This window comes from Tachypleus tridentatus, chromosome 4, assembly GCF_004210375.1.
Source record: "Tachypleus tridentatus isolate NWPU-2018 chromosome 4, ASM421037v1, whole genome shotgun sequence".
Classification (NCBI taxonomy): Eukaryota; Metazoa; Arthropoda; class Merostomata; order Xiphosura; family Limulidae; genus Tachypleus; species Tachypleus tridentatus.
The window spans coordinates 114617798-114761976 of NC_134828.1; the positions used below are offsets into that span (position 1 = coordinate 114617798).

The following is a 144179-nucleotide window of genomic DNA, read 5'->3' on the forward strand; positions in this document are numbered from 1 at the left end:
CACCTGGTCATGCCGGGCCTTTTGATATGTTTATAATTGATAAGTTGTGACAATGAAAATATTTAATGACTTAATGAATTTAGTAGGTCAATACTCAAATTACAAACTTTTTTATGTCATTCATTACTGGTAGAATCTACACGTTACATTGTATAATTTTACGTTTTTGTTAATAACTTGCTTCAAGTATGTGAAATCACTTATTTTCTATGGGAAACACATAAATTATAACAGCAGTAACCGGTGAACCTGAACACAATATACTGAAGATACTTTTGTTTAAATGTTATCTACAACTCACTTGCGCAGATAGCCCTTGAGTAGCTTTGCGCGAGATTCAAAACAAAACAACACACCTGCTATTAATCTGTAACAGACAAACTCATGGACCCAAACGTAACACAGAAAACATAGGTAACTAAAAAGCCAATATGATTATATGTACTGCAACGAAAATTCTGTTTAAATGAGGAAATGTCTGGAGCAGGAGTTAAAACACAATTAGATTTACACATATTCCAATCTTACTAAATCTCATCTTAATAGAAATGAATAAAAACAAACCTATAACCCGAATGCTTTCGAAAAGTGGACCTTTCGTCTTTAGTTCGCCCCTGGAGAAGAAAGGTTATAGCGTTTTCAGTCATTTCCAGCAAAACTTCTTGAACATATGTGTTTTTATAATATCACTGTAACACATAGACTTTTCTTAATAATCTTAAAAAAAACATATATTTGAACCCAAGAAATCAAAATAGGAGGAGTGGGGTTGTATGACCATAAATAATGACCTGAGAGCTAAATCATAATAAGTTCAAAACCGTGAAGTGTAGCATTCGACTTTCGCACGCTTTAACCCACTTGGCAATGCCAGGCCCAGCAAAAAGAACACATGGAATTTAACCAACTAGCTAGTAAAACATCCCACAAACATGTTCGTCTTTTCAGCCGTGAGGGCGTTATAATGTGACGATCAATCACATTATTCGTTGGCAGTGGGTGGTGGTGACTAGCTGCCTTCCCTCTAGTCTTTCACTGCTAACTTAGAGACGGCTAGCATGTTTTGTAGGACCGGGATTCGAACCCGTGGTCCTAGGATTACGAGTCGAATGCCTTAACAACCTGGCCATGCTGGGCCGACATTTTAATTAAATCGCCCGTGAGATAACGTCTTAAACTGGTATAATAAAGTTCAGTCATAGCAAGTCTTGCTATACTCAAATTAATAATTTAAACTATACTGTTTAACTCAGTTTTCAGCAAGTATGATAAACTTCAACTCACAGTTAACAAGATGCCTTGAAGTAAAATCTTAACAGTTTCTATTTAGATTACCACTGCTGGTCTCATATTGTCCTTATTATGCGCACTCTTGGTAACAATGAAAACTCAGTCCATCCTTACTTGATTTACACTGGATTATGATAAAGTTAAATTGTTATAATATCATCATTGTAAACTCTTGGTCAATAAAGAATTTAATATAGAGGGCGTATTATACTAGTATGATACATATTTAGGTTCACATCAACTAAACATAAAGTAATACGATAAAGACTAGGTAAGTCTCTACACTATCAATCACTAAGTAATAAATAAAAATTAGTATAGAGGGCGTGTTATACTAGTATGATACATTTGTTTGTTTTGTTTTTTTGGAATTTCGCACAAAGCTACTCGAGGGCTATCTGTGCTAGCCGTCCCTAATTTAGCAGTATAAGACTAGAGGGAAGGCAGCTAGTCATCACCACCCACCGCCAACTCTTGGGCTACTCTTTTACCAACGAAAGTGGGATTGACCGTCACTTTATAACGCCCCACGGCTGGGAGGGCGAGCATGTTTAGCGCGACGCGGGCGCGAACCCGCGACCCTCGGATTACGAGTCGCACGCCTTACGCGCTTCGTATGATACATATTTAGGTTCACATCAACTAAACATAAAGTAATACGATAAAGACTAGGTAAGACTCTACACTATCAATTACTAAGTAATAAATACAAATTAATATAGAGGGCGTGTTATACTAGTATGATAAATATTTAGGTTCACATCAACTAAACATAAGTTTATATCATAATTTTGAATTACAAACCTTCCTGTGTTGCACTTTTTGTAACGACTGTCTCATAATTATTTCTTGGACTATATGTATCACGTTCCGTTCTACTTCCTTTCTTAAGGTTAGGGGCGCTCCACTCGCAACCTGAGAGTAGTGGGTTCGAATCCCAGTCACACTAAACATGCTCGCCCTTTCAACCGTGGGGGCGTTATGCAAATGTCACTCTCACTATTCGTTGGTAAAAGAGTAGTCCAAGCGTTGGCAGTGGATGGTGTTGACTAGTTTTCTTCCCTCCAATTTTACACTGCTAAATTAGTGACAACTAGTGGAGATAGCTTTGCGCAAAATTCAAAACAAACAAATCTTTCCTTAAAGCCTTTTAGAAAATAATATTAAAACGTTTACTTGGCCGTAGTTGACTTTTTCCCATCACGAAAGAATAATATGGCTGCATAAAAGTTTCGCTTGCTTGTGACTTTAAGACTTTAAACCCAATGCTCCTTAGACGTCCTTTAATGCGATAATAAACACATCATATAAATCCTGTTCCTAGAAAAGAAATGTTGTAACTATCCAAAGCTATGAGTACTGATTGGATTTTTATATTTTTAACTTCTGAAAGCAAGTCTTCAGGCTTGTTCTTTTGAGCATAATTGTTTATTGAGTTTCAGAATTGTTGTTGTGTATTCCTGAAACGGTAAAGAAAATCGCATTAGTCCTTCTCCATGAGGACCTGGAATACAAAAACGAAAAATTATAACGATTACAAGAAAGTATTATATCAATAGTCATAGGAAAACTTTGAATCTATAAATTTTAAGAGAAATCAAAGGAAAATTCGAATGAAATAATAAACTAGTTCTGCCATATTAAATAAAATTAACCATTTTAAGTTATTTCATTCATTGGGCAAGTTCAATTTAAAACTTTTTTTAAAAAAAATTTGATTAAAACTACTAAATACAGTGCAACCCTTTTATCTGGTCAGTTGTTAGCCTAAGCAATTAATGGCCGCATAGAGGGGTGGCCCTATTACCTAGGCTGTCATTGTATGGGGCACCTCTGGGTGCAGACTGAGGCCTCAAAGATACAGTACATACCCCTAATACTTACCTGAGGCCTCAAAGATACAGTACATACCCCTAATACTTACCTGAGGCCTCAAAGATACAGTACTTACCCCTAATACTTACCTTTCTATGATACATAGCGCTGAAACATCATTCGTGTGGCTTTGCGCGAAGTTCAAAAAGAAACAAACCATCGCTTGCTTTAACATTGTAGTATTAAAAATAGTGAATATAACGGTAAGAAGTATTGATGTGTTTCAATATATCTATAAAACAAGAAGGTGTCCTCAATGGCTGGTACTCGAAATTCTTTTAGGTGGGGTCAGAGGAAATTAATCTGTGAGATCTTTTCTCTTTCTGTTGTATTAGGTATATATTTGTGCACAAGCAACACCTCGCGCAAGGCGCACGCGCACTCGATTTAATTTTATAACTCATTAAGCCTTCTTCCAGCATACCCTCAAATTAAAATTGTTTTAGGCAGGAATATAATAAATTAATCTATGAGACACTATGAGTCCAAAACTGCAATTAGATCTAAAATCAGTTAGGAGATGACGGAGTTAGGAGCTAAAAGTTTGTACTTGAAACACTCAGTACTGGTCTATGAGCCGCTAATAAAACTCAAATCGTTGATTTTCCAAAAAAACTCCACTATTTTTCAACACGTAAATTATTTTTTCATTTTCAATCAGAATATGTTTAAGCTAAATTTGAAACTATGAATCATGCATTCATTGGTTCATCTCATCTTTATTGTTTATTAATTTGACACTTTACTAAAGCGTTAACACCATACTGTGTAATAATAAATATTATAACAATCTCAGGTCAAACTGATAATTCAAGTTAATTAATAAAACCGGACTGTGTCATAAGAAGTTAACGTCTGTTGAAAAAAGTCATTGTTAACAAACAATACTGTTATTCCTATTTTCGATTGTTTTGATAAGGTCCCTGGAAGTAGGAGTCGTGTTCCATACATGAATCTTTTCTCATTTGATGCACAGGAGAGAGTTATTGGTGACACCAATGTTAGCCGTCCACTAACAAACCGCTTTGTCAAGACGTCATTTGCTGTGAGGTACGGTATACTACGGACCAGCGAAATAACCGTTAAAATTGAGCCAGACACCTACTACTAGTAACACAGCACGTTTCTATTGGTTCAAAATCAGGCACGTGCTTCAACGGTATCTCCACAGTCTGTGTGTGTGGTCAAGCGGAAAAATTTAGGCGCAAAATCAAATAACCGAGAAGCCTGAGAGCTGCAATTTAAAAGCTGTCGCAAAGAGTATTTATTCTCCAACACTTTTAACTCTATATAAATTTTCCACTTCTGAACCGATTGACAAGAGTTGTGAAGATGGGTAACGGATGTCCTATTGCTATACGGAGCGTAAAGCTGGTATTTCTGATAGTGTTAGTGACTATGACAGGTGAGTCATTTTCCTTACTTTACTATATATATATTATTCTATGCTATAATATTTCATGCCATTTTCTATGCGAGTACAAATATTTTTTTTTTAAATCACGAGTAATATATGTAAATAAGTGATATTTCAAAGTTATTTTAGAATTTTTGGCATTATAGCTATATTTTATAATAGTTTCCATGTGATCACAAACACCAACTATAACTGGCGATAATATCCAAATAGATTCAAAAGGTGAACCAATATATGGTCTGATAAATAGATGGATTAATTTTACTAAGTTATGTATTCTCGTAAATAACTTCTGACAAATATATTATCAAAAGGTAAGCCACTAAACTGGCTGATAAATATGTTAATTTTATTAATTATTGCAATTAATAACTTTTAATTACAAGGAAGGTAAGTGTAAATAATAGAATTAAAACGCAATAATAGAATTAAAACGCAGCTTCCAAATTAATGTAGGCCTAAGTGCGGTCCAGTAGTAAGCGTGCTTGACTGTTGAGCTGAGATTCAAGTGTTTCTCGTCTTATTACCGCCAAAAATAAATACCTGGTAAATAAAATAGGCTCTGCCAGAAACAAGTAGCTCACAAGTTGACCAGTAGATTCTGTTAATTGGCTGCCTTCTATCTAGTTTATCCCTTCAAATTTAAGGATGGTTATCTTTGATAACTCTCGTGTAGGTTTTAACAAAATCCAAAAACAAATAAACAAGCAATTATTGAAGTTAAACTCAATAAAGTACTTAATGTCGTTAATTAATAAACATAAAATAGTTTTCTCTAAGCTTATTACATTCAAACTTTTGACTTAAAATTTGTTCAAACTGTAACCAAGTGAAACGATATTTAAAGCTAATTCAGTCGTCATTGTTTCAAATGTCTTTCTTTAACGATTAGGATAAAGCAGGAAAAATACAATATGTAAAGTTATGCTATGAAACATTTGGCTAAAGTATGATGAAGACACGACCATAAACTACAGATCGAGGTAACACTGTTCTGTAGTTTTATGGTCGTTTGTTCATAATACTAGACATCTTTTACAGTTCTTTGTTTATCATACTACACATATTTCATGGTCGTTTTTTATCATATTACATGTATTTCATGATCGTTTGTTCATCATATTACACATATTTCATGGTCGGTTGTTCATCATACTAGACATATTTCATGATCGTTTGTTCATCATACTACACATATTTCATGATCGTTTGTTCATCATATTACACATATTTCATGATCGTTTGTTCATCATATTACACATATTTCATGATCGTTTGTTCATCACACTACACATATTTGATGGTCGTTTGTTCATCACATTACACATATTTCATGATCGTTTGTTCATCATACTACACATATTTCATGGTCGTTTGTTCATCACACTACACATATTTCATGATCGTTTGTTCATCACACTACACATATTTGATGGTCGTTTGTTCATCACACTACACATATTTGATGGTCGTTTGTTCATCACACTACACATATTTGATGGTCGTTTGTTCATCACACTACACATATTTCATGATCGTTTGTTCATCACACTACACATATTTGATGGTCGTTTGTTCATCATACTACACATATTTCATGGTCGTTTGTTCATCACACTACACATATTTCATGATCGTTTGTTCATCATATTACATGTATTTCATGATCGTTTGTTCATCATACTACACATATTTCATGGTCGTTTGTTCATCACACTACACATATTTCATGGTCGTTTGTTCATCATACTACACATATTTCATGATCGTTTGTTCATCATATTACACATATTTGATGGTCGTTTGTTCATCATACTACACATATTTCATGGTCGTTTGTTCATCACACTACACATATTTCATGGTCGTTTGTTCATCACACTACACATATTTCATGATCGTTTGTTCATCATATTACATGTATTTCATGATCGTTTGTTCATCATACTACACATATTTCATGGTCGTTTGTTCATCACACTACACATATTTCATGGTCGTTTGTTCATCATACTACACATATTTCATGGTCGTTTGTTCATCATACTACACATATTTCATGGTCGTTTGTTCATCATACTACACATATTTCATGGTCGTTTGTTCATCATACTACACATATTTCATGATCGTTTGTTCATCATATTACATGTATTTCATGGTCGTTTGTTCATCATACTACACATATTTCATGATCGTTTGTTCATCATATTACACATATTTCATGGTCGTTTGTTCATCACACTACACATATTTCATGATCGTTTGTTCATCACACTACACATATTTCATGGTCGTTTGTTCACCATACTACACATATTTCATGGTCGTTTGTTCATCATACTACACATATTTCATGATCGGTTGTTCATCATACTACACATATTTCATGGTCGTTTGTTCATCATACTACACATATTTCATGATCGTTTGTTCATCACACTACACATATTTCATGGTCGTTTGTTCATCACTCTACACATATTTCATGGTCGTTTGTTCATCATACTACACATATTTCATGATCGTTTGTCCATCATATTACATGGTAAGTAGATACGAGCTTTCCACTAACATAATATGATACAGTATAATATATGTTGGTTGATAGTTTAAAAACCATCTGCATTTTTATAGTACATGAAACGGACCTTCGTAATATAAAACATGTTTCCGGTAATATTACAATATCCAACAGAAATGTATAATTAAACAAAGACCGACTTCGTAAAGTGGGACCATTTGTGTAATGTAATATAACAACAAAATTCTGATAAATAAATAAACCGTTTGTGTCATATAAGAGAGAATGTAAAAACAAAATATTAGTTATAATGTGAAAACAAAACACGAATATCTGACATTATATTTCGTAAAACAATAATGCAACATAAGGAAAGCAGAGTTCAAATGGCATTTTATACTATAATATTACAACGGAAGAGGTAAGATGAATAGATTCATCTATAAAGTAAAAGCAGAACAGAAAGAAAAAAAATACAGATTCCCTTCTACAATGTAACAATAACAGAAAAAAAAAAAACCGTAATAATAATGTAAAAATAAACACACAGGCAGAAACACAAGATTTTCTAATGTTATGTAAAAACACAACAGAAAACAAATTACTGTATACAATTTAATAAGACAAGAAAGAAAGAAACGGATTGAATTTTCTTTGAAACAAACAACCAAATTATGTTGTATTATTTCCTAATATCGTATGTGAATAACCTTTGTTTTGTATAAATTATAAGAATAATAAAAAAATATTATATTCTACAAGAAAGCAGATATATCAAAGATAAACTATATTTTTTAATCTACATAAATATAATAATACTGTTGTATGTTCGTCAAAGTACTTTGCCTCCTGTAATTGAACTTTTATCTCTTTCCTAGCAAACTTTGCCTGAACGATCATTGGCTGTATGCGAAGATACATGAAAATTTGCGATTTCATATTTTGTGTTTTGTAGTTTTTATAGCTGTTTTTCCGTTTTGTACAATTAATTTTAAAGGTAGCAACTTTTCATAACCTTAAATGACCTGTCATTAATAACTGATTTACATAACTTCCGTCCAGAGGACGGGTACTCCAGCGAGTTAACAATACAATCAATTAGTGTCAGATACATATGTTTTTAACGATACCAAATAAACACAGTTGTAACATGTACACAAAATTCTTTTCATGATAACCGTGTAAAATAAAGGTTATAAAATAGACTGAAAATATTTCGTAGGATAACATCACGAATTATACACATAACGACGTGTAAGTTTACTTCAAGTCAGCAATAAAATACACCATATTTTACTTAGGACATATTTCATGTTAGAGAACTCCAATGCAAACATATGATACAGCTTATTTCCATACACCAGCACAATATAACAATATTAATACCAAATTAATTATTTTCTCTAGGACAACAATACAACATAAAGCCAACAAGTAAATATCTATGTATAGAATAACAATACAACACAAAAACAAGAAGTAAACCGCTATGTATAGGATAACAATACAACATAAAGCCAACAAGTAAACCTCTATGTATAGAATAACAATACAACACAAAAACAAGAAGTAAACCGCTATGTATAGGATAACAATACAACATAAAGACAAGTAAACCGCTATGTATGGGATAACAATACAACACAAAACAAGAAGTAAACCGCTATGTGTGGGATAACAATACAACATAAAGACAAGTAAACCGCTATGTATGGGATAACAATACAACATAAAGCTAACAAGTAAACCTCTATGTATAGAATAACAATACAACACAAAAACAAGAAGTAAACCGCTATGTATAGGATAACAATACAACATAAAGCCAACAAGTAAACCTCTATGTATAGAATAACAATACAACACAAAAACAAGAAGTAAACCGCTATGTATGGGATAACAATACAACATAAAGACAAGTAAACCGCTATGTATGGGATAACAATACAACATAAAACCAACAAGTAAACCTCTATGTATAGAATAACAATACAACACAAAAAAAAAAGAAGTAAACCATATGTATGGGATAACAATACAACATAAAGACAAGTAAACCGCTATGTATGGGATAACAATACAACACAAAACAAAGAGTAAACCGCTATGTGTGGGATAACAATACAACATAAGAGACAAGTAAACCGCTATGTATGGGATAACAATACAACATAAAGCTAACAAGTAAACCTCTATGTATAGAATAACAATACAACACAAAAACAAGAGTAAACCGCTATGTATGGGATAACAATACAACATAAAGCCAACAAGTAAACCTCTATGTATAGAATAACAATACAACACAAAAACAAGAAGTAAACCGCTATGTATGGGATAACAATACAACATAAGAGACAAGTAAACCGCTATGTATGGGATAACAATACAACATAAAGCCAACAAGTAAACCTCTATGTATAGAATAACAATACAACACAAAAAAACAAAGTAAACCGCTATGTGTGGGATAACAATACAACATAAAGACAAAGTAAACCGCTATGTATGGGATAACAATACAACATAAAGACAAGTAAACCGCTATGTGTGGGATAACAATACAACATAAAGACAAGTAAACCGCTATGTATGGGATAACAATACAACATAAAGACAAGTAAACCGCTATGTGTGGGATAACAATACAACATAAAGACAAGTAAACCGCTATGTATGGGATAACAATACAACATAAAGACAACAAGTAAACCTCTATGTATGGGATAACAATACAACATAAAGACAACAAGTAAACCACTATGTATAGAATAACAATACAACATAAAGACAACAAGTAAACCGCTATGTATAGAATAACAATACAACACAAAAACAAGAAGTAAACCGCTATGTATAGGATAACAATACAACATAAAGACAAGTAAACCGCTATGTGTAGGATAACAATACAACATAAAGACAAGTAAACCGCTATGTATAGGATAACAATACAACATAAAGACAACAAGTAAACCTCTATGTATAGGATAACAATACAAAATAAAGACAACAAGTAAACCGCTATGTATAGAATAACAATACAACACAAAAACAAGAAGTAAACCGCTATGTATAGGATAACAATACAACATAAAGACAAGTAAACCGCTATGTGTAGGATAACAATACGCTCAAATATAAAAACGGGTAAACATACAATGCAGAGATGATAACATGCAAACTATGTTCTTTAGCATAACCCAACAACTGAAATACAAGATAACTTAACTGAAAATACTGAGAAATATAACTGAAAATATTAATATTAAAATAACTTATAATACAATAAGTATTGTTTGAAGTTATCTTCCTGTTCCAAAACAAACTAACATCTCTATTCGTTGTTCCGTAATTGTCCCTCGTTTAAGAATTTACAACGCTAAAATCAAAAGCTCGATTCCCCTCGGTGGTCAGGCCTGGCATGGCCAGGTGGTTAAGGCACTCGACTAGTATTCCGAGGGTCGCGAATTCGAATCCCTGTCACACCAAATATGCTCGCCCTTTCAGCCGTGGGGACATTATAATGTGACGGTCAATCCCACTATTCGTTGGTAAAAGAGTAGCCCAAGAGTTAGAAGTGGGTGGTAATGACTAGCTGCCTTCCCTCTAATCTTACACAGCAAAATTAGGGACGGCTAGCGCAGATAGCCCTCGTGTAGCTTTTCTCGAAATTCAAAACAAAAAACAAATCCCTCGGTGGACACAGCAGATATCCCGAGGTAGATATGCTGTAAAAAACACACACACGTTTTGTAATTTTAAAGTTTAGAAGCTCGGTAGGAATCGTAAAATGCGTTCATGTTCTAAAGGATTCTTTGCCAAGTTTATTTCCTCTTATAAATATACATGTAATCAAAGGTAACGGAAAATATGTCTACTTTCTCGGGATTTGTTCCCTTAATTTACTGAAACGCGTAAATTCTAGGTTATTTTTATATATTGTAAGAATGCTTTATGAAAGACGTTGGGTTTTATGAGTCAACATAAAACAAAACTTGGTCTTCCTTCTGTCTTCCTGAAAATGATTACACAGGATAACCGGGAACTAGCTAATGGTTATATAATTCCATCCCTCAACATGTGATCTATAGTATAAGGGCACTTTGAATAGAACAAATGGTGTGATGTCATTAGGTCAAACTCAAAAGAATCTTTACGGATCACTATTGTTATTTTCTCTCATTCGTTAAGTACTCTTCATACTTGGACTGTTCTTACGCAGTCCTGGTGAGTACAAATATTAATAAATTCCTATGTTTCTTTTTACAAACTCCATTAAACAAAGAGAAGTACGTTGCATTTTTTTTTTTTAAATGCTATAGTTTGTAACATACAAAAATAACGAAACGCGTAGAACGAATAGTGAAAAGTTTATAATGTACAAAAAGACTTGTGGAAACAGAGTTATTCCACTGAAACGTTTGCTATCTGCAAACTTCGCTGAGGGGTATTTGTACGTAAGTGTACCGCATTTGAAACTTCGTCTATGTTTTACGTTAGCTGTGGATGATGAGATACAATCTCGCAGTAGTAAGAAAAAACGTCCCCCGAGAGTACTTTACCAAGTGTGTATCACGTTTAGAAGTAACGTGCATTATCATCGAAGAATAAACGTTGGGAACATTTCTACACAAATACAAGATGGGAACATATAATGCTGTTAAGACGTTACAGTTAAAAAAACAAAACGATTTCAGTCCATAGTTATTTTATCCCCACAGGGTACGAACTGCATGAAAACTAATGTAACATGAGAATATTCTTTCTCCTGACCTTATAATTAGGTCAGAAATAGACTCGTCACTCTACTAAAACAAGTCGGTTGTGTCTCAAAAAATTCCTTGTTTGTTCACGACCATCTAAAGTAACGTGCAGACTAGTTTATCGAGTTAGCACTGTACTTTCTAATAATTTTATTAGTGTTTACTTTGCAGATATATATATATACCAGAAACATACATGTATATGGACTAGAAGTTATAAACAATTTTTTTTTTCATTTAAGGACAGGGAATATTACTTCGTGAAAACCGAATCATGGATTTCTTTTTTTTTTAATAAAAACAAAAGTATATTTTCTGTGAATCGTAAGTTGTGATTTCACAATATCTTCATTTAAATAAAATTTATCATTTGCAATATCGTTTACTATTGAGTTTACAGTTTTAACACTAATCGAGATTCATTACAACTGATCTGAGGGTCGCGGGTTCGAAACCCCGTCTCACCAAACATGCTCGCCCTTTCAGCCTTGGGAGGCGTTATAATGTTACGATCAACCCTACTATTTATTGGTAAATGACTAGCCCAATAGCTTGCGGTGGGTGGTGATGACTAGCTGACTTTCCTCTAGTCTTTCCCTGCTAAATTAGCGACGGCTCGCGCAGATAGCCCTGGTGTATTTTGCGGGAAATTCAAAACAAACATCACACCAACTGAAGTGGTAGAATATATTCCTCCTTGTTTAGAAAACCAATAAAAGGTGTCTTTTTTTTAAAGCTGTAAATCGATAAACGCAATTTCTGACCGAATTGTAGTAGTTAACGTATGAAGTTATGGACCTAAAGATAACACTATCCAAGTAATTTTCTACTATCAAGTTATGGACCTAAAGGTAACACTGTCCAAGTAATTTTCTACTATCAAGTTATGGACCTAAAGGTAACACTGTCCAAGTAATTTTCTACTATCAAGTTATGGACCTAAAGGTAACACTATCCAAGTTATTTTCTACTATCAAGTTATGGACCTAAAGGTAACACTATCCAAGTAATTTTCTACTATCAAGTTATGGACCTAAAGGTAACACTATCCAAGTAATTTTTTACTATCAAGTTATGGACCTAAAGGTAACACTATCCAAGTAATTTTCTACTATCAAGTTATGGACCTAAAGGTAACACTGTCCAAGTAATTTTCTACTATCAAGTTATGGACCTAAAGGTAACACTATCCAAGTAATTTTCTACTATCAAGTTATGGACCTAAAGGTAACACTATCCAAGTAATTTTCAACTATCAAGTTATGGACCTAAAGGTAACACTATCCAAGTAATTTTCTACTATCAAGTTATGGACCTAAAGGTAACACTATCCAAGTAATTTTCTACTATCAAGTTATGGACCTAAAGGTAACACTATCCAAGTAATTTTTTACTATCAAGTTATGGACCTAAAGGTAACACTATCCAAGTAATTTTCTACTATCAAGTTATGGACCTAAAGGTAACACTATCCAAGTAATTTTCAACTATCAATTTATGGACCTAAAGGTAACACTATCCAAGTAATTTTCTACTATCAAGTTATGGACCTAAAGGTAACACTATCCAAGTAATTTTCTACTCTAATTAATTGTTGTAGAACGAAACTTTCCAACATATTTTGTACATAAAACAATTAATATTCTGCTGGTGTAGACCCTTTACTTAAAACTTAATGGTTTTTAAAGTGAAAAGTACCAAGACATGTGTTAAACTAAACTGTTCCAAACCAAACGTTTTAACTCGCACAATTTGTAAGTGAATAATGTGTTAACAAACTCATGAAATGTGCAAAACTGTCCCAAACCAAACGTTTTAACTCGCACAATTTGTCAGTGAATAATGTGTTATAAAACTCATGAAATGTGCAGATGTGATTTCTTTTTTTAGTTAGCATTTTATAAGGTCTGACAGAATTTTAAAATGTTTGTTTGTATTAAAACAGCTATCAGCCATCTTCACTGCGGAGAATTGAGCCCTGGATTTTAGTGTTATAAGTTCGTAGACTTACCTTTATCACACTGGGGACTTTTTATTTGTTTCCCAATTTAGACGTTTTTACATTTTTAATTTGTATTTCTTTAATTATGAATAAGTGTTGTTAAATATACCCTTACTCTGATAGGTAGCTTATTAAACTATGTAACACAAGTTTTGTTCATGGATAGTTTGTGTTATTTCTTAATTGCTTATGTTGTAAAAGTGCACAAAATGACCATTTTTCCCTTCAAACTTTGCTTTTGTGACTTGGATAATGAAATTTAGAAATTAACCTATTTACTATGTAAAAACAGACAAATTTGCACATTTTCGTTTACATAAGGTCTGAATAAAACAACATATGAATCAAGATTTACATGTATTTATGCTAAAGTTTTACAAAAATGTTTAGAAGTGAGTAGTTTTTTCGAGATTTGCGACTCTAACCCCCGCGTCGCGCCAAACATGCTCGCCCTCCCAGCCGTGGGAGCATTATAATGTGACGGTCAATCCCACTATTCGTTGGTAAAAGAGTAGCCCAAGAGTTGGCGGTGGGTGGTGATGACTAGCTGCCTTCCCTCTAGTCTTACACTTCTAAATTAGGGACGGCTAGCGCAGATAGCCCTCGAGTAGCTTTGTGCGAAATTCCAAAAAACAAACAAACGACTCTAACGTAAATCACTTTCACGTGTCAGACCCCAAATATAGTCACCCATCATGTTTTCGTAATACGCTCCCAGTTCACAGAAGCAAAGTTTGAAGATAAAAATAGGTCTTTCCATTTACTTTAGACATAAGTAATTGGGAAATAACACTTTCTGTCCAGGAACAAGAAAAAGTAAACATTTTGTTACACAATGTAATTAAGTTTCGTTTTTGACATAACCGTATCGAAAAATTTTGTTTTTTTTTACTAAATAGTTAACAGATTTCAAGTTGCATCATTCTACAAATCGGCTTCATAAATCCACAGTTTTCAACGTTATGTTCATAATTCACTGCTCACCGTCGTTTCTTAAAATATAATTGTGCGTTTACTTTTAAAGTGGTGCGTGATACATGAAACTCTTATTTTTGACACGTTGTTTTTCCGATCTTTCACGTTATAGATAAAGTACCATTCACAAAACATTCGAAGTTCTCCACCTGTTCATTTCTATTCATAATATTAATACCTCAAGTTTAAACAGTTATGGTTTTCTCTTTCAAACATAACTGTCCATAGCATTTCAATCACTAGTACAATATATCATGTTATTTACCCTAAACTTTATAACTCAAGGATTGTATTAGTTAAATTGTTCTCATATTTTTATTGTTTTAAATTATATTTTCAATGAAATAATACAATACATTTCATAAAGCATTAATATTAAGCATGTCATGTTTTTTAAATATTATGTTATTTATTCTGCCACCTTGGTTTGTTTGTTTGTTTGTTTTTTTCAAAAGAACAATGTATCATAGTATTTAAATCACTCTCACCTGCCTTATCCATTGCCTACGACACATTTCGCTCAATACCAGAACTCATCATATTGGCTAGGGTACAACAAACACAGTGGTGATTGGAACACTTTTGTATAATAAAGGTTTTAGAGTAAAAATATGTGATATGTACGCCTTTTTTTTTTTTTTTGTGAAGCTGGCGATATGCTGCTAATGTGAACAAACAAACACAAATAGATGTATAACATATCTCTTTTAATGACCTTAACTCTGAAACACAGAGTAAACTGGATCTCACCAAAATATTATTTTCTAGTTAAATTTCCATAATTCCATTAAAATCGTCTGATTTGTGATTAAGATTTTAATTATTATATTAAGAACAAAGAAGAGCTCTCTTCAGCAGGAAAAATTAAGATATTATTAGCCATTTAAAGAAACAGTTGAATATTTTAATTTTTTTTAGGCCTGGCATAGCCAGGTAGGTTAAGGCGTTCGACTCGTAATCTGAGAATCTCGGGCTCGAATACCCGTACACTAAACATGCTCGCCCTTTCAGCCGTGGGGGCGATACAATGTTATGGTCAATCCCACTATGCGTTAGTAAAAAAGTAGCCCAAGAGTTGGCGGTGGGTGGTGATGACTAGCTGTCTTCCCCCTAGCCTTACACTGCAAAATTAGGGACGACTAGCGCAGATAGCCCTCGAGTAGCTTTGTACGAAATTAAAAACAAACAATTTTCTTTTGTTCAAAATATATCAAACTTAATATTCTAATATCATCTTCAAAGAAATGGCTCTTCTTTAGTTCTCAGTACTATATTTTTCTTGCTTAAATATTCAATTAAGAACCAATTAATCACCTAAAAATGATTCTTAGGAGAGAAGTTAACTTGAGTTTAAACTATATAGAAGTGTTTAACATATAGCTGTTTTTATAGCTAACAATAGTTATGAAAGTAAAGTGTAGATAGGACGAGCAGGTATTAAAACTTATAACTTTCTATATTTAATATCTTCAATGTCATCTTTGTAAGATAAGAGTGGTTTTTGTCTTATCTTAACTCTGATAAAATAAGGAATTCTCTGGAACTGACTATTTAAGTGATACGTGGCACATCTAAAACTATAATATGTGTCTCTTCGTTAAAAAGGAAAAACAACAACATAATTTTGCTATCCAGACAGTGTTTGATAGCATCGAGCAATATCCTGGAAAGAGACACAAGCAACTAGGTGTTTGCACAATCTGATATATTCTACAAATACTCTCAAACTACCACTTTTAATAACGTTCGGCCCTAATTTTTTGTTATTGTTATTACCTCCACAGCCGAGGGCAACTGATCCCTCAGTTTAAGTAAATAAGCTGAAATGAGAGATGAAACACATCAGCATACCTGGTTTGTGTGATCACGTGACCAACGGATTAGCTTCATGTATGTTGTTCTTAATCGGTAATTGTATAACGAAGTGAAACAGATCAATGTCCATTAAACTGATAGTTTTATGATGAAAGTTGCAATGATTGTTCGTGTGTTAATAAAAACATCGAATACCACTAACAAACCAGACCATAACTTATCAAAACAGACCATAACTTATCAAAACCTTATCCGTTTACCATTACTACTTTACAAAGTCTATTCCTCTCTGTCATTACTATTTATCAAAACTTTATTTATTACTGCTACTACCTATCTAAACATTATATGTTTTTACAATTACTACTATCTATCTAAACCTTATATGTTTTTACTATTACTACTACCTATCTAAACATTATATGTTCTTACTATTACTACTACCTATCTAAACCTTATATGTTCTTACTATTACTACTACCTATCTAAACATTATATGTTTTTACTATTACTACTATCTATCTAAACCTTATATGTTTTTACTACTACTACCTATCTAAACATTATATGTTCTTACTATTACTACTACCTATCTAAACATTATATGTTTTGCTATTACTACTATCTATCTAAACCTGTATATGTTTTGCTATTACTACTACCTATCTAAACATTATATGTTCTTGCTATTACTACTGCTATCTGGGCGTTGTATGTGTTTGCTGCTACTACTACCTATCTAAACGTTATGCAATGTTTTACTATTACTACTGCCTATATGGGCGTTGTATGTTTTGCTATTACTACCGCCTATCTAAACATTATATGTTTTGCTATTACTACTACCTATCTAAACGTTATATGTTTTTGCTTATTACTACTGTCTATCTGGGCGTTATATGTTTTACTATTGCTACTACCTATCTAAGGCGTTATATGTTTTTACTGCTACTACTACCTATCTAAACATTGTGTTTTACTATTTGCTACTACCTATCTAAATATTATAATGTTTTATTAACTATTACTGCTACCTATCTAAACATTGTATGTTTTGCTATTACTACTATCTATCTAAACGTTATATGTTTTGCTATTACTACTACCTGTTTAAATGTAATGTGTTTTACTGCTGCTACTACCTATATAAACGTTATATGTTTTTACTATTACTAACACCGCCTGCCTGGGCGTTTATGTGTTTTGCTATTACTACCGCCTGCCTAAACGTTGTGTTTTGCTATTACTACTACCTATCTAAACATTATGTTTTGCTGCTACTACTATCTATATAGGCGTTACGTGTTTTACTGCTACTGCTGCTACCTATCTAAAGTATTATGTTTTACTACTACTGCTACCTATCTAGGCATTTATATGTTTTTTGCTGCTACTACTACCTATCTAAACGTTATATGTTTTGCTATTACTACCACCTATCTAAACATTATATGTTTTGCTATTACTACTACCTATTTAAACATTATATGTTTTTTACTATTACTACTACCTATCTAAACATTATATGTTTTTACTATTACCACTACCTATCTAAACATTATATGTTTTTACTATTACTACTACCTATTTAAAGTTTAGCTGTATTTACTTTCACCACCTGTTTAAATTTTCAAACTAAATTGTATCTTAATATCACTTGTTATGAGTAGCGAGTCTGTCGACACAATTTTCAACTTGACGTCTGTTTTTACATTAAACACGTACAATTTTTACAGGTATACAACTTACATTTCGTTTGTTTTTACATTAAACACGTACAATTTTTACTGTTTTATACATTTTCGTCTTCTCGCATTATGGCGCCCTCTGATTGCTCATCGGTAAACTTGAGAACTTATAACGCTAGAAATGAAGTTACAAAGCTTGTGATAGGCAGAGTACAGATAGCCAATTGTAGAGCTTTATATTTAATGAGAATTAGACATACAAACAACACACATAAGCACACGTGCGCGTAAGTTATTGACACTTGAAAACCGAGTGAGTGCTGCTGTCTTATTATGTCATACAATGTTTGAGGGTAAATATTTCATGTGAAGTTATGTTCGAAGTTACTGTGTGCGCACAAGACATTTTATCGAATATACAGATTTGCGTCATAATTAAATGTTTACCTTACGTATGAAAGACAAACCAGTTTAGGTTTGGTTCTGAAGACCAAACAAATACCTAACAACCCCTTGCTTGTGCAACATTCTACTCTCGTCATCAGTGCTTAATATGTACATATAACTTTCTTATGACATTATTTTTAGCTATTTAATTATATCTAAAGTAATTAATAACATTAATATGTGTAGTTTTATTATAATTATTATCAAACAAGCTTAACTTTTGCAATACTTCATTCGGAGCATTCCGTACAATAAGATAAAGGATAGGGACCATTTAAAGGATAACTTACTCAAATATTTATTCCCTGAACAATTTAACACTGTACTGAGTTTGCAATTAATCACAAAGCTACACAATGAGTATCTGTGCTCTCTCACCACTGGAAGAGACAGTATAGTGAACTTACGTTATTAGAGCTACAAGTTCTTTATAAGACTAGAGAAAGAACTTGAACAAGTGAAAAGTAGTAAATGAACAGTGAAGTAAAATTGTCTTTGTTTAATTAGAATGTGTGTAGAACATTAAATGTTTGTTTACACAGAAAAATGACACTGTTCAATACGATACGTAGATTTAAATTGTATTTATTCACTCCAAAGACTTATGATATAATAATTGGCAATATTTGCTAGTTAGGGAGGGGAACATTGAAATTTAAGCTAACATCTCATTTTATCTACGATTACTAAAAGTTTGCGTGTCTATCAGTGCTTTTTCTATTTGTAATGCATCCTAAAAATGAACCTTCAGTACTTTAACACTCCTACGAAAAGTGGGGCCTAATAGGCCCCAGAGCAATTTGACAGGTTATTAATATTAGGCTAATAATTTTGTATTTAAATGAAATTGCCATTTAAATCCATTAATGAATGGATTAACGAGATTCCCACTGTCCCTATCTACTATCTAGCGAAACCACAGCCAGGGGAACGGGCTTGGAGAAATCAGGACTAGAAACGTCTTTTCGTAGGAGTGTTAAACCTGATGTATATATGATTCTTATTAGGGATATGACGTAACAGGAAACCTTTATATAATACATTGACAACAATAATAATTAATCCTGTTTTGCCGGAAACTAAACGAGATTAGCAAACTGACATCAGTGATTTGCATGTTTGTCATAGGTAATGTATTATAATTAATTTGTTAAATAATCACCAGATGCCGTTCTATGCTTATTGGTGCATCACTCTCGCGTTTTTTTATTTTATTTGTCATTTCAGACAAAGATTTATCATTAGATGACATCTCACTTTAAAAACTGCTGTGTTCACTGATTTCTAACTAATTAATTACGTTAATTGACATAGATGTCGCTAATAACGGAGTTAATTAACAAAATGAAATGGGTAAATTATCCCATGGCTGATAGAGCGAGCATGGTTAGTGTTACGGAGATTTGAACACAGCGACCCTCAGATTACGAGTAAAATAATAAGTCAGAAATGGAGCTTAAACCTCTCAATTAGGTAACTTTTGTAAATAGTAAAATGAGGGTTATGAACGCTATGAGAAATAAACACTTATACATTAAACACTTCCTGCCACGACTTCCAAATACAAGATATCATTAGAAATGGGCCCGGCATGGCCAAGCGCGTTAAGGCGTGCGACTCGTAATCTGAGGGTCGCGGGTTCGCATCCGCGTCGCGCCAAACATGCTCGCCCTCCCAGCCGTGGGGGCGTTATAATGTGACGATCAATCCCTCTATTCGTTGGTAAAAGAGTAGCCCAAGAGTTGACGGTGGGTGGTGATGACTAGCTGCCTTCCCTCTAGTCTTTTTTTTTTTTTGCTGCTAAATTAGGACAGCTAGCGCAGATAGCCCTCGTATAGATTTGCGTGAAATTCAAACCAAACTAAACTTTCTTCCCAAATGGTAGCTAATCGGTAGATTTATAGATTTGCAATGCTAAGTTCCGGGTTCGATTCCCTGTAGTGGGCACAATACAGATAGCCCCTTGTGTAATATTGAATTAAGAAAACTACAACAACAAAAACCTAAATGCTGTTTTCTTAGATACTAAACATATTGTCAGAATTTGTGCAGAGCTGCACGGTGAGCAATTTGTTCTGCGCCCAATGCAACTACCGAGCCCTAAACATTCAAGCTTACGACTGAGGAGACGTGTTAGAAAGACTGACACTCTAAACCTTTCATCATAATAGTTTTTATAGCACATTTAACAGATTTTTTAGAAAAAAAATAACGCTAGTTTGAACCCAACAGTTCTTTTATCAGAGATTCAACTAGGAAAGCATCAGTATTAATAGTTGTTACTTAATGGGAACCTTACAGATTACACAGGTTAAGGGACCGGATCAAACTTTCCATGATTCGCTCACAGTCATTCCTAATCTAGAACTACTGACAAAAGGGGTTGACAACTGTTCGTTGCATGTGCAGCAGCTACCTTTAACCAAATAATGAGAGTAATTATCGCAGTTTAACTTACCCTACGTTAAAGGCTATTTAACAAACTGTGTGGTTTTTGTATCTGAGGGCAATCTCACAAACCAGGCTTCATGTGTGTTTGTTTTCTTATAGCAAAGCCACATCGGGCTATCTTCTGACTCCACCGAGGAGAATCGAACCCTTGATTTAAGCGTTGTAAATCCGTAGACTTTCCACTATGCCAGCGGAAGACGCAGGCTGAAGCCTATTTCATTAACTAGGCTTCGTGTGTGTTTGTTTTCTTACAACAAAGCCACATCGGGCTATCTACTGACTCCAACAAGGAGAATCGAACCTTTTATTTTAGCGTTGTAAATCCATAGACTTACCGATGTACCAGCGGGTAAAGCAAGCTTCGTAATGGTTAATTATGATATTAATCATTCATCGCAATATCTGTTAATCCTTCCAGAAATTTCGTTTTATTTCTTAATTTTATAGAAATAATAGAAACTTAAAAAAAATACAATTAATCACGACCACAGCGTTTCTCTCCCAGCTTTAAGAAATAGTCAAAGAATGAAAGTTCTACATTACAATACTGATAGACTTTTAGATGTAAAAGTTGTTTAAAAATGGCAAATTTCAAAGAACGGTTTAGCCAAAATTTCAGTATCCAATAAACGTAAAAGAATACCAGTAATAGTTCTACTTTGTTGATGAATAAATCACACACTTGGTAAAACATGAGCACTATTTACATAGCTATTATGCTATTCCCAACACAGTGCTTAAGCACTCCAATACTGGCTACGTAGAAATGACAGCCTATCATATTATAATTGCTTTAATGTCATTCATGTCAGTTTCACCTACACTTTTATTTCACGTGCCATTAAACTTCCACGCAGGTGATGTATATCCCAGTCTTTCCGTACGTAATTTTCAAGAACAGTAAATATTTGTTTTGGCAAGTATAAAAATAATATATCTCTACCAACTTGATAAATGTAGGAACCCGAACACGTTCTTTGATATTTTACTAAGTGCTTTGAATTTTAGGCCTAGAAACAGATACTTGCATATTACGTAATCGAAAGCTGATACGTGATAACAGTAATAGGGTTGAACCAGCTTTTAAGAAAACTTTGTTTGCAGTCAAGCGCAAAGCTGCATATTGGTCTGTCTTCACTATGTCTACCACGGGTATCAAAACCGGGTTTTTAGTGTTGTAAGTTTTCCGACTTACTGCTGTGCTAATGAAGGGGGTGGCATATTAAGGGAACATATACACTCTTTATAATTTAAGTTAGAATGTATGTTTTTGTACATGATTTGAGATAATATTTCTTCCACAGTTAAACAAGGGCTTCTATATAGTTTACAAGTATAAGGTAACTTATCTTGCAGTATATGGCGTTCTTTCATTCCTCATTCTTTCACTTCAACCACGTTTTATTTATATTTTTATCCGTCATAAATTTAAAACACTTCTAAAATATATTTATATATATTTTAATTCTATTAACTTTCGTTTAGCGACCTCTAGTTTCTTCAACATTATTCCTTTGATTTTTTATTCTTTTTTTCTTAATTACATTTCTAATAAGAATATTTTAAAAATGGTGTTATGAACATTACATTAAAACGATCTGCGAACCTCGTCACAGTGTTAAAATTCACTTAAGGACATTCGGTGGTGCTTTCATTGACGACGATGTATCTCGACAATAGCTCTGCATTGTAGTTTCCATTGCAAAATGCTCCGTCATAACACATTCATGTACAAAGCACATCACTCCTTCCGGCATGGCTTCTGTAATCCACAACGATTTCGAAACGCTTATTTTTAAGTCTGATTGCACAGAATTTCACAAGCGTTGAATTTGGCAGCTAGACTTGCACGTCTTTCGATAGGACAGAACGAATACTCATTTCATTGTCCATCCGATTGATTTGCTGATTTACCTATTCAAAATCATTTTAATAGTAAGTCCTCAACATATGTGAATTCAACGCTCTTACAAAAAAACACCTAATTTTCAGTTCACCTATTTTTTGTTACAATTTCTTCTTACTTGAACCTCACATTAAAAAATAAACTCATTTTTCTCGCTTTTTGATTTCAGAAACTTTACGTAAGGCATATTTTACTTCTTTCGCTCGGTATTTCTTTTTAGCACATTTTTATATTTACTTAATTTCAAAATCATTACTAAAATTGTTTTTTTTTCTGTCAGTTCGGTCCGTTTTAAGACAAAATTATAATTTCCTTAACGTCCTTCAGACTTTCTTCAAACATCTTACATTTCACCGAGTCATTACGTTTAATGAGCATGAAACACGTAAAAAATGAATATCTGTTCATTTTAAAATACGCACTCAGTATATCTTCGGTACTTCTTTTACGAATAAAACACTTCATAAAATAATTTACATATCAAAGTTCTTATTTCACTATCAGTATTTTCACTGTGATGGACAAGTACAACCTTCCCTAAGCCTAAATAAACAGGATATTATTGAGAGTTTTTCAAAAGTGGTCGATCAAATGTCACGTTTATTAGTTTGACTAGTGGGCCCGGCATGGCCAAGCGTGTTAAGGCGTGCGACTCGTAATCTGAGGGTCGCGGGTTCGCATCCCGGTCGCGCCAAACATGTGCGCCCCTTTCAGCCGTGGGGGCGTTATTATGTTACGGTCTATCCCACTATTTGTTGGTAAAAGAGTAGCCCAAGAGTTAACGGTGGGTAGTGATGACTAGCTGCCTTCCCTCTAGTCTTACACTGCTAAATTAGGGACGGCTAGCACAGATAGCCCTCGAGTAACTTTGTGCGAAAAACAAAACAAAATAGTTTTACTGGGTTTTTCTATTTGATATTCACAGTGGTGACTGAGAGATAGATGACAGAACATCGCACGTGGAAGTAGTATATATGTATCCGTTTTTATCTTTCATAGCCCACTTTTGATATAAGTAAACATATAGCTCCAGGTATATAACACCTTACTTTCAAAAAATTATTTATTTAGAACAAAAATAAAACAAACCGAACATCCGCAATATAAAATCATGAATGTGTAATCTAGAACAGCGGTTTCCAACCTGCTGTCTGTTTGTCAGGGGGTTCCCTTTAAGTAGCTCGTGGAAAAGGTTACACGATTCGGATAAGAAGAGACCGTATCCAGTTGTGGTCCTTCTAAACAGTAGAAGAACCGTCATGATTCAAAAATAAACAATTTTCAGAGCAATTACGGAGTCTAAAGTTAAGGTCGTGAAAATGTAGTTATAAAAGTCACAACTTAAAATGAAAAACTTTACAAAAAGAAAAAGAGGCCAGTGTTAGAAATGTGTGACTGATAAAGCTAACCTTACAGCGGATGGCACTTGGGTATAATGTAGGTGACAACGTTCATCATAATCTAGACGTAGATTAAAGAAGAGTCCCCAGTGGCTCAGAGATAAGGTTGAAATATTGTAAATATTAAAATTTCGTACTCGATTCCCGGATAGACAGTGCACAACCAATCTTTCTTTTTTTTTTTTGCTACATGCTTAAAAATAACAATAAAAAAGGGTTTGGTAATTTAAAATCTGGTTTGTTTTAAATTTTTAGCAAAGCTACTCTAGGGCTATCTGTGCTAGCCGTCCCTAATTTAGCAGTGTAAAACTAGAGGGAAGGCAGCTAATTATCAAGAATCACCGCTACCACTTGGGCGACGTTTTTACCAGCGAATAGTGGGATTCACCGTTACATTATAACGCCCCCACGACTGAAAGCGCGAACATGTTTCGTGTGACAAGAATTCGAACCCGCCCCTTAAATTACGAGTGAAGTGCCTTAGCCACCTGGCCATGCCAGGGCTTGTAGTAACTAACAAAAGCTGAAATGTTAGACATATGCAAAAAGGGAAATCGATTTTGGTTACAATTTAATTTTTTGGTTCGGAAAGAAAAGTGATTTTTTGTGATAATAGCGTGAAATTATTGTAGTAATGTAAACAGAAAAAAATTACTACATTTTGTTTTAAGTAAGGAACGGACATCATTATAATGTTAATTAAGGAATATACATCATTATCATGTTAATTAAGAAACGGACATCGTTATCATGTTAATTGACGAATGGACATCGTTATCATGTTAATTAAGGAACGGACATCAATATCATGTTAATTAAGAAATGGACATCGTTATCATGTTAATTTAAGGAACGGACATCGTTATCATGTTAATTTAAGGAACGGACATCAATATCAGGTTAATTAAGGAACGGACATCAATATCATGTTAATTAAGGAATATACATCACGTTAATTAAGAAACGGATATCATTATCATGTTAATTAAGGAACGGACATCAATATCATGTTAATTAAAAATGGACATCGTTATCATGTTAATTAAGGAATGTACATCGTTATTATGTTAATTAAGGAACGGAATCATGTTAATTAAGGAATATACATCATTATCATGTTAATTAAGAAACGGATATAATTATCATGTTAATTAAGGAACGGACATCGTTATCATGTTAATTAAGGAACGGACATCATTATCATGTTAATTAAGGAACGGACATCATTATCATGTTAATTAAGGAACGGACATCAATATCATGTTAATTAAGGAACGGACATCATTGTCATGTTAATTAAGAAATGGACATCATTATCATGCTAATTAAGAAATGGACATCATTATCATGTTAATTCCAATAATAGCTAAAGAATTAAACAATACATAACTCATAATTCGAGAATTGAGGGTTTGAATCCTCGTCGCATCAAACATGTTCGCCCTTTCAGCCGTGGGGGCGTTTTAATGTGACGGTCAATCCCACTATTCTTAGGTAAAAGAGTAGCCCAAGAGTTGGCGGTGGGTGGTGATGACTAGCTGCCTTCCCTCTAGTCTTACACTGATAAATTAGGGACAGCTCAGGTTTCTCCTCCTGGTTGGGGGTTGTGCAGTAGGCTAACAATCTACTCACTTAAAAAACCAGCCTGTTAATGAATCCGCAAGCGATTGCGGCCCTATGTTCCTTCATGGAATCGAGAGGCATAATAATAATGTCCAATATCAAATTAATATTTACAAGTAACTTGGAATTGACAGTGTTTTACGACTTGTACTGTGGATATCTTTAGAGTTCAAAATCAATGGATGTCACACTTCCATGTTCACGAAATATGTGATTATATTTGAAATGCTGTTTCAGTTGCAAATCCACTAAGAGAGGATGATACTCACCTAGTGATGAAATCAATGAACGAGTTTCTCCATCACTTGTTTCCTTTGGTTCCAACCAAAACGCAGTACGTTTGGGAAATCACTCATCAGGAACCTGTCCTTCCCTGGAACATTACTACGCCCCTTATAAACCCAACAGTAATGGTCAAGGCCTTCCTAGCTTTGCTCAACCTTGGAATGTGGATACGGACTTTCGCAAGCGAGGTCCAGAATGTATGAGAAAATGTATTGCTGAAGGTATTCTTCACCCTGTCCAATGCCATTCGTTATGTTAGAAACATCGCCATGTGTGGTGCCACGTGGCCTCAGGTGAGAAAGTTGTAATTTTTTTATCAGAGTCAACGAACTGGTTTAATATTTCTAGGTAGTAAATATAAATATATATTGTTTTTAACGAATCTTATGAGCGCTCGACTCATAGTCTGAGGGCCGCGGGTTCAAATCTCAGTTTCACCAAACATGCTTGTTCTTTCAGCCGTGGTGGCGTCATAAAGTGACGATCAGACCTACTATTCGTTGGTAAAAGAGTATCTCAAGAGTTGGTGGTGGGTGGTGATGACTAGCTGCCTTCTCTCTAGTTTTACATTGCTAAATTAAAAACAAAGTAAACCAAAATATTCCTATATAAAATGTCTTAAGGATTCACTATTACAAATATGTAATGTAAGCCTAAAGCCATTTTTATATGTTTATGAACTATTTTATTGAATTCAGACCACTGTTAAAACACTTCGATCTTTTGAAAACAACATACGTGTGGAATTCAGTTGATCTTCGCTAACCCTACTTTCTCGGTCGCACAGACAACGTCGAACTAAAGCATTTGTCTGAATAGTTAGGGCATGCTATATCACCACGGTTAATATATGTAAAGCAAGGCCTGGCATGGCCAAGCGCGTAAGGCGTGCGACTCGTAATCCGAGGGCGCGGGTTCGAATCCCATAACACTAAACATGCTCGCCCTTTCAGCCGTGGGGACGTTATAATGTGATGTTCAATCCCACTATTCATTGGTAAAAGTGTAGCCCAAGAGTTGGCGGTGGGTGGTGATGACTAGCTGCCTTCCCTCTAGTCTTACACTACTAAATTAGGGACGGCTAGCACAGATAGCCCTCGAGTAGCTTTGTGCGAAATTCCAAAAACAAACAAACAAAATATAAAGCAGCCCTACAACAAACTGAAAACATATTCACAATCTCACATTCGTTAGATATTCCCTCAGTAAGTCTATTAACTTTCCTATACCTTGAAATTGGCTTTTATCTTAGGTTATAAGGCCCTAACTTGAATCTTTCAGAGACGTATGATGTCCAGCTTACACCCTCTCAAAGTCTCTCAAATCAGTTGCAGCAGAAGAAGGATGGATGGGTAGGGGTACTCTTCACCCTGTTCACACCGACTTCGTCCAAAATGTTACCACCATTCAGTCTCTACCCATTAGTCAACAATAGTTACCAGGTGGATGTTATCTGGGATTCCTTTCTCTCTTATGAGCTTTCATGAAGTCAAGCAACTCATTGAGGTGGAGATTCTCTTCGTCAAGTCGCATGTGTTAGAGATCTTCCACATGCTCATCACACACACGCACAACTGATACAAAGTGAGATGAACAAATCCCAAGTTTTACGCATCATCAGGATAGCCATGTCCAAACTTGTAGGTCATACTTTGCCGTCCTCGATGTCGCACAAGGGATGGAGTATTAGTCACTAACGATAATTGGCCATGAAGGAATCAGTAAACTTACCATTCCTAGGTTGTGCATGGCTGATCATGTTTATGAACTGTTTGTTTTTGAATTTTGCACAAAGCTTCTCGACGGCTATCTGCGCTAGCCTTCCCTAATTTAGCAGTGCAAGACTAAAGAGAAGGCAGCTAGTCATCACTACCCACCGCCAACTCTTGGGCCACTCTTTTACCAATGAATAGTGGGATTGAACATCACATTATAACGTCCCCACGGCTAAAAGGGCGAGCATGTTTAGTGTTATGGGGATTCGAACCCGCGTCCCTTTTATGACCTAATGATGGGTTTCTATATGCTTGTAATGGAACAGGAATTCTGTGCATACTTGAACTTAGTGACGTTTAGAATTGAAACTAAGTTTGCGATAAAAACTGCCCTACTTTTATAGCAGAAATTTAGAAAAAAAACAAAATTTACGCATAACGTAAGACATTTCTCGCCTGGCGGCATATCGTCATCGGTATATCGAGTCGAGTTACATAAAAATGCACTTCCTGATTCTGCAAATCTACTATCGGTGTTGAAAATTAGACTGTCGGAAAATAACTGTTTGAAAGTATACCCTTGGCGAAATATAAAACACTTGTTAAAATGGATGACGGTATTCGGGGTCGACTGTACTTAACTGTAAATTTCAATGAAAAGTGTAGCTAAGATGTACAGCAATAAGTCATGATTAGGTAATCTTAAAGACTTAAAACAATTTATATTTTGTTTCATGGGGTATCCTATCATTCATTTAGTACAATAATTAATTTATACCGAGTAACTCGAGTTGATTATAAATATTGTTTCTCAAAATGTATATCGAAACATTATGATAACGGCATGTACATTTTTTATAGTGTTTTCCTTCTTCTGTGCACCGATGAATAGTTTACCTTGAAGCACTTGTTCCCTTTGAATCAGAAACTTCAACAGAAGAATCGAAGACGCCAAACCAGATGTGTTTTCTGAACCTTTTATCTGAAAACATTCCATTCAAAAGCACAATTACAAAAAGGTCATCAAACATTATTATTTGGACTATATTCTATTTCTTGAAACCTATTCTACGAATACCTTTCTAGTGTGCGTTTAAAAGGCCTATAAATAACGTGATTGCTTCATTTTAACCGACAAAATGCTTACTTGTAAGTTATTTGGTTGTGATTTAACCCAATGAATAACCCTGAAGAGCTCATTGCATTGATTTCTGCTTGTGTAAAATAAAATTAATTTATCATCTTTCTTGGTACAGAATGTTTTCCTTAACCCTAAACTATTCCACAGGTAAACAGTAAAATATTAATTATTTGTAGTCTCATCTTAAGCCTACTAAAAATCTGTATTACCTTAAAGCATTAGTTTGTTTACAGATCTACCCAGTAATCGTATTATTTTAATGGGCATTTAGAAATATAAAACGAAATATGTCTTTCTACATTTAACTAAATATAGAATAACAATCTGTATGTGAAGATGGATATCAGAAAATACTAGAAATTCACGTGCGATTGCTTAAGTTGGAATTAGTTTCACTACACTGAACACATTACAAACAAGCATTTGGTTCTCTGGTGCCCACGTTCAATTCAATTTTCTCTCTAGGTACATAAGTTACTATAATCGGAAGCTATAACTAATATTAAGCAATCTCAACTATAATCTAGACATTTCACGTTTTTTTTTTTATTCAGAGCTTATATTTGAAATGTATCTGTCAACTACTGAATAAGTTCCCTCTACATATCATTAAATTTCAACCAATGTTTTGCTGCCGGTAAGCGCCACGGAATGTTTCTTTATATGATTGAACTATTACAACTTCAACTTTACCGAGAAAGGCAGAATATATGCATTTATAAGTTGCACTTTGGTACACAGCAAATCGGGTTATATCTGATAAGATTGGGCATACATATATCCTTTTGTTTGTTTATATCAACAAACATGAATAACAAAGGTGTTTAAATATGGTATTGTGTTATTTCCAAAACTCTTTAAATACTAATTGCACATACTATATACTTTAGTATAGATGTTTGTGTTCTTTTTTAAGCAAAGCCACATCAGGCTATCTGCTGTGTCCACCGAGAAGAATCGAACTCCTGATTTTAGCGTTGTAAATCCGAAGACTCGCCGCTGTCCCAGCGGGGAACATAAACTTTAGTTACTAAATACTAAACGTATGATGAAATAAAAGCCTTTTTTTTTTCATCCCAAAAAATATTAAATTATTTCATGCAGGTAGTATGTGGCAATCTAAGTTAATTGTATAAAATTCTTAAAGTTACTAAAGATTGGTGTGAAAGCACGATTATTACAAATATATTTAAACAGTCAGTTAGTTCTGTGTGTTTGTTTCAGAGCAAAAAAAAACATAAGAGGCTCTCTGTGCTCTGTCCACAGTGGGGAATTTAACCCTGATTTTTCTAAGCCTGTAAACCTACAATTCATCACACACTGTTATTTTCTGAGAATACCCTTTAGGTTCAAAACAATACCAATAGTAGCATGTAATAAATAATAAGCATCGGTCTTAAATTTCTTTATACACAAATACGGTTGATATCTAGAACTACATGTAAGTTCCAAAAATATAGAATTATTAACATTTAGAATTAAGCACAAAGCCACACAATGGGCTATCTGTGCTCTGTTCACTACTGGTATTGAAACCCGGTTTTTAGCGGTGTGAGTCTGCAGAGGTACCGCTGTGTCACTGGGAGACCTTAGTATTTAGAAATTCTCTAAACACTAAACATATATCGAATGTTCGAACACGTGTCACTCATAAAACCTTTAAATTACTAAATAATGTATTATTTATATTTCTAAAGCTCTTTAAATGCAAAGAAACTTGGCGTACATACATTTGTATGTACTGTATTACTGTATGTAATGTAAAGTATTCGTTTTACAAGTAAACACCGATAACAAGAAGAAATATTTAAATTTTAAATACCAGTAGTATGCAGCAATAGATGTTAGTTTTAAATGTGTTCAAGTATTCCAGTGGTGTGTAGCAATACGTGCTAATTTAAAACTATTCATCTATGCTAGCAGTATTCAAGAATAACTGCTAGTTTTCAAATCATTCAATTATACTAATAGCATGTAGCAATAGTGTTTGTTTCTGGATTCTACAACTTTTTAACTATTATAATCTAGTGGGTCGCGAGTTTTATCCCCATCGCACCAAACATGCTCGCCCTTTCATAATAATGTGACGGTCAATCCCACTATTCGTTGGTAAAAGGTAGCCCAAGAGTTGACGGTGGGTGATGATGACTAGCTGCCTTCTCTCTAGTCTTACACTGCTAAGTTAGAAACGGCTAGCGCAGACAGCCCTCGTGTAGCTTTAATGCTAAATGTATTTTTCTTTTGACAACAAATGTTATAAACCAGTAAAGTGTGAAGAACCATAAGAACCAAAATGGATTCCTCCTATGCTGAACTCTCTGTTCGTAACATAGAAGGCTATATATTTCATAAGTACACAAGTATTCTCCTAGCCTTATATTGTACGTAGATTCATGATGACTTCTATTCTTTTGAACAATATTCCATCATAACAGTAAGTGTTTGGTCTAATCAGATTGATCAAACTTAACAAACATTGCAAGTATTTGCTTGATAATCTGTATTATGCATTTTATCCAACTTTAATCATGGAATTACTAAGCGAAGCGTGTGACTTCATCACATCCAGTACTTTACGCTACTCATAAACTAGCTGGTTATTTCAATTAGCCACCTTGTCCATGTGGATTTATACAACTACTCCTAATCGTGATTCACACCAAACATGCTCGTTCATTCAGCCGTGAGGGCGTTACAATGTGACGATCAATCCCACCATTCGTTGTTGAAAGAGTAGTCCAAGAGTTCGCGGTGGTTGGTGATGACTAGCTGCCTTCCCTTTAGTCTTACACTGCTAAATTAGGGATGGCTAGCGTAGATAGCTTCCTGTAGCTGTGCGCGAAATTCAAAAGCCAAACCTAATCCTATTTAATCATTTTTCAACAAACATGTCGGCTATAGACTGCAATAAGGTTATGACTGATGAATAAGATTGAACCAACCAGGTGAAGTAATTTATAAATACTTGATTGAAGCTATAATAAAGGACCATCTTTTATCTACGACTATCCAAGGTCTACTTTCTCAGTAATGGAGAATTAGTAGCTTTTTGCTGAAGATTATTCTATTTTTGCTTATCTTCCTATGAATAAAACCCACAGTACAGCGTGTGCCTCATTGTTCAAAGTTTCAATGTAAATGTAACCGAAATAAACACTTCTAGATATTTATACATATTAACATAGTAACACCCCGTTGGCTTATTGTCTTTATATTACACAAAGTGTGAAACATATCCTATCGGAGAGCTCTAGGGACCAATAAGTTTAGCACAACTTCAAAATCATGTCTCGGGAGCTTATAATAACAATAGAGCACACATTCTTGCACATGTAACCACTTGTACAAGTCCACAGGTTACGTGTATCTGCACTACATTCCCCTATCAGTAATGGTCACACTTTACCCTGATGGGCAACAAGTAGGTCCCAAGCAAGATTCAAAATTTGACATTTAGTTGGCCCTGACCAGTTAGGGCTAGTTAAAATTTGAACCACTTTTTCCTGTTTTACTTTGTCATCAAGCATGAACATTTGTTTTTACTCTTAAAACCATATTTCTGTTATATGAATGTATCTTCTTTACTTCAGTCTATCAAATGGAGCTTTCATAGAATCCCTGGCATGCTTTTAAAGATTATGAGAAATCCTTATGACTTTGAAATGAAAAGAGGAATTTCTGTAATAAATTTTATAATCTCAATGAAGAAATATCAAGTCACAATATTCTTGTATTTATCTGGATTAATATAAAAATTTTACACACTTCAAGAGTTATAAAATTAAAAAATTGTTTTCAACAAAAGAGTATTGTTTCATATTACATATTTTTTGAAATGAAAGCAAAATCGTCCATAACTTACCTATAACCTTCCTGCATCTGCTGACGAACCTGTTGGAATGAATAATTTTCCTGCCTTCTGCGAGGCAAAATATGAGCCAAAGTAAATACTCTGGTCCATTCTTCCAAAACAACATTTGGTTAGAAATATTGGGTGTATTTATAATGACACAACCATTATTGTTACCTCTGAAAAACATTGCCTACCCACTAGTACCCATTATGGATGTGCTGGTGTTTTGGCTATGTAACCCTTGATGGAACATGAATTTGGCTTTTTTCGTATACGTTTTATCAAAAGCATCCTCTACTCTGGTTTGCTCAAAGTTAGCACTTCAAACTTAAATTGATACAGATATTACCTACAATAGTGGGTGTATACACGTCTTACAGCTGATTCACCTCATTTTTAATGACAGTTCTTCTCTACATGTTCCTATGTCTCTACTGGCGTTCTAAAAGTATGCCTTCCATCTTTGAGGAGATCTCATCTGTTCCACAGCTCACTATTTTTACCACTCAATGCTTGCCGTCTCTTCTTTGGAAAGATAGCTATAATTGGAGACCTTTCATTATCAGTGGCTCACCTATTCTCCTTTGACGATTTATTTTAATTTTTTCTTTAGTAACATTTCCATATTTAGACTTCCCTGGTAGTTAAATTCTCTTTACTTGCACATGGTACAGTCTTAGAAGGATGACTTATAGTTTTTTTATGTATATAGCATCATACTCTCGTGATATAAAATAAATTTTCTTAATCTATTACAGAATATTAAAAACTTTTTTCATATTTTGTTTAATAAATAGAGATTGACTGTAATGTGCTTAAAATTGTTTACATTTTCGTTTCTTTAATTTGTCTTAACTATATTGTACATTCCTCATTATCACTTCTTTTATTTGCAGTTACTAACCCAGAGATAAATTATTGAATTTGAGAATACCTAAGAACAAGGAAGGAGGTGAAAGTTTGGTGCCATGGTCATTTTTTTTTTTTTTTTTTTTTTTTTTTACTTTCGATATGGAAATAACATTTTGAAGACAAAAGGCTTATCTTCAACATTGTAGGTACACCGTGACCCAAAAGTCTATAATTGTTTAAGCGTCCTCTCTTAGATATAAACCTTTTATTGATACATTAGAGCCATTTCAAAAACCTCAATCTGGTTCTTGTATCAAAAAGGGAAAACACACCCGACACTTTCAACAGTGCTGAAAAAGGAGGTAGGGTGACAAAATATCTGATTGGTGACAGCCTGAATATTCTATAAAGAACTTCATAATCCTGGACCTCTAATGATATGGACAGTGTAGGGACTATGGAAGCGATAACATCACTTCTCAGTCTTAACAAAATATCTGATTGGTGACAGCCTGAATATTCTATAAAGAACTTCATAATCCTGGACCTCTAATGGTATGGACAGTGTAGGGACTATGGAAGCGATAACATCACTTCTCAGTCTTAACAAAATATCTGATTGGTGACAGCCTGAATATTCTATAAAGAACTTCATAATCCTGGACCTCTAATGGTATGGACAGTGTAGGGACTATGGAAGCGATAACATCACTTCTCAGTCTTAACAAAATATCTGATTGGTGACAGCCTGAATATTCTATAAAGAACTTCATAATCCTGGACCTCTAATGATATGGACAGTGTAGGGACTATGGAAGCGATAACATCACTTCTCAGTCTTAACAAAATATCTGATTGGTGACAGCCTGAATATTCTATAAAGAACTTCATAATCCTGGACCTCTAATGGTATGGACAGTGTAGGGACTATGGAAGCGATAACATCACTTCTCAGTCTTAACAAAATATCTGATTGGTGACAGCCTGAATATTCTATAAAGAACTTCATAATCCTGGACCTCTAATGGTATGGACAGTGTAGGGACTATGGAAGCGATAACATCACTTCTCAGTCTTAACAAAATATCTGATTGGTGACAGCCTGAATATTCTATAAAGAACTTCATAATCCTGGACCTCTAATGATATGGACAGTGTAGGGACTATGGAAGCGATAACATCACTTCTCAGTCTTAACAAAATATCTGATTGGTGACAGCCTGAATATTCTATAAAGAACTTCATAATCCTGGACCTCTAATGGTATGGACAGTGTAGGGACTATGGAAGCGATAACATCACTTCTCAGTCTTAACAAAATATCTGATTGGTGACAGCCTGAATATTCTATAAAGAACTTCATAATCCTGGACCTCTAATGATATGGACAGTGTAGGGACTATGGAAGCGATAACATCACTTCTCAGTCTTAACAAAATATCTGATTGGTGACAGCCTGAATATTCTATAAAGAACTTCATAATCCTGGACCTCTAATGATATGGACAGTGTAGGGACTATGGAAGCGATAACATCACTTCTCAGTCTTAACAAAATATCTGATTGGTGACAGCCTGAATATTCTATAAAGAACTTCATAATCCTGGACCTCTAATGATATGGACAGTGTAGGGACTATGGAAGCGATAACATCACTTCTCAGTCTTAACAAAATATCTGATTGGTGACAGCCTGAATATTCTATAAAGAACTTCATAATCCTGGACCTCTAATGATATGGACAGTGTAGGGACTATGGAAGCGATAACATCACTTCTCAGTCTTAACATTAAACTGGCAGTCTTTTTTCAGGTATCTTCCAGGTAAGATATTTCTTGAGTCAAGAGAAATTGAGTCATTTGTTCTCATGTGCTCGTGTTTAACTATGTTATAAATAGACTCTTCTTATTTCACATCATCTGGGATTCCCTTTCTCCCAGAATTATTTCGTAATGTATATCCTCATGCTCCTTTGGTTTTTTCGGTTACTACACTTATTTTTAAAATTATCAGTGTGGTGTGAGAATACCACACAACACATATAATATTATCGACGTTGATGTTGTTGTGACAGAGTTGTTCATAATAGTGGTGAGAATTGGCCCATTGACCTATGTATACACACACAAACAAAAAAATCAACAAAGCGAACTGAAATGTAAAAATAAGCTAACAAATAAACCAATAATACAAGAAGTAATCGTCATTATCACGTATATACGTGAATTAGAGAAAAGATGTAAACTATGAAAGTTTAAGAAACTAAATCTCATATTCTTTCTCTTTCCCCGATTAATATTTTTCAAAAGGAAGAAACAAACTTAGTTTCCGAAGCGGGGCCCGGCATGGCCTAGCGCGTTAAGGCGTGCGCTTCGTAATCTGAGGGTCGCGGGTTCGCGCCCGAGTCGCGCCAAACATGCTCGCCCTCTCAGCCGTGGGGACGTTATAATGTGACGGTCAATCCCACTATTCGTTGGTAAAAGAGTAGCCTAAGAGTTGTCGGTGGGTGGTGATGACTAGCTGCCTTCCCTCTAGTCTTACTGCTAAATTAGGGACGGCTAGCACAGATAGCCCTCGAGTACCTTTGTGCGAAATTCCAAAAACAAAAACAAACAGTTTCCGAAGTAATAGGTTTAACAAAAACAATGGCTCATTTTACATTTCAACCTGGGGTTCCGACCTTATACCATGAGGAAATACAAAAATAACAATACATTTTGCTAAATAGACGCATGACAGAATTACAAAAATCGTATTCTACCATTGACATACTCAATTTTTTTGAATTGTTCACGTTTAACAGCGTTTAGGTACAACAAACAAACAAGTTACATTACTGTTTGTATGCTAGTCGCAATAACTCATTAGGCTTAAGTTACATTACTGTTTGTATGCTAGCCGAGATAACTCATTAGGCTTAAGTATTTCATGTTTAGTGACTAGCTTAATCATTGTCTGTGTGAAAAAAAGCTAATCTGTTTCTTGGGTTTGAAGGGTTATAATTATTAAATTCTCCTTTGGTGACTTACGTTTTAGTTATAGTAACAAGTTTATTTTGTTTTCCTAACTACTGTACTCGAAGTGCCTGCACGAAATGACCAAAAGCATAATTGATACTCCCTATTATTGATGAAGACTTACTTATCTATGTTGGTCAAATACAGAACTTAATTGCATGTTTGTACAAGCAAAATTATAAACAAAACCATCTTTCAGTAATATACCTCTAGTAGACAACAGGTTCATGTTGTAATTTAGCATTTTGTTAGGACCAAAAAAGGAATGTTTAATTTTTGTTCAAATGTCTTAAGTGCCTAAAGTGTCAACTGTGTAGATGAAATATGTTCAACTACTACTAGAGTGATCAACCTAAAATATTAGTAACTGAATTCCAAAGCAGAAACAAAGTTTTCTGTAGAGTAGAAGAATATCATAGACTTAAGTTTGGGTGAAGTCAAAACGTGCGACAAACATGAATTTATATATATCACTGGGCCTTATCAGCTTACTATTGACATAAAATAGAAAATGTAGGGCTTAATACACACATTTTGTTTGTTTGAAAATAAACACAGAATTTAACAATGGGTTGTCTGTACTCTGCACACCATGAGTATCAAAACCTGGTATCTAGCAGTTTGAGTCTGATGGTATACCACTGTGCTACTGAGGGGAATACACATTTAGAGGAGAAAACTGGAAATACTCTCTCATCAATTACACATGACAAGTGTATTTTATTTTTGTAATAAATATCAAAGTTCAGAAATAAAAAAAACTGTTTTTGACAAGAATTTACAATTAAAATGTTTGTTGTGTGTATATGTATTACACACACGTACATAAGATCATTTTCTGTACTGTGATATAATGCATGTGTATTCAAGTTAGTGTTTTTCTGCCTAAACATTATTTTAAAACCATAACAAAATATTAAAACTAAGCCTTACAAACCACACTCTAATAGCCTATTAAGAATTTATAGTACTGTGAATCACATTTGTGTAACAGATTTAACAACATATTGTGTGTCACTCGTATGTTAGAGACGAGGGAGAAAAATTATTAAGCACTGCTTACTGATGTACTTGAAAAGAATGTAATATTTACACAGAGCTGTTTCCCTGGTGAGTTTTAAAACAGTTATATTTTGGAAGAAATGATTCCAACATTTTACACATTATAGATGGTTCAGACTCCATTTTCATATTGGTATAAGAGTATAACTGATACCAGAAAAATATAATTTTACCTCTCACATTTCATTTTCTTTATTTCTATTTTAGTTTTCTTCAATTTTTTTTCTTACATTAGACTAGTTGGATGGACATCTTGAAACCTCCCAATCCTAAATCCATCCCTCAATTATTATTCAACAACAGACGAAGAGAGATTATGGATCTTCTTTTCGAGTGTTTGTTAAGTACAGTTCTGAAATCACTAAACTAGTATTAATCATAATTTTAAACTAGCGTCCTTTAAATAAATACATATTTTTTTAACTTTCTCGACACATCTAAGAACGTCAATAGTTATATCCTAATAGCCAATAGTGTTAGCAAATCAAAGACTGGGGCACAATACAGTTTAAAACAATTATCAATAGGACTGTAGTATTACATCAAAAATATAAAATACCTGTACATCATTCATAAGTATTATGTTCAACCAGTTACATTCCCATACACCCTAAAGACTTGGTTTCTTTTTCAATGACTGAGTTTTTTTACAATGGATGTTTTAAAGAAAGTTTATTTCTCAAAAATAAAGTCTTGATTAAATAAAAACTTACAAAAATTGCTTTTCACAGTGAAACGTTACAGAATGAGGTAATACATATATTACAACCACTTGTATTTACAGTTGACTAACAAGGACTAAACTCATATAACTTTACTTATTCTACATTTCTATAAATACAAAGTTACTACCAGTTCAGTTGTAGAATATTTCTTCACTTGCAATAAGGATAACTTAATGCAACATGAAGCCTGTTTAACCCATAACAACATTCATTAAACCATTTAATAAAAATGTCTAAAACCTGTTATCTTCCGAATACATCATAACAATAGGTGTAGTTGCTGTTGATGGGTCTTGGCATTACCCAACACAGTACAACATGAATCTCTTTAATTTTATTTCACATACAATAATATAAGAAACATATTTTCACATTACAATAACAAACATGTGAAATTACTTAATTTAATTACTTCTAATGACAAGTTTTGTTTTTTTTTCCAGTTGTACTTTAGTTCTGCGAGAGATCACATATTTGGAACTACTCGAGTTTCAACTAAATAATAAACAAGTTTTTAATTTCCGTACTATTTTTACAGAAATTTTGTACAATAAAATCAGTACGTTGAAAATACTTTAGAAAACTTTCTAAAAATCTGCCCTAGAATTTACATGGCTCAAATTTAGGTAAAAACCACAAATAAGGTTCAACTAATTTGTCGTGTTTTTACAAATTTATAAATCAGAACCTATGACATCACTTATTATCATGAAAGATTCTAAAAGATAACACACAAGTTTAAAATGAAAGGTTCATACTATTTTCATTAATCTATGAAATTCAACCAAACAAAAGAAATATGCCTGTCATACATTAAAACTGCTTAATGTAACTGCTACATATAGCTTTGTTTTTTACATATAGCTTTGTTTTTGGAAAAAACCCAATAAAATATTTATAAGCAACCAGTTACACTGCATCATAAAAGTCTAAAAGACATACTGAAAATAATTAATTATAAAAAGCAATGTCTGTATCATAATCATTATATGCATACAAACTTACTATAGGACTGACAGTCAAAGATAAAATGTTATGTGGCATTCACTCTCATTCGTAAATGTAACCTAATAACTTACACCACAACTTTTAAAATTTCTATAAAGTACACTATCATTGTACCAAAACTCTTTTTATTAAACCATAGCATAATCAATCATCCAGACTGTTGCATTTAGTTTTGTATTAACTTGAAAAGAGCAAATATTATTGGCACATTACTGTAGATGAACAGCTGCAAAAGTTCCTAAAAAAGACGATTTTGAAAGATGGAAATGGAAAATAATATACATTCTTGATTGTTTTGTCTCAAATCACTGTATGATTGTTAAGTAGTTTTTATGTTTACATACTAGCATACAAACGTGTAAGAGTTCATTTCATCCAAATTCTCTCATAAATCACTATCTCTTTATTAACAATTTTGTTCTGTCAAAGAGATAAATGTACTAAACACAAAGCTAAGCTACAGGATGCCAAGAGATAAATGTACTAAGCACAAAGCTAAGCTACAGGATGCCAAGAGATAAATGTACTAAACACAAAGCTAAGCTACAGGATGCCAAGAGATAAATGTACTAAGCAAAAGCGAAGCTACAGGATGTCAAGAGATAAATGTACTAAACAAAAGCTATGCTACAGGATGTCAAGAGATAAATGTACTAAGCACAAAGCTAAGCTACAGGATGCCAAAAGATAAATGTACTAAACACAAAGCTATGCTACAAGATATCAAGAGATAAATGTACTAAGCACAAAGCTAAGCTACAGAATGCCAAGAAATAAATGTACTAAGCACAAAGCTATGCTACAAGATGCCAAGAGATAAATGTACTAAGCACAAAGCTATGCTACAAGATGTCAAGAGATATGTACTAAGCACAAAGCTATGCTACAGGATGTCAAGAGATATGTACTAAGCACAAAGCTATGCTACAGGATGTCAAGAGATAAATATACTAAGCACAAAGCTATGCTATAGGATGTCAAGAGATAAATATACTAAGCACAAAGCTATGCTACAGGATGTCAAGAGACAAATGTACTAAGCACAAAGCTATGCTATAGGATATTTGTGCTCTGCTTACTGTACATTCTGAAATTTTATTTGTAAAATACACCCTCAGATTCAACAGCTAAGCTATTGCTAAAGGTAACAGTATGTACACACAAGTTAAAAAGAAAAACAAATATTGCAATCTACCAGCTTTTAGAGAACCATTAATTTTTGCCATTATCAAAAAATAACTAGTAAACCTGAAACAACATAAATATTAATTTTCTAGTTTCAGCTAAATTATTGCAAACACCCAGAGACATTTTAAAGGTTATATTTTGTTACGGGTCGTAATGTTATAGGTAAATTTAAGTCTCACGTAATGAACCCAAGAAGGTCAAGCCAATGAATGCAAAAATATCTTTTCACATAGTGTTTTTTTTAAAGTATGAGACAACAAGTTTTTACAAATAAATAGACCTTAATAAGGGGTATTTTAACCCTTATTTAATAAGTGCCCTTTTAAATACATTTTTGCAAAAGTTGCTATGTTATATTCAGAATTTAATTGAACACCCTTACTATCAAAGTACATGAATGAATATTCTGTGACAAAACCTTACCAGTTTTTAAGAGGATATGTTAAGAAATCATGTATTGTTGTACACATGAAATTTGCAACTCAGTATCTGCTAATTGCCTCAAGCCTTACAAGAGATGGTTAAAGCCTCATAATATTGTTTAAATATTTCAGAAGATACGACTCGAATGGATTTTGGCCATTTCTTGTAATGTGGGGAGAATTTTTAGATCTACAAGTGTATTGAGAAAATGGAAGAAGTTAGGTGAGAAACTGTCTCTGGCTGAATGTGGATGTTTTTAATAAATTTTGCATACAACATTTTATACAATTATTTCTCTGGTTTTTAAATGAATCAAACACTTATAAACACAAAATACACAACCAAAATCTCACAAACATTATATTCAGAGTGAAATAAAGAGGAGCACTCACTACTTTTGGAAATGACAGGAGTGGCAAATGTCTCAGCCTCAGTGATCACATCTATAAACTGAACACAAAATAACAAGTATTTTGAGGATTTTGTTGCTGACCAAAGTTGAAAAACACATTAGCAAAACTGGCCTGCTACATTCAACCACGCATTTATGGACTCATACAAAGCAACATCAATCAACTGAATAGTAAAAACGACAAGAAATAGAAGGTCCACCACAACAAGAAACTAGATAAACTAAGGTGTCAACAACAAAAATGACACCTACACGACAAACCAAAGACAAACCTTGTAATTAGCAGATCTGAACAAAAATTAAGCAATGAAGAAATACATCTACTCAACAAAGGACACAACTTCACTGTAACACCTAGAAATATTCCATCCATCGAAATGAAAGCCTGCTTGGAAGACCTAGCTAGAAGACTGGTGATCCACTCTACAAAAACTGAAAACACCAACAAAACAACTGAAAACAACCACCAGGTAGAAGATAACTTCAACAACAATTCCACCGACAACCAACAACCTATCTTTTCAGGTAGAACTGAAAACATCTATTTCCCTGAAACACCTAAAAACATTATATTAAACAACTTTTTCAAAGAATTTTCACACAAAACTGTCAACATAATTTTGCAGAAAAGAAATCTAAAACCAACCTCACACAAAAAGATCATAATTCTATAAACAGCTTAACACAAAACAACATCAAAATTCTAAAAGCACATACAGGTAATGCTATAGTTATAATGACCACAAATTAATACATTCAAAAAATTAACATCTTGTCACATACAAACAAATTTAAACTACTAAACAAAAATCCAACAAAAACACATGAAAACCAGTTAAACAAAATATTACTACAAATGAAAAAAACCAACACAATCTCAAAAAACATTTATTCTTATCTACAAAAGACAGACTTACGCACACCACAACCATATGGCACTCTCAAACTTCACAAACCTAACTGTCCACTACAACCCATTCAACCTATGAATAATTTAACTACAACCTCAGTAAATATATAGCATTTTCTAAATATGTAACATCAGCCAGCTCCGTTTTCAAATACTTTTAACTTTAAATCTATTCTTAATCAGCTAAATCATGAAGCTTTAATGGCCAGTTTTGATGTAATCTCCCACTTAACAGAAGTCCCAATGACTGAAGCCTACAAGATAGCTTCAGAACTTTATATCCAAGACCCCAACCCATTGATACACACCCCCAGCAACCAATTAGCAACCCTTATAGAATTCACTACCACCAAAACAAACTTAATGTTCAATAACCAAAACTACCTACAAATAAATGGCCATTTTTATATATTGTATTGTGAAATATTTCTTGCAGTTGAAATTAAAAATTGGTTATTGAATGTGCTGTGAAAACTAGTGTCATATTTGGTGTTTAATTATAATATTTAATACAATTTATTTCTTTACATTTCCAGAAAGAAAAACATCCTGATTAACATTTTCAGTTTTCTTTTCCATGCTGATAAATCATTAGTGGCTTTAACAGATGTGGAGTAAAATCACTTAAGAATGTTGAAATATAACAACGGGAGGGCGTGCCTGCCTTCTGAATCAACGGAGGGTGTGCCTGCCTTCTGAATTAACTTTTCTTTATCCAATTCTAACCATGTGGATAACAAAAGGATTTTAATAACTGTCAAACTCAAGGACACTTCATTTAGAATACATTAATACTTCTCAAATACAACTGACTAGCAATGGAGTTCCAGTATTCAGTCATTATTTAGCCCAAGGTAAGAACAGATATAACGTTTTTGTATCAGAGGTAATGAGAAATGCTATTAAAGTAAAACAGATATAGAATGATTCTAAAACATTTTTTTTCTAATTTGCTGAGAATTTACCCTTACTCTAGGATTGCATTATAAAAATATTGTTTCCTAAGAAAGTACTGTAAAAAATTTAAAGCAAAAAAATAAATCAAACTTTTGTTATCTTCACAAAATTTGACCAGTAAAGGTGACATACAACAATTTTTTTCATAGGGTTAAAGAACTTTTACTTTCCTTTTGTAAACTTCAACATTAATACCATATGCAAGTTTGGTTTCTTGTACAAGGAAGTTAAGCATGATATTTTCCCCAACCTAGGCATTAAATCTGTCTTTAGTAACTACAATATTTCAAATATTAAAGAATATTTCATCTTTTGATTTAAATCCAATGAATAGAAAGTTAATTTTAAAGTCAAAAGTAAGGTTTTAAGTGTGAGTGTGAGAAGATAAAACACTGAGGAATACACGTCAATATTAATGTGTATATGCTGCACACTTCGACCAATTGAATTACTAACTAGGATAAAGATGAGGCAGACAAACTATTTCAAAACCAACTAGATTTGTTTAAATGTTCTTGATTGGTTTGTTACTTAAACAACTAAAAGACAAATGGATTTAGTGTCAATCATTTATATGCAAAAACGGCTCGTTTGGGCTGAGAAAACACTTTTACATAGAAAAGCGAACAACGTTTCGACCTTCTTCGGTCATCGTCAGGTTCACATCTTTCTTCGCTTTTCTATGTAAAAGTGTTTTCTCAGCCCAAACGAGCCGTTTTTGCATATAAATTTTCTCAACAAGTGGGTTTCTCGTCATCACTGATTAGTGTCAATCAGCTAGGATTAATGTAAAAGTATCTAGAAAGGGCCTAAAACAAATACAGAAATATTCACTCCTCCATTCTTCATAGAAAATAACGAAATACATCACCATACACATCTACCAGAGAACATGAAAGATTTGACTCTCATGCAAGTTGAAAAACTTTGTATGGACACCACAATTACATTTTTACAAAGGTTATTAAGCTTCAAATGGAGACCAACATAAAACCTGCTACTGATTAACAACTATTTCTATTTAACTACATTAAGTATTTTGACAACTTATCTTTCAGAACATGCATTTCTACTACTAACAACACAAAACATGAAACTTGGTTGGAACACTGCAATATTTTGCTGATGACAAGTGCTGTTTAACAATAAAAATTTCACAACTTAAACTTTTACAAAATTAGAATTTACTACAATATTTTATAACAAATATCTTTTATACTGACATTGTAACCCAAGAAACACAATGAATTATTTTTTAATCATATCTACCTATTAGATTCAATATCTCTGAGCACTAACCCATCATGAATTTAAGAGCATTTCTCCTGACAACTATTGCATTGTGTATTTATTTATATATACATATATAAATTAATATTTTATTTTGTACAATGCCCAACACTACTAATTTTTCTTACTCCTTAGATTTTGGTACCAGTGTTTTTCAGGGTCTCCACAAGAACAACTTTTGTCAATTGTATGTACTTTTTACTTGAACTCAATTAAGTTTAGACAAAATATGGAGTTCAACTCATGGGCTAAAAAGTGGTTATTGGTGACAGCAAATAAAAGGTCAAAGATGCAACCGACAAACCACACACCTCCAGAGGAAATGATAGAAGATAAAAATCTTAGGACAATGATTAGAAGTGTATGCCTCACTACATTAGCTTAGTAAATCTTTAAAAGCCAAAACATACAATTTAATGAAAAACACTTTTCAATAACTGTAAATAATGTGATTGTTTGAACAGTAAACTGTATTTATAATGTTTAGAACATATTTTCAGAATAACTAACACAACACCTGGCTTAATCTTTATACTTTCACATAAAATCTTTCACTACCTCACATCTATGATCACATTCATTAAGTTCCACAATTTCCTTTTATCAAAAATGACCTTAAATTAAAATAATTGTTTTTAAAATATAATACTCATCTTAAAAATTTATTGAAACATCAGACATATAACACTTAAAATGTGAATTACTAACTCTCTAAACAATATTTTAATAATTCCAGACTTACAGATCTGGTGATAATCCTACAACACCCTATATGTAAAGCTACTTCTGAACTGTACACATACATATGATTATCATATTCAAAATTACAAATTTGTTTTAAAAAGATACATCTTGCCAAGATGCTTTCATTCACCATAATCAGCAAATTTAACTCCCATAGAAAACACCAGCTACACCCTGTAAAATAACCATTTTCACAATATCTTGTAGAATAACAAGAACTGAATAGAATAATGTATATATTGTTAACATCTTGAGTTCTAATCAATAATTATATTCTTACATCTCTAAAGATTAGCAAACAAAATTAACATAAAAAATTTGTCATGTATACAAGTTTCCTGGAAAAAAACAAAACTGAACTGAATTATATAATGATATACATGTTAGTTTCAAAACTACTTCAAGAACTTGGAAGAAGACAAGTTATTTTTAACGTCATGAAGACAAAGCTATAACCCTCTTCATATGCACAGAACCGAAAACCTAAATGTTCAGTTAAGCTTATCTGTTTACAAAAACTAAGTACTGTCATAAAAATAATCTGAAACAATAGTTTTAATAAATCTATGATAGTGTTCTAAACAAGTTTATATTTCTACGAGCAAATATTTACCATTTTAATGTATATACAATTTTAATATATTGCATTTTTGTTTTGTTTTGTTTTTTACTCTCTCTCTCTCTCTGTGTGTGTGTGTGTGTGTGTGTGTGTGTGTGTGTGTGTGTGTGTGTGTGTAGTCCTGTTCATAAAGTCAACTGATTGTTGGAGAAGTGTCAGTAAAATATTATTTGGGCATGAGAAAACATGAGAAATGAAATCACAATCAATCTCAGAATACAATCATAACGTATATCACAGAAAAATGATGCCACATTACCCTCCTCTCTGGTTCAGGAACAGACCAGTGAATAAAATAAGAAATCTACAAAGTGATTATAAACAAAATACAGCCTTATCCCAACATGAAGTTGTTATAAGCATCATTTGTCAAGGACAGTTTCCACCGATTTTCACAATCTCACAATTAATGGCCATGTTCAGATCCAAAAAATCTCATGGGCTATTCTGAAAAATAATGCCCTTGATGAAAACAGATACCAGACCTGCTGATGCAATGTCAAGAGATTTTGCCAACCAAGAATCACACATTTAATCTTTCTTTAGAACTGTCTTTTACCAAAGGTAAACAGCCATTGTTTTGACAGGAGAGTCAAATCATACATTTTCCTGCATATTGCCAAACATTTTGTTAAATTCAAGTCAACAATCTCATACTGTTATGTGACAGAACATAAAAAGAAACAAAAGTAATCGCTAGCTCATAAAACTAGTATACTGTATAATACAGATTTAAAACAACCTGAATGATATTCAAACTTTGGATGGAGTTTTAAATATTGGATATTTTATAAAATACCTTGGATTTCTACATACTTATCTGAACTATTCCAAACAATGGTATAAGTAGTGTTATTACAAGAAATTAAAGTTTTATTTGAGTTTATGTGCCATTATATACACAAGTTGTAGGTTTTAAAGTAAGGAAAAATGTTTTCTAAACAGTTATAACATTTGATTTGCTAATGTGATCATTCCCAAGTACATTGCTTGTAACATGTTTTTGTATATTAAATCAACATTAAACTATATATATATGTATTGTTATACTGTTAAATGTTAAGGTAAATACAAAAACCCACTCCACCATTAAAACATATGTACTCAAAAAATGAATGATTGAACCCTTGTACTTGATCAAAAAATACTGTACCCTACAGTCAACAGTAACAATAATATCCTAATATAGGTTTTTGTCTAATACTAAACCTAAACAACCTTCAACAGCACAAACACCTCACTAAACAAATACAAAATGACAAACTGTTCTCAACATAAAAGATACTTGATTAAAATTTAATCCATATAATTTGATTTAACTAAAAGTAGCTTTTATTAAATGTTAACTGCAACAAATCTTTGTGTTTGTAATCGTCTCGTGTTATTTTTCACGTTCATTTTGAGCACAAAGTATCATCACTTTCTACACTAGTAATTTAGTACTTACTTATACAGGTAACTTTTAAAAGATACATTTTACTTGGATATGTACACTGTCAGTGATATCTTGGATGAACCACAAGCATGGTCTGCCACACTTGTCTTATTGTATCACCTTCAATATTTACAGCATCATTATAAGTAGGGGGTGGGCCAACTTCCTCCTGAATGATGACAAAAATATATATTGTTTTTGAGAATTCAAAAATAAAATATCTCACAAATAAGGTCTGATAAGTTGTTTAAATACAAACACAATGAGCAGCTACTTCTCAAACTGTAACTACGTTACTAAACACTATTTCAAACCATTTAAAGTTGTCATACTGATACAGTGTTATTTTAACAATGTTTATACTTTTAATTACAATCCAATATAATGATAAAAACACACCTGTGCATAACCACATTAAAACCGAGATCAAAATAAAATATTAAACAGATAATGCCTCTGGAAAAATGAAAACCCACAAATAATGGCCGAGAAATCTGCAGAATCTAGATAATTTCAGTTCATAATTTCAATTATGTTCCTAAACTTAACTACTACAAGCAAATATACAATCTGAGGTAGACAATTTAAAAAAAAGAAATATGACATTACCATCACAGAAGATATTACAAAGCAATAACTATTCTTAAAATGAATAATCCAAGTTTTTAAAGTATTATGACTTGTGGATGCTTTGCACTAGTACATATCAAGATGTGATTCTGGCATTAGGTAAGAATGAACATACTGTTAATCTTTTTAAATATTCTTGTTAATATTTAGTAAACGTTTTTTTATGAAAGAGAATTATTCCAGCTGTAATCAGTGATGTCGAGAAACCCACTTGTTGAGAAATTTATATGCAAAAACGGCTCATTTGGGTTGAGAAAATATTTTACATAGAAGAGCTGTACTTACATTTGTAACTGCAACTTCTTCATATCTTGGGGGTTTGGGAAGTTGAGAAGACTTTTTTACTTGAACGACAACTCCGGTCATATTGACAACTGGATACTGCGCTGCAGATGGGCACATTTCAGAAACAGATGAATTCGGCTGGGAATGACTGGCATGCAAAGTAGGTGTTTCGACATTAACTCTGGTTTGAGTTTCTTCTCCGTCTGTGAGTGTGACCACCTGATTACAACTAGTGTATTCAACGATTTGTCCATTATCAACCCAACAGGACTTAAAAATCTTGCACTGACAATTTCCATTTTTCATGCAAGAACCTTCACTGTAGGAATGCCTAGAGAACAAGGTTAATTTTAATTTTAAAATCTTCACACACACTATTTTCATAAATAAAAAGGCAAATATTTATATAACTTTATGTTTTTATATAGTATTTCTTAAGCAAATGTTTTTCATTTTTTAAGAGCTCAAGTTTTTCTGTTTTCCTTCCTAATTTTTACTTTTGATTCAGTATTTTATGCATGCAACAAATGGTCAGACCTCTAAATATAAATAATAAAATATGAAAAAAATATAATTTCACTTCTAAACATTACATTTTATCTAACTGAAATCTTCTTTATTACAGTTTATCACAGAAATATTTAATCAACATACAATGTAACAATTAACGTGAAAATCTTCTTTATTACAGTTTATCACAGAAATATTTAATCAACATTCAATGTAACAATTAACGTGAAAATCTTCTTTATTACAGTTTATCACAGAAATATTTAATCAACGTAACAATTAACGTGACAGAAATTCATTGATTTTTTGAATACCTCTTCCAAGACTTGAGAAACTGTTACAGATTGACTTTTTCAAACCAATACAAATCCATAAATCAACTATATTGATTGATTTAAAACTATAGAAAGATTAGGCAAGCTAAGTTACTAAATGACTCTCTTCTACTCTTTTTAAAAATATGAATGTAACACATCATTCAAGTTTAGCATGAGCACTCTTCAGCACAACTGGGTTAATTTCTTCTAAGACCTCAACGAGTGTCTTAATGTCAAATCTGTTACAAAAATATTAAAGTCTTGTACACTCTTACAAATGAAATACAGGCTCAGTGGTCACAGCACAGATTAATTAAATAGTTTTCTCTCAAATCGGGGAAAATTCTCATCAAAACTTGTTCAGTAAGTTATGTTTTCATTATTTATACATTGAAATTCAGCATAAAACACTGTGAATAACATAAAAAGTTCTGGTTTTTAATTAGAATGTTCCCAGGAAATGAACAAATGCTACCAAAAGTTTCATTTTTTTATATTCTCTTGTATTTGTTTTAGATATAGATTTTAAAAGGATGACTAAAGTAAAACTTACAATCCACACCAGCACAGCAACGGAACAAGGATAAACACTATCAATAAAATCAGGTGATCTCGAGTAAACGAATTTGGACCACTGTCCTTCTCCGTATTTTTGTTGGTTTTAGATTCTATATGCAACACACATAAAATAATTGTTTGTCTTAGTAAATAACAACTGATATACACAAAGACACACATTTGTTTGTTGTAACTACAAACAATAATAAAAAAAGAAAAATGCTACACTAATTGAAAGGATCCAGGGTACAAGCTATAATGTTTTATACTATTTCCAAACTCCATAAATCTCCAAGTAAATTTGGATATATTTCTATTTCAATATGAATTATTAAATAACTACTAATTTTATTAAATAAATTACTTAATATTTCATTTGATCAACAAATATAAATCTTAATAAAAACATATTTTTAGATAATAAAAAATAATCAACTCATTTTAAAATACCTAAGAAATAACGAACAAATAAATAATGTTCAAACATTTAAATTCATCACACTGTACACCACAATTCTATTAAACGATTTAATTTTTGTTCTAAATTCATTAATAAAACAGTTCTGTTATCCCTTCTTAAAACTGGAAAAAAGAATGTTTAGCTTCAAAAACATAAAAGATATATCAAGTTTCTATATTTACAATAATAATACATTTTTCAATAACCAGGTTTTTAAACAAGTAATTAGTTAACAATGGAAGTTAACTATAGCAAATTTATATCCTTACTATTATGAGAATAGTTTACAAAAACTACACAAATCCAGATATTTCAACCTTAACTTACAAATATATAGATGACTTATTTAGTATAAATATTCCTGAAATAAATAATGTTATTAACACAACTTACCCAGTAGAGTTAAACATTGAAAACACTTTATTGTCATGTAAAGAAACATATTATATAGATTTAGAAATTAAAATAATTGATAAGAATACCAATGTAAGTATTTTTAATAAAAGATAATATTTTGCCTTTCCAGTAGATGGTTCACCTTCTCTTAATAGCAGTGTATTATACCCTTCTGTTAAAAGCATTATAACTTTGCAATTATTCAGATATTATAAAACTTGTAATAAATAACAATATTTTATCAGTAATGTTGAAACAATGATACAAAACTTAATAGTTAACGGATTTAATAAAAAAACTTTAAATAAAATTATTAAAATATTCTGTGACAAATGTAATAATGTATTAAATAAATGTAGATAAATAAAAATTAAAGAAATTTTACTGAAAATTTATCATTATTTTTAGTTGTGAATAAGGTCATTTAACAAACTGGCACTTCTTTATGCAGATGTACACCTTACTACATATAAAGATTTGTTCAGAACATACTAGGGCCCTAAACTAAACTAAACTAACGTGGCAGGGGTTCAGTTTAGAGAGAGAGAAATCAGAAGAGTTCTCTCCCCAACCGGGGTGTTCAGGAACGTTGTGGTTCCTCTTCGTCCCCTTTCGTGGATTGTTATTAAGATTAAGTGGTAGTTTTTTTTTGTTTTTTTTTTATTTAATAAATTAATTATTGTTATTATTCTTGACTTTTTGGGTGGAGGATGTCTCTCTAAATGTTGTCTTGGGTGGAGGCAAAGGCAGCAGCAGAAAGAAAGGCCAGGACCTGTCCCGAAAGGAAGAAGTTGAGCAGATGTGAACATGAATATAATTCATTCAAATCCAGATCAAATCAAACGGCACGATTCAGGGTCTGGCAAAAGAGTTGCCTGGGCTGGGATCTAGAAATCTAATGCCTAAAGATTTTGATGTGGGGAAACGGGAGCGCCCCGAGAAAACCCACTTTCACAGGACAGGTGCCGACTAGGGCCCTTCATACCAGTATAATTCATAAATTGGGCTTCTGATTAGTGCCTTTCTGACATAATGGGGACAGAAATGTTAACTTCAAGAGGTAAGTATAAAGTTTATTTAACTTACTTATCCCCAAATGGTATTTTTTTCTTCTTCTTCTTTAGTTTGAAGAGCAGTAACCTTCTCATAACTGTCTGCAGGCAGTGAGTGATAATATAGATGTGAGATGTTATGGGTTTGAGCACCCACATCTCACTCTCCTAATTTCTATTTATATACCTATTATTTTAATTCTAATTTCTATTGCTATTCCTTTATTTCTTTATCTGAGACTAGCAAATGGAGGTTAAGACCAGTAGGCAGTGTATCCCCACTGCAGTGTGGGTCCTACTTCTTCAGTCACCTCCAAAACCTAGGATACATTTTATATCCCTACCTTATACCTTGTACTCTGGGATCCTTTCAATTAATGCAACATTTTTTATTTTTGTTTCAGTTAATATAATTAGTTAGAGGTTTGGATTTGCTGTTTTAACACAGTCCTTCTATCTGTTTAAATTTACTTAACTATCACTAAACTTCTTTATTTAGAAATACAAGAAAAATTAAAAGAAATGAATACTATTCACATTGGACAGTTTACATTTGCAAGTTATTATGAAAAATAAACTACAGAGTTTAATACACAACACAATTGGATAATTTTTATATAAACTTAATATTACTTCTTTTACTATTATTATTACAATACAATGACAAAAATATGATGTATTTCAGGTCCATATACATTGTTATAATGATTTAGGAAAATTCATTAAAATATTTATGTTTGTACACGATCCTATAATATGGTGTACAAACATATAAATATCTTATTCCACACAAGTTCTACAAACTTTAATACAGGTTTCTATTATTAGTTTATAGTTCCATACAAACAAGTACTCTTACCCAACCATGAACATTGCACACATTGCCTTTACAAACTGTTACATATAGTAACATGCTTAGCCACAAAAATGTCTATTTTTACATTTGTTGAAAAATATGTCAAGTTTCTCTTAAGTTTCTGACATGTCAGTCATGACTACAAAGATTCTATTGACTAACAGTTAAGTTTCTGACATGTCAGTCATGACTACAAAGATTCTACTGACTAACAGCTAAGTTTCTGACATGTCAGTCATGACTACAAAGATTCTATTGACTAACAGCTAAGTTTCTGACATGTCAGTTATGACTACAAAGATTCTATTGACTAACAGTTAAGTTTCTGACATGTCAGACATGACTACAAAGATTCTATTGACTAACAGTTAAGTTTCTGACATGTCAGTCATGACTACAAAGATTCTATTGACTAACAGCTGCCACTTTTCATTTTTACATTTAGTATTAATTATTTCTGTGTTGCTATTTTTTAACACTAAATATCTAATGTAAATAAGATAATTTTAATATTATAATTTCCACTACTAGTAGAAGGCACAGAATTTACTACAATCAATAATCTCTGAAAGGGTATTACAAGTCATTTTGTTCTTAATATTTTATAAATAGCTTTTCAAGTTGCCAATAAACAAAACACGTATAACATAATTTAGTTTTAAGAGAGATGACTAGCTTCAGAAGACCTTAAGACTTTATAAAATAGTTCCAAGTGAGAGTTAAACCATTAGAAATACCACGAATTCACCAAGTGAACAGGAACATTTAGAAGTTTGTCTGACATTTAGCTCTATATTTCACCTTACTGTCTGCTCTCACCCAAAAGCCACTATTGAGAAGCAATAACCTGCTAATAAAATAGGGTTTTGTAAAGATTTCAAACCCTATTTTCATAATTGAAGCCAACTGTATATGTTTTTAAGGCATTGTTTATGTATGAAACACAATTTTATGAACCAATCACTTCTTTCTGATTCAAACTATAATTTTTATTTCACAATTCACATAAGAATCTCCAATTACTGTTGTTTGATATTTGATCTATTTATTTAAGTTACTTCTGAAAAAACAAAAACAATTTCAAAATATTGTCAAATAAACCAATCATATTTTTAAATTTAGAATTAAAGTTTAACTGTATACTTTTATATTATAAACCAAAAACCCCCTATAAAGGTCTGTGTGTGTGTGTGTGTGTGTGTGTGTGTGTGTGACCCTCACAAAAAAGCTATCACACTACTCCATTCCTTTAACAAGGTCATAAATATTGAATAGGATAAAACAAAAAAGAGCCACACCTAACAATTACTGACTGAAGACTTTGTCTTAATATTATTATACTGTGGAAGGTTTTATAGTTCTATAAAAAGTTAAGTATCATAAATATAGTAAAAACAAACCTGGTTAGTGAACTTTTCTTAAATGTACAACATCACTCGATTTTCATACAGAAAACGTCCTACAAATACCATAAGAACAGGCTTCATTGTTATTTTTATGTTTCAGATAATTAAACATGTTTAATAAGGTCACCAAAGAAAGTAATGCTGATTCATGGAACATAACATGTAGAAACATTTGTAGACCTTTCCTCTTAGTCATGCACTTATCAATATTCTTGCTAGTAACTGAAGATATTAAACAACAAAATATATCACAAAAAAAACTCAAAACAAAACTGGATATACTGTCATACTCATTTAGGAAAATTCATTAAAATATAACATACAGATATATAAACCATCCTACAACATAGCATATACATATATAGATAGATATCGTATTCTATAAAAGTTCTACAAACTATACCATAAGTTTCCGTCATTAGTTTCTAGTTCTATACAAACAGGCACTCTTATCCAACTGTGAAAACTGCTAATCTTGCATTTAAAAGCTGCTACGTATCATAAGCAATTAAAAATGCTATAATTAGTTTATAATTGTTTGACACTTGAGTTTTTTTGAAGTTCTATCTTAACTAACACTCAGGAACTAACAAATATATTCCATTTATGGATAAATATTGAAACACTTTTAACTTGTTGTTGCATTAATGTTAGACACACAACATGAAGAGCATGTTCATGTACCAGAAACAGTCCATGTTAAGTAATATTTTCTTTTTTTAATATTGTACATTGATTTTATAGAAATAATGCATGTCAATTGAAATATATAAAACATTTTAAAATAATAAATGAATACTATATATTTATGTGTGTGTGAGTGTGTGTCTCGCGCACACAATGTATATATATATATATATATATATATATATATATATATATATATATATATATTAAAAAGTCACAATTTTTTTAAACAAGTTTTAAAGCATCTTTCACAGCCACAGATCAGTTTTTAAACAAATTTTAATTTTATGTTATACAGTGTTGATTGTTTGAGTATTTTAATACATTTCAAATATTTATACAAGTTGAATTTGAATCTAACTTAAGCATTAAGACAGTATATATTTAAACTGAATATTTTTAAAACCTAGACTATGAAGCTAAACAACAACAACAAAAGTACTTCTAGTGTTTAAATCATTCTACGTTTATTCTGTGTGAAACGGGTCATACTCCATATTTCATGTAATATACAGTGCTATTACACTCCAGTTTAAAAAGGAAGTAACAAAGGAAAAATACATACATTTTTCTTTATTTTTAATTTGCCTTAAGATCTTTAATACACAATAATATCATAAGTCAATTATGAAAATAGTTTTCTGTGGTTCTGGTAAGAACACAGATCTTTATTTGCACAAGCTAAAATGTTTCTTTTAAGCCTAGTGAATAACATTTTAAGACTCATGTTTTATTGAGTCTTGGTATTTTGACATAAACCAAGTAGTTTAAGAAATGTAACATCCAAAGTGCCATATCAAAGTGACCACTGTCAAACATCACTTAACTAACTAGTAACTTTGCTTGTGTTTTAAAGAATATTTTTATTTCTTATACAATTATCTTAAACTAAAATATCACAAAATATTTAAATTACAAACACAACAATATACAAATTACTTTGGTTTCAGGCTTACTGAATTACAATTCCAACATCTTACTGTCTTTAAAAGATAAACTAACAAATAATGTTTATAAAATTCTACAAGCAGTTTATATTCTCAATTAATTCTAAATAACTTTTTTATTATTATTAACACTTATCAAAAAATATATTAAGAAAATAGTAAACACTGTTTAACAAATTTTAACTGACTGTAATCACAATTTATATTAATATCTGGTTTTTGGTTTGTCTTAGTTTTCAATGTCCACATTTACATGTTTTGTGACTGATTCTTCTCCACCTATTTGTTTTGTTATTGTCCACATTCTAAACCATCTATTCAGTTTATCCAACAATCTTCTCAGACTCCTTCTGAACTTCCATGTTTCTGTGAATGTAGGAATTTCATCAAGCTGTTGTGTTGCTTCAGAATTTAGGATAACTTTGACAACAGTGCATTCAACGGAGTAAACACCTGTATATACAATTATTTTAGCCAAAATATTTTAACTGTAAGCTTTAGAAATTTACCAAAATACTTTTCCATCTTGTGTTTCAGAACAGCTGGTATGGGTACTAACTCTTACTAATAAAGCAAATAACAACATTTCAACCTTACAAGGTCATCTTCAGGTTAAAAAGTTGTTCTCTGCTTTATTAGTAAAAAGTGTTAATACCCATACCAACTGTTCTGAGATACATTTTTATTTCAAGTGGGTTTCTTGTTATCAGGAATGTTTCCACTTTGTCTGAGTGGATAATATTTCTCTCTAAATCACTATTCTCAGATACTTCACTAACTGTTTCACTAGCTTTTCTTGATTGAATATTACTATACCAAGTCAGACAGCTCTTCCCTCTCATAAATTTCAGGTTGGGTTTCTATGGATCTGCTCATAACATTGTCTTTCAAGAAAAGATATTTCATGCAGGATTCTGAATGTTTCCAATGCCAGTTGGACTGACAAACAAGTTCTTTATATTTCTTAATTGAAATTTGCTCATTTCGTTTCAGCACTAGAGACAAGAGAAGTAGATACTTAGTTCTCAGGAAAGTCTTATAATTGCTTAAAACATGTCAATCCTTATTTCTAAGTTATGAGTCACGAATGGCATTTCATTTAATAAGATATTCCAGAAGCTATTTCTCAACTCATTCTCCTTAACTGAAATATGATCTACAGTTGGTTCAGCCAAGTTAAGCATGAAGTTTTTACAAATTGTTAAAACTGTAGTGTAAAAGTTTTAGTATTACATGTGCAAAACACTATGACACTATGGTCTTCATGAAGTTAGTATTTTTTCTTATTTTTTAGATGTTATTTAAAGAAATGAAAGCCTTAGACTTTATTTACATCTGTACATTTTACTTAAATTGCAAATCTTGTCTTTGGTTTCACAATTTGCATGTAACAACAAAATTCAAGATACAAGTAATACAACCGTAAAATGTTGAAATAGTAAAAGGTATTTTGCTAGAAGAAACTATAGAATCTCTTAACTATATTATGCCCACATCACTGCAGCCTACCACAAAAGAAATAAATTGCATCACTTAACTAAAATTACACATAAAATAAGCTTCTGACCACATTTCCACATATTTAATATGCAACTTCAGATGTGAAATATAATCAATAAAAATGTTTTATTAAATTGAATTTTATAAATGAGAATTAGAAATACTAAATTTGGATTTTTGGTTGTTTTCAGTGTCCCCCAAACAAAATCATTAGTGCTTATGAATTTCCAAAGTTTTTGTGAGAAATAACATGGTATTTCTAGCACTCTAGTAGGACAGTCGTGAAAGCTAGCAGAACAATATATGGAAACCATGGAGGAAGCATAACTGGTAATTCAAGAACAACTGGTTAAAGTTGAAACCAGTGGCAACTGATCAGAAACAGGATACCACCAAAGGTGACAAAACTCAACAGATAAAAAAGAGAAGAGATACTATAGTAGTTATGAAATGAGGCACATTACAAAGGTGTGCAAGTCCATCACCAATAGGCAACAACAGAGATCTTAATAAAGTTTAGAGCTACCTACAAAAAACCAAGAGTTGCTATTGCCACAAATGCTGCTGCTAGAAGAAACAGAACTCGGGAAACTTGTGAGATTTACCAGAAGGTGCTATTTCCATGATTAACTTTTGCACAACTGATGGTTAGAGTTAGGAAACAGATCAATGGTGCCAATGATGATTGGATATGTGACAACTAGCCACAACATGCCAGTAGGTGAAGTCTATATCAAGAACAAGAATGTGAAGGTCCTATGACACACTGGGTGCAGCAGTGAGAACCATTTCAGTATCTGATGATGGGCAAGGTATGCCAATGTGTGCTGACTGATGAAACAGAAAGTTTCCCAAAGTGAAATAAAGGTGGATACTCCATACTTTGTAGGTGATCTTGAAGTCATGTGTATGAAGGTACCAATATATTATTTAATGATTAGAAATATACCAGGTAGTAAAAATTTGGAGAAACTTGACAAAAGACGGATGAAACATATGAAGTAATTACAAGAGCTCAAGAAACTATGGAATAATACATAAAAAAAAGTTCAGCTCAAGACAAAGATGAAAGACTTTCCAAACTTAAGACCAGAAAGAAGTATTGTACCAAATCTATCAAAGCAATTCTACTGGGAAAGCTAAACATATCTAAAGCAGTCAGAAGCACTTTTTGTCTTAGTTCTGCCACCTACAAACAACAACATATTTACCCTGCAATTGAAAGGACCTTTTGAACTACAGAAAGGAAAAAAAGCAATAACAATTGCAGAATAACAAGGCAGATATGGCTGTCATAGATGCAGAACAAGAAGACGGTGACTTTGGTGTAGATGATAAAGACCTACCAGGCATAAAACAACTTGGTGGAGGTGAAGACAGTGGCTTTGGTGTAGATGATAAAGACATACCAGGCATAAAACCACTGGAAGTGAAGACAGGGGCTTTGGTGTAGATGATAAAGACATACCAGGCATAAAACCACTTGGTGGAGGTGAAGACAGTGGCTTTGGTGTAGATGATAAAGACATACCAGGCATAAAACCACTTGGTGGAAGTGAAGACAGGGGCTTTGGTGTAGATGATAAAGAATCAACTTGAAGTGAAGACAGTGGCTTTGGTATAGATGATAAAGACATACCAGGCATAAAACCACTGGGTAGAGGAGAAACATAGAAGAGAATCAACTTAAGTAAAGAACTGACTGGCAAGAAAAAGAAAGACCTGTGGCAGCGACTGTGCCAGTACACAAATGTCTTGGAGCAACACAAGATCAAAACAAAAAATCCAGTCAAAGTGAAAAAAACTATATGTAGAGACTTAGTGTGTGGACTGAGAATAGCCTTTGTGTGTAAGTATAAAAAAATATTTTAAATATTTTTCTCTTGAAGAGGGGCTTATTGTTTGATGTACAAGACTGTTTATTCTAAGAGTAATTATTTAGTTCAATCAGTGATCTACTATTTAAATGATTATTTAGTTTTCATGAGAAGCAATGATTATTACAAATTTCATCATTTCACTAAGCAAGAGTTGTATATTGTACACGTAGTTCAACTGTTTTAATTTGATGTCACATTACTTGAACCATCTGTATTTTTCTTGTTGCCTTAAATGAATGTTGTTACTTCATAGCATTTTGTAGTTTGTAGAGAGTTCTATACCTCAGTTGGGCAATACACACACACACACACACACACACATATATATATATATATGCAACCACGTGGACACTAGTTATGTCAAGAAACATTAAACTGGTGAAAGTGCATTCAGACTGCATAATAGTTAGCTTAGCCAGCAACATTCACAGTGGCATTGTAATAGAGATAAGAGAAAATAATTTGTCTTCTCAAAGAGTATTCTATGATAACTGAACTTGCCCATGTGGATAACGAAAAAAAAAAGAGAATTATTTGAAGTTGTGGATACAACAGTCGTAACTTACGGGATAACATACATGAATCTATCATCGTGTAGTAAGAAACAGCTTGATACTTATGTGTCAGCTCCGATACAACAGTCGTAACTTACGGGATAACATACATGAATCTATCATCGTGTAGTAAGTAACAGCTTGATACTTATGTGTCAGCTCCAAAATGTTTCTGATTGCCCAGCCAACTCTCAACTCAGTTCAGTTCCAGAACATTTGGTGTTCTTTCTTTGAGTAGTCAAACACCAACCAACAGGGCACAAGATGGGAGACTCCTGATATTTTGCAGAGTCCTAAGATTTCTTCATAGGAATTAATAAGTGTTGAAGACTTCCTCAGCCATTACATGACCAGAAAGTTTGATTCTGCTATCAGTACTGAGTTTGCTAGCTTTTCCACAGTTGATGTCAGTGTGTCCTTGATAGGCTTGGATTCAGCTGGCCAGTTCATGGCTGACAGGGGCTGGCCAGCCCTTGCAGACTTTAGAGCTAGTCTGATCACCAATATAGCAAGATTCCACATGTTAGATGCACCTGCAACAAATACACCTTCATCCACCGCATCAAACAACAGGCTAGTGCTCAGTCTTTTGCATCAGCCAGGTAAGGCAGCTCTTCACCAAACAAGAATTTCTGAGAATATGGTTATTCATGTGTTCTGAAGCCTGAATTACTTTGACATTGTAATGGATGGAAGCTATGGTGAAAATCAATAAATAACATATATACAGATTTCACCTTTGCCCATATTCTTGGTCCATTAGCTTCACTTGGTCTCCTCTTAACCAATAACTTAACAGCTACCTATTCTTCTCTCTGTTGCACTCCTGTGCCAATGCTCTTCACATTTGTTTTTCAACCCAGATGCCTTCCCTCCATTACCATTTTGCTCTTGTAAGAAAAGAATGGGACATACACTGCAAAACTGGTTCCCACACAATGTGATCTGAACTTTTGTTAGGCAACATCAACCTTTATTTTTAAACATTAGAATCAGGCAACATCAACCTCGAGTTTTGAACATTAGAATCTACTAATATTCATTATCATTCCTCAGGGACTTTCTTCCAGTAACAAATTTGATACCAGCTTTGATGTGATTTACAAAGTTTGACCATGTGAATGTGACTTGCCACCTTCCTCTAGCACACTTATTACCTGCTTTTGGATTTGTCGCATATCTTACACTAACATTCATATTGACTGAACCAATAAAAACAAAACTATTTACTTAATGAGTTAGTTTCCTCCATTGTGTACATTTCTGGATCATCCTGTTCCTTACTGCAAGCAGCTAAAACGACCTGAATGTTAACAAAACCTGCCTCTATAGCAGGAAAACTAAAGAATACTTTATTAAAGTTGGCTTACAAGGTGATACAGAGTCAAATGACAATCAAATAATAATAACCACTCATTCAAATATTCTCACATGCTAACTTTAACAAATCAGATTTCAAATATTTCTAATTAAGTCTCCAATAAACCAAATTTTAGGTATCTCTGATGCAAGGCTTACTCACTATTGGTAACTGTTAATTTCAAACCCTACCAGCTACTAATCTATTGTGGATAAACTGTATAAGTGCTAGTACTCAAATCAAAAAGAAAAAAAGTATACTGGTGTAAACCTCTAAACTCACAATTTGGTTTCATAATTAAATACATTTGGTTTTGGTGGTTCTCCAATTGTAGCACAAAGTTTCATATCAGACAGTTTATTGATTGAACCATAGATAAAGCTCCTGTATATTAATATTAATAATATTGTTTAGTTACTAGTACCACAGCAATATGACATACCTAACATCTCTGGTTCTACATAACTAATTTCTAACATAAACTTGAATTTTAATTACAATAAATGCCAGGTAATGCATGTGGGTTGCCATCATTTAAATTATAACTATAATTCAGATGATAATAATCTTAATGTTTAGAAAGAAAGGGATTTTTGGTGTAATAGTCAAAGAGTCTAAAGGTATCCAAGCATTGTGTTGTTCCTAATGATAGAACAAACAGGATTTTATGTTGCATCTACAGAAATACTGAATACAAATCTAAAAAAAGTTATAATTTCACTGTATAGGTCACTGGTTAGGCCACATTTGGAATACTGGGCTCAGTCTTGGGCTCCTTACCTTCGGAAAGATATTGAATTGTTTGAAAGGGTTAAAAAGGAGGGTTATCAGAATAGGCTGAAATCTCTCCTACTACTTTATCTTGAACACCAGAAGTGTTGTGGGGGTGTGGTCTGATTGAGGTGTTTTAAGATTGTCAATGGGAATTGATAGTGTTGATGTAACATCTGTTTTCCATATTGAACAGTGAGAATAATTGAACTAGAAGATAAAATATAAATTTTGTCAGGTTATGAATCACCTTCAGCTAAGACAGTTTTATTTTTCTAAGAAGGTGGTTGGCCTTTAGAATGGGTTGCTTTGGATGTTGTGAAGGCAGTAAATTTAAAGGAGTTTAAGAAAAAGCTGGAAAAGTATATAAAGTACAAGTGTTTGCTCTGAAGATTTTTCTCCTAAATTAATTTAATTTAGAGTGTGTAACAGCTGAAGTGGACCATTAGGTCCCATGTTGTTCCAAAACCTTATATTAATAGATTAAATTTTTAGCAGTTATCAAATAAAAATAATGAAAGCAGTAAGTTCAATTCTCAATATAAATAAAATGTCCTTTTTCCTAAATTAGTACTTCTAACAATTCTCTAATATTTAATCTACTATTTAATACTTTTGCTATCCTATAATCTATTACTGCAAGATATGAAAAACTATAATCAATTAGGGCTAACAATCTAATCTTAAGCCTAATATTACTATAGGCTTAGCTTTATCTGCAGTATTAAATTGCCTGATCTGAAAGTAAATACAGTAAAATAACTACCAAATACTTTTTTAATACTAAAATAATGTTTAACTTTTTCAGAAAAACATTATCATTAACAAGCTCACAAATATAAAACTCAATGGGTTATTCTTCCTCTTCAAAATCTAAACCTTTTCTCTGCTTTAAAATCTATCTCTTTATTGCTAAAAACCTTGTTTCCTTTATTGAAACATACCTTTATCTTTTCGAGGTGTAAGATTCAATGCACACAAGTTCAAAGAAACCCAGTTACTATAAGGGTTATTGATTTTGGCATGTTCAGAACTTAGATCTCGACAAGCACAGCGTAATACTTGCTTGCATGACATCTGCTCCCCAAACTTCTCACAATCAGCATTTTCTTGGCATTCACGAGGCAACTCAGTCCCTAATAAAGCAGAACTTTACTATAACATTTCCATGTAGCATATCTAACACATACAATGATTAGTACAGCATTAATTAAATTAAAAAGTACTGAAATTATGAAAAAGACATTTATATGTCATTAATTTCCACAGGCATTCACAAAAGACAATAATATAGTTGAAAAAATATCTAGCTGTACTACTGTTACAATATGCAAAATAATTATGTAACATTTTGGTAAGACCATACAAAATAACTCCTTAATAATGAAAACATCACTGACTTGAACCTGTTTCAGTAAATACTGAGATTAAGATACTGACCTAAGAAAGCTTATTGGAGCCTTTTCATAATATTCACTATACCACTAAATTGTCAATGACATACTATATGTCACCAATGTTAAACAAATATTACTCATCAAAGGTGACACACAATAAAATAAATATCGTATTTTACATACATCAGCTATTTTATTACTACCTTAAAAAAACACGTAAAATTCATATTATGAAAGATATATTTAAAATGGATCCTGGACAGTGACTCACCTTTGTGATTACTGACCCTCAATTTATAACAAACTAACTTTTGATGTTACATTCCCATTTATTTGGCATTACTTTCATAAAGTAATGTTGTGATAAATTGTAACTATAAGACTTGAATACAGTGTTCAAATGAAGTCAACCACCAAAATTTCTCTAATGTTTATAAATACTCTAGAAATTCTTGATGATGAGAAACCAACTTGAAATAAACATGTATCCCAGAATGGCTGAAAATGACCTAGGTAGGTCAAAACGTTGTTCTCTCCTTTTCAATAAGTATTAATACCAAATGTTCTGAGATACAAATACTCAAGAAGTTTTTTTAATGATCTTTCAGTAAAGTTTTGATTTACAAAAACTAAATAATAAGGTAGACTATACAAAAACTTTGTGCGAGACTTCATCTGCTGAGACAATGTCCACGTCCCCTTTAAACCAGGGTACCTCAACAACAATGCTAATCATACAACATGTCAGGTAACTCCTTAAGTCCTGAGTTCAGAAATGTAACTACCATAGTTAGTCTATAACACAATACATAAAAGAGAGACAGCAAAAACTTAAAGGGGTATGACATAAAGAGTATATAATAGTATATGGGATGTTTTGTGACAGAGAACATGGCCCATGGTTCCTTAAAAAAAAGTACACAAAATCTAGAGTATACCAAATGTGGCAAACATTCATATCAGATAGACCTGGTTGATAAAAAAAAATGTTCCTAAACAACAATGCAATAGTCTACCATATTCATATTATTCACAAATGGTTCTAAAAGCAAGACAACAGCTTCAATCCTGTGAACTGACAAAGAGAATCCATGAACCTGAATGTGACTAGATATCTTTGGTATGAAGTTCAATTTCTGACAACTGTTTAAACAAAACACTTGATCATAAGTGTTGAATAATTTTGGACAAAGTGTTAAGATAAAGACATCCTCTAAAATCACATGAAGTCTATGCCATTCATGACACATTCTATGGGTAATATGACAATAAAAGGTGGTACAACTTGATATTAAGTAGATGTCCTAGCACAGTGTAAATGAGCCATGGAATAATGTGTGCTAACCATGTTTTATACTTACACTAATATGGTGGCATTATTACTTTATTTGAAAGTATTTCTTTATAACAAGGCATTGTAACATGCCACAGTTATGAAAGAAATTTTTATAAAAGAGTTATACTCTTAAAGATAATAATAATAAATAGATACACTAACGAACACTTGGTCACGTATGCGAATCGAATCATAAAGTATCAGGAGTAAGTAAGGTACCTTCGGATTAACATGCTTATCACTTAAACCATAATCCAAAACCATATTTATTATCATTACTGAAACATCTTGTTTGCCGTCTTTATCTTCTGCACTACAAAATAAACTCACAGTTGAGATGCTTAAAAATACATTTGAAAATGTTGGACCCTGTGCTGATTAGATTAAAATTTTAATTTTAATACATATTTATCACCAAGAATCCTTGGAAAAGAATTTTCAATACAATAATTTTGATCCAAGTATATGATGTGTCATTGGTTGCTTAATTTTTCATACACTAAATTTATTGCACTAAAAAAAAAGAAGAAAAATAGAGGATCAGTGACATGTCATTCAGTTACTTCAACACAACTTAACATATATATCATGCTAAATTACCAGGAGGGGTTTGTTTGGGTTTATGGTACTTCAACAAAGCCTAACATATATATCATGCTAAATTACCAGGAGGGGTTTGTTTGGGTTTATGGTACCTCAACTAAGCTTAACATATATATCATGCTAAATTACCAGGAGGGTTTTGTTTGGGTTTATGGTACTTCAACAAAGCTTAACATATATATCATGCTAAATTACCAGGAGGGGTTTGTTTGAGTTTATGGTACTTCAACAAAGCTTAACATATATATCATGCTAAATTACCAGGAGAGTTTTATTTGGGTTTATGGTACTTCAACAAAGCTTAACATATATATCATGCTAAATTACCAGGAGGGTTTTGTTTGGGTTTATGGTACTTCAACAAAGCTTAACATATATATCATGCTAAATTACCAGGAGGGTTTGGTTTGGGTTTATGGTACTTCAACAAAGCTTAACATATATATCATGCTAAATTACCAGGAGGGTTTTATTTTGGTTTATGGTACTTCAACAAAGCTTAACATATATATCATGCTAAATTACCAGGAGAGTTTTATTTGGGTTTATGGTACTTCAACAAAGCTTAACATATGTATCATGCTAAATTACCAGGAGGGTTTTGTTTGGGTTTATGGTAATTCAACAAAGCTTAACATATATATCATACTAAATTACCAGGAGGGTTTGGTTTGGGTTTATGGTACTTCAACAAAGCTTAACATATATATCATGCTAAATTACCAGGAGGGTTTTATTTTGGTTTATGGTACTTCAACAAAGCTTAACATATATATCATGCTAAATTACCAGGAGAGTTTTATTTGGGTTTATGGTACTTCAACAAAGCTTAACATATGTATCATGCTAAATTACCAGGAGGGTTTTGTTTGGGTTTATGGTAATTCAACAAAGCTTAACATATATATCATACTAAATTACCAGGAGGGTTTGGTTTGGGTTTATGGTACTTCAACAAAGCTTAACATATATATCATGCTAAATTACCAGGAGGGTTTTATTTTGGTTTATGGTACTTCAACAAAGCTTAACATATATATCATGCTAAATTACCAGGAGAGTTTTATTTGGGTTTATGGTACTTCAACAAAGCTTAACATATATATCATGCTAAGTTACCAGGAGGGGTTCATTTGGGTTTATGGTACTTCAACAAAGCTTAACATATATATCATGCTAAATTACCAGGAGGGTTTTGTTTGGGTTTATGGTACTTCAACAAAGCTTAACATATATATCATGCTAAATTACCAGGAGGGGTTTGTTTGGGTTTATGGTACTTCAACAAAGCTTAACATATATATCATGCTAAATTACCAGGAGGGGTTTGTTTGGGTTTATGGTACTTCAACAAAGCTTAGCATATATATCATGCTAAATTACCAGGAGGGGTTTGTTTGAGTTTATGGTGATGGGCTTTGCTGCTTGACTATAAAGCAAGATTTCTTTCAGTATTTACTTTCGAGAAATTTCCATCAATAAAGAATGTGAACAATATTGTAGTGTTTCTTTCTCCTGTGGAATTTTTTATATAATTTGGTGAAAATAATTCAATGTCCACTCCATATGGCAACAGCTATAAATTTCTGGGCATCATACACACACCAACAAACAAATTACAACATTAAAAATATTGTTTACAACAATAATAAAATAAAAAAGCACAAAATTTCTGAATGAAGTTTAGTTCTAGTAATGACACTGCAAACTACTACAAACTTTTTAAAGATCAAACAATAAAACTTAAGTTACTCTTGCACCTCAAAGGTAGAACTTTTGGTTCCTGGGAGACTGCAGTATCCTCACTGTTAAAATAATCATCCATCTCTGTTAAGCAATACATGGAAACTATCATTCCATCACCAATACAAATATTGGTATGACTCTCTATACATTTAAGAGAGAAAAATTCACAGACAGATTACCATTTGTATAGACTGAGCACAGTAGATGATTAAATTTAGTCTCAGCAACAGTCCATTTCTGCCAGCACAGACACGGCCTTTTCCCAATCTCTCTCCAGCAAGGTGAAATCTCTGTAGATGTTAAAGAGAGGTCTAATGGGTCCACACATACAAAAGGATGTGAACTACAAACTCTCACCTGGCTTGCATCTGAAAACAAGCATAAAAATTAAGTTGTAAAAAAATCTGTTACTAGACAAAAATAAAATGAAGCTAGTAGCTCATTAGATTTCTCAAACAATCAAAACCTACTGTTTTAACAAAGATGTTACTTAAAAGCTATTTTTTTCTAACTAAAGATAGTAAAAACTAAAGAGTTAAAATGGGATACGACTAAAACACAAACGCTAATGCAGGATTAATCAGGAATAAAATCCTCAACACTTTTATTTCCCCAAAGGGGGTCAAAGGCTGACTGCAGGAATCACCTATTTTAATCAATCATGCTGTCAGTCATTCAGTAGATGCTAAAATGATATCACATTAGGGACAATCAGTGTTGCCATTTCTACTGTCACATCATCAGTAAAATGTGCAAATGCAATTAACCACAAAACAAATTATTTAATCTGTAGGCTACAACACAACATGATTATTCAATCTGTAGGCTATAACACAACACGATATATGAACTTCGAAAAACAAGAAATAAAAATATTTGTTACTCTTAATTTTGGTTTTATTTACTTTTGAAACAGAATACTTTGGAAGGCCCTGAAGATGTAGATCTAGCATCAGTACTTGATTTTAATTATAACCCATTTTACTTGTTTTTATTTTACTACTGATATGCAACTTTTTTGTCCAGCCAAAAGGTAACTTTAAAAACCAGACAAAAAGTAATTTGGTAAACATATTTAATGTCTAACTTACAATTCTTTTTAAGAAAACTATGCACACTTGTTTTACACATCAAGGTTTCCAATGCCTAAAACTCTTACTTGTTACAATTATGATTAAGTCTCTGAAACTACAGTAGTTACATATCTGTGTTTAGAATTTAGATTTCTCGTATTCAGTTTGTTTAATCCTATCAAGATTTTATAAATCCAATTATCTTATATAAATTCTTGTATCTCAGATGAGTACAGATTAAGTTCCTCACCTACATACAGCTGCTACTGTGAACAGTTGTAATACTTTATGGTAAGGACAAATTAATGAGTGTTGAAAGCTCAGAAAATAATTTCGTTAAATGTTCAAAAAATATTGGAGTAAATATTTTGTTCTGCAGAAATACTTTTATTGAAGTTCTCAGTTCTTTATACACTTTGCACAATAAATTCCCATTGAAATTAATTCTTTTAAAAATCCTGAAAGCCAATCTTTAACATTTAATATTTATCAAGACTTTCTTAAAGTATCGTAAATTTCCTGCATTTATCACATCTGAATGCAACTAATTCTAAAGGTCAACCATCCTACTACAACAATAAAGTTGGCTCAGCTGAATATGACTCCTATCCTGCAAAAAATGTAATATATTTGTGTTTCCTTATCCTAACATTCTCACCATTAAATATGAGAAAAAATATGATGCCTTGACCCAATCAATTCTTGTAACAGTTTTAACCCTTAAATGGCATCCATCAACTGATGCTACAACTTACAACATTCATACTGCTTAACAGTTAAAACACCTAATTTAAATTCCATCTCTTTTTTTTTTCCAAGGGAAAACAATATATTTCTTAACTTGTCCTTGTATGACAACCATTCCATTCTTAGTATCACCCTAGAAGCCCTCTTCCAAACCTTTTCCAACAATTCAATGTCCTACTTTAAAGCTCAGTTGTTTACCTTCAAGGTGAAAAACGGCATACTTTAGTTAATTAAACAATGTTGTCAGCAGTGAACAACCTTAGTCCATAGAAAACATGGAGGTACTAAATGTCTACTAAAGCAGGTCTTATTTAAGCAGGTTTTAAAAGTGTTTAAAATATCTCATTAAGAACTGTTTAAACCAGTGCTTACCAACCCAAGACAAAACACCTGTGAAAATCAGTATTACCAACCAGTGCTTACCAACCCAAGACAAAACACCTGTGAAAATCAGTATTACCAACCAGTGCTTACCAACCCAAGACAAAACACCTGTGAAAATCAGTATTACCAACCAGTGCTTACCAACCTACAAACACCTGTGAAAATCAGTATTACCAAAAGAAAGAGGAAATCCTAGAACAGCCTTGAAATAAACCAGTTGTCTAGGTGACTAAAATGTTATGATTAGAAATAATGAGGTTAAGAAAGCTAACATTTTCGAACTTTGAAAATGAATTCTCAATGATACTTACCCCCTTTTCATATTATAGCTTTATCTCAACAAATGTTACTCTTTTCTGCCCATCTTAGCATTGGTATGAATTTTATCTCACTTACTCTGGCCTTTATACCCCATCACACTGCCCATAGCAAGTTAAATACTGTGATTCTCTCTACCTATGTCAATGCATCCCCATTATAGATCCACATATAAATCCCCATTATTACTTCTTCCTTGTATTTTGGAGACTATTTTAATTAGCATACCCAAACACCAGCCACTGTGTACAGGAAGGGCAGAATAAAAGGTATGTTTTATCAGAAATACATTTTTAGGAAAATGTTAATTATGAAATGCATTAACCTTCCCTCACATTTTAGACAGAATCCCACATTGAAAAGGTAGAGAAGCCAGTGAAAACAAAATCTACATAGAAAGGATCTGCCATATACCATCCAAAGAGGCAATCACAAAATCATGATGTAACTAATGACATATAAATGTATCAGATGATAAAATTCAAAGGGTTATAATAAGTAGGAACTTTCACAAGTTAACGAATATACTAATAAGTACTTTGTGGAGGACTGTTCTGGACATTTATTGTTTATTATTTATGTCAGTAATTAGGGTATCTTCTTGCAAAGATACATTCCTAAATTTACTCAAAAAACAAAGATTTTGGAAATGACTGTTGTCATTTGGTGTCTATATATATTGTTTAGTGTGATTAAGCTTTGGAAAATAAACTGTAATAACCCCAGAATGTTTTGCTTTCTTTTTTCAGGTTAAGTAGGGTATTGCAACTTTTTAATGGATAATTAATTCTTTAACATATGATCTTGAAGGATTAACACAATTCTGTTCTTCCATACTTGATATACATCAATATTCTATCAATAATGCCAAGATTAGTAAAACAACATCTGGCAGAAGATATCCAATACTTAAAATAGCTTTAAAATGTGGACTTATCTCTAAATAACATATCTTGGGACATGGGATCTATTGGTCCATCTTGGCTGTTCCATCCTCTAAATAAAACTAAAAATATTAATAACTACATTCAAAAAATCTTAAAGCTAGCCCTTACCATTCATATAGTAATCATACTTTCTATTAAACTTACATAAATTTACTGCCTCCACATTTAAAGGGCACCCACCTTGTTAAAAAAAACAAAAAAACACAAAAAACTGTCTTAACTGAATGTGACTCTTACCCTACCAAAAGCTCTACTTTGTTCCAAAGTCCTACTGTTCTTACTATTAAATATGAAAAAATATGTCACCTTGACACCATCAGTACCCTTTACAATCTTAAATATCTCATTCAGCCTCTCCCTCTTTCATTATCTGAGATACTTCCAACAATTGAACATCTTTCTTAAAGTAAAGAGACCAAGACTGAACATAATATTCCAAATGTGGTCTAATCATGACCTATACAATGAAATTATAACCTCTTTAGACTTGTATTGAATATTGCTGCAGACACAATCTAAAATCATATTTGCACTAACACTAGCAACAGCACACCACTTAGGTGATGAGACTGATCAACCATTACACAAAGATTCTTTTCTTTCATAACACTATTAATGTTATTTCCATCCAAATTATACTTAATACAAATTATGATAACCTGCATGCATTATCTTGCATTTATCATAATTAAAACCCCTCTGCCATTTATTCCCCCCGTCACCAAACGATCCAAATCTTTTTGTAAATGAGCAGTACCTTCTTCACATCCAGCAACATTCAATACCTTAATTTAAATAATTTATTGAACATTGTTTCATCTATGTCATCAATGCAAATCAAAAAAGAGCTAAGGTTCTAAGTCTGAACCCTGAGGTACCCCAACTTGTGACATTAAACCTATTTGACTGAACTCCATTTGTAACAATTCTCTCATTTTTTCCATTCACTCTTCTATGCTAACTTAACCCCCACACCTACAGAGCTATATTTTATGTTGCCCCTTATCACATGCTTTCTGGAAATATAAACACACCAAATCAACATAAGCAATAACATTTTAAAACAATATAAAAATATTTGTAAGGCAAGACTTTCCATTAGTGAACCATGTTGACTATCCAATAAAATTCTAAACTTTGTTAAATGACTTTGTAAAGTATCTTAGCATTTTCCAAAACTTTTTCTCCAACTAATGTAGGAATAATTGGTCTATAAGTACTAAGACAATTTTTATCACCAACCCTTGAAAAGCAAAGTTACATTAGCTTACTTCCAATTCTCTAGTATCTGGCTACTATTCAAGGACTGAAAAATATACAACAAATGGTTTACATATCCAATCTCTAACCTCTTTTAAAGCTACTGATGAAATATCATCTGGCCCAAGAGCCTTATTATTCTTTAAATTTCCCTATTTTTACCAACCAGCTCACAACTAATTTTGTTCAATTTTGTTTCAAACTATCAGTTGCTTAAGTTGTCAAATACTGTTTAAATCTTTGTTTGTAAAAAACAAATAAAAAGCAAAATTAAATTACCCACTCATCTCATAACCATCAGATACAAGCCTTAATTTGTCATATCTTTATCTTACCCCATCCTAACATTTTGTTTACTATTTAATGTATTTAAAGAAATCCTTACTGTTAATTTTTATACTTTCAGCAAACCTTTTCTCACACGTCCTTTTCAATGTTCTAATTTCTTGTTTCATCAATTATTTTAATCTTCTATAACTTTCTAAATCTCCTGTCATACCAGTCAATTTAAATTTCTTAAATTTATAATATTTTTCTCCAATTTTATTTCTTATACTCTTTGTGACATTTATTTATGTATTTACAATTGTTATAAGATTAAATAATCAACCTAGTAGTACCATGTTACATGCTAGACTCTTAAACTTATAAACAGGTTTAGGCTTTGAAAGCTCAAATCAAATATTATTTTTCTAAAGTACAGTTTTGTTTATCATAAATAGATATATTTAGAATGTGGGTTCCTTGACGATATTGTACAAGATTCTTATCAACAAATGTTTTGGATAACAAAGCAAAAAAAATCAACAAAAAAACATTAAATAACACCCAAACACAATAATTTGCTTTATTTTACACCAGATGGTTATTAAGATAAAACAATTACTGTACAGATTTATTATTAAACATTTTGATAACAACTCTGTTCGCGATTCCAAAATGCACATCATTTAGCTGGGCCTTACCAGCTAAGAGGCCAATGGGTCAGCTAGAATAACAAAAAACAACAATCTAATCAGCCATATTGGAGCAAGAATTATTAAGCATTTTAACTCTTCATCATTCATGCACTTCTATACTTTTCCCCTAAAACCACAGAAGTTGTTTTTAAATATTATTAGGAAATATCTTTGTATGAAATACCTTTTTCTCAGTGTTAAAACTACATAAACGCCACATTGATTTTTTACATTTATCTCGTTATGACATAAATAATACGCACGTTCGAAGAATGGTGTAATCCAAAACTCTTATTTTAAATTAAAGTTCTGTTTAATATAAACTTACATACATAAATTATAATATACACACATTTGCAGTTATCTTTCCTTAAAAAAAAAACACTTCTGCAATTATCTGATAAAAATAGCACACAAACTCACGTTCTTGAGCAGGCCAGTGGAAATTCCCAAACCACCTGGACCTTTTTTTTTTTCTCTCTCTCTTTTTTTTTTTTTTTTTTTTTATCTCAGAGGGCCATAACAAGAACTTAGTATAAGTATATACGCTATACTGTTGCTTCTTTCATTAATAGTACAACTAACCACGAACTAATCGCAAGTATCCCTCGTACCATTTATGACGCGCATTCAGTGTATACGAATTCAAACATTTACATGTAATTTAATTTGAGAATGATTTTAATTTAAATCGGACTCCTGGTGGTCATAACAAAGTGACATAAAAAATCTTCCTCCAGCACACACTGTCAGTATTAGCACACTTAAATTTTCAGTTTCACTTACTTGAGATCCTAATAGTCATAACAGTAGTTAAGAAGATGGTCAAAATCATTTCACTGGATTATCAGTTGTACACGAAAGGTAAACTAGATGAATAAATATAATATAATTAAAGCGTAGATGCAACATCATACGTAATTACAAAATCATAGTGATAGAAAAAATGAGATCAAAACGCTTTGTCACGTGTAATTTTTCATAAGCTGACAATTAATAATAAACATAGATGTCGCTAGCTTCACACGGAATAAAACAATATTTATTATGAAGGCTGCACTTGAAAGAGACAAGAGAGACATTATTGAAATCTCCAAATCATTATTAGACACAACTCTTATGAGGCCGAAGACCTATTTTACAATAAATCATAACCTTAGGAAGGCATCAGTCATTAACATATCGCCACTTGGTTATTCATCTTTACTTTCCAATTACTGGAGAACACTTTAACACAAAGAACGAAGAGTCTTAAAATTTTATGTAATAATGTCTTAAACAATTTCCTGAAGTTACTGATAGTTTATTTTCTCAGTAATGGTATAAATATTTGAATTTGTTCTACATAGAATAAAATCGCAGAGTAAATAATAATAACATTGTATTAAGAAATCTAAAAAAAAATAATTAATTTAACGTATGTTTAGTTCTACATTGTCAAACTTTTTTTTTTTCTGGGAATTTTTATGCTTTGGTTAGTGAAATAAAAATTATAGGTGAATGATACATTTCTGCGTTAGGAATATCGTACTGGTGTCGTTATTTCGTGTTTTATGTTTAATTAAATAATACAACGTTCACTCACGAGACTAGACAAAATTACTTTATTTTCCCCTTTAACGACCCTAGAAATTTTACACGCGAACTATCATGAATCTTTTATAGGCGTAAATTGTAAATAACATTTACTAACATAGCATAATTGAACTATTTGTAAAAAATAACTTAATATGCGCGACACAAAATATAGATTCAAATAGTTCACAAAACTATTTTGGATGATTTAATTTTTTCTTGAAAGTTGCGATATTTATCTTGAAAACAAACACTAACACGCTTCGCAGCTATTTCGTATTTATAATCTAACTTCAAAGGTTCTAAAACTCTTTACTTAAAATCCCTAGAGCTTTCGAAGTGTTCTAGCCCTATCTTATTAAATATTTTTACCTGAACTTCATCATTTAAGACCCGCACCTACCTCTGGTTAGCGTTTAAATTACAACATTAAAAATAATGGTTCACAAGGCTGTGTTCTTCCTGGGTTGTGAAGTCCTGTGGACAATCCTAATACAAAAAATAAAACACAACACTAAACTGCCAGTTACTAAGTATTTTTAATTATTTTCCTCTCAAAGACCTATGGTGCATGATGGGATCAAATTTTGTCACTTGTTTTCACTGTCCATACTGTCACTTGGAAGTTACTTCAGAGTGTCATGAAGTGAATCCACTGGCGCCTCCAGCCTTGATAATCTACCAGTAGCTGATTCGAAAGGAACTCGGAACGCCTCCATAGACTGAAGATCCATTGACAAAGTCTGCTCTGGAATTAACCAACTGCCTATTTTCTCTCTAATGTGTTTTCATAGAATATTAAGATGATGACTTTTGGCTTATATAACCTTTATTCTTTTAATCTACTTAACTTTGGAATTTGTTCTCCTTTGCAACAGGAACTGTTCGCTCATACGAAGTCACTTCAATGGGATATAGTTTTATTAGCATTTACAAGACATCTACTTTTCACTTTATCACTACCCAAGTTAAGCTTTTCTTGGGTAAAGTCATGTATGTGAAACGTCTATATTATTCACAACCAGGAAAGCTCTTCCAACCATTAACCCTGAAGATCAAAAATTACTGCTAATACCTGCTGATATGAATATCTGATACAGTGATAACTCTACCTGTTTTATTTGTATGTGCATGCCCCAGTGTTGTAATTGTCATGAATACACAGGGATATCTGTTCATAGGTATAAAGCTTACCTTTGTACCCTTCTCTCACTTGAAAATAGTTCCCAAAATACACGTTTTCTCTATGTCAGCTACCCACATATTATATGAAGCCCAGAGAAATCTGCTATATTAAGAGAAATTTACTTCCCTCTTGCTGGAACTTTATACCAGCCTGCTATTAATATCATTCCTTTTTATTTCTTTGGGCTAGTTAATGAACAATTGTAGTTGTGGAACCAGTGTAGGCGATGTTTCTAAAATAATAAACATCTTCTTTTAAAGGGGAGGAGGAAATGTTGTTATTCCCTATACACTTTTGTCTGCACATCTCGACACTATGTTCAAGCAACAATCGAAACACTTATTTTCTTATAGTTTATTCACTCCATTGTGTTGCATTAGTTCTCTAACTTGTGTTTTTTATTTCTCTAAACTGTCATCATCGGGAGTTATTATTTAAATACCACTCATTGTAACAATCTTATGAAGTTGAGATACTGTCTTCAACGTTTCATCTGTACCTTTAATGGATTCTTGTTCCATCACTAGCCACAGAGCTTTCTTTAAGGATATATATACATATATATATATATTGCTTCAGTCTGATTCACTTATTCTCATCTCTTATTAACCTATAAATTGGTCTCTTGCCAAATAATTCATCATTTCACAAGGGCTATTTGTGTTAGATAATTGAACAAATATTTCCAAATATTCTGTATGCCTGGCTAAGATATCCTTAGGTATGTACCCTATTTTGAAAGTTTATCCCGGATACTCCTTTTTAACGTGACACCCTGAATTTTGTGGATAAGACAGCAACCAATTCTTGATATTTGCTACAACTTCCAGCTGAAATCTTACTTCATACCATTAAAGTTTATTATTTTAAGTGAACAAAAAGATGAAAACATTGTAGTTCATTTTCCCGCCCATTCACTCTGGAAATGATTTTGACGTTTTGTGACTTCATACACCTTGTGGTACTCTTCGTGGATCCATTCTTCTTTTTTTCAACAAGAACTAGTATTTGGTTTTATCACTCCTTGTGCATTCATTGCTTCAACTTACTTAAAAGATTCGGTCTATTTTGCAACTGGGAGTCATCTGTCTAACCGATATATTGGTGTTGTACTTTCAATGTCAATCTTATGATATATTTTATTTCTTTGTCCTGTGTCGTTAGGTCTACTGGAAAAAAAATCTTGATATTCCTTTAATAGGTCACATAATTTATGGCACTGATTATCTGTGAAACATACACACATCCAATTATACAACACATATAAGAAAGGTAATATTCTGTCCTTTTGTGAGAATCTGACATCAGACTTCCTACATCTTTCCTTAAAGGTGACTAAATTTGATGTTTTCTAATGTGAAAGTACTGCCTGTACAGCTTCACACTTATCCACACATACTCAAATGTTATGGTTTGTTGTTTGCATGACCAGGGGCTGATTAAGGGTCCAATGAGATTGGGACTAACTTTTTCTGCTAGGCCTATTACAGTCACAACTAAAGACTAAGGTGAAAAATAACTGAATCTTGAGATATGTTTTACTTTTGCAGAGAATGGATAAATAATATCCACAGATATGTAGGACTTGTTTACAAACTAGTGAACAATATTATGTTTCTTGAATAGGGAAAGTGGTGCTCTAACAGGGATAAAACTTACATTTTTACAACAAATCATACGGACAGAAAGCAACTACATACAAATAAACTCAACAACTCACACATTCACATGCCCACAAACATTTCCACAGAACACATATACATTTAAATCACGCTGGAACTCACACAGTATCCCTAGCAATAATACCAGGTCATTTCATCTCAACTTGGTTAAACTACTGTCTTCCAGACTATTTTTTATGGACAAAAGTACCAGTACATTTAACATGTCTTAGCACATTGTTGATCAAAGGGTGTTCTTTATCCTTTTTGGCATCAAGAACGATCTTTCTCTTGAGTAAATATTTGACTAGATGCACAGGTACACTCTTAAGACTATCAGGACATTTAATACAATTAATTCCAGTGTTGGTTTTTCAACAAATCCAAATTTAAAGAGGGCGTCAAATTAAACACGTTCTTCCTCTGCCCAACTCTCTAACTGTAGGGTACGAGTTAATCAGTCTTTCGGTGACATTTCATGGGTCTTCTGTAGACACGGACTCCAAGTTTCATAAAACCCAGATCTGAAACTGAAGTTTTTGTACCCCGCTATTCCATTCTCTAGAAGTGACAAATTGTTGAATATTATTAAGAAATCCCGAACTTTACGTTGAGTAGATTCAAAAATCAGTATTCTTTGTCCCTTCACTTTTCTTCCTTTTCCTTGTGTTCCCCGCTGGTACAGTTGTAAGTCTACGGATTTACAACGCTAAAATCAGGGGGTTCGATTCCCGACGGTGGACTAAGTAGATGGCCTAATGGGGCTTTACTGCAAGAAAAAACACACAAACAACCTTTTCATTGAATTTTTATTTTAGTCATATTTTTCACAACCTTGTAGTGGTTTACCATTTTGTCCCATATTGGGGACATAAATCTTATGACTCTGAACAAACGGTTTTGGGAGATGAGAAGCTGCAATAACATAAATGGGAAGTTTACTAATTCACGACTTGTACTAACATACAATGGGAAGTTTACTAATTCACGTCTTGTACTAACATACAATGGGAAGTTTTCTAATTCACGTCTTGTACTAACATACAATGGGAAGTTTACTAATTCACGACTTGTACTAACATACAATGGGAAGTTTACTAATTCACGTCTTGTACTAACATACAATGGGAAGTTTTCTAATTCACGTCTTGTACTAACATACAATGGGAAGTTTTCTAATTCACGACTTGTACTAACATACAATGGGAAGTTTACTAATTCACGTCTTGTACTAACATACAATGGGAAGTTTTCTAATTCACGTCTTGTACTAACATACAATGGGAAGTTTACTAATTCACGTCTTGTACTAACATACAATGGGAAGTTTTCTAATTCACGTCTTGTACTAACATACAATGGGAAGTTTTCTAATTCACGACTTGTACTAACATACAATGGGAAGTTTTCTAATTCACGACTTGTACTAACATACAATGGGAAGTTTACTAATTCACGACTTGTACTAACATACAATGGGAAGTTTTCTAATTCACGACTTGTACTAACATACAATGGGAAGTTTTCTAATTCACGACTTGTACTAACATACAATGGGAAGTTTTCTAATTCACGACTTGTACTAACATACAATGGGAAGTTTTCTAATTCACGACTTGTACTAATATACAATGGGAAGTTTTCTAATTCACGACTTGTACTAACATACAATGGGAAGTTTACTAATTCACGACTTGTACTAACATACAATGGGAAGTTTACTAATTCACGACTTGTACTAACATACAATGGGAAGTTTACTAATTGACGACTTCTACTAACATACAATGGGAAGTTTTCTAATTCACGACTTGTACTAACATACAATGGGAAGTTTTCTAATTCACGACTTGTACTAACATACAATGGGAAGTTTTCTAATTCACGACTTGTACTAACATACAATACGACTTGTACTAACACACAATGGGAAGTTTTCTAATTCACGACTTGTACTAACATACAATGGGAAGTTTTCTAATTCACGACTTGTACTAACATACAATGGGAAGTTTTCTAATTCACGACTTGTACTAATATACAATGGGAAGTTTTCTAATTCACGACTTGTACTAACATACAATGGGAAGTATTCTAATTCACGACTTGTACTAACATACAATGGGAAGTTTCCTAATTCACGACTTGTACTAACATACAATGGGAAGTTTTCTAATTCACGACTTGTACTAATATACAATGGGAAGTTTTCTAATTCACGACTTCTACTAACATACAATGGGAAGTTTTCTAATTCACGACTTGTATTAACATACAATGAGAAGTTTACTAATTCACGACTTGTACTAACATACAATGGGAAGTTTTCTAATTCACGACTTGTACTAACATACAATGGGAAGTTTTCTAATTCACGACTTGTACTAACATACAATGGGAAGTTTTCTAATTCACGACTTGTACTAATATACAATGGAAGTTTTCTATTTCACGACTTGTACTAACATACAATGGGAAGTATTCTAATTCACGACTTGTACTAACATACAATGGGAAGTTTCCTAATTCACGACTTGTACTAACATACAATGGGAAGTTTTCTAATTCACGACTTGTACTAATATACAATGGGAAGTTTTCTATTTCACGACTTGTACTAACATACAATGGGAAGTATTCTAATTCACGACTTGTACTAACATACAATGGGAAGTTTCCTAATTCACGACTTGTACTAACATACAATGGGAAGTTTTCTAATTCACGACTTGTGTCTGGAGTAGATTCAACAAACACTCAGTAATACTTGGATGTTTTGGATAGTAGTTATGGGAATTCATCAGTTGATCCATGTAGAATATGTCTGGAGTAGATTCAACAAACACCCAGTAATACTTGGATGTTTTGGATAGTAGTTATGGGAATTCATTAGTTGATCCATATAGAATATGTCTGGAGTAGATTCAACAAACACTCAGTAATACTTGGATGTTTTGGATAGTAGTTATGGGAATTCATTAGTTGATCCATGTAGAATATGTCTGGAGTAGATTCAACAAACACTCAGTAATACTTGGATGTTTTGGATAGTAGTTATGGGAATTCATTAGTTGATCCATATAGAATATGTCTGGAGTAGATTCAACAAACACCCAGTAATACTTGGATGTTTTGGATAGTAGTTATGGGAATTCATCAGTTGATCCATGTAGAATATGTCTGGAGTAGATTCAACAAACACCCAGTAATACTTGGATGTTTTGGATAGTAGTTATGGGAATTCATCAGTTGATCCATGTAGAATATGTCTGGAGTAGATTCAACAAACACTCAGTAATACTTGGATGTTTTGGATAGTAGTTGTGGCAATCAGTTGTTATTAAACTATTAGGTAGCTCGTTTTGATATATCTCTTTCTTTAACGCATAGAAACACAAACATGCATAATAGTGCACACATACACATATATATGTATTCATTATGTGTTCATATTATCCATTATTTATATGTACACAAACACGAGAGTAGTTGGGAAAAACTAAAGTAAAAAATTAGAAGGAACAATAAAATCATAGAAAGTGATAATTAAAGCTAATTAATTTATGTTCTGTATTGTCTCTTTTGGACACTGATTCTCATCCCACCAAACTGAGACTTTGTTCTCAATCATAACATTTTGATAATTTAATATCCAACACATACTGCAAGAACAATCATGTATGTACTACATATTTCAATGTTGCTGATTGTCAACCTTATTAAACATAATCGATCCCTTACCAACAGGAAGCAATCGATTATTCCAATGGTGATGAAGACACTAACTCATAATTTACATATGGTATCGCGATATGGACAAAAGTTTCTGACAAAAGAAGAGCTTTTCTTGATGTTTTTTTTTTATTTCGCTCAAAGCTACACGAGGGCTATCTGTGCTAGCCGTCCCTGATTTAGCAGTGTAAGGCTAGAGGGAAGGCAGCTAGTCATCACCACCCACCGCCAACTCTTGGACTACTCTTTTACCAACGAATAGTGAAATTGACCCCTCACATTATAACGCTCTCACGGCTGAAACAGCGAGCATGTTTGGTGGGAGGTGGGTTCGAACCAGTAACCTTAGATTACGAGTTGAGTGCCTTAACCCATGGTAGCATCATTTATAATTAGTGCGCGCGCACTAAGAGATTCGTTGCAGTTGCATGATTTAGGCTTTTCGTTAGTGCATGGACATGGGTCAATCCTGTGGTTCTCACCAAACCGTGTCATAACCTGCACACCGTAGTAATATGTCCAAATCTTTGACAATGGAGAGAATGTGTTACTCTTATTGCTAGAATTTAGTCTTTTCACATTTTTCTTCTTTTATGAATAAATGTTCATATGTTTTGTGAGTATTCAGTTGTGACCTTTATTTGAATAGTGTGTTTATTTGGGAACTGTGATATTGTTCTTTCGACTTTAGTGTGCTTAATTTTGGGTAGGTCAATGTAACCTTGACCTTGTAGACTTCTATCGAGTAGTTAATGCCTCTAATCCTCAAGGGTTTGACCTCAAATCTATTTTCCTATAGATATTTCTGGCTCTGAGAGCGTATTTAGGTTAATTCTTGTGTTGGTATTTTTGTTTTTCTTCTCGCCTCTGGCAAATATTTTGATTGACGTATTTTGTTTACATTTAAGAATTTCAGATGCTAGATGGAGTTCTTTGTAACTTCCAGGGCCATCCTCTGTGATTATTGTATTTCTGGGCTGCATGTTCGTGTTTCTGTACTTGGTGTTCTTGGTACTATGTGCTGTTTGTGGTTGAGAGTTCCTTCTTGTTATTTTTATGAATTGCTGTACATTATGTGTTTTGTTGTTATTCTATTACTATACTCAGGTTGTGTAACAGTCGGTCGGTTCATTATGTTGAATAAGTAGAAAAGAAAACCGTTTACAGTTATTTTATTAATTGTTTCATTGCGAATACTGATAGAAGAGTTTTTGAAAATACTGACATTAAGTTTTAGTTTTCCTTCAGTAATATTTCTGTTTAATACGTCGTGAGTGTCTGGTGGTGTTTGTGTTTCAATGTAAATCATGAAGTTCGGTGTCGCAGAGTCCACAGATTGTTTAAGCGGTTGATTAAACATGGAAGGATTTGTTTTAGAAAAATAATTGGAATACTAGTCAGCTGGAAGATTTGCTTTTACGCTGTCTGAATTTGTTGTTACTTGTTATATCTGATGTGATGGAATAATTGGTTGCTGTTTTTTTTCTCGGCCGATAATGCTTTAAATTCGTTTAAAAATTATTTTGTTTGGTTTTGACTTTTATCTAACGTGTTGCAGAACTCTGACTAGTTATCGTGTCTTAGTTTCTACGTTCCTAATTATCAAGCCTTGTGTTCTATTAATTCGTGGTTTAAATGATGGGTCATGTGATATCAAGAAGTTTCGTCTTAAAAGTCTTCGTTCAAGGATTAGGTTATGTATTTTAAGAGTTAAATCCAATGTTATATTGTAACTCCCCCCTCTGAGCTGTGGGGGTTTGTCAATGTTGTATTGTAACTCCCCCCCTCTGAACTGTGGGGGTTTGTCAATGTTGTATTGTAACTCCCCCCCCTCTGAGCTGTGGGGGTTTGTCTTTTTCGTTGCTTCAGAAATAGCTTTCGAAACTTCTTTATTTGAAATACTGGTAATAAGTGTAGTTATAAGGGTGTCTACTGTACTGTTAAAATTGTTCCAGTCAGTTTTAGTATAATCGTGTACTGCTGGTGGGAGATTTAAGGGCGTGTCTCGTTTCTTTATTTAGAAAGTGAAAGATATAGCGAAGTTTGTTTGTTTTGTAGTTTCGCGCAAAGCTACACTAGGGGTATCTGCGCTAGCCGTCCCTAAATTTGAAGTGTAAGACTAGAGGGAAGGCAGATAGTCATCACTACCCTCCGCCAACTCTTGGGCTACTCTTTTACCAACGAATAGTGAGATTGTTTGTCATATTATAACGTCCCCACGGCTATAGAGCGAGCATGTTTGGTGCAACATGGATTTGAGCCCGCGACCCTCAGATCACGAGTCGAAAACCTTAACAAATCTGGCCATGTCTGGGCTATAAGAAAGTGATCTCTAGACACTGCTATTAATGTTATTAATTTCTAAGAGAGTGTAAAGTTTCTAGCGTTTGTTCAGAGGCTGTGAAAATCATCTGTTAGGATGGGCCTCGAATTTAAATCATCTGTTAGGATGGGCCTCGAATTTAAATCATCTGTTAGGATGGGCCTCAAATTTAGATCATCTGTTAGGATGGGCCTTGAATTTAAATCATCTATTAGGATGGGCCTTGAATTTAAATCATCTATTAGGATGGGCCTCGAATTTAAATCATCTGTTATGATGGGCCTCGAATTTAAATCATCTGTTAGGATGAGCCTTTAATCTAAATCATCTGTTAGGATGGGCCTCGAATTTAAATCATCTGTTAGGATGGGCCTCGAATTTAAATTATCTGTTAGGATGGGCCTCGAATTTAAATCATCTATTAGGATGGGCCTCGAATTTAAATCATCTATTAGGATGGGCCTCGAATTTGAATCATCTACTAGCAGGGGCCTTGAATTTAAATAATCTATTAGGATGAGCCTCGAATTTAAATTATCTATTAGGATGGGCCTCGAATTTAAATCAGCTATTAGGATGGGCCTCGAATTTAAATCATCTATTAGGATGGGCCTCGAATTTGAATCATCTACTAGCAGGGGCCTTGAATTTAAATCATCTATTAGGATGGGCCTCGAATTTAAATCATCTGTTAGGATGGGCCTTGATTGCATTTGTGGGCAGTTTTGTAAAAGGTTTATGCCTGAAGTTTTACTGGATTGACGGTACGAAGCCAAAAGCGCGATAGATTGACAATTGCTAATGCGAATATTACATAAAATATTTTTCTTTAAGATTGAAAAGTTTCAGTTTCAATTAAAACGCAATGTGAAAGGTCGTATATTGTCTACTCCTTGTTTCTCTGATTTTGTGAAATACTTTAACTCTGGATTCTAACGTTATTTTCTTCCTTTCGAGAGTTTCTGAAAATTTTATTGTCGTTCAGGTCGAGAATGTCGAGTTTCTTGGTATCTAACCTTCCTCGATAACTTATGTGTAAGATTGTTAATGTGTTTCTGACTGTTACACTTGCGGGCTTCAATGTACCGTATGATGTGGCTTTAGTGTAGGTAACAACAAATATTGTCTGCTGAGTTGCAAGGTAGTGTTTTTTTTCTTTTGTTTTGACTGTGAAAATTCATGTTGATCTGATCTCTGCTAAAATCTGTTTGTGCTGAATTTTTGCATTATAGTTTATATATATATATATATAAAGTTTATAGTTTATAGTTTATATATATATATAGAAGAGAGCGAGAGAGTTACGTATTTACTCTAATATTGCAATTATATTTTTTAAAGAGTTGCATTGTGTGCTATATCATTGTTTCAATGTTTGTTTGAATTTCACCCAAAGCTACAAGAAGGCTATCTGCGCTAGCTGTCCCTAATTTAGCAGTGTAACACTAGAGGGAAGGCAGTTAGTCATCACCACCCACCGCCAACTCTTAGACTACTCTTTTGCCAACGACTAGCGAGATTGACCGTCACATTATAACGCCTCCACGACTGAAAGGGCGAGCATGTTTGGTGTGAGGGGCAATTCAAACCCGAAACCTTCAGATTACGAGGCGAGCGTCCTAACCACCCGGTCATGCTGTGTTTCGCCAGGCAGTGATTGATGGGACTGTTGTTGTCAGTAGTGTTTGCTGTTGTTTGTTATTAAGCGTAAAGCTACACAATGGACTATCTGTGCTCTGACCCACCACGAAACCCGGTTTCTAGCGTTGTAGGTCTGCAGACACATCGCTGTGCAGCGGCGGAAGTGTGCATAGCTCACTGAGAAAGGTCAGTACGTTCACTATCAAAACATCTAAATTGATGTGCGTGGGATTTGGTTTTTTCTGAGTCAGTAAACATGTTGGTGTTTTTAGGTGTTGTTTAATGTGTTAACTATGGCAGTGAAAGTGAATGTTTGTGTGTTTTGTTTACTGTTTGTTGTTTGTGCAGTTGTAACAGAGAAAGAGTTGAAATGTGTAGCTAGTTGAAAAGTTTCTGTTTTTGGCGTTGGAAGCAGTGGATCTCTTTTCATTGTTGCGATAGGAGTGTATATGTGGGAGTGAAAGACAGTGAAGGAACTGGTGACTGTGGAATTGTAGCTTGAAGTGAGTTTGGGCTCAGTCTGGTTCTGATAGCCTGACATTTGGGGCATGCTCTGTAACTTGCAGGTTGTGACCCTTAGCAATAAGGCATTTCACCACTTTTTGCTGGTTGGGGCATTTCTCAACATTGAATGAGTCAATGCATCTGACACACCTCAAGTTAGCAGTGACTTTTAATCTGTGACACTGTAAGACCAACTTTGATGGGGGTTTTGGAACCTCGGTTTTATGCTTAGAGAGAAACAACAGTCATTGCTGAGTAGGTTTCTACTGTTTCTTGTTTTCCTAATTGTTGTGTCTTATTTTTCTTTGCTGTAAATAAGGTGGTTCTTTTTAGTCTTTCTGGGAGGCATTCTTAAGGTTACCTGAAGGTCGTATGCCTTTAATCGCTGGTATGTGCAGCTTGAAGGTGTTTAAGCGAAAGTGAACTCCGAGTGCAGTAGTGGACTAGTAAGTGTGAGAATTCTTTGGGTTCAATGCATTTAATAACAAGCCCACCTCTGGGTAATTTTTTGCTCTCTTTTATGTTTGTTTTGTTTGTTTTTGAATTTCGCGCAAAGCTACTCGACGGCTATCTGCGCTAGCCGTCCCTAATTTAGCAGTGTAAGACTAGAGGGAAAGAAAGCAGCTAGTCATCACCACCCACCGCCAACTCTTGGGCTACTCTTTTACCAACGAATAGTGGGATTGACCGTCACATTATAACGCCCCCATGGCTGGGAGGGTGAGCATGTTTGTGCGACCGGGATTCGAACCCGTGACCCTCGGATTACGAGTCGAACGCCTTAACACACCAAGCCATGCCGGGCCCTCTTTTGTGTTCTGAAATAATTCCCAGAAATCTCCTTTGACGTGTCACATTCTAATGGTGCAAGGAACACCTTCGACAATTAGTGTAGGTATTGTGTAGTTTGTCAGATGCCGTTTTGTTGTACTGATGGTGATGTTATGTTTCTGGTAGCAGAGCTCTCAACTGGTTCAGGTGAAATGCTTAATATATGATCCTTCTTCCCTGGTTTCTCTTTTGACGGTGGTAAAACTATCGTCAACAGTGGCAGCGATAGATTCAGATGAAGACAAGGCAAACGAGTAGCACCACACTGTCTCTGAATCGGACTGGGGCGTGTTGAGGGTGGTACAGTCACTGTCGGGTCAAACTCTGCTTGCCGGACAGCAGGATCTGTACCTCATCTTAGTAGCTGCACCGGCCGACCTCATTGTGATATCTCGGGTTTATCTGTTCGATGCCATATGGTTCTTCATGGTTCTCACAAGGACCATAGTGGCTCTCATTAAAAATAAAAATGAAAGAAAATAAAGGTTTAGATTATAATGTTTAGGAACTTCCATGGATATCTGATCTCTTTTTTAATTAATGGCCCTCGGTTTTATCTGTCCTCAAAACATGCGCACTTTATTTCAACGAATGTCACGAAAAGACAGAAGTGAATTCACCTCAGTAAACATTTTGTACAACAACATATTAAAAATTGTCAAACTTTTTAAAAATATATAACGTTAGGTACTTAATAAACATTTAACTAATGTCAGGCCTAACACAAGTGGACAAACAAATTTCGGTGTCTCCGATTAGAATTATTCATATTACTCCAGAAGTCTTGTATTTAAAAAATTAATGTTGTAATATAGTGCTTTGACTATAAATATTTCGCGGGTCTCTGATAGGATGATGTTAATGTACTCATGACAATATTATAAAAATAATTTCTTTGTTTTGAATTTCATGCAAAGCCACTCGAGGGCTATCTGCGTAAGCCATCCCTAATATAGCAGTGTAAGACTAGAGGAAAGGCAGCCAGTCATCATCACCCACCGCCAACTCTTGAGCTACTCTTTTACCAATGAAGAGTGGAATTAATCGTTATATTATAACGCCCCACGGCTGAAAGGGCGAGCATGATTGGTGTGACGGGGATTCGAACCCGTGACCTTCAGATTACGAGTCGAGTGCCTTAACCACCTAGCCATTATAAGAATAATTAATATACTCATGTAAATATTATAACAATAATTAATGTACTCATAAATATCATAACAATAATTACTGTACTCATGTAAATATCATAACAATAATTAATGAACTCATGTAAATATCATAACAATAATTAATGTACTCATGTAAATATTATAACAATAATTAATATACTCATGTGAATATTATAACAATAATTACTGTACTCATGTAAATATTATAACAATAATTAATTAATTCATGTAAGTATTATAACAATAATTAATGGACTCATGTAAATATCATAACAATAATTAATGAACTCATGTAAATATCATAACAATAATTACTGTACTCATGTAAACATCATAACAATAATTACTGTACTCATGTAAATATTATAACAATAATTAATGTACTCTGTAAATATTATAACAATAATTAATGTACTCATGTAAATATTATAACAATAATTACTGTACTCATGTAAATATTATAACAATAATTAATGTACTCATGTAAATATTATAACAATAATTAATGAACTCATGTAAATATTATAACAATAATTACTGTACTCATGTAAATATTATCACAATAATTAATGAACTCATGTAAATATCATAACAATAATTAATGTACTCATGTAAATATTATAACAATAATTAATGTACTCATGTAAATATTATAACAATAATTAATATACTCATGTGAATATTATAACAATAATTACTGTACTCATGTAAATATTATAACAATAATTAATGTACTCTGTAACTATTATAACAATAATTACTGTACTTATGCAAATATTATAACAATAATTAATGTACTCATGTAAATATTATAACAATAATTAATCTTAATCCCTCTTCATCCCTTCAAAATTAGAGATGGATAGCGTAGGTATCTCCAAGTAGTTTTTGACATAATTTAACATGACACAAATAAAACGCTTAAAAAAAGTTATTTATAAGTGTGAAATTGTAATGGTAATACGTGTAAGACACCACGGAGGACCAATAATAGTTTAAATTATATATCAGTTTTCAGTTTTCCGAAACCATAACTCTTTCTTTATGTGCTGTGTATCAAACTGAAGAGAAACACTGCAAAGCGAAACGTAAGGTAACAAAAAAGAGATATATTAACAACTTGTAAGGTTAGTATTGTTTCTTTCAGATATCTTAACAAGTTGTAAGGTTAGTATTGCTTCTTTCAGAAATATTAACAAGTTCTAAAGTTAGTATTGCTTCTTTCAGAAATATTTACAAGTTGTAAGGTTAGTATTGCTTCTTTCAGAAATATTTACAAGTTGTAAGGTTAGTATTGTTTCTTTCAGAAATATCAACAAGTTGTAAGATTAGTATTGTTTCTTTCAGAAATATCAACAAGTTGTAAGGTTAGTATTGTTTCTTTCAGAAATATCAACAAGTTGTAAGGTTAGTATTGTTTCTTTCAGAAATATTCAAGTAAATAATATTTGCAGTAAGACTAGTTTTTATGGTCTACTTTTTATGTCTTAAAGAAAAACTTGATTTTTGAACTTGAGCTGCTGAGCCACTGGGTGGCGCTTTCTAGTTTGTAAAAATGTTCTCCACAGTTCAAAAAAAAATAACGATCGAACAAAGCTTAGCACTGCTTGATAAAATTAATATTTTCATTAAATACTAAAGTTATGTGTTTGTTTCTAAGTGCGAAATTGTTCAATAGAGTATCTGTGCTGTGCCCACTGCAGAGAAAAGTTATTGTTCTTTTGAATTAAGGTCAAAGCTTCACAATGAGTTATCTGTGCTCTGCCCACCACGGGTATCGATACCCCGTTTTTACCGTTGTAAGTCCGCAGATATACCGCTGAGCCACTGGGGGGCGCAGAGACTAGACTCAGGAGTTTATCGTATAAGTTCTGAACCGCTAGGTGGTGCCTCATGTAATAGATAACCATTTCCTGTTGATACTTAGTATACTCTCTCATAGAGACAGAGAGAAACTGGACGATAGTATATAAACCGAATATTAGCTAGTATTCAATTAAATATTTAACATTTAATTTTCTTTTAAAGACCAAAAGTGATCAGAACTTTTGTATGAGTCAGCACGAAGTATAATCATGGATTTCAAAATTCATCAACCGTGACAAAATACAGGCAGACACTTCAACAGGAATATCTTGATTCGGGCCTTTTGAGTTAAAATATAGTTCTATTATTAATGTTTCTAGTACAGAAAACCCTTCTGTTTCAATAATATTTCATCTTCTTTCTCTTTAGTAATATTTTCGAGGATTTGTCATGGAGATAGTTTGATTTGTAGTCATTAACAAGAGAACTACATGACACCGAAATGCCCAAGAAATACAAATAAACATATCTGAAGATGAAATGTTCCAAACGTATATTTACAAAGTTAAACATTATAATTATATTGAAAAGATCTTTGACTAATTGACTGATTTCAATAAGAGGTTAGAACTTTTGGAAGATATTTATTTAATCGACCCCCGCTAGTACAGCGGTATGTCTCCGGATTTACAACGCTAAAATCAGGGGTTCGATTCCCCTTGGTGGGCTGAGCAGATAGCCCTTTGTGGCTTTGCTATACAAAACACACACACAAACACATTTATTTAATTATCTTGTATGTAGTGCCATCTATTGGCCATTTTCTCACATTTATCTGACACTCCTATAATGCTATTTTGAAAAGGATCTGAAGTTCTAACTGTGGGACATCTTTGAAAAGTGGGACAGTTTGATTTTTTTACTTGGCTAATAATTATGACATAAGTCAAGTAACTATGATTCAGTTAATGTCTATAACACACTTCGTTTTAAATGAAATCTTAACAAGTTGCACTAAAAGTGATCGAAGAAATCAATCCTAGATCCAAAACCCTTCAGACTACGTTCCAAATTCTGTTTTTATCCAGCTTTAATTCTCCATTAAACCAATATTAACCTTAACATTTTTGCACTGTTTAACGCACATAGTTATTGTGTTTTCTGTGTATTATGTAAGGAATTTTGCCTGAAAATTATAAGAATATATCATACTATAACTATGTCACGTCCAAAGTACGATTTATATCCAAACCTTTTGTTAACTGTAAAATAGAATCTAAATAACTGTATCACAATGTATTATGAACGAACGGTCAGTAAGCTGTCAATTTTCAGTTAATACGCAATGCATGATTAAACGACTTGAACACAGGTTTATATGACATAAAATTGTATTTGATGAAGAAAATAAATAATTTCTCATAGGTGTGATTCATGTCAGAGTGGACTCAAATATTTAGATCTTCGAAACTGATCGTTTTTATCAGAACACTCTACAATGCCACAGACTGATGTAAAATTATACCTATGTATTTCTGTTTTTCCTGCTATATGTTACATTCGACTCTATTTTCTTCCAGTGTAGCCAAAAATGAAAGATTTTATATATATATAAACTGTATTGTCATATTCTGCACTGACTGGGAACCGTTTACATGTTTAAGGCTTTCTTTGTAAAATACATTTGTCACACAGAACATGTACTCTATGTATTATTTGTTTTTGAATTTCGCGCAAAGTTACACAAGGGCTGCAATGCTAGCCATCCATAATTTAGCAGTGTAAGATTAGAGGGAAGGCAGCTAGTCATCACAACCCAACACCAACTCTTGGGGTACTCTTTTACCAACGAATAGTGGGATTGAATGTCACATTATAACGCCCACACGGCTGAAAGAGCGAACATGTCTGGTGCGAAGGGGAGTCGAATGCTTTAACCCACCTGGTCATGTCGGGCCATGAAGATTGTATTATATTGAACTGTTTTTTCTCTCATATATCACAGTTTAACAAAGTCCCCTGACGAGAGAAAATATCATTAATATAGAGGGCGTCTAAACAAATGACTCCATGCACTCCAATAATTCATAGTGTTTTTTTCTTGTGAATTGGTTCTTGTAGTTAGTAGTTCTAGTTCGTTTTCATTAATGCAGTGTTGCTTTTATATTCTAATATAGTCAGGTTATTTTTTATCAGAAGTTCTGAAAATCACGCGATTCTGGTTGCAAAATTAATTAAATATGTCATTGAATTTAGAACTTTACCAATAATAGAAAAAACTTACTGAAACAGATAAAGCTCCAAAAATGTTTTGATATTGAAGAACCCTTACATAACATAATCATTAAGCTGAAGACAAAGTGTATAAAGTAGAACCCATACAAACCTCTAAATACAATTGAATGCTCAACATAAGAGAACAATAACTGTATTTTATAATTGAAGATAATGGGTAATAATATTACAATAATAAGCTATTTGTATTTATTCGAAATCTATCTCCAATGTGAGCGCCAAGCAAAACATGACATTTTGACACTTCCTTCTCTTACCTTTTCCACGGATGCACGTGATCTTTCTCACGTGCTTTACTGTTGTGCCTGTCTACACGTTCACGTCTTGCAAATTGTTTGTTGGCTGTTAACAGAATTTCTTTGTTCACGTAAGGTATAATCAAGGTATTTTATCATTTAAAATGAAACCAAGAGGGCGTAAATCTGTATAATTTTACCCACAAAGAAATTCTTTCACTTTGTTCTTTTTTAGTTTAATCAAAGTTTAAAGGAAAATTACTTTTATTTAGGTAGTTGATACGTACGGTATCTGATTCAAAGGAAACACGCTTGACCTCACTGTGGAAAATATCGGTCAGTGGAGACTTCGGTGTTGTAGAAATCGCTCAATGGTATCGAAGTAGGTCTACACATTTCACACCCACTTTCCATTTTAGTTGACCGTACAAAATAGGTGACTGTGACTTGTTAGGCGAACAAAATTCTGCACCAATTCCTGATAAGCGAGTGACTTACAAACAGCTGTCAAGATACTGATCATTGTTTTATTTTCTGTTTATTATATTTATCTGTTTTCATGTCTATAACAAACCTTAAGTAAACTGTTTTCACATCTCATTTTCATAGACAAACCTTCAAACGCTGTTATACTTCCATAATAAATTTTAAGTTATGTGAACATATAACAATAATAACGATTTGCTTTGTTTTTGATTGTTTGTTTGTTTGTTTGTTTGTTTGTTTGTTTGTTTTTGAATTTCGCACAAAGCTACTCGAGGGCTATCTGTGCTAGCCGTCCCTAATTTAGCAGTGTAAGACTAGAGGGAAGGCAGCTAGTCATCACCACCCACCGCCAACTCTTGGGCTACTCTTTTACCAACGAATAGTGGGATTGACCGTCACATTATACACCCCCACGGCTGGGAGGGCGAGCTTGTTTAGCGCGACGCGGGCGCGAACCCGCGACCCCCGGCTTTGTTTTTGAATTTCGTGCAAAGCTACACAAGAGCTATCTGTGCTAGCCGTCCCTAATTTAGCAGTGTAAGACTAGAAGGAAGGCAGCTAGTCATCATCCACCCCCCGCCAACTCTTGGGCTACCCTTTTATCAACGAATAGTGGGATTGACCGTCACATTATAACGTCCCCAAGGCTGAAAGGACGAGCATGTTTTGGAGTTATGGGGATTCGAACCTGCAACCTTCACATTACGAGTCGAGTGCTTTAACCACCTGGCCATGCCGGTCCTCAAAAGTAACGAAAGAGTGAAGGAACACGTGGTCATTTTAATAAACACTACTCAACTACCTACTGATAGAGAGTGTTCACCATGCACCTTCCGCGGGCGATAACACACAAAAAACACACAACATATTGCCTTCCTGTAAAATAGAATTCCCTAAAACAAAACAAATACCTTTCTACTAAAATACGTTAAAACTAAAATAAAATAAACAATGTTTGTAGTAACGAGCAGAATGAGCTGAGTATTTGTGCCTATTACAACACACAAACCATGAGCGCCAGACGTGACCTAACAGCATTCACGGATTGTGAATTTGAGGGCTCATGACGAGTGACACGTTGCTACGAAAACGTACGCGCTCTGTACTTTGGGTCAGTGGCTGAGTAGGATTTGATGTTTTTTTCTTAATTTTGTGCAAAGCTACACGAGGACTGTCTGCCTTAACCGAACCTAATTTAGCAGTGGAAGCTATTCATGACCACCCAACGCCAACTCGTGGCCTACTCTTTTACAAACAGGTAATGGGATTGACCAAACTTTATAACGCCCCCACGGTTGAAAGGACGAGCATGTTTGGTGTGACGCAACCCTCAAATTACGAGTCAAGCGTCTAAACTACCTGGATACTCTGGACCTGACTTTTTTTTTACGGGCTCGGCTGAGTGAGAAGAGAAACAGTTAAATTCCACTATTCAATAAGACAAGAGTTGGTTGTGAGTGACGTCAAGAGTTGTCCGAGAGTTGGTTGTGAGTGACAACAAGAGTAGTCCGAGAGTTGGTTGTGAGTGACGTCAAGAGTAGTCCGAGAGTTGGTTGTGAGTGACGTCAAGAGTAGTCCGAGAGTTGGTTGTGAGTGACGTCAAGAGTAGTCCGGGAGTTGGTTGTGAGTGACGTCAAGAGTAGTCCGGGAGTTGGTTGTGAGTGACGTCAAGTTAGTAGTGCGAGAGTTGGGTATCTTGTGAGTGACGTCAAAGTATGTCAAATTAAAATAGAGTTCATTGTTATTGTGAGTAACGTCAGTTTATAGTAGTCAAATAAGTTGTTTTTTTAAACAACTAGAGACTGATCTAAGTGACGTCAAGAGTGGTCTGAGAATTGGTTGTTATCCTAGTGACGTCAAAAGTGGTCTGAGAGTTGGTTGTAGTGACGTCAAGAGTGGTCTGAACTAAATATCATTAGTTGGTTGTGAAACTAGTGAATAGAAAGAGTAGTCCGAGAGTTGGTTGTATATGTGACGTCAAGAGTAAAAGCGAAAGTTGGTTAAAATTTAAAGTGACGTCAAGAGTGGTCTGTATCCTAGGATACAAACTACTATGTGATATTATAAAATGTATCCTAGGTTTTGGAGGTAACTACGAATGTAGGACCCACATTGCAGTGGGGATACACCGTCTATCAGTTTTAACCTCCAATTCGTTAATCTCACATATATTTTATATATATACATAGAGAGAGAGTATGATGTATTAAATTTCTATTAACATTTTTTTTTTCATTTACTGAATATTAATCTAAATGCAATGGAAAAAAATCGTTAAAAAGACTCTACACTTCTCATATTGACTCAGATGCCAGAAAGTAATAACAGTACCCTTAAATAATCGAAGTTGTCATTTGTGTGTGAGTGTGTGCAAAAGTGAAATGTTGAAAACTTTAACAACAAATTGAAGAAAGAAAGAAACAGGTATAATGTCATTCGATTTTAGACTTCATTACTACATGTATTACTGGATTATTTATGGCAAAAAAAAAACAACCAAAACTAACTGATTGTTTACAAACAATATTCATAAAATAACTATATATTTTTGTCCTTGTTTTCTTTCTGATTAATTATTACTAACATTAGCAAAAGATTCAGGAAGGCTGTAACATTTGTTTCTGTGGTATATAAATGACTTTACGTTATTAGGATATAAGTTTTCTATTAAATTATTTTCGGATTGAGGAACTATTCAAACACTGATTAAGAAATAAAAAAATTGATAATTTATTGGAGAAAATTTATTTGTTCAATAATTTTAGTTTTAACAGTCGAACATGTTAAAGTTTGTTTCATTTGTGAATTAGAACACATTATTTGTGGCTCTGTTCATTTTAACTTCAAGATATTCAAAGTCCTTTTAGGTGTGGGGGTGATTGTTTTGATTTCTATCCCTTAACTGAATCTCCATGGAATCAATCATAGTGTTGACAATAATCATTGGTGGGATAATTCAACAAATTTCACTGATTGTTTAATTGAATAACTGCCAACACTTCAACAAATGTTTAGACAACCAGTAATCCAGTTTGGCAACATGTGTAGATATTTAATAACCTAACTTAGTTTGTTAACATTGATAAAGTAACCACTAAAGGTCTAACGGTTGTTTGTAATAAAAAAGAAAACATTCTAAAGGTACTAGTCCCTTAAAAAACGGCGAACTCTTTTATCGAATATTTCTACTACTGCATGTGGGCTTTCCCAGAAGTAATTTAACTCTAGACATAAAGATATATAAACAAACAGTACCAGTAAATCATGCTCCCCATTGGCACAGTGGTATGTCTGTGGACTCACACCGCTAGAAACTGGGTTTCGATACCTGTGGTATCGTTTATTCTAAAACAAACAATCAGTACGTCACGTCGTGTAATTGTCAGCATTGACATAGTTTTCTCAGTGTATCCAATCGTTTTACGCCACCAACTTCTCACAGTAAAACTGTTATAGACTGTATTCGCCTTAAAATGTATAATAAAGGCAGATAGTCAGCTCCATCTACTGCCAAGTGATTGAAAACTAATCGAACAAGTCCTATAATGCACCTACGATATCAAATTACTAAAGCACGATCAGTTAAAGAGGGACTGGTGGTTGTTATAAGGCACAAACCACGGACCCTTGGACCCGCAGTCCAGTGAACTAAACATTGGTTTTGAAAAGGATTTCCATGCCTCTCCAAAGACAAAGTACAAATATTGTTACGTTGGTGTTCTTTGTTCTCATTGTTTACAAATCTGGCAAAAACTCCTTCAAAACTGATAAGGCTAAAGATATACAAGTACATGGGTTTACCTCAATACCAAATAAGTTACCAGTTTTTAACCCAATGTTTGTTCTCTTTTATTTAAGTATTTCGGCCCGGTATGACCAGGTCGTTACAGTGTTAGGCTCGTAGTCTCAGGGTCTCCAAATATCTTCGTCCTTTCAGCCATCGAGACGTTATAATGTTACGGTTAATCCTACTATTCGTTGATAAAAAAGTAGCCCAAGAGCTGGCGGTAGTTGGTGATGACTAGCTGCCTTCCCTCTAGTCTTACACTGCTAAATTAGGGACGGCTAGCGTAGATAGCCCTCGAGTAGCTTTTCGCGAAATTCAAAAATTAACTAAACAAATAATGTACTATCATTTATCACTTGAATTCCATGAGTGCATTTAGAACACTGACAGGTTGTTTTCAAGTGCTCTTTCAATACTATGGTGTTGTCATTGTCTATTTCTTCCCAGAGACATTACTTCTATCTCAACATATAACAGAAGGTTACTTCCATATATTGCTGGACATTACTTCTAGCTCAACATGTAACAGAAGGTTACTTCCATATATTGCTGGACATTACTTCTAGCTCAACATGTAACAGAAGGTTACTTCCATATATTGTTAGACATTACTTCTAGCTCAACATGTAACAGAAGGTTACTTCCATATATTGTTAGACATTACTTCTAGCTCGACATATAACAGAAGGTTACTTCCATATATTGTTAGACATTACTTCTAGCTCGACATATAACAGAAGGTTACTTCCATATATTGTTAGACATTACTTCTAGCTCAACATGTAACAGAAGGTTACTTCCATATATTGTTAGACATTACTTCTAGCTCAACATGTAACAGAAGGTTACTTCCATATATTGTTAGACATTACTTCTAGCTCAACATGTAACAGAAGGTTACTTCCATATATTGTTAGACATTACTTCTAGCTCAACATGTAACAGAAGGTTACTTCCATATATTGTTAGACATTACTTCTAGCTCAACATGTAACAGAAGGTTACTTCCATATATTGTTAGACATTACTTCTAGCTCAACATGTAACAGAAAGTTACTTCCATATATTGCTAGACATTACTTCTAGCTCAACATGTAACAGAAGGTTACTTCCATATATTGCTGGACATTACTTGTAGCTCAACATATAACAGAAGGTTACTTCCATATGTTGCTGGACATTACTTCTAGCTGAACATGTAACAGAAGGTTACTTCCATATGTTGCTGGACATTACTTCTATCTCAACATATAACAGAAGGTTACTTCCATATATTGCTGGACATTACTTCTACCTCAACATGTAACAGAAGGTTACTTCCATATATTGCTGGACATTACTTCTAGCTCAACATATAACAGAAGGTTACTTCCATATATTGCTGGACATTACTTCTAGCTCAACATATAACAAGTGGCCTCTTCATGCTCAGAAGACGATATGTAAAGAAGTAATTGATGAATATAATATATTTAAGTCTAACAAGAGATTACATGTTATTTTGAGTTCATAACGTACATAGTTATCTTAATGTAAGCCAAGTATAAAACATTCGTGTTTTTGTATCAAAATATGTATGAAGGATTTGTTAAATACTCGAATGCTGTAACAAAGAAACTGTACTAATATATATAAATATACATGCTACAGGACACTGCATTATATATATATATACACGCTACAGGACACTGCATTATACATATATATATATATACATGCTTCAGAACACTGCATTATACATATGTATATATATATATACATGCTACAGGACACTGCATTAAACATATGTATATATATATATATACATGCTACAGGACGCTGCATTATACATATATATATATATATATATATATATATATATATAATGTTTTATTCGGCTACATTTAGTCACACGCGAGAAGCTTATTTCATAATAACTGACCTAATTTCAGTTTTCTTGATTTGTAGTATTATTGGTTGAAGTGTCTCTGATGTTGATTTTAGTCATTGTCTAGCTTTTTACATGTTCAATCCGTGTTAATCTAGTGCCATTTTACCCGGAGTAGAGTTCTGTATCACCTTTCTCAGGTTCAAGTACGCGTATTGATATTTAAATGCTCTACCATAATATAATGGTGTTGTTGTTACTAATCGAACTGATTAAGAACTTAAATAATATACCTTTTTTGTCGCTTTTCGAGAAATCAAGAACATTTGAAGGAGTCGAGCATTTAGCTATGACCTTAACTCACAATGTCTTTAGGGACGAACTGTGAAACAACAGACGAGAGAGTTTGTTTTTGAATTTTGCGCAAAACTACACGAGAACTACCTGCGCTAGCCGTCCCGAATTTAGCAGTATAAAACTAGAGGGAAGGCAACTAATCATCACTACCCACCGCCAAATCTTAGGCTACTATTTTACCAATTAATAGTGGGATTGACCGTCACATTATAATGTCCCCACGGCTGAAAGGGCGAGCATGTTTAGTGTGACGGGGATTCGAACCCGCAATCCTCAGGTTACGAGTCGAGCATCTTAATCACTTGGCCGTGTCGGGCTTAGACTAAAAAGAGAGGATGGTTAGTTAACACCACCCGCCGCTAACTTATAAGCTACTCTTTATTAACGTAAAATGGTATTAACTGTCACATTATAATGTTATCACCGCTGAAAAGGCAATATTCGAAAATGAGGTTCGAACATCGCGAATGAAGCATCTTAACCACCGAACAATGCCAGGTTCTCATACCGTACCGACGCACGAGCATGTTTTCTCGTCTAACTATTTCTGAATTATACGTAACATTCTCTCTGCCCTATTTATGTGTTATTTTTATAGAATGAAAAATAACTGTAAAGTATTCTGAATAATAATAGCTGTAGTAACATCCAGTTCATCATTGTCATCACCGCACACACTTTATTTTTATCTCTGGTAATCCCTTTGGAAACTCATAGAATTATTATATCTTGTAACGTCCACTGTGTTGACTTTGTTTTAATTCTATCTCAGTTTTTTACTCTTGAAACTATAAGCCAGAAAATTCTCACACAGTCTGACAGCATGGAATGTACATGTCGGCTGATGACTTTTGGCGAGTGGCTCACTGATATAAAGGTCATGTGGTACCACATCAGAAATAGTGTTCTTTTTTTCAGTGCCCTCTCTAAGCAGGAAAACGTGATTTATTTGGACAAAAGTGTGATGTAATAACAAGGACGTTTTGAACAGAGACGTCAGTAAGCGAGTATTACAGTAAGAAACACAACTAAACTTGAATAACGACTGAACGTTTATTAACAAGGATGTTTTGAACAGAGTCGTCAGTAAGCGAGTATTACAGTAAGAAACACAACTAAACTTGAATAACGACTGAACGTTTATTAACAAGGATGTTTTGAACAGAGTCGTCAGTAAGCGAGTATTATAGTAAGAAACACAACTAAACTTGAATAACGACTGAACGTTTATTAACAAGGACGTTTTGAACAGAGACGTCAGTAAGCGAGTATTATAGTAAGAAACACAACTAAACTTGAATAACGACTGAACGTTTATTAACAAGGACGTTTTGAACAGAGTCGTCAGTAAGCGAGTATTACAGTAAGAAACACAACTAAACTTGAATAAGGACTGAACGTTTATTAACAAGGACGTTTTGAACAGAGTCGTCAGTAAGCGAGTATTACAGTAAGAAACACAACTAAACTTGAATAAGGACTGAACGTTTATTAACAAGGACGTTTTGAACAGAGACGTCAGTAAGCGAGTATTACAGTAAGAAACACAACTAAACTTGAATAACGACTGAACGTTTATTAACAAGGACGTTTTGAACAGAGACGTCAGTAAGCGAGCATTACAGTAAGAAACACAACTAAACTTGAATAACGACTGAACGTTTATTAACAAGGACGTTTTGAACAGAGTCGTCAGTAAGCGAGTATTACAGTAAGAAACACAACTAAACTTGAATAACGACTGAACGTTTATTAACAAGGACGTTTTGAACAGAGACGTCAGTAAGCGAGTATTACAGTAAGAAACACAACTAAACTTGAATAACGACTGAACGTTTATTAACAAGGACGTTTTGAACAGAGACGTCAGTAAGCGAGTATTACAGTAAGAAACACAACTAAACTTGAATAACGACTGAACGTTTATTAACAAGGACGTTTTGAACAGAGACGTCAGTAAGCGAGCATTACAGTAAGAAACACAACTAAACTTGAATAACGACTGAACGTTTATTAACAAGGACGTTTTGAACAGAGTCGTCAGTAAGCGAGTATTACAGTAAGAAACACAACTAAACTTGAATAACGACTGAACGTTTATTAACAAGGACGTTTTGAACAGAGTCGTCAGTAAGCGAGTATTACAGTAAGAAACACAACTAAACTTGAATAACGACTGAACGTTTATTAACAAGGACGTTTTGGGCAGAGACGTCAGTAAGCGAGTATTACAGTAAGAAACACAACTAAACTTGAATAACGACTGAACGTTTATTAACAAGGACGTTTTGAACAGAGACGTCAGTAAGCGAGTATTACAGTAAGAAACACAACTAAACTTGAATAACGACTGAACGTTTATTAACAAGGACGTTTTGAACAGAGTCGTCAGTAAGCGAGTATTACAGTAAGAAACACAACTAAAATTGAATAACGACTGAACGTTTATTAACAAGGACGTTTTGGGCAGAGACGTCAGTAAGCGAGTATTACAGTAAGAAACGCAACTAAACTTGAATAACGACTGAACGTTTATTAACAAGGACGTTTTGAACAGAGACGTCAGTAAGCGAGTATTACAGTAAGAAACGCAACTAAACTTGAATAACGACTAAAGGTTTATTAACAAGGACGTTTTGAACATAGACGTCAGTAAGCGAGTATTACAGTAAGAAACGCAACTAAAATTGAATAACGACTGAACGTTTATTAACAAGGACGTTTTGGGCAGAGACGTCAGTAAGCGAGTATTACAGTAAGAAACGCAACTAAACTTGAATAACGACTGAACGTTTATTAACAAGGACGTTTTGAACAGAGACGTCAGTAAGCGAGTATTACAGTAAGAAACGCAACTAAACTTGAATAACGACTAAAGGTTTATTAACAAGGACGTTTTGAACAGAGACGTCAGTAAGCGAGTATTACAGTAAGAAACACAACTAAACTTGAATAACGACTGAACGTTTATTAACAAGGACGTTTTGAACAGAGTCGTCAGTAAGCGAGTATTACAGTAAGAAACACAACTAAACTTGAATAACGACTGAACGTTTATTAACAAGGACGTTTTGAACAGAGTCGTCAGTAAGCGAGTATTACAGTAAGAAACACAACTAAACTTGAATAACGACTGAACGTTTATTAACAAGGACGTTTTGAACAGAGACGTCAGTAAGCGAGTATTACAGTAAGAAACACAACTAAACTTGAATAACGACTGAACGTTTATTAACAAGGACGTTTTGAACAGAGACGTCAGTAAGCGAGTATTACAGTAAGAAACACAACTAATCTTGAATAACGACTGAACGTTTAATAACAAGGACGTTTTCGACAGAGACGTCAGTAAGCGAGTATTATAGTAAGAAACACAACTGAACTTGAATAACGACTGAACGTTTATTAACAAGGACGTTTTGAACAGAGACGTCAGTAAGCGAGTATTACAGTAAGAAACACAACTAAACTTGAATAACGACTGAACGTTTACACTATTAACAAGCACAAATAGTGTGTGATAATAATAAATATTTTACTGTATGCATTAGGGGTCGTCTGTTTTTCAATAGTTTTAACATATATACCCAATGTCAGTATCTTCTTTTTTTTTTAACAACTAGAAATTAAGAAACAGAAAATGTTAAAACTGCTGTCAATAAACTATCCAACTATATCGTATATTAAAATTATATTTAGGTATCTAACAGTGACACAAGTAAAGCCAGGGATAAATGCAAGTGACATGTGTGGGTCTTGATGACCTATGACACTTGGTTCAATAAAAACAACGTGATTGAAATATAGTATTACTACTTACATGGGTATACAGTTTTAAGACCAGAATAACAGTTATATGTCTTTAAAGTTGGCGGTCGGTGCTATAAACACATTAGGAACAGCTAGCGTCCTCTGTGTAGCTTTGCATAAAAATGCTGAAACAAATAAACAGACTTACACAAGTGTATCCCCCCTTCAATAGCGCAGCAGTATGTCTGCGGACTTACAACGATAGAAACCGGGTTTCGATACCAGTGGTGGGCAGAGAACTGATAGCTCATTGTATAGCTTTGTAATTAATGCAAACAAAGAAACACAAGTGTATGATTTTTCTTAATAATTACAAAATGCAAATGGAGAGAGAGTCACAGAGCTTGTCCAGTACCATCATTTGAATTTTTAACAATGAAAACGAAAGAAAAAATAGAGTTTATCATGTCAATCTGTTTATACCCCCTCCATTCGACCCAGTTTATCATGTCAACCTGTTTGTACCCCATCCATTCGTCCCAGTCCATCATGTCAACCTGTTTTTACCCCCTCCATTCGTCTTAGTCCATCATTTCAACCTGTTTGTACCCCTCCATTCGTCCCAGTCCATCATGTCAACCGGTTTGTACCCCTCCATTCGTCCCAGTCCATCATGTCAACCTGTTTGTACCCCTCCATCCGATCCAGTTTATCATGTCAACCTGTTTGTACTCCTCCATTCGTCCCAGTCCATCATGTCAACCGGTTTGTACCCCTCCATTCGTCCCAGTCTATCATGTCAACCTGTTTGTACCCCTCCATTCGTCCTAGTCCATCATGTCAACCTGTTTGTACCCCCTCCATCCGATCCAGTTTATCATGTCAACCTGTTTGTACCCCCTCCATTCGACCCAGTTTATCATGTCAACCTGTTTGTACTCCTTCATTCGTCCCAGTCCATCATGTCAACCTGTTTGTACCCCTTCATTCGTCTTAGTCCATCATGTCAACCTGTTTGTACCCCATCCATTCGTCCCAGTCCATCATGTCAACCTGTTTTTTACCCCCTCCATTCGACCTAGTAGTACATCATGTCAACCGGTTTGTACCCTCCATTCGTCCCAGTCCATCATGTCAACCTGTTTGTACCCTCCATTCGTCCCAGTCCATCATGTCAACCTGTTTGTACCCCTCCATCTGATCCAGTTTATCATGTCAACCTGTTTGTACCCTTCATTCGTCCCAGTCCATCATGTCAACCTGTTTGTGCCCCTTCATTCGTCTTAGTCCATCATGTCAACCTGTTTGTACCCCATCCATTCGTCCCAGTCCATCATGTCAACCTGTTTTTTACCCCCTCCATTCGACCCAGTTTATCATGTCAACCTGTTTTTAACCCCTCCATTCGACCCAGTTTATCATGTCAACCTGTTTGTACCCCTTCATTCGTCTCAGTCCATCATGTCAACCTGTTTGTACCCCATCCATTCGTCCCAGTCCATCATGTCAACCTGTTTGTACCCCTTCATTCGTCCCAGTCCATCATGTCAACCTGTTTGTAGCCCTTCATTCGTCCCAGTCCATCATGTCAACCTGTTTGTACCCCCTCCATTCGACCCAGTTTATCATGTCAACCTGTTTTTACCCCCTCCATTCGTCTTAGTCCATCATTTCAACCTGTTTGTACCCCTCCATTCGTCCCAGTCCATCATGTCAACCGGTTTTGTACCCTCCATTCGTCCCAGTCCATCATGTCAACCTGTTTGTACCCCTCCATCCGATCCAGTTTATCATGTCAACCTGTTTGTACCCCCTCCATTCGACCCAGTTTATCATGTCAACCTGTTTGTACCCCCTCCATTCGACCCAGTTTATCATGTCAACCTGTTTGTACCCTTCATTCGTCCCAGTCCATCATGTCAACCTGTTTGTACCCTTCATTCGTCTTAGTCCATCATGTCAACCTGTTTGTGCTCCTCCATTCGTCCCAGTCCATCATGTCAACCGGTTTGTGCCCTCCATTCGTCCCTAGTCCATCATGTCAACCTGTTTAGGCCCTCCATCTGATCAGTTTATCATGTCAACCTGTTTGTAGCCCCTCCATTCGACCCAGTTTATCATGTCAACCTGTTTGTACCCCTTCATTCGTCCCAGTCCATCATGTCAACCTGTTTGTACCCCTTCATTCGTCTTAGTCCGTCATGTCAACCTGTTTGTACCCCATCCATTCGTCCCAGTCCATCATGTCAACCTGTTTTACCCCTCCATTCGACCCAGTCCATCATGTCAACCTGTTTGTACCCCTCCATTCGTCCCAGTCCATCATGTCAACCTGTTTGTACCCCTCCATTCGTCCCAGTCCATCATGTCAACCTGTTTGTACCCCCTCCATCCGATCCAGTTTATCATGTCAACCTGTTTGTACCCTTCATTCGTCCCAGTCCATCATGTCAACCTGTTTGTACCCTTCATTCGTCTTAGTCCATCATGTCCAACCTGTTTTGTACCCCATCCATTCGTCCCAGTCCATCATGTCAACCTGTTTGTACCCCTTCATTCGTCCCAGTCCATCATGTCAACCTGTTTGTACCCCTTCATTCGTCCCAGTCCATCATGTCAACCTGTTTGTACCCCCTCCATTCGACCCAGTTTATCATGTCAACCTGTTTTTACCCCTCCATTCGTCCCAGTCCATTATGTCAACCTGTTTGGCCCCTCTATTCGTCCCAGTCCATCATGTCAACCTGTTTTGTACCTCTTCATTTGTCCTAGTCCATCATGTCAACCTGTTTGTACCCCCTTCATTCGTCCCAGTTTATCGTGTCAGCCTGTTTGTACCCCCTCCATTCGACCCAGTTTGTCACGTCAACCTGTCCGTAACCCCTCCATTCGACCCAGTTTATCATGTCAACCTGTTTGTACCCCTTCATTCGTCCCAGTCCATCATGTCAACCTGTTTGTACCCCTTCATTCGTCTTAGTCCATCATGTCAACCTGTTTGTACTCCTCCATTCGTCCCAGTCCATCATGTCAACCGGTTTGTACCCCTCCATTCGTCCCAGTCCATCATGTCAACCTGTTTGTACCCCTCCATTCGTCCCAGTCCATCATGTCAACCTGTTTGTAGCCCCTCCATCCGATCCAGTTTATCATGTCAACCTGTTTGTACCCCCTCCATTCGACCCAGTTTATCATGTCAACCTGTTTGTACCCCTTCATTCGTCCCAGTCCATCATGTCAACCTGTTTGTACCCCTTCATTCGTCTTAGTCCATCATGTCAACCTGTTTGTACCCCATCCATTCGTCCCAGTCCATCATGTCAACCTGTTTTTTACCCCCTCCATTCGACCCAGTCCATCATGTCAACCGGTTTGTACCCCTCCATTCGTCCCAGTCCATCATGTCAACCTGTTTGTACCCCTCCATTCGTCCCAGTCCATCATGTCAACCTGTTTGTACCCCCTCCATCCGATCCAGTTTATCATGTCAACCTGTTTGTACCCCTTCATTCGTCCCAGTCCATCATGTCAACCTGTTTGTACCCCTTCATTCGTCTTAGTCCATCATGTCAACCTGTTTGTGCTCCTCCATTCGTCCCAGTCCATCATGTCAACCGGTTTGTACCCCTCCATTCGTCCCAGTCCATCATGTCAACCTGTTTGTACCCCTCCATTCGTCCCAGTCCATCATGTCAACCTGTTTGTACCCCTCCATCCGATCCAGTTTATCATGTCAACCTGTTTGTACCTCTCCATTCGACCCAGTTTATCATGTCAACCTGTTTGTACCCCTTCATTCGTCCCAGTCCATCATGTCAACCTGTTTGTACCCCTTCATTCGTCTTAGTCCATCATGTCAACCTGTTTGTACCCCATCCATTCGTCCCAGTCCATCATGTCAACCTGTTTTTACCCCTCCATTCGACCCAGTCCATCATGTCAACCGGTTTGTACCCTCCATTCGTCCCAGTCCATCATGTCAACCTGTTTGTACCCTCCATTCGTCCCAGTCCATCATGTCAACCTGTTTGTACCCCTCCATCTGATCCAGTTTATCATGTCAACCTGTTTGTGCCCCTTCATTCGTCCCAGTCCATCATGTCAACCTGTTTGTGCCCTTCATTCGTCTTAGTCCATCATGTCAACCTGTTTGTACCCCATCCATTCGTCCCAGTCCATCATGTCAACCTGTTTGTACCCCTTCATTCGTCCCAGTCCATCATGTCAACCTGTTTGTACCCCTTCATTCGTCCCAGTCCATCATGTCAACCTGTTTGTACCCCCTCCATTCGACCCAGTTTATCATGTCAACCTGTTTTTACCCCTCCATTCGTCCCAGTCCATTATGTCAACCTGTTTGTACCCCTCCATTCGTCCCAGTCCATCATGTCAACCTGTTTGTACCCCCTTCATTTGTCCCAGTCCATCATGTCAACCTGTTTGTACCCCCTTCATTCGTCCTAGTTTATCGTGTCAGCCTGTTTGTACCCCTCCATTCGACCCAGTTTGTCATTGTCAACCTGTCCTGTAACCCCTCCATTCGACCCAGTTTATCATGTCAACCTGTTTGTACCCCTTCATTCGTCCCAGTCCATCATGTCAACCTGTTTGTACCCCTTCATTCGTCTTAGTCCATCATGTCAACCTGTTTGTACTCCTCCATTCGTCCCAGTCCATCATGTCAACCGGTTTGTAGCCCTCCATTCGTCCCAGTCCATCATGTCAACCTGTTTGTACCCCTCCATTCGTCCCAGTCCATCATGTCAACCTGTTTGTACCCCCTCCATCCGATCCAGTTTATCATGTCAACCTGTTTGTACCCCCTCCATTCGACCCAGTTTATCATGTCAACCTGTTTGTACCCCTTCATTCGTCCCAGTCCATCATGTCAACCTGTTTGTACCCCTTCATTCGTCTTAGTCCATCATGTCAACCTGTTTGTACCCCATCCATTCGTCCCAGTCCATCATGTCAACCTGTTTTTTACCCCCTCCATTCGACCCAGTCCATCATGTCAACCGGTTTTCCCCTCCATTCGTCCCAGTCCATCATGTCAACCTGTTTGTACCCCTCCATTGTCCCAGTCCATCATGTCAACCTGTTTGTACCTCTCCATCTGATCAGTTTATCATGTCAACCGGTTTGTACCCCTCCATTCGTCCCAGTCCATCATGTCAACCTGTTTGTGCCCTCCATTCGTCCTAGTCCATCATGTCAACCTGTTTGTACCCCTCCATCCGATCCAGTTTATCATGTCAACCTGTTTGTACCCCTTCATTCGTCCCAGTCCATCATGTCAACCTGTTTGTACCCCCTTCATTCGTCCCAGTTTATCGTGTCAGCCTGTTTGTACCCCCTCCATTCGACCCAGTTTGTCACGTCAACCTGTCCGTAACCCCTCCATTCGACCCAGTTTATCATGTCAACCTGTTTGTACTTCTTCATTCGTCCCAGTCCATCATGTCAACCTGTTTGTACCCTTCATTCGTCTTAGTCCATCATGTCAACCTGTTTAGGCTCCTCCATTCGTCCCAGTCCATCATGTCAACCGGTTTGTGCCCTCCATTCGTCCCAGTCCATCATGTCAACCTGTTTGTGCCCCTCCATTCGTCCTAGTCCATCATGTCAACCTGTTTGTACCCCTCCATCCGATCCAGTTTATCATGTCAACCTGTTTGTACCCCTCCATTCGACCTAGTTTATCATGTCAACCTGTTTAGGCCCTTCATTCGTCCCAGTCCATCATGTCAACCTGTTTGTACCCTTCATTCGTCTTAGTCCATCATGTCAACCTGTTTGTACCCCATCCATTCGTCCCAGTCCATCATGTCAACCTGTTTTTTACCCCCTCCATTCGACCCAGTCCATCATGTCAACCGGTTTTTACCCTCCATTTCGTCCTAGTCCATCATGTCAACCTGTTTGTACCCCTCCATTCGTCCCAGTCCATCATGTCAACCTGTTTGTACCCCCTCCATCCGATCCAGTTTATCATGTCAACTGGTTTGGCCCCTCCATTCGTCCCAGTCCATCATGTCAACCTGTTTAGGCCTCTATTTCGTCCCAGTCCATCATGTCAACCTGTTTGTACCTCTCCATCTGATCTAGTTTATCATGTCAACCTGTTTGTACCCCTTCATTCGTCCCAGTCCATCATGTCAACCTGTTTGTACCCCATCCATTCGTCCCAGTCCATCATGTCAACCTGTTTTACCCCTCCATTCGACCCAGTTTATCATGTCAACCTGTTTGTACCCCTTCATTCGTCTTAGTCCATCATGTCAACCTGTTTGTACCCCTCCATTCGTCCCAGTCCATTATGTCAACCTGTTTGTACCCCTCCATTCGTCCCAGTCCATCATGTCAACCTGTTTGTACCCCCTTCATTTGTCCCAGTTTATTGTGTCAACCTGTTTGTACCCCCTTCATTCGTCCCAGTTTATCGTGTCAGCCTGTCTGTACCCCCTTCCATTTGTTCCAGTTTGTCACGTCAACCTGTCCGTAACCCCCATCCAATCGTCCCAGTTGATTAGCAGTAAGTTTCTGGACGTATGACGCTAAAAATCATGTTTCGGTCAGTGTAGTGGACACAGCACAAATGACCCCTATGTGTACCTTTATGCTGCGTAACACTAAATGAACAAAAATGTTACGTCGGATTTAGGTAGGAAAAGACTTTATGTTTAAGATTGTTTGTTTCAACTTTCACTACATAATTAGGGTTAGTAGATCTAAAAAGATATAAAAGCAATAAAACACAATTGTAAATTTTGTTTTTAGAATTTCCAGCAATCACAAAGTCAACTATAACTGTGTAACATTTGTGGATGTAGTTAACGAATAAAATAATTTTTGATCCCATGTAATGTTACAAATCCAGCAGTAGCGTTGTCCTAAATATTGTAGTAGGCACCCTGTTACAGTGACAGTGGCCAGGTGGTTAAGACACTCGATTCGTAATTCGAGGGCCGCGGGTTCGACCCCCTTCACACCAAACATGCTCGCCCTCTCAGCCGTGGGTACGTTATAAAGTGACAGCCAATTCCACTATTCGTTGTTAAAAGAGTAGCCCAAGAGGTGGCCGTTGGTGGTGATGACTAGCTGCCTTCCCTCTAGTCTTACACTACTAAATTAGGGACGACTAGAGGAGATATCCCTGGTGTAGCTTTGCGCGAAATTCAAAACAAACCAAACAGTGATAGTGGAACATATGGAATCAGAAAAACTCAAATTAGGAATAAAAATGGTTCAGTAAAAATGATACTGGGAATAGTGAGTGGCACGATGAAAAATTAATACACAAAAACAGAAATTCTAAAAATAAGGCACATTAAAAATGACCGCAACAACAAGGTGAGAAAGCAGCCCAAGAGGTGGCCGTTGGTAGTGACGACTAGCTGCCTTCCCTCTAGTCTTACACTACTAAATTAGGGACGGCTAGCGCAGATAGCCCTCGTGTAGCTTTGCACGGAATTCAAAACAAACTAAACTTTTCTGAACTTTTTTGTGTTGTGTCTGGTGTTATTTTTACGTATATTATTTGGTATACAAGGGTTCATTGCTATGTGTAATTGTTTTAGTATCTTGAAATTGCGATTAGTAATGATAGTGTGAAAGATTCACCTTATGTTTTGCGTTTTAATGTGTGTTTTGTAAAAGAGGTTGTTTGTTTCCTAAATTTTTAATTTGACGTCAACTTGCTTATTTTGTTACGTGTTGTAATATTGAAGGGTTTCTTTTGTATTTTCTTACGTCCCCTACGGGGGACAGTGTTCAAATATACCACGGTAAATCTTTGTGATAAAACTTAACAACATTTATCAGAAGGTTTATTACGTGCAATGGTAACTGTTTTAAATACATTATTTTATTTTCTGTCAAACAGTGTATTTTGTTGTTCTTTAACAGTTTGTTTTATTTTATGTTTTTTTTTCATTATTTTGTGTAAAATGTTTCATGTAACTGTTTGGTTTGGTTTTGAATTTCGTACAAAACTACACGAGGACTATCTGCGCTAGCCGTCCCCAATTTAGCAATGTAAGACTAGAGGTAAAGCAGCTAGTCATCACCATCTACCACAAACTCTTGGGCTACTCTTTCACCAACGAACAGTGTGATTGACCGTCACATTTAACGCCCCCACGGCTGAAAGGATGAGCATGTCTAGTGTGACGGGGATTTGAACCCGCGACCTTGAAGGGAAGGTCTTACTTTTGTATTTAAGGGCATATTTCATTTCGGTCCTGAAGAGTATGTTTTATTTTTGTATTTTAATATATATTTAATGTGATTGTTGGAAGAGTTTATTTCGTGTCTGCCCCCCTCACCAGTGGCACAGTAGTATGTCTGCAGACTCACACTATCAGAAACCAGGTTTTGATATCCGTAGTGAAAAGAGTTTCCTTTGTATATCTTTGTACTTAACTATGAACAAACAGACCTTGTATATCTGATTCTTGTACAGGTCTTATTTTGTACTGTTTTTGACTGCTAAATGGTTATGTTGCTATATCATGACCTTTATATATTTTAAAACGGCTGGTATGGATAGAGATGGCACTAACAGAGGAGAAAACAACGTTTCGACCTTTTTCGGTCATCGTTAGGTTCACAAAGGTTCGCTCCTCTATTAATGCCTTCTCTACCCATACCAGCCGTTTTCAAATGTGTAATTTTCTCTACAAGTTGATTTTCTCGTCATCACGGATTATATCATGACCTCTAGTATTGAACTTTATAAAACTGGATTCGTTGTTTTATTTATTGTTGCTTTTTTTTGTGATTTTTGTGTGACTGGTTTGCAGAAGCAAGAGTGACCTACATTAATTTCTTGACCAATGCACCGTATACATTAATTTGCTTTTATGTTTTTAAGACTGGGTTGGCCAAGTTGGCCTAAATTCAAAGGGAAAAGAAGAAATGAAGTAACCATGTTCCATACTCTTTTATATCAACATCTGACACTATTTTAGTATGAATTGACTTTGTTACGATGTTGGTGCACTCACGTGCCGTTTTTACTTCAACTGTATTAATGTTTTACTTATTTTAATCGGGAATAGATTCGTACCAGATTCAAACATAATAAGTTTCTATTTATTAATATGTCAGTAAAACAGTGTAAGTATATGTTTAAAACTAATTTAGTTTCTTATTGGTACTGTATTTTTCTCTACCCTTTTTCTGTTAGTTTGCCTGCTTTCACACCTCTCGGATTCCCATTCTTTCTTGTTGATTGTCATGTCTTTTATGAATCTTTCTTCAATCCATGCCAAACATACATTTTTTTCCTTATAATAGATTAAAACGTCTTATATTTATATAGGTTCCTGTAGTTTTCAAGTTCGCTGCTCTTCTAATAATCCTCTAATCACTTAAGTCTGATATCCTTTAAAATCTTCTGTTCACCTCTTTCATGCCCAACACATTTGTTAAGCCGAATTTCATAACACCTACCTCTTAGTTAATACACAAATACTTTCAACATGTTTTTTTTCTATTCTTAATGAATGCTTGCTCCTAAAATAGAAAGTATGTCAAAGAAATCACCAAGTTTCTTTCACCCTAGTTATTCATGAAACAGGGTCAGTCAACTTGGAATGAAAGATGCATGTAATCATAGTGACCATCAGCCATGTGGGTTCTAACTAGAATGGTACTGTCATTTTTCGTATATAATGCCATGTTTTCTCAGCCTGAAATATATATTATTTTAGAAATAGATATTATTAGATTTTGCAATGGATAGATTTGATGATATGAGAGCTGTCCGGTAAGTCACAGAAGCGATACATTCGTTTTTGCATTTAATTGTTGGTAAGAGCTGATAATAAAGATTTTTCTCACTAAGCTTAAGCTTGTATCCATTCTTTTTCTTAGCTACAGATCCAGGCAAAGTTAACAGAATTCTGTCTTTTTTTATCATTTACTGCCAAATCTCCAGTTATTCTGTGACTCTTACCTGATTTCAATGATCAATCAGCGAATATGAAAACACACAACATACTCTTATGTTTATATGACATAATGACATAATAATTTATGTCGTACACAAGTTTTAATTAAATAAGTAAGCAGAAGAAAGTATTTAAAATATATATGAATAATTACTGGAACGTAAAGATAACATATGCAGTTGAACGTCCCATATCTATCATAGATGTACATTATGGACAGTATCTCATTCTGCTGCTTAGCACGTTCGCTGTGAGAGAAAGGTTAACTGGAGGTCATAGAAGGATTGAATCTGAAGTTCAATTCCGACTTCAGTAACCTGATGGTCGCGGGTTCGAATCCCCGTCACACCAAACATTTTCGCTCTTTCAGCCGTGGTGGCGATATAATGTTAGGTCAATCCCACTATTCATTGGTAAAAGAGTAGCCCAAGAGTTGGAGGTGGGTGGTGATGACTAGCTGCCTTCCCTCTGGTCTTACACTGCAAAATTAGGGACGGCTAGCGCAAATAGCCCTCGTGTAGCTTTGCGCGAAATTCAAAAACAAACAAACCAGCAATGAAGCTGATCTCATCTCGCATGGTGTTCAGGCGTCACTGAAACGTTTCTAAACGTTAACTATAAAATAAAGACGATCATTTTCGACGGAAGTAGGTGGAGACAAAACAACTGAAAAGTGAAAAAACAAAATGTTATGAAAACTTTACTTGTATTGAACGATACGTTATGACTGATTCAAATACATTCTTCCATTCGCTGGTCAATACTTGTAATATATAAAAAAGAAAACAGATATATTAATAACAACAACAAAATATCTTAAAATGGTGACAAAGGTGTTTTTTCTGTCCATCATCCGTGATCGATCATTTACAACTTAAAGATCTAGTTACGGAACTTGGACTTGTATTTCTTAATTGAAACCGACCTGGTATGACCAGGTGGTTAAGGCGCTCGACTCGTAATAAAAGGGTCACGGGTTCGAATCCCCGATACACCAAATATGCTCGCCCTTTCAGCCGTGGTGGCGTTATAATGTGATGGTCAATCCCACTATTCGTTGGTAAAAGAGTAGTCCAAGAGTTGGTGGTGGGTGGTGATGACTAACTGCCCTCCTTCTAGTCTTAAACTGCTAAATTAAGGACGGCTAGCGCAGATAGCCCTCGTGTAGCTTTGCACGAAATTTAAAAAAAAATTTTACTTGAAATATACATGAATTATCCAATTAAATGTATCAGTAGTTAGACTTGTAGGTATAATATTTCTCGTTTTTTCATAAGTTATTCTCTGTTTACAAAAAATAAAACACTTTTAGTCCTATTGTATTTTGTCATCTATACCTGGATTAGTTTTCTGGTTGTCACAATGAAATGTCTGTAAAATACGACGTCGAACCTACTTGTCCCTCAAAAAATTGTCACTGGCTAATATATTCGCACTGCTGGTCTTGAGGAATTCCTATCAGAAATCTAAACAGTAGATATATACTGCGAAAGATCCCCCCACACACACACATTGAAAATTAAACATTTTGTATCATTACTTACTTTAAAAATCACATTCGTCTAAAATTCCCGTATCTCTTATATTTATATAACATTTTACATAATTTGCCCATTCAATAAGCCCTCGCTAGTACAGCGGTAAGTCTACGGATTTACAACATTTAAATCAGAGGTTCGACTCTTTTCTGTGGGCTCAGCAGATAGCCCGATGGGCTTTGCTATCAGAAAACAACAATAAGAAAGCACCTATTCAACAAATTGTGCGTTGTAAGGCTTCTTCTATAACAGTGTGTTTTCAAATTAGAAACACTTCTAAGAAAACTTGTGATACGATATTTTTTGATAAATGTTTAGTTTTCATCTCAATTTTCCCACATTTTAAAATGATTTTTGTATAAATTATGTTGTTTTAAGTGCGCATTTCAGTGCACAATTCACATAGGTCAGAACGCAACACTTACTACCAAGTGCTCCACAAAACGACTTGAAGAGATAAACTGCTTAGTCATCGTGTTCAGTCTAAGGGTGTAAATGTATCGTGTGGCTTGAACTTGGAACTACTTGTGGATAGAAAAAACAACGTACGTTTTAGTTAGGACTAACACATAACCTTCAGGCGCGTTTGGCTTATATCATAACGAAACTATTTTTATTGCGCAAAGACGGTTCTTGTGAAGTGTCGTAATGGTTGTCATTTTATGTGAGCCAGTATTATATCCAGCTAATTACAAAGTTTTGTCCCTCGATAAGTAGGCAGTAAGGTCACGGACATAAAACGCGAAAATCCGGGGCTCGATTCCTCATGGTTGAGAGAATGCATGTATTGTAGTTTTACAAAACGATGACATAAATAGTTACAGACTTCTAAATAAAATCAACTTTTCTACATAACACTGATTACATCAAGTATTCTTTATACCCTATTTTATTAGTTTATCCCAAAAGTTATTTTCCATTCTGGAAATATGTCTTATCATAATATTTTTATATAGTCTACCTTTTTATTTATTTGTTTAAAGATTGTTTGGAAATAACCACAAAGCTACACAATGGGCTATCTGTGCTTTGCCCACCATGGGCATCGAAATCCGGTTTCTAGCGGTGTGAATCTGCAGACATACCGCTGCGCCACTAGGGGGCTTTCCTTTAAAGACATCTTGAAACCTTGCTTGTTTGCAACATTAGGTTTCTTGATTTGATTGTTTTTTGAATTTCGCGCAAAGCTACACGAGGGCTATCTGCGCTAGCCGTCCCTAATTTTGCAGTGTAAGATTAGAGGGAAGGCAGCTAGTCATCACCATCCACCGTCAACTCTTGGGCTACTCTTTTACCAACGAATAGTGGGATTGACCTGACATTAGCCTTCCGTCTAGTCTTACACTGCTAAATTAAGGACGGCTAGCGCAGATAGCCCTCGAGTAGCTTTGTGCGAAATTTAAAAAACAAACAAAACAATAAATTATCTTCTATTATTACATTTAACGTTCTTAATAATTCTGTAGCAGATAGTAAGAGAACTACTTATCGGTGTAACTGCTTCTCGTCTTTGTGCTTTTCGAAATGTTTTGTTTTGTTTTTTACTTCAGTGAACTGAGTTTTTGTTCCCGATTTGTAACACCTCGGTCGTATGGTAGAACTGGGAAAAAAAATCAAAGTTTCCAGTCAATTTTATTTTGAATAATACAAAAATTACTTAACAAACAGATTCCATTGTTTGCTCAACTTGATTAATTAGTTGATGATTTGTTGGCATACAGCCAAAAATATCATACACAAAAAGATTGTCTGACAGTTCAATATCGAGGGAGTGCACATAACTCATGGTGTAGTTCTGCAGTATTATAAACAAGTTATAAAGAATTGGGTATAAGACTGTGATAACCAGACTTAAAACAGTAGTAATCTTAAACACGTGTTGAACCGATAAGGTAAAAAGTGTTTAATCTTTAGGTTACGGACACTGGTTATTTCACATTTGCAGCTGGTGGAAATGTGACTGTTACTATAACAAATTTGAGCCTTTACAAATATAAATGGTTGACCAATAACACTTGTACACTATTTATGAATTATAACAACAACGACAGTAAGATTTGTTCTGTTATTTACAAAATATATTGTTTGTTTATCTTGTTGAATTTCGGGCAAAACCACTCGAAGGCGATGTTCGCTAACTTTTCCTGATAAAAAAAGGAAAATCTATTATGTAATATTGCCAACCAATTTGAACTAAATTAAATTGGTGAACTGCAATCGTTGTGATTTTCAGGGCCGATTAGAATTATTTTGGGGCTGAAGCCCCCATAATATCAGTTAACTATAAAATGAAACTTTCCAAGCCTTTTCTATGGCAAAGTTTTAATACATTCTGAAAAGACAATTTGGCGAGACTTTGTTGGGCACCCTGATGATCCTGGGCCGGGGAGTTAATACCCCGTATCGGTGGTCCTGGCAATTTAAGCCACCACTTATTAGAATTACATTTATGATTTATTAACATCAATTTATTTATTTTAACGACATATTCGTTATTATTTTACTCGAATTAACTTCATATTGCCTCTACTTTTAACTTGACTTAAGATTTTGAAAAACCAAAATATATCGGTTTGCATCACGTACCATAACCAGATGAAAACTGGTTCAAATAGACAGAATAACCATTAATATATGTTCAGGCTATAAACAACCTTTTAAACTTTATGACTCCGTATTAATGTTTGAAACTGTCCAAAAACTACAACAAACACATTGTTTGTTTTTTCTCAAATAAAACTAGGTCCAGCTCCTTTTTAATTGACGTCAAACCGATATAAACTACTACACTAGTTATTAAATTACAATTTTTTTGTCATCATAAAACCTGACAGTTCATACATAAATACATTTAATACAGAGTGAAAGATGGCATACTTCAACTGTATCTTTCATAAAAAATAAGTCTAAGTGAACTGAAAATCGAAATTGTTTGTTGTAAACTGAAGTTGATTCACTGTTTTGATTACAAGTTAATAACAAGTAAAGTTTAGGCTTTTAAAAAAAAATTGGTGATTTTCTCATAAAATTATTTAGTGACTAAAATACAATAAACATGGCTTATTTTATTTCTGAATTAAAGGATATTTTCCACAAATATTATTTTAAATTTTGTGTATATAATTATTTTTATTCAAAGTACGATTTAACAAGTTTGTGTGTTTGATTTTGAATTTCGCGCAAAGCTACACAAGGACTATCGGCACTAGTCGTCCCTAATTTAGCAGTTTAAGACGAGAGGGAAGTCAGCTAGTCATCAACACCCACCGCCAACTCTTGGGCTACTCTTCTACCGACGAATAGTGGGATTGACTGTCGCATTATAGCGCCCCCACGGCTGAAAGGGCGAGCATGTTTGGTGCGATGGGGATTCGAACTCGCGACCCTCGGATTACGAGTCGAACGCCTTAAGCCACCTGGCCATGCACCACTCTAATTAAGCTGTAAGATTTATCCGGCACTCTTATGGTACATAACACGTCCTCATGGTGGCAAACGCGATTTTCCGACGATGGGACGCTAACCATGGTCCTTTAAATTCGCAGTCCAGCATGGAATAGATATGGGTTTAAAAATACGGACCATGGTGCTGATATGATAAACACAATTAGCACAAAAAGTGAAGTTTACCAGTTTAGTGTAGTTCACATCGTAAATGTTTTTAAACAACCTTACTAATAATAACGAAATAGTCTCTCAGCCAACACTACATCTGTCGAATGCCAAGCATCATGAGCGATACAATGTTATGGTCAATCCCACTATGCGTTAGTAAAAGAGTAGCCCGAGAGTTGGCGGTGGGTGATGATGACTAGCTGCCTTTCCTCTAATTTTACACTGCTAAATAAGGGACGGCTAGCGCAGATATCCTTCGTGTAGCTTTGCGCGAAATTCATAAACCAAACCAAACTATTACTTAAGTGCTCTCAACTGCAGTTCAGTTTAGGTTTAAGCGCGTTTTTTAATTTTTTTATGACCACGGTTTCTGTTGTAAACTCCGTAACACAGATTAGTTGACAAAAACTTGCATGAAACAAAAAATGAAAAGTAAGGGGTAAACTGTGTGTTACGTCTACACCTACACGTTTTGAATATGTGCACTCAGATTTAGAAACGTACATTTATTATTATGAATAAGGAACACACGTGTTCGAATACAGTTGTAATAGGTATAAAAAAATAAAGGTTCCTTTTAATTGCAGTATTGCATTTTATCATCCAATCGTTGCTTTGAATAATTGGCAGATTTTGTTATAACAAAACCACTTTGAGTTATCTGTTATTCATATCCAAAGACTTACCCGCTGCCTCACTGGAGGACCCGCGATGCTTCTTATTGCACGTGACACACGCTGCTATTGATATATAATATTAAGTCTGCCTTGATGCGATATATTTCATCATTTTAGCTCCCAATTTATTCCTTTTTTTTTTTTTTGTTTACTGTAATTGTTTCTTAGGTGACTTGGGAGACACAGTGGATGTAAATTTAGTTCTTGATAACGAGAAACCCACTTGAAATAGAAATGTGTCTCAGAACGACTGGTATGGGTATTAACACTTTTATTGATAAGGAGAGAACAACGTTTCGACCTTCCTAGGTCATCTTCAGGTTTAAAATTTAAACCCGTGTAAAATAACACTTTTATACCTATACTAATTAATAACCTAACATCCATCTGCAGCGCCCCTATAATAGTTTATACTCTCGTCCCTATGACGTGTGTCCCTCAATGATCACATTCGAACTCTTTCTTTCATAAACTGAATATGACTTAGGAAGATCGAAACGTTCTCTCTTTATCAGTAAGTGTTAATACCTGTACCAACCGTTCTGAGATACACAGGATGTGCAGTTAGTTTTATATCACATGATTATATCAGTAGCACGCGAGTAATTAATGGCACGATGCTCTCTACCTTACTATACTCATAGAATAACGTGATTGAACTAAACCGGAATTTTGGATTTTTTTCGCTATAGCATTTATGGGTGTATTATACGTATTTCTGTCTCAAACCAACCTAAGACACTTAGTGTAGAATCATTGTTTAAATAGACCTTTAAAGGGAAGTTACATCTACAGAGAAATATGTAAATCAGGATGTCACTAATATCACATATAAAGTACGTTACTGGGGTCTGAATGTAACATTCAAGAATGTTAGAAACAGCAGTAGGACTAACACGATATGAAGGACAGCACAGTACGTTTTATCAGTCGATGTTTATTTGTTATTCCTAACAGTCTGAAAGACAAATAAAGATCCGATGGTCGCTAGGTGTTCACTTTCCAGACACTCGAGTCCAGTGTTTGCTGAAGCATTTGGTGTCTTTATGTTTGAGTTCCATCTCCTCAGTTGACAAATAATGATGAAATACAGGTTATTTTTTAAAACCCCTATTAGAGCATATTTCATGGTTTGACAATCAAACATGTGTCCACTTGACTTTCTACTTTAAATCCACATCATTAAGAAACTTAAGAATACTTGTACGCGTTTTATTTTTGGAAGCAAGTTACAGGCTTTGGCAATTTTTAATATCATTTGCTTTAAAGCCAAATTAAGCAAAGCTTGTGAACAAAATGTTGTGTATCTGTTCTGTATGTGAAAAACGTCTGCTATCTTTAATTCTACACATTTTATGAATGTAAACAGTAGTTCTGGTTCTCCTCTTCCTTTATTTTGGTTACAAATCTACTATTTTGTTTCACTGGAACATTAAGCAGAGTAGATAGTCAGTTTGAAAACTTTAACGGACTGTCTGTTGAAAGAAATGGAGACCACGTTTCTGGCATTATATTGAGGAAAGTCAATTTCTTTCAACATGCAGTCCATTAAAGCTCTCAGATCTATAATCTTCAATTTTGTTTGACAGCGGTTGTGATGAAAAATTACAATTCACTAAATTAACGCAGAGTTCATCACAACTGTTAATAATGTAGAAAGAGCTATAACCATTACTATACATGAAGTTCTGGATGAAAGGTTTCTCTGGCACTGAGTGGAACAGTTTGGGTTCTTATACAAATACACATTTTACCTTTATTCAAGACTTCTTGTTATTACATACGAAGCCATGCCAACTCATCTTACAAAAGAAAAATAACTTTATTGATATCTGATCTATAGTGTACAAAGAATGAGACCTCACAACATTAACAAGTGAAACAACTGGTTTTATGGCATAGAACGCCATTCACGTTAGAAATATATCAGTATCTTAAATAAAATGATTCAAACTTATGTTCTACAAGCACTACATTCAAAATTACAATTACAAAAAAACTTTTAAAAAAAAGGTTAGCAAAAAATTCATAACTGGAATATTTTTTTTAAACTGTTCTATCGTTCCTAAGATTTTTGTGAATCACTTGCAAGTCACTATTTGTCTACTGTTTTACTCTCAGGTCTTTCTTCATAGTACAAATGTTTAAAAAGTGCATAACCAACACCAAATGTAAGGGCTGCAACTACTGTGCCCTGGGCAGCAACTCGAAGCTGCATCAAGTATACAGAGGGCGACATACCACCACGATGTTTATAACGATACGCTCCGTACAGACATGCAAGTCCACACCCTAGTAGGCCTAGAGGTTAAAAAAAATAAACACATTAGAGAAAATAGTTTTTAGTGAGGAGCTAAATCCAGGTCAATTAATTATAATAAATAAAAGATTAAGTTTATTTATATACATAAACCAATTGTTTGATAATGATGTAAAACCTTCCACATCATAAATGAATACACAAACCTATTTATGTACATTGTTGCATATGTGAAAGGTTATTTGTAGTCAACATTATAATTTTAAATACTGGTGAGGATAGTAGAAATGTTGTGTTGAACAGAGTAATTATAAATTTATTGTGATTATTCATAAAGCAGACAGAGAAAATGATGGTTAAAGGCCATACAGTTTAACTAGAAATACTGCAAGGTTGTGGGAAACCTTAGGTTACAGTGCTGTCTGTCTGTATTTATGAAGTTCCAGCAGCAGAAGAAATATTCTGATGTGTATTTTCATTGTAAACACCTGCTCATGACAAGAAGTACTGATTCACACAATTATATAGACAAAACAGTTATAATTAAAATAAATAAAATCTTAAGTCCTACTATAAAATAAGGATACTGTCTTTTCAGATGAAGTGCTGCATGAAACATGCCAAAACATACCTAAATTTCGTACAAGGCATAAAAATTTGCATATTTCTAATACAATAACTTTAGACTTCGGTTGCAACCAGATGGAATTTTCCAGGGTATTACAATGTTTGCATCTTTCATTCCACAAGTTTTATGGACTCAAATTTATTCAAGGAAATTCTCTAAATAAGAATCAAATTTTAAAATACAAGCAAGTATAGTTCAACGAAGACAAAGTTTATAATACCACAAATCTCTGGACAAAACTACAAAACCTAAAATAATTTCATAGTCTGCTTATTTTAGAATAATTACTGCAAATAAATTTATTCATCTATCAGGTGGTCAAGAAATAAATGTTGGAATTCTTATGACATTTAGAAGCTGAATATTGAGTAACTTATTAGTTGGTTGGTTTAATCCACCGTTTGTTGCTTGTGAGATGTCTTAAATGTCTACTCTTTCAATTCCACTCAGAGCAAGTTTTGCAACCTCCAAAGCAGCATGGAAAAGGACTTTCATCTGATTTCCATCCACAACTTCAAACTTGGATGAAAAGCTACTGAAACTATACTGAACATAGATCATGCATTCAGTCATGGATCTATTACTGAACATACAGTTCAGTGTTGATTGTAAAGGTTTCAACATGGTGATGAAAGTTTCAAAGACTACGAAGGTCATCAAAGGAAACCATCTTTAGATGAAAACACATTAAGGGAGGCAGTTGAGACAGACCCTCGCACAACAGTATGAGATTTGCAGAGAAGCTAGGCACAAGCAAATAAAGCATTGCCATCCACATGAGTGCAATTGGAAAGATGACAAAGTTGGATAAATGGGTTCTGCATGAGCTGACTGAATATAAAGAAAATCTGCACAATGAGACCTGTCGAGGACGATGCTCTAAAAGCTGAACAAATTTGAAACTGAGGTTCTGCCTCATCCATCTTATTTCCCCAGACCTTTCTCTTACATATTTTCATTTTTTCAACAGCTTTAACAACTTTTTGAACAATAAATGCTGTCAAAACCAGGTAGTTGCAAAAAAAAAAATTTCAGAGAGTTCATTGACCACAGAAACTGATATCTACAGTAGGAACATAAACAGCATCGTTACACGTTGACAAGTGTGTTGAAGCAAATGGTGATTACTTTGATTAAAGCATGTTTTATAACACTGGTTTATACTTTTCCAAACTTCACAGTTCAAAAACAATGTTTATTTCTGAACAACCTAACAGATTTTCAGATACTTTTGTTTTGAAATGCAGTAATAATCTGGAAAAAATAGTAAAAATTGAAAAAATAAGTGGTTGTATTACTTCTGTCTGTGTAACACCAAGATATTTATATCATTTATATTTTTAATCTAACACACTAACATATCCATAAACTGAAACATTTTAAAATAATTGGTTGTATTACCTCTATCTGTGTAACACCAAGATATTTATATCATTTATATTTTTAATCTAACACACTAACATATCCATAAACTGAAACAATTATAAACCCATTTAATACTGTCAAAGACATCTATCCTGCTGAATAGCATTATGGTTAGCCTGGTTTATATCAGGTATTTTTGCAAAGTCACAAGCATTAACTACACTGGCTATCCTTAATTTTATCCTTATAGGCTAGTGTAGCTACCAACTGTTGGGCTACGAGACAGTGACTTAACCATCACTATTATATATTACCCACAATCCCAAAGTTCACCACTGTTTTAATACTGCAACAAATTGCAATAATAAACCCTCAAATCTGTAGTCTGACATGCTAATTGTTAACCCTCAAAACTGTAGTGTGACATGCTAATTATTAGACAATGTTCATTTCTATCCTTGTTTCATCTCACGCATTAAGCAGTTTACCTTGCAAAGCTTTATTAACTAATATTCAAATTAGTCTTTTTTCACAATGTGTTTTTTATGGTTCCAACATTAGATTTCATTTTTATCACTTTTGTTGTAATTTTCATTAAGTTACACTTTTCTATCTTTTAAACTTTAAGCAGTACGTATGGTATGAGTACTGAATGTTATTTACACTTTCTACAAGTGATATTTAGATTTAATATGCTAAAAGCATATTTCATAACAGTTACAGTATATATTTCTTAATACTATCAATCTTCCATAAGATCAGGCTTCTTTAGAAAACACCAAGAGCAAAGTATCCTGCTGAAACCAGTTAATATTTCAGATCTTCAACTTCAAAGCATAAAAGTCCAGTGGAGCTCTATTGGAAGATTAGTCAGGTGCAGTAAATGTGGTCTTTTGGAACTGTTACAATTCCAGTTTATTTGACCATCTTAAAAAATAGCAAATGATTTTGAGATGAGGATGGAAGATGGTAAATTTTGTTAGCTCCTGTACCTTCATCAATTTCAAATCATTGTTAATGGTTCCAGGAGATAAAGCCATCTTCATTTCAATGGCTTTGTTTGGGGCCAAAGAGCTCTTTTCTAGCCACAGCCATCAGTTTGAGGATGAGAGAATCAGTCCTGATTGACTTGGAACCCAATGGTATCAACCTGTGTTGCAACATTCTATTCCTTATTCAAAATGTTTCTCTTCAAAATGAGCTGTTACATATTCCTCTAGGCATTAATCAAATTTTGACAACATTCTAGAAGTCTGATCAGAGCAGCTTGCTTTCATGTGCTGGAGAAATGCCCGTAATGAGAACATAATGATAAAAGGTGAGTTAATATTTTCCCACAAGAGCAGACATGCAAGGACAACCTTGAAGGGCCTCATGGTACCTTGTTGACCAAATTATGTAGAACTTGTACAGTGCTGAACACTCAAGTGCTCACTTGCAGTAGTGTTTATTCCTTCTGCCAATACTTAAGCTGTCTATCAACATATATTTAACTTTAAGCAGGCCAATACAATAATGTAGGAGCCTGATTCATTATATCCCATGGGATCTAACTTATAAGTTATCCATCCCAAGCCTATTTTAGAGTAAACAAAGATTCTACAGAATATGAGAACTTTACAAGGATATACTGTATAATTCAATTAAAAGTATTTTGACTAAAAATAAAACAAATCATCTGGTTAAACAAATAATTACATTTAAATAATTACAAAACTGATATATTTATATGGAATTAGAAGTCTATATAAACCAGTTTGTGTTTAAAGTATTATTCCTGCATCACTCACCAAGAGTCATAAATGGAGCCTCTCGGGATTTCCTAGAAAGTTTTTGGGTTTGGGATTCTCCTTCAAACTGACTTGGATCAAAAATAGGTTTAGTAGGAGCTACTGTAGTATTTTCAGTATCACTCATCGTTTTCTACAATAAAAAAATAAAGGTTAACTCTGGACTCTAAATAAAACTGTCATTCAGTTTTGTCTCTTGGTTTAGGTATATAAACCTGTTACTACGCTGTGTGTGTTGTTGGTTTTGGATTTTGCACAAAGTCACACAAGGGCTATCTGTTCTAGCCATCGCTAACTTGCACTCAGACTAAAGGGAATGCAACTAGTCATCACCACCCACTGCCAACTCTTGGACTACTCTTTTACCAATGAATAGTGTGATTTATGGTCACATTATTATACCCTCACGGCTGAAAGAGTGAGCACATTTGGTGCTATGGGAATGCAAACCCTTAACCCTGAGATTACAAGTCGAACGCCTTAACCCACCTGGTCATGCCGGGCCTTTTCTTTAAATATACCCAACATATTTATTGATTATTAAAACACATTATTACAGCTAGATACTTGTTCAATCATGAGTGGTGACATTTTTCACAATGTTTTTTCCTGGTTCTTTCTTGATTCATTATTATTATTCTGTGTGATTTTGTACTACAAATGTTGCTCGTTTGAATGTTCAAGTGTGAGGTATTTAGTTATAAAGTCCTGGAAAGGCAATTTATTGATTTAATAATATGTAAGGTCTGTAAGTGGTGTTATGGTTAATAACTTTGTATTCTTTCATTAACATTTATGTTACTGACTGATACATAACATTAATAAAGTGCTAGTTTATATGGTTACACAAAGAGCAAAGTTAAGGAAGGACATTTCACCAGGTTAGTTTACACCAATGAAAGGAAGCGAGTAAAACTATTAGGTAATTTGATCAAAGCATAACCTTTAACATCATTACCTCCTTAAGTAAAATATAAAAAAAGGTTTAACAACTCATAACATACAAGATAAATCATCCTACAAATACACTACTTTTGAGAACATTTTTCTACAAGCCCGAAGTCGGACTTTCAAAAGCTAAACTCAGTACTCTTACAAGTTTTTCATTCCACCACTAAAGCAGACCTCACAGGCTGTCCAGATTTATAACAATTTGAAACTACTACTTGGCCTTTACAACGTCTAATTATATAGTTCTATATACTATACATTCAGTCCATGTAATTAGTCAGCTACCAAACTGGAGAAGTATGTATTTTCTTGTATCAGAGCCACACTGGGCTATCTGTTGTGTCCACTAAGAGGAATCAAACCCCTGATTTTAGCATTGTAAATCCAAAGACTTACAACGATCCCATCGAGAGACAACTGGAGATATAAGCAGTAACAGTTTTTTTCAAAAGCATTTAATTTTTTTAATTATTAAAGGAACTGAGTTGCTTAATGTAGTTTATTATAAACTTCTGTTCTTAAACCTTGGTTTTGTGCTATAAAATTGTAAAAAGTAGATACAACAAGATCTGCCATAACTCAAATGGATGTGTATATAAACATGGTTTTCAACAGAAGTGGAATTGGATAATTTGTCTGTTACCTAAAACAAACATGCAGATTTACATTTACAAATGACATATCTGAACATTTCATGAAATAATACAAACATATACTACTCTTATAGATCAAGAATGGAAACAAGAAGAAAAGAAATAATTATTCTTACATCAATATTCATGGACATTATTTAGATGGAAACATGTTTGAGCACAAGGATCACAGATTCTTAGCTTCCTTAAAAAATAAAAAGGTAAGTCTAAAGAGTGATATAATACCTGGGCCAGATAATGTTTAACCAAGGATTTTGAAAAAGGTTAGTGTTAGATATGCGAGCTAACTGCTAGTATATATTTTAAGTCATTGAATAGTGCCACACAGATGCTAGTGATTGCAAGCTAGCCAATGTCACTCCTCTTTTCAAGGGAGATGATAAAATTTGTCCCAATAATTATAGGCCTATTAGCATTATTTAAGTTGTAGCAAAAGTTTTGGAAGGTCTCATAAAAGATACTTTGCAAAGTCATTTAACAAAATTTAGAATTTTATTGGATAGTCAATATGGTTTTACTAAAGGAAATCTTACCTTACAAATACTTTGATATTTTTTGAAAAGGTTACTGCCTACATAGAAAATGTTAAGTGTGCATTTATGGTGTTTCTGGATTTTCAGAAAACATCTGATAGGGTGCCAAATAAGAGACTTATTAAAAGTTTTCTGTAGGCAATGGTGGTGATGCAGGATAGATTGGTTCATTGGATGGGAAACTGGCTGGATCAAAGAAATCCAGATATTCTTATAAACGTAGTTCAGTAAAACTGGATTATTGTCACAAGTGGTTACTTCAAAGGTCAGAGTTAAGATATTTGCTCTTTTTGATTTACATTGAAGACAGAGGAAGGAATGGTCAATAGATTGTCTCAGTTGGCTGATATTAATTTTAGGTGTTACTGCCTGAGAGGAGGATGTTCTTATTTTAAAGAAAGGTTTGGATTATCTAAAGAGTATGGAAAGTAAACAGCCTTTGATTATAATAAGAAAGATGAGGTACCCATCCTTCATCTGTGTTATAAACTTAAATGTAGGGGTGAATACTATGATAAAGAACACAGAAATCTCAACATTTACACAATTTATTTATAACATTATTACTGTTTTCATTATTACTTCAAATCTTCTGTGTAGCTTTTAAGAACTCAATATGTAGAAAACTTTAAACCTGGTATACACTGTTCAATGAAGAGAGTGACTGTAGGTAGCAGTGGTAATGTCGATTTATGTTACTTGCATTCAGCACTCAGCTCATGATGTCCTTCCACAATGTTTCACATGATTAATCAATCTACAGTCATCGGTGGTACTGTGTCATGGACTAAGGTTGAAAGACCATGGGTCAAAGTAGAAAATGGGAGTGTTCTCAAGAAACAGCTTTTCACATTAGTTTTACAGTGGCTGCTGAAGTAGAAAGTTTAGCTGAGTTTATACAGTATTGTAAAACTGGCAGTCATATTTTTTCATTGCATTCCTCCATAGAATTCTAATACACTCCAAAATATACAAGATATTTATGTGACCTCTTTCCACATTGTACCCATGTCGTATTATAGAAGTTTTAAGTTTGTTTTTGTCTAAGAATACGGTGCCATCTATTAATGTACTTAATGCTCACTTACATCAAACAAACATTTAATAACAGCAATAATGGGGTTGTTAACCCCCATTAACATGCCCCTTGTTCCAAACAATCATCCCACAAAGTTTGGTTGAGATTGGTCCAGCAACCTAGTAGTAGTTAGATAATGGGCAAACAAACACACAGATTGTTTTGTTTTACATAGAAGATAAAGTAATTCATATTTGATATTACAATTTTAATTATGAATACAATTTTGATGGATTAACCTTAAAAGCATTATGAAAGAAAAGGATCTCTGTTCCAATTCATCAATGTCTTAAAACATCCTAGCACTAGGTTGTTGCTAGGTGTAGCTCAAATAGGGTTTTAAGCTGTATCTATACAAAAACTTAATACAAATCTAAAGTTAGTGTTATTATACAGGTTAGGTTTGGAACCTTGTGTTCAGTTTCTAGTTCCTCACCTAAGGAAGGACACCAAATTGTTGGAAAAGGTTCAATGAAGGTCAAGTTACTCTAGTAAGACATCTTGATGAAAGTTATATAAGGATATGTTAAAATCTTTGAAAATATTTTCTCTTGAAGAAAGAGTTAGGATCTGATTAAGGTGTTTGAGAATATTAGGGGAATTTTATGTATCATTTTTAAAAAAAACTTTGAGAGCAGTAGGACTAGAGAAGTTCATAGTTTGGGAGCTTAGACAGATTGTTTTTTAACAGGGTGGTTTGCATTTTAAATTTGCTGCCTTTAAATGGTAGATGCAGTTAATTAATGTAAAAGAGGTTAAAGTAGGCTTTTGTAAATATCTGGCATTGAGCATTTATTCTTAAGTTTAGTAAAATGGAAGGCCTTGATTAACCAACAGATTCCATGTTGTCCCTAATTTTATCTATATACAAACCTTACCTCTTTCATAATATTAATAAATACCACACACTTATAAGTGTGGTGTTTTTCACTTGATAACAATTCTAGTTGTTAATTTAAAGCATGTTTTGTTGGAATACAAAGAGTTTTGAGTGAAAATGTTCCTTTTCAGCTATAAGTACAAAAAAAAATTAGCTTGATAATTTCTCTATGTCCTGTTTCGTTTTTTATGCTGCTGATTTAATGCACCAAGTTCTAACACGTAGCCCCCTAATGGCAAAATTGTATGTTTGCGGACTCACACCGCTGGAAACTAGGTTTTGATACCCGTGGTTGGCAGAATACATATAGCCTATTGTGCAGCTTTGTGCTTGATTCCAAACAATCCTTTGTCGTCATGGTTATTAACTTATAGAACCACGTAAGCCTAGTTGTTAATTATTTTAATAAGCATATAACAATTACTAACAAAAAAAACCAAATCTAACGTGCAAACCCAAATTTTTTCCAGTAAAAAATGTTTGCACTCTATTACCATTTTACACCCTTTAAGTTATATATCCATCTTTTTACCTCCTGATATTGAATTAAATTAAACCTATTAACTCTTTACCTTCACATCTCATATAATTTGTACTACAGTACGTGTGCTTTTGCACAATTACTTCATCAGAGTAATTAGTGCTAAGAGTAAGAATTGGGGTTAAAAATATAAAATACTGCTTTTGGTAGAAACTCACAGTAAGAAAATCATTATCTACACAATCTCTTTCAAAAACAATTAATAGGATGTCATAATAATTGTGCCACCTATTCATTAAGTAAAAAGAATTGCAAACTCTTCTTGGCAATATTTGCCTGAACGAAATAGGATTACTGTACCACACGCATTATTAGCGACAACTTATTTTCAGTCTCATTGTCTGCAACTTAGTCCAAGTCATTGGATTATATTTAGAATACAGTATTTTTACACAAGTTTATTAAAATAAAAATAAAAACATTATTCACTAGATAAAACTCACGCTAAGTTCAACGTAAAGAATTACGGTACTTTTGTAGGTAAGAAATTTCAACCAAAACCTATCACATTCATAGTTGAAATTAGCAAAACACAAATTAAAATTATAAGGCGTTCATCATACACTAATTTACATTTTGTGTTAAAAAACAAGATATACACAAAACAAATAGCCAACTTAAATATGTAGATCTAATCCGTCAAGTTGTTATTTCTATCTCAATTTTTTTCAAGAATTTTAATTGCTTTTGGAAATCCTTAAATCACGTGCTACAGTTTTCATTGCCTATTTGTCTCGTTCGCCCTTCAAAGTACCGAAAGTGGTGGCACGTGGTCAATGACACTGCTAAAATCTGTGGGAAAAATTATATGCAATACGTAATATGTATAAAAATGTTTACAAATGAAAATTACAACCTATGATCATTGACATTTCTGAATGAATCTAATAAAACAATCACATTTAAAATAAAGTTGCAAGTTTACTGGTAATTAACTATACTATAACATTTTAGAAATATGACGGGCATTTTTTTAACCAGCACATCAATGGTAATGTAATTTGAACACTTGTTTAAACATCCTTACAATTACTGTATGTGATACTGTGCTAATTTCTTAAACAAAATTTACTTTAATAAAGGATATTAAACTTTAAAATATGGGGCTATTTTGTGCTCCATAATCTCACAACATTACACTAATGATTGATTAAAAACAAACAGCAGTTAACCGGTAATACGATAGTAAAATTAATGCTCATTTCAAAATAATTTCAAGAGTCGTCTTGAACCTTGACTTAATGATGAAAAACTTAGCATTAAAAGGAATAAAAGGAAATTATTTTAATATTCACTAATAGTACTACGTTGTGAAACAGTTTGGTAATTTAACTTTAATAGGTAAGTACTAAAATAAGCGATTTTTATGCATGTGTATTTTTACTACATCGATATTCAGTTGGTCCTAGGAAAACGCTCAACTTTTGTAGCTGTAACTAATTTAATAACAAACAAATGAAATATTTTAAAACTTCTATTCATCCTCCCACAAATAACACAATTAGCTTATTCGTGTTAACCACATATCTTTTATATCATTTAAAACTACTAAAGCAAATACTTACATATTTCAAAAATAGGCTTTCTTCAAATAACCAAAGCTTCTTATTTCTATAATGTTCAAGACGCAACCTTTAGTCGTATCTCAACAGTTCTCTTCTACTGACAAAATCTCCTCACTTTTCACATCTCTGCTCCCGTAAACAGCATTCTATTCTTAGTATCAATAGTTATGAAACACCAAACCAAACAATCACAGAACGAAATATCTTATTAAAATAAATGTAATATATCGAGAAGTTAAAAAATTGTTTAAACTAAACTTATAATTTGTTTTACTAAAAGTTTCCTAAAATCTGATCGAATAATTTACTGTCATGTCTTTCACGAAACTTCTATCAACGAGTGCGTTTGTTAAACCTAGATAGCCGATTTGTGTATTTTTGTAATTGTACAACAGTGTCCATTTTCTCTATCCCCCCGGTTGCACAAAAGCATGTTTATGGACTTATAACGTTAAGACCCGGGTTTCGATACCCGTGGTGAACAGAGCACAGATAGCCTATTGTGTAGCTCTGTGCTTAATTCAAAACAAACAAATCCAATTTCTTTTGTCGTTTCAATATATTTTTATTCTACTGTTGAGTTTCAGAGACTTCTCTGAATGATTTCATAAAAAATAGGCACTCGAACACAATAATTCTGTGTTTATGATTTAATTTTTAGGAATAGATTAAATCCTTTAACTTCAATTTAAAAATTAGTCACAACATTTAGTGATAAATGTAGTAAATATGAGAAGATAATATTTTAGGTTATGGTAACATCTATCATATATTTTAATTTGCATTGGTTTTGTGCAGGAATTTTATAACGTTTCGATTGTTTCGCTTGTATACAGATTTAACTCAGACACATAGCTCAGAAAGCCGTTGAGATAGCCTTGTTGTAGTTGCTTTATTTCTTTGTTCTATATTGTACATAATGTCTATTTTGCCCTATTTGGAGATAAGTGTACTTTGTTCAACAAAAGTCTATCCCTAAAGAAAGCGGTGTAGTTGATCACGATGCAGCATATGTCATTTCCAGTATGCAAATACGCATGCTTCATTTTCTTTGTCACAATGAAGACTGTTTTCATTTTGTTAAACTTGTGCAGTCTCGTTATTTTTCACACATACTACGAAACCCTAGCCAAATTTCTAACACAGATTATTCTCCTTGTTTTCTGAACGAATCTGCTGTTATTAAGAGTCTAATTATCTAATACTTCACAGAAAACAGTTCTCATCTAAAAATTCCAAATTTTGTATACAGCTGTGGATGTGAAACATTTTCATTAGTATTTGATCGTATAAGGTAACTCTGAACCTCGTAGGCGTGGCATGGCCAGGTGGTTAAGGCACCTGACTCGTTATAGGAGAGTCGCGGGTTCGAATCCCCGTTATACCAAACATGCACGCCCTTTCAGCCGTGGGGACCTTATAATGTGACGGTTAATCCCACTATTCGTTGGTAAAAGAGTAGTCCAAGAGTTGGCTGTGGGTGGTGATGAATAGCTGCCTTCCCTCTAGTCTTATACTGCTAAATTAGGGACGGTTAGCGCAGATAGCCCTCGAGTAGCTTTGCGCGAAATTCAAAACAAACCAAACCAAACTAAACCTCTATTACAGTATTATTAGATAACTAGAAAAAATTCATAGAGTACAACCACACTCTGAAAATTTTCCACTTTTGAAGTAACTATAATATAAAATGCAAGAAAATCTTCATGCTCCAAAGTATAAACATAGGTGTGAAGAATATTTTTCTATTTTAATATGCTCTTTATTTAAATTTTTAAAATACTATAATCTATAATAATATTAAAACCGGTTGACCTTAACCTTTGAGTTTCATTTATTACAATTTAATTAATCGGTCTTTGTGGGACATTAAACAGTTGTACCAAATTTATTAATTATGTTATTGCCATTCAAACGTAGGAGAGCAATCTCCTTGTCATCTTCTGAGATATCTTCAGGTAATATTCTGCTTGGTTGACGCCTGAGGGATTGATATTCGTCTAGACTGGGTCATTTGGAAAAAAGGAAACAACTCCATGATGGATGCATGGTTTTTGACTTGGAAGGACCAATTTGTAAGAATTATTTGTACTGCAATGTTACTGAGTCTTGGAAGTTGTAACTGAATGTCGATAGAGATATTTGTTTCTGTTTTTTTAAAGTTATTATTCTGCACAAAGGTCTTTGAAATCAATGTGCTCTAGCCATTAATAATTTTGGAGTGACCGCTCTTAAATACGTGTTTCGTATCTATTCAATCTTATCTAGTTGTGTAGTATTCATAATGATCGTCGGTATTGTATAATTTATTGTGAAATACTTCATGCTGAAATTATTAGTGCAGCATTAACAATGTTGGTATCTAAAGTTGTCATGATGTTTGTGTGGCTGATGAAGTTCAGTGGTATTGCAATGTTTTTTGTTCTTTTTTTTACAAAGAGATGGCTTGGAAACGATGGCGATGACTTGGCCTTATTAGATTGTCTGTTGTTGAAGATGCTTTGGTAGGTTTGATTATCGTTCTCGTTAGCCGTGGGTCGAAAATTTCTAATAGGTCAAGAGACTCACATTTATTTGACAGTTTTGCTGACCAAACACGAACACTGATTTTAGGATAGTTTGAGGTTGCTGTTTTCAATCTGGATCCTAAAATTATACATAAGTGCTTCAGAGGGTTTCATATTAACTCTTAGTTTGACGCCGACTGGAGGCTTTTCTGATTGTGATCTAACATCAAAAACAGGGTTATAAGAGTGATTTTAAGATGTTAAATACTCTAGAGTATTCTGAATAATATTAGAAAATTATTTCAACTTGTTTTCCATTAACATTTTCTATGACAAACAAAACTTTTGTATATAATGCAAAATAAGTAATATTGAGAAATCAACGTTCTTATCTCCTTATTAGATGCCATTTTGCAAATACTGTCATCCAGATTTTAAATATCTGTTTCTTTGTTTGGATTTATTTTGTGTACGGATATTTGTGGAAGTTAATCTACCAGTAAATCATGCTGAAAGCAACATTCCAAAGTAATACTGTGGCATACCAAAACATACGAACTAATGACTGTATCAGTCGTTCTGTTGGTATCAACTGATGTTGCGATTAATTTCCTCTCAATTTGAAAAACATCTGTGTTATGCTCACCACGGGGGTCGAAACCAGGGTTTTAGCGACTTGGGAACACACACGTACAACTGTGCCAATAGGAGGCATGTTTAATATGACAATAGTATTTTACAACACATGGTAAGACTTGATAAAGAAAGTTACTGAATACGACATGTCACAGCAGTAATATTGGCATTATGGAACAAGAACTGTATCAGTATATATGTGACTCCTCTCAGATTAATCATCCAAATCATTTTCGTTATCAGATTCTCAAATAATATCATCATTCTCAACTCCATCAGTTGGTCCAGGCTGGTTTTTTCCAATCCAAGCACTTGCAGAATTCTGAGCAATTGAGTTTTTCTCTCTACACGAGTATTTTCCTTGGGTATATTCGGTTTCTTGCATGAACATGAAATGTTTTTTTTTATTATGAAGTCTTGAGTAAATGCAATGGTATTTTTAGCACAGACATAATACAATTTTCAATGTACCATACGAAATCTTCTGGATTAGGGGAAGCTATTGTCTACTACAGACATCAATTATTGTATTGCAACTTGATAGCTAGCACTACAAATGTGGTTAACAAGAGAATTCCTGAATGTTTGTGAACTTGTTGCATCAATATTTCTGGTGTATGAATGCCTTAAAATAAACAATCAAAGCCACGTCATCATTACTAGAAGACAGTTAATCTTTCTTAACCTACACATTTCCAAGTTGTTCTTTAAGAATAACAACTTAGTCTGCTTCATTTCCTTTCCTCATGGCATAGCCAAGCACCATATCATGCTTTGATTCAAAGGATCTAGATATTCTTTGCTGAATGCATTCTGATCCACATTGCAGACAGAATAAAAGCTTTGTGGCATCCTCGTTTCATCCCGTTATATTCTTTTTTGCGTTTTTGCCCTCAAATGTCTGTAGGCGTATTTGTGCCACTTGAGTACTTTGGCTTTGTTTACTTTGTACAAGAACTGCCAGTTCCTTCTCTTTGGCAGGCCCAGCACGGCCAGGCATTTAGGGCGCTTGTGGGTTGTGGCTTCGTATCCTTGTCACACCAAACATGCTCGCCCTTTCAGCCATGATAGCGTTATAATGTGACGGTCAATCCCACTACTCGTTGGTAAAAGAGTAGTCCAACAGTTGAAAGTGGGTGGTGATGACTAGTTGCTTTCCCTCTAGTCTTACACTGCTAAATTAGGGACGACTAGAGGAGATAAATCTTGGGTTTCTTTGAGCGAAATTCAAAAAAGCAAACAAACGCTATTAACAAAACTGTCTTTTTATTTGAGGTTTTTATTCATGTTAACGATAATACTATTTTTCTTACGTTGCAGTGAAAGAAAATTCTACATTAATGTGGCTCAAAAGTTTGGGTCGGGAAAGGATTCCTTATTTTTACCTTTAAAATATGGGGAAAAGGGTTTTCAATTTATGTTTTTTTTTTGTGACGTGGTATGCCCAAGTGGTTAGGGTACTTGCCTTGTAATCTGAGGGTAGCGGGCTCGAATACTCGTCACACCAAATATACTTGACCTTTCAGTTGTGGGGATGTTATAATGTGACAGTCAGTTCTACTATTCATTGGTAAAAGAGTAGCCTAAGAGTTGGTGGTAGATGGTGATGACTAACTGCTTTTCCTCTTGTTTTACGCTGCTCAATTAGGAACAGCTAGCAAAGATACAGTGTAGCCGTCGTGGAGTTTGCGCGAAATTCAAAAACAAACTCTTTCGTAAATCGAGAGGTGTTACTTTTATCAAAAATTTAATACTATTTAATCTATAGATTGACTTAGCAAATGTAACGCGCCGTTAGCTATAAGTGTATTTTAAGCGTATACAGTTATCATTGAGTTATAAAACACGCTGAGTAAACTGTATCATTATATAAGTAACATCTACAACCTAGTTATATCATTTCTGACTTTAAACGAAAACTTTCTTATCTTACTGAGAAGATAAGGTAATCATAAAGTAGCGTAATAAATTTTACTCTAACTTTAGGCCTAACATTCTTTATTCCCAGGCTACAATTGTTATGATATTCCTTTACATTTATACAGGTATTTAAAGGATGTTTCACGTGTGTTTCTCGAGTTTGGTAAATAAAATGATATAAAAATAACAACTTCTTGGTAAAGACAAGGCATCAAAGATTTAATTACAGGTTGAAATTAGGCCATTTATTGAATAGTTTTCATTAAATTAATTTTTAAAAGTTATTTTCTAAATATGAAATTCAGTTAGTGCATAAAAATACGTGGTTAAAGTATTTAATTTTTTGTACATAGTTACTCACAATCATATATAAGTGGTTACTCTTTTTCGATTTTGGTTAACAAAATGTGACATTTTATAAACGTTTTTTTATTTAAACATGCAATTTTGTGATAATTTTAAGATGTTATAAAATAAATCTAATCGTACATAAATTCACATCTACAAGATTAACCACTTGAATTATGTTTTTTAATTACTCTTAAAATGATGAACCTCTTTATGTAATACAATTTTTTGTAAGAGAGTTGAATTTTTAAAAATGTTATTAGAAAATGCATTGAGGTTTAGTTCATGTAATATCTCATAGATGCCACTCGAAATATTTAGTTTGTCATCAGTTGCATTGATCGGATCTGATCTTTTCACTTACAAAAAGTTCTGAAATTCTACCAGTTACTATTACAAGGATAAATAACTTATCGTGCAGAAGAAATGTCCACGTTTCACAATATTTTATCATAATTTTTTATATACATATACATAAGTCATAGTTTTGTCAGTATGTATACATGTATACAAATACATAAATCATAGTTTTGTCAGTATGTATACATGTATACAGATACTTAAGTCATAGTTTTGTCAGTATGTATACATGTATACATATACATAATTCATAGTTTTGTCAGTATATATGCATGTATACATATACATAAATCATAGTTTTGTCAGTATATACACATGTATACACAAACAAATACAAACATAACAAATAAACAATTTGAAATCATATTTTCCAAAACACTTCTGATATATCACCATATAAACTTTTATGTAGGCATAAACATAAAAGTATGTGTTCATGTACAATTTGTGTAAACTATATAAATATTTTACAGATCTCTATAATTGTTCATAGATAGAACACCTATCAAATAAAAACTATCAAACATACAAGATCTAAAAAATGCTAACTATTACACTGTTAACACCTTTATTATATTTTCCAAAGTTAGGGCTAATCAAATCTGAAGGTGTGAAAAGTGATTCAGAATACAACAGTTTTTTTTTTTGTCAAGTTCCATATTTCCTTGTTTATTATTTTATTATTCATTTTTATATAACCAGTTTCTGCTGTCTCTTTGTTGAGACTAACTTGTCAACTGTAATTGTGTTATTGTACCACACTTTTCCTGTTTTCTGACCACTGGCTATACCTTTACCTTATGACTATTTACCTACATCATGGTTGTTTCTGTTCTGAAGATGGCTACTTAGGTGATGGTCAAGCTAACTACTCTTTCTTTTAAAATATTCCGCCATCATGCTATGATTTATGTATCAATAAAATATAACAACTGTTACTTAGAGTTTTATTTTTAGAAACAGCTCATTCATGTAACATTTAGTGTTGGTTAGGGAGGTAGACAATGCTTGATTTGGTTAGTGAAATAGTTACCCAGGCAACACAGTGGCCACTTATCTCTGACTGTGTACACTGCCCGCAGGTGTGTGTTTTCTTATAGCAAAGCCATATCGGGCTATCTGCTGAGCCCACCAAGGGAAATCGAGCCCCTAATTTTAGCGTTGTAAATCCGTAGACCTACCCCTCTACTAGCGGGAGGCTGTACACGAGTAGAAAGACATTTCATCGTGATAGTTTGTACTTTGCACACGTGTTGGAAACATGACTAAAACAAAAGGGTATTTAACCAGTTAAAAACGAAATAATCGTGGGCGTAAATTAAAAAACAACAACAAAAACACAGGTAGAGGAGCCACAAAACTTTTATGAGAGAGTTACAGAAGAAAGCAATCTGTCAGATGCAACAGACAAACTTTCATTTACAGATAAACCTGACAACCCACAGACATCAGGTTTCACATCAGAAAGGTACGTTTATGTATATCAGGGTGTAAATTAATGCATATATATATATATATGTACATAAAGTTTTGTCTATTACTAAGATGTAAGATAACCCCAATATATATATTTATTGTTGCTTTTCAGTTTGAATGACACCCATGAACTATTATATATGATAGAAAAACAATCATGTGTTGACATCTTGGTCTAGAGACACTTCAGGGAAGATGGATTGTTCAAATTGCACATTTCATCACCAAAGTGAGGAGATTATCACATCATTCGTTCAACTGCCCAACAAACAGTGCTCTTTAAGTCACTGTGACCTTCGTCCAGGTCTGAAAAGTATTTTAGTAATCAAATGTGTATGTGGTGAAAATGTAAGAATTCAAACAGACAATGTACCAGAAGAAGGACATCATGATGTCAATATGTACCAGAAGAAGGACATCATGATGTCAATATGTACCAGAAGAAGGACATCATGATGTCAATATGTACCAGAAGAAGGACATCACGATGTCAATGTTCCTGCTCTTTGGGGTTTTAATATCACAGGTGCTGGACATTCACAATTGGAACAAGTGTGCTCTATCATGAAAGTGCTCTGTTTGAGCTTCAACACTTTTCAGAAGTGTGGAAAACGTTGGCAAGATAAACATTCATTATGTAAGAGTGTGTGTGTGCATTTCATTAAAACTTAATAAAGTTTATATTTACATACGTCAAACCATAGAAACTATATTTAAACATTTATAGCTCCAGTTTATATTATTTTGCCCACAAGCCAAACAGCATAACTTCCATGCCGATTTGATGAAGCTGGTTGCACAATATGAGGTTTTATTATTATTATTCTCTGTATTGGGAACGGAAAGCACAACAGGTTGTGAAGAAAGAAGTCTTGGTACAGAAGCTGACGATGTGGACATGGATGGAGTTCCATATATTACTGTGATTGTTGATGGAATAAGAGAAGCTATGGACACAGATACACGACCAGCTCAGGAGTAGCGGTTATTATTGGGCAAAAGATAAAAAAACTATTGTTGTTCTCAGATGTAATGAATAAACTTTGTTGTGTATGTACTACAGCAGCAATGAGAGATCGAGTGTACTTGTTACAGAAAGTGGAACGAGTCTTCTAGTACAATGAAATCTGACATAACTGTAGAAGTATTTCAAAAGTCAGAAGAGATGCATAAGCTCCGATATAGGAAAATGACGACGATTCATCCTTACGTAAAGAAGTTACGAAGCGCATGTCTTATGTTAAGTTACGAAGCGCATGTCTTATGTTAAGTTACGGATCACATGTCCTATGTTAAGTTACGAAGCGCATGTCTTATGTTAAGTTACGGATCGCATGTTTTATGTTAAGTTACGAAGCGCATGTCTTATGTTAAGTTACGGATCACATGTCCTATGTTAAGTTACGAAGCGCATGTCTTATGTTAAGTTACGGATCGCATGTTTTATGTTAAGTTACGGATCGCATGTCTTATGTTAAGTTACGGATCACATGTCCTATGTTAAGTTACGAAGCGCATGTCTTATGTTAAGTTACGGATCGCATGTTTTATGTTAAGTTACGAAGCGCATGTCTTATGTTAAGTTACGGATCACATGTCCTATGTTAAGTTACGAAGCGCATGTCTTATGTTAAGTTACGGATCGCATGTTTTATGTTAAGTTACGGATCGCATGTCTTATGTTAAGTTACGGATCACATGTCTATGTTAAGTTACGAAGCGCATGTCTTATGTTAAGTTACGGATCGCATGTTTTATGTTAAGTTACGAAGCGCATGTCTTATGTTAAGTTACGGATCACATGTCCTATGTTAAGTTACGAAGCGCATGTCTTATGTTAAGTTACGGATCGCATGTTTTATGTTAAGTTACGGATCGCATGTCTTATGTTAAGTTACGGATCACATGTCTTATGTTAAGTTACGGATCACATGTCTTATGGAAGGCATGAAGACATCATAGAATGTGCTGATAATGTTGTAACACTGAAGCTTTATTCCAAATAGCAGGAGAAAATGCAGAAAACTGCAAATACAGGGTGTCCCAAAATAACATTTACACTCTATGACTGTGTATAGCTAACAAACCGTTTCTTTTGTTTCAGATTTGACTTGTGTCCAAGGATGGCGGATAATCAGCTTATAATCGAGCACAAAATATTCATTCTCAAAACTTTTTGGAAAGTCGAAAACAAAGCTGAAGTGCAAAGACGTTTTACTAGAAAGTTCCATTTGGATGCGCCATCTCGCACCAGCATTTCACGCATCATCGCCAAGTTTGATGAAAACGGAACTCCCCACCATATGAGAAAGGGTCGCTCCGGTCGAAAAAGATCATCAACAAGCCCAACAAGAGAGCAAGAGGTCATTGATACTGTTCTGAATTCTCCAAGAAAATCAGTGCGCCAACTGTCTCGTGAAACAGGTATCCCTAAATCCAGCGTTAATCCCATTTTGAAGCGTTCCCAATTCAAAAGTTTCATCCCATCGCTTGTTCACGCTCTGAATGAAGATGACCCTGATTGAAGGGTTGAGTTCTGTGAATGGTATCTTGATAGATGTGCAGACGATGATGAATTTCCACTCAAAATTGTTTTGAGTGACGAAGCAACGTTTAAGCTGAATGGCTCAATAAATCGACACAACTGAACCTACTGGGCAACAGAAAATCCACATGTTACAGAGGAACATCACTTGAATTTGCCTGGAGTGACTGTGTGGTGTGGTCTGTCCACTAGGGGACTCATCGGACCATTCTTTTTCCAAGACACCGTAACAGGATTGAATTATCTCAACATGCTACAAGAGTTTGCCATGCCACTCATCCAAGAACAATTTGGAGAAGAAGAGTGTTTCTTCCAGCAGGATGACGCTCCTCTCCACTTCCATCGCGACGTGAGAGCTTATCTGGATGCATCTATGCCAGACAGATGGATTGGACGAAGAGGAAGTGTAAAATTTCCTGCTAGATCACCAGATTTGACACCCATGGATTTCTTTTGTGGGGGTTTCTGAAAGACAAAGTTTACAGCACAAAAAGGGCAACAATTGATGAATTGAGAGTTGTAATTGAAGAACAGTGTGCTTTAATACCAGATGAGATGGTGTTTGATGTGTGCACTTTCTTCCCGTTATGAGATGTGTCTGGAGCAGAACGAATTTCAGTTTGAACACCTTAAATGAAGCAAGCAAATTGTGACATTTTACAATTTCAACCAAGGAGAGTTTTCCTTGGGAAGAAACAAAATTAACTAACTATCGATACTTTTGAGGATCCTTTGAATTTCGTGACACCAAAGAAACGATGCAGGCCATCCAGTGTGAAAGCAGGGTGTTTTAGTAGTACTGCAACAGAGCAAGGGACCGTTGTCCATTCAGTTCAGCATTTGTTTGGTATCGAATCTACAGCGACAACAAACTTTCCAAATCAAAAAGGCCAAGGGAAAACATCAAGTTTTAGTGATATTGACAGGAATAATTGATTGCATGACTGTATTAAGGATTCTATGCACCATGTTAGCCCCAGGAGATTCAGATAGTCTCATGAACGTGACTGGAAATGGCGTTTGCAAGAAATCTGATGATAAAAACTTTTCTCATCTGCCAACGATGTCCAACAAGTCCTTCCAAAGAAATGTATTCAGAGAAAAGTTATACTTTCTCTGCTGTGTTTGTCGATGATATTCAAAGATGTAAAGAAGGATGATTGGAGAACAGATAGGTGGAACTTCCGTCAACTGAAGTCTGGGTTTCAGCTAGAACCTACATTAAGATCTGTCCAGCGTTCCCGTAAGGGCCCAGTATGACCAGGTGGTTAAAGCACTCGACTTGTAATCCGAGTGTCGCGGGTTCCAATCCCGATCATACCAAACATGCTCGCCCTTTCAGCCGTGGGGCGTTACAATGTGACGGTCAGTCCCACTATTCGATCGTAAAAGTGTAGCCCAAGAGTTGGCGCTGGGTGGTGATGACTAGCTGCCTTCCCTCTAGTCTTACACTGCTTAATTAGGGACGGTTAGCGTAGATAGCCCTCGAGTAGCTTTGCGTGAAATTTAAAAACAAACAAACAAGAACATTGATAATTACACACATTGTCAAGCATAATACCTGAAATAGGAACGAGTGTTCTCTTTAAGAATGGTAACATAGGTCAAAGAGCTCGCGACAAAAGTACCACTGAATAATACTCTCGTTATAAGCTGATAAGCTACGTGAAAGGAACTATGGGAACGAGAGTGACTGGATGAAAAGATGAGAGGAATTTTTTTATTAAACAATATTCAACGCTGAAGTGGCTTGTTTTTATGAATAAATATTTATTTCAAAATAAAAAAAAGAAATAGATAACTGTCTGAGCTATATAGAATATACAGAATTCGTTGTTTCCACTCCACTAGCCCTAGAATTAGTAGATATTGTAGAAGTTGGGAGAGATAAAGCATGAATCCACTTACTATGGCCGCTAGGTGTTCGCATCAGAGAGACTCCGCCAGCGTTCGATACTGCACGTGACCTGATTACTTATTTTGCTTTTAGTGATTTCCGTCTTTGAGAAAAATGCGAAACGCGCTATTTTGAAAGGCATTTTAAAATAAGTTTTACATTTTTGACAATGAAACTACAAAAGGGTGTACACCGAAGTTTTCTTGAATACTTTTGTGCCTAAAAAAATAACAATCGAATATTTTTTCTTTCTTAAATTACTGCACTGAAAAGTGTGGGACTGAACATTTCTGAAAAACTTCACGTGGTTATAGATTTAAAATAGGAAAATCAGATAAATGAAATTGTGCAGGTCTGTTCTCGATATGTTTAATGGTCGGAACAAAGCAAAACCTTTAAATTCTGGAGAAAGGTGACAGGTACATATAATTTAGGCATAATGAACAAACTTTTTTGTTAATATCATTTTTTCTTACTTATGTTCATTTGCATTTTATTTTCGCTATAAAATAACTAAAATAACGGTATATATATATATATATATATGAACCTACCATTTGCTTTTGTGAACTTATATTCAAAGCAACAAATATCGTAAACCAAAGTGACTATTAACATAATGAAACTAAGGTATATTTTGCCTGAGTCTAACTGGTTGTGAACATATCATTTCTACTAACTATGTTCATCAGTTTTAACTTAGGCCTGGCATGGCCAAGTGGGTTAAGGCGTTCGACCCGTAATCTGAGGGTCGCGGGTTGGAATCTCCGTCGCACCACACATGTTCGCCTTTTTAGCTGTGGGGGCGTTAAAATGTGACGGTCAATCCCATTATTCGTTGGCGAAAGATTAGTCCAAGAGTTGGTGGTGGGTGGTTAAGGCGTTCGACCCGTAATCTGAGGGTCGCGGGTTAGAATCCGTGTTTCTCCGTGAACACAGCACACAAAGCCCACTGTGTAGTTTGTGCAGAACAAACAAACACAGTTGACTATTAATATTCGCACCTAGCGCTTTATCTCACATCAAATTACAACACCAAAAACTAGTAGAGTACAAATTGAGCCGAAGTTGCGTTAAAATGTGACGGTCAATCCCATTATTCGTTGGTGAGCAGATAAGCTGTAGCCCAAGAGTTGGCGAGGGTGGGTGGTGATGACAAGCTGCTATTCGTTCTCCCTAGTCTTGGTGATGACTGCTAAATTAGGGACGGCTAGCACAGATAGCCCTCGAGTAGCTTTGTGCGAAATTCCAAAACAAAAAATATAAACAAAGGATTATTCGGTTTTTGATAACATAGGCGGTTTGTTATATGTTAAAGAAGTACATCGGTATAATTGACGTTCAAGAAGCGAGCTGGTTGTTTGTTTGTAACTAAGCTCAAAGCTATACCACGAGTATCGAAACCCTCAGGCGATTAAGAAGGAAAATTAATATCTTGAGGACTTGTAAATGGAAGGGTGTTAGGGTTATGTTGATGCTTGTATAATCCGGGATCTCTACAGCTGTTCGCTGCCATGTAAATAACCTTAATGTAATTATGGTAGAACAGCTTTTGATAAGGTCTCGAAGTACGTACAGAACAACAAAAACAATATTATACGCAGATACACTGATGTAGAGATAGATAATGGTTGTTATACAGACAAGTAAGTTAATTTAATAGTGAAACAAGATGAATTTTCACCTAAAGAGAAAACGGAAACTACCAACGACATAGCAAATATATTAAATTAAAACTACTTGTCAAGTTACGTATAAAACATAAAACTCTGTCATCACGATGTAAGCGAAACATAAATATGGGTTCATCAGCAGTTTCGTTAATTAATTACTAACAATTAATAATTAAAATGTGTATCGTGGAAAGCGTGCGTATACAGAGTGATTAAAATGCGTGCATTTTACTGTTATACGACAGTAAAACTTCTCTTGTTTCTTCATGCTGGGTTTATAATGTCGCTATGTTTTGCATTCTGCAAACAGTGAACCATCTGAGTTAGACAAGAAGTAAAATGACATTGGAGAGATAGACACCAATCACCTTACAGCGCCATCTAGCGACGTACTCAGCGTTCGCGAAAGATAATAGTGCACTGAAGAAGGATATTATTGCACTATAGCAGAAGTTTCTCTGTTTTATAGAAAGAGCTAGTCTCGTTAACAGACTCCCTGAATAGCTGGTTGGTTACTGCTCATACGAATACGTTATGTCACTATGTGAGTTTTAGTACCCTAAATTGATAGTTAGAGAGATCAACAACTGTCCACCCACTAATATTTGTTTTCAAACTGAGATACAGTTGTCTTGAACACCCGTGAACATTGAAAACATCTTGATAATTCGTGTGCTCTAGGCTTAACCGTTGGGTCCAATGATCCATTGATGTTTTAAATCATTTTGCTAAATTATTTATGTATGAAATTACTTATGGGTTTCATACAAGTTGGCCTAGCATGGCCAGGTGGTTAAGGCACTTGACTCGTAATCTGAGGGTTG

The 144179-nt window shown here is 34.3% G+C and overlaps 3 protein-coding genes across 10 annotated transcripts; 1 reads left to right on the forward strand and 2 right to left on the reverse strand.

Moving 5' to 3' along the window:
• The first annotated feature begins 4102 nt into the window (after positions 1–4102).
• On the forward strand, positions 4103–26757 carry LOC143249914 (uncharacterized). Its single transcript, XM_076500524.1, has 2 exons — positions 4103–4570; positions 26417–26757. The coding sequence occupies exons 1-2, from the start codon at positions 4498–4500 to the stop codon at positions 26665–26667; spliced, it is 324 nt and encodes a 107-aa protein (XP_076356639.1). The 5' UTR covers positions 4103–4497; the 3' UTR covers positions 26668–26757.
• On the reverse strand, positions 26757–73734 carry LOC143249913 (uncharacterized). 7 transcript variants are annotated; one of them, XM_076500519.1, is made up of 8 exons: positions 73541–73734; positions 67246–67434; positions 62929–63120; positions 50111–50225; positions 48731–49061; positions 41841–41898; positions 29077–29161; positions 26757–27036 (listed from the first exon to the last, which is right to left on the reverse strand). In XM_076500519.1, the coding sequence occupies exons 1-8, from the start codon at positions 73587–73589 to the stop codon at positions 26958–26960; spliced, it is 1098 nt and encodes a 365-aa protein (XP_076356634.1). In that variant the 5' UTR covers positions 73590–73734; the 3' UTR covers positions 26757–26957. The 7 variants fall into 7 exon arrangements, 5 of the variants coding, with proteins under 5 accessions (XP_076356634.1, XP_076356637.1, XP_076356638.1 ...); XM_076500522.1 differs by lacking the exon at positions 73541–73734 and adding an exon at positions 73178–73412; XR_013028038.1 differs by lacking the exons at positions 26757–27036; positions 29077–29161 and adding exons at positions 38761–40075; positions 47828–47984 and having other exon boundaries at positions 73541–73731.
• Positions 73735–119552: 45818 nt separating this feature from the next.
• Positions 119553–130151, reverse strand: LOC143249916 (HIG1 domain family member 1A, mitochondrial-like). Of its 2 annotated transcripts, XM_076500526.1 has the most exons (4): positions 129994–130131; positions 129046–129220; positions 123793–123925; positions 119553–120050 (listed from the first exon to the last, which is right to left on the reverse strand). In XM_076500526.1, the coding sequence occupies exons 3-4, from the start codon at positions 123917–123919 to the stop codon at positions 119845–119847; spliced, it is 333 nt and encodes a 110-aa protein (XP_076356641.1). In that variant the 5' UTR covers positions 123920–123925; positions 129046–129220; positions 129994–130131; the 3' UTR covers positions 119553–119844. The 2 variants fall into 2 exon arrangements, with proteins under 2 accessions (XP_076356641.1, XP_076356640.1); XM_076500525.1 differs by lacking the exon at positions 129046–129220 and having other exon boundaries at positions 129994–130151.
• Between the last annotated feature and the right edge of the window lie 14028 nt (positions 130152–144179).

Bases quoted from the DNA above. Each gene is read 5' to 3' on its own strand.
- LOC143249914 (XM_076500524.1), top strand. From the start codon at position 4,498: ATGGGTAACGGATGTCCTATTGCTATACGGAGCGTAAAGCTGGTATTT. The intron at 4,571-26,416 runs GTGAGTCATTTT...ATGCTGTTTCAG, and splicing joins AGTGTTAGTGACTATGACAG to TTGCAAATCCACTAAGAGAG.
- LOC143249913 (XM_076500519.1), bottom strand. From the start codon at position 73,589: ATGATTTTGACCATCTTCTTAACTACTGTTATGACTATTAGGATCTCA. The intron at 63,121-67,245 runs GTAATCTGTCTG...CTGCTTTATTAG, and splicing joins GTGCTCAGTCTATACAAATG to GGACTGAGTTGCCTCGTGAA. The intron at 50,226-62,928 runs GTATGTTTCAAT...TGTTGCATATAG, and splicing joins TACACCTCGAAAAGATAAAG to AATCTAAAACCAACAAAAAT.
- LOC143249916 (XM_076500525.1), bottom strand. From the start codon at position 123,919: ATGAGTGATACTGAAAATACTACAGTAGCTCCTACTAAACCTATTTTT. The intron at 120,051-123,792 runs GTGAGTGATGCA...TTTAACCTCTAG, and splicing joins GGCTCCATTTATGACTCTTG to GCCTACTAGGGTGTGGACTT.